Source organism: Lampris incognitus, chromosome 1, assembly GCF_029633865.1.
Source record: "Lampris incognitus isolate fLamInc1 chromosome 1, fLamInc1.hap2, whole genome shotgun sequence".
Lineage (NCBI taxonomy): Eukaryota > Metazoa > Chordata > Actinopteri > Lampriformes > Lampridae > Lampris > Lampris incognitus.
Genome location: NC_079211.1, coordinates 38624936 through 38751102, shown reverse-complemented (window position 1 = coordinate 38751102; position 126167 = coordinate 38624936). Strand labels below are relative to the sequence as shown.

Below are 126167 nucleotides of genomic sequence, written 5' to 3'. Positions count from 1 at the left end.
AATGTTAAAAGTATATGAACAATGACTAAATAACACAGATGGAAAAACAGAAAATCTGGTAAAGCAATCATATTGATATGAAAACTAATAATCGCTATAACAGTAATATCAAAATAAATTAGTAATACATTACACATTATATCCAGGGAACACATTGTTTTTATTCCAATTCTGTTCGTATTGTGTATGTATGAATGTATGCATTTGTCTGTCTGTGTGTGTACATCAGGGTGATCAATTTTATGTGTGTGTGTGTGTGTGAGAGAGAGACAGTAGCAGCTATAGGCTTCATGAGGCGCTCAATTGGGAGTTCCAGTACTTCCAACGCTGACATTTAATTTGAAGTTGTTCTTTGTTAAACTGTGGTATTGATTTATTGATAGATCAAAACATCTCTTTCTCTGTTTCTTTATCCCTTTCCTTCACTTTCCCCATCCCTCCTCTCTATTCACTTGATTCATGTCTGTTGTTCCTTCCTTCATTTATTCCTTCCACTACTGACACTCGTTCTCTTCCTTCCTCTCTCATTTTCTTTCCCATCTTCCCTTCTGCAACCCCTCTCTAATCCCATTTCTCCCTCTGTCTACTTTTCCTCATGTCCTCCTCTCTATTCCTTTCCCCACCATCCCTGCGTTTTCCTCTGTCATTTCCGCGGTCCATCTATAATTTCTTCCTTCCCTTCTGTTCTCCCTCCCCCACACAGCCCTCTTGGCATTCGTCTTTTTGCCCTCCATCATCCCTCACTACTCATTTGCCCTCACCCTTCCATCCCACTCAACCCCCCCTCCCCCGTCTGTCTGTTCGTTTCCTCCCCCTTCTCTGTTATCTGTTCAACGCTCTCCTCCCAGGAAACCAACCATGAGACAAAAGCCTTGCCGCTGATATATAGGCTATATGCAGCCATCATCGCTGGAGGGACCTTTGGCTGTAGAGCGCTGTAAAAGTAGCCGGTGTCAACAGAGAGACGCCTTGCAGTCTCCCTTTGCACTGTTACTGTGTGTGTGTGTGTGTGTGTGTGTGTGTGTGTGTGTGTGTTCTTATAAATTCATCATACTTTATATTGCAGTCCATGAGTATATTAGTTCCATTTCCCTGCATTACAGTCCTATCAATACACTGTTCCTTCATTCCCTGTCAGGCCTGTTCGTTCTTACAGGGTATTTTTTATTACTGTCTGTTTTTTTTACTCACGGATGGATTGTTAGATGGACTGAGGGATGGATGGTTAGATGGGTGGATGTATGCATTTCTACATGAATAAATGACATGATGGATGGATGGGATACTGAATGCACACTCTGATGGATGAATGACATTACGGATCAATGGAAATAGAGTAAAAATATCAGGGTGGATAATTAAATGTCAAAAACGCATTCCCCATCCCGCTTTTATAGATCAACCCCCCCTCTTCCTCTTTCTTTTACCCAGAGGTGAACAGCTCAAGGACATTTTGGATCTGTTGTCTGTCAGTGTAACTGTTATCTTCAAGCCCTGGTCCTCAAGATAAATGTGCGATTTAACTATGAAAATGTCACTGACGGTGCGAGTTTAGCACTGATCAGGAGTTGGCTTTCCACAACTACACTGTTTTATGAATAAAATGTTTTCATGATCACAGTCACTTTAGACAGCAAGTACAATAAATCTACTCGTCATTGATTAGCGGGCTCTCATGTGATGTGTAAAGGACCAGCAGAAAACATGTGCTGTAATATAGATCTTGTACTTCTGCATGGTAGATAAGGTGCAGCACCACCCTTTCTATGTTGCACATGTGGCACCCAACACATCCAAGATGTGGTTCCCAAGAGAAGTTATGTGAGGAATCAAAGGCAGCAAAGAGAAGATGCTCAGAGAATTGGGGCGAAAGAGGAAAAAGAGTGAAGGGGCCTAATGATGAGAAGGAGTGAGGGAGATAAAGGGGGGAAAGTACAGACAGAAGTCAGAAAGCAAGGGAGATGATAGAGGAAGAAAGGACATTAACATCAACACAAAGGAGAGGGAATGAGAGGATTAAGATGGAGGAAGAGAGGAGGGAGTATTTGATGTAGCAGATTCATTCTACAGTGAGTAGGAGCTACAGCTTTAATTACAGTTAAGGCTTTGTACCCAGTCTAACATCGATGTGCACAAGTCTCATTGAGTCTTTCCTGCCTCCTGGCCAAGGTTGGCAACCTAGCATTGTACTTATGTCAGTAGGCCTCGACTAGACGTTCCAAGTGTTGCCTACATCAGTGAAATATGAAAATGTGGAGACTCCAAAAAAACATGCTTTTCCAAAACAGGTGATAAGCTGTCTAGCATAGGACAAATGTTAATAGGTGTCAATCATCTTAGTGAATTGTGCTTGAAGTGGAAAAACTAAGGACCAGTACTCCCCTTATTTACATTTTTTTTGGATGATGATTTTTATTATTATTATTATTATTTTTTCGTTTTTATTAGGCAGTGGTGAGGGAGAGAGAGAGGGGTATGACATGCAACAAAGGTCGCTGGCTGGAATGGGACCAGTGACATTGCGACCCTGTGGTCATGTGGTATGAGCTCTAACCATTCCATTACAGAGGATTCCCTCATCCACATGTTTAGCGTGTGTTTTGGTCATTATCAGCAAATTGTTATTACATTCTGAAATTCTACAGTGAATCAAAGATACTAGCACATATTGCTGACGTTTTCAACATAAATTTGTTTAACCAAGGGGACAATAATTTCATTTATTAGAGTAAAAACTATATCTGACTATGTACATTAGCTTTAGTGTGTGTAGCGACAGGCATCGGTACAAGTCCATGAATATTGGGATGGCATCAACCTTTGCCCCCATCCACAGGGTTAGTGGTTGTGTCAGGGAGGGCATCTGATATGTATTTTTGCCAAATCAGTATGTGGATTGACAAGACCATACCGGATCGGTCAAGGCTCCATACCGGATTGGCCAAGGCCCGGGTTAACAACGGCCGCCATTGGTGCTGTGGTGACCCCTGAGAAACAGGGAATAAGCTGAAAGAAGAAGAAGACACTAGCGCTAGTGTGTAGTGCAATGAAGTCATCAGGCCGAGATGCCTTTAGTTCCTTGTATTCCCAGCAAAACCCTATACTTTCTCTTCTCTACTTTTAGTGTGTCACAAAAACTAAGTACCTCTGTATCACGATGCTCCATGTCAGTTGTCCTTCAGGCTATTATTGTAAGGTTAGTGTAACGTTACTTCGACCCTCCACCAACAGAAAAGCAGGTAGGAGAGAACAGCTATAGGTGAGCGTCACGTAGCGCCCCCAGTGCCCCCTGGGTAATGCAGTTTATTTAGAGCCATTATGAATCACCCAGAGAACATGATATTGAGAGGGCAGAAATGCACCGGCAGCTTGTGAGAAGTGCCAATGTGCAAGAAAAAGTCACAGTACACCAAAAAGTAAAATGTAGAAGTGCCAGTACTGCGTACCGGTGAGTACTGGCCCACTTCGAGCACTGTCAGTGAATATAATTGGCTTATTATGAGGACAATATAATCTCTGAGTGGTAGGTGGGAGTTGCAAAAAAATGCATTATGTTAGTAATGTCCAATTTTACTCCAGAATACAACATGTTCTCATTGTGAAAGATTTGCGATAATCGTGAATGAATACATTTACTACCAACAAACATTTGAAAATTGTTCCAAAAGTTTATGAAACATTGGTACTGGATGAATTTGCAGCGCATATGAATCCAAAACAAACATGACATTGGTCCAGGATAATTTCAATTCATTTTATGTCAACGTAATCCTGTTATGAGGACTTTTGGATTTTGGTGGACTCTGTGTCCCCTGTGGACAAAAACAGTAGTGTTTCACAGAAGAATGGCTTCATTTCCTATATGGATTGCCTCTTGTTGTAAAGATCTACATTAATCCCCCGGTTGCTCGTACATTTATTTGGAAGGGAAGAGCGAGAAATGTTGTGATATTTTGGGGGACCCCCCCCCCCGCTGTTTTCTAAGATATACAGCGGTGAGGTGTATCTAATCATGGCGATTTATTCTGTCTGTGCTGTAACTCATTTAGTCAGCTTTTTCTTTCTTTCTTTTTTAATGTTACCTCCTTTTTTCCTCCCCAATTGTGTCCGTCCAATTACCCCACTCTTCTGAGCCATCCCAGTTGCTGCTCCACCCCCTGTGCTGATCCAGGGAGGACTGCAGACTATCACATGTCTGCTCTGATACATGTGGAGTCGCCAGCCATTTCTTTTCACCTGATAGTCAGGAGTTTTGCAAGGGGGACGTGGCACATGGGGGGGGGGTCACGCTATTCCCCCCCAGTTCCCCCTCCCCCCTGAACAGGCGCCCCGACCGACCAGAGGAGGCGCTAGAGCAGCAGCCAGGACACATACCCACATCCGACTTCCCACCCGCAGACACGGCCAGTTGTGTCTGTAGGGACACCCAACTAAGCCGGCGGTAACTCGGGGATTTGAACTGGCGATTCCCATGTTGGTAAGCGACGGAATAGACAGCTACGCTACCCGGACGCCCTCCGTTTAGTCAGCTTTTGTAGAGAATTTGATCTGGAGACAGTCATTTTGAATAATTATATATTAATGTTAAATCTTCTCGCTGATGGTTTTGTTTGCTTATGTTAGTCATATCAATGTTTCAAAACCATACTGAGCAAACGTTGAAATGCAACTCTTGATTATTTCATAAAATCAGCTAATCAGCTGAAGACTCAGCTGAAGAATTAGCTGAAAATTATTTATTAGGCACTTATCTATCGATTTCACATCATTTGGACAACAAGTATACATCGGTTGGTCACAGATACACCTGAAAGCACAAGGTGGGGTCATGGAACAGAATTATGGGTCAGTATCTGATGTGAACACCTTTTGCCTCATACAGCACAAAACATCTTCACATGGAGTTGATCAGGTTGTTTATTATTGTGGCTTGTAGAATATCATCCCACTCATCTTCAATGGCTGTGCCAAGTTGCTTTATATTGGCGGGAACTGCTCAATAGTTGGCATGTCTGGTGTGTATGTAGGCCATGGAAGATCTGGAACATTTTCAGCTGCTAAATATTCAGTACAGATCATTGCAGCATATGGCTGTGCATTATCATGCAGAAACATGATCTGATGGTGGCGGATAAATGGCACAACAATGGGCCTCAGGAGCTCGTCCCAGTTTCTCTGTGGATTCAAATTGTCGTTGACAAATTTCATCTGGGTTCTTTGTCTCTACGATATGCCTGCCCATACCAAAACCCCACCACCTCTATGGGCCACTCTTTCAATAACACTGGTATCAGCAAACTGATCACCCTTCACGGCACCATGCACACCGCCTTTCGTCTGGTCGATGCAGCTGAAACCAGCGTTTGTTGGTGAAGAGGACCTTTCTCCAGTGCGTCAGGGGCCATCGCTGGTGAATGTTTGCCCACTCAGGATGGTTAAGGTTCTGTACAGCATTCTGGCTTTGACCCTGCTAAGAACATTGAACATGCAGAAGGACCTCCCTGACACAGGTTCTGAAAGTTTCTTCAGTTGTGCAAATGAACTGTTTCTATCTGTGTGCAGAAGCCGGATGTAGTGGTCCTGGGCTGGTGTAGTCACATGTGGTCTACAGTTGTGGGGCCGTTTGGCCTTACTGTCAAACCTTTGAAAAGACCCTGAATATGGCTTATGGTAGAGTGATGGACATTCAATATTCTGGCTAAATTTCTAGTGGACATTCTTGCAATCAGCATGCAATCTGCACCACATCTCAACATTGGTGGCATCTCTGGCACGATGTTGTGTAGCAAAAACTGTACATTTTAGAGTGTCATTTTTTTCTCCCCATCATAACCAACTACTGTGTGATGATCACGCTGTAGATGTCACATCGCTGAGATAGGTGGATTATGGTGGTTACAGATGAAATAAGTTCTGAGAATTAAGCTTGTAACATTTTGCTGTTTTACTATAATCTATTTTAGTATTTTTTAGTACTAGTATTTATTTCATTGTTTGTATTATCTTTTATTATTTATATTTTATTATCTTAACTACCAATATTTTAGTGTTGTCTTATTCAATTAACTTTTTTGCGTTTTTAGTTGTCTTGGTATACATTAGTCTCTCCATCAATTCTTTAACATCATGTTTGGTGAATCGCTTGTAAAAACTTGCAATTACATTTGATTTGTGTGAAAGGTGCTGTATGAATACAATTTGATTAATTGATTGATTGATTGATTGATTGATTGATTTTAGAGCGCTTGGAAAAAATCTGGGATCATTTACTTCAGCTCATGAAAAATGGGAGCAAAAACAAAAGAGCTGCATTTAAATTTTTGCTCAGTGTAAATCAAGATGGAATGAATAATCAGTGAAAAATTCCTTGTAGAAGGTTTAACTTTAAGTAGTTTTATATAGCAAGCTAGTTGGTCAGTCTTTATTTCTACAACAAAAGAGAAGTATATTTAGGTCAAAAGTAACAGACTATTTATGTATATAGCCATTATTTACTGTGGTGTAAAGCAAAAGTAAAACATGAAGTTAAATAGACATTTGTGAAATCCAGTGATAGGCTATTGTTGAACATTTAGCATGCACAACATTTCTTTGTAGCAAGAGAGGTGATTGCCTTCATAGCAGGAGAGCAGCGTTTGCACTCCCGTTTTAAGAAGTTGCAGATTTGTGACATCACATATAAAAATAAAGCTAATTTGTTCATTTTGTTGATACTCATGGCATAATATTGGTTGAGCTTTTCAAGTTATGATATGAATATGTGCATAGTGTGCATTTTGTTTTATTGGTATTGTAGGTGCAATGATGGTGGTGCAACTTGGCCTAAGGTGCAGCCAACCACTTACTGAAAGTACTGTACACTGTTACTCTCCCAAGCAAATGATCACTTACTACATACCCCTACAGTTTTCAACTGACTAAGCCATGGAGAAAAAAATTAGGACTATACGAGAGAGCATCACTCCCTCCTTGCACTGAGTTTATGTGAAGATGGTGGCACAACTTAATGTTTGTAGCGGCCTCACCCAGTTCCAGTGTGGGAAAATGGCGATGTGAACTTACATTTGTGGCGGCCTCACCCAGTACCGTCCATGCAGTGTCTTTGTCCACATCTGTCCACATCTTCATTTGATGGCTGGGAGAGCTTGGTCTGCTGCATCCTCTGGGCCCAGGAACCATGGTCCTGCCCGGAGCTGTGCCCGAGAGGAAACACCGAGGGTGGTCTGACAGGATCCGGAAGCGGGGCAGGCTATGCTAACTGCTAGCCCATGCAGACTGGCAGTTCTGATGACACCGAGGGTGGTCTGACGGTGGCCTCGCCTGGCGTTGACTGTGTTTTTGGTGTTGTCGTTTGGAGTGTAGGGATGTGTCTGGCTGGGAGAACTGGCATTGGATTGGCTGGGGAAGCCTGGATGGCTGTGTCCGGTGGGTGCACGGACCACGGCCCTGCCTGGAGCTGCGCCCGAGGAGGAAACATCGAGGGCAGTTTGACAGGACGCAGAAGTGGGGCAGGCTAAGTTAACTGCTAGCCCATGCAGACTGACAGTTCCCACAGTCATTCTGGCGTTCGTTCCCTCGGACATTGATTTTTTTTTTTTTGTAGTTTGGATATATGTGTTCTTGTAGTTTTTAGATATGTTTTTGTCTTTGTGTTGCTCTGCTGTGGGCTGGGGGAAATAATATTTTGTTTCATTTCATGTACATACGTAAGTACATGAAATTAAGTGAAAAATAGTGTTCCTGATTTCTGATTCCTGATCTGCCCTTGAGCAAAGCGATTCACCCCTAACTCATCCGGTGGATTTGCATGGTGACCAACAGACCAAGTCTGTGGTTATACTGGGCAGCCCCCGGGAGAGAATAACGAATGTGAAGAAAGCTCATTTAGCCTCTCTGAATAAATTAAGGTTAAAAGAGGCTTCGGCAATGCAATTCATTCATTTTCCAGGAATTGAACATTGTTATAAAGACTCCCAGACTTAAAAAAAAAAGAGTTTGAACTAATGGCATGCTCTATAATGGTGGAGTATTATGCTGTATTGATTTCATTGTTTGTCTGTGGAAACAGATGGCTGTGCAAACACCCGGTAACATGCCAGTCTAATTGGCCCATTAATTACGTAATATTTAACAATCTGCTACTAGCAAATTTCAGCTATTGTCTCTTTGTGCTTCTTAGCCACTAGTAAGTTATAGCCCATGTCTCTGTCTCCTCTGCTATCATCCCTCTTTCTTTTGTGCTTCTGTATCTGTCCTCTTTCACATTCTCTCTTTCAAACTCGAGCTTTTGTTCTCTCCTCCTTTTGATATCTCTCTCTCGCACATTTTCTTCCCGCTTCCTCTCTCGCTCTCTTCACCCTCTGCTTTCTTACCCATTACCTCTTTATATCTCACTGCCGTAGTCCCTCTCTCTCTCGCTCTCTCTCGTGTATTATCTTCTCACTCCTTCTCTTGCTCTCTTCACCCTCTGCTTTCTTACCCATTACCTCTTTATTGCTCACTGCCGTAGTCTCTCTCTCTCTCTCTCTCCCCATCTCATTTTCTTTCTCAATTTGCCTCTTCCTTGCTCTGTTTTGTCTTTGTCTCTCATTTTTTTCTTTCTCTTCTATCTAGGAAGCTGTCTGTGTTCTTGTGCACCAGAGTCTAAACCTTGTCATTGCTAAGGATGGACGCAAGCTACACACACACACACACACACACACACACACACACACACACACACAAACTTCACCACCACAGAAAGAATTGTTTAATAACCCCATACCCCCCCCTTTTCTCCTTAATTGTATCCGGCCAATTACCCCACTCTTCTGAGCCGTCCCGGTCGCTGCTCCACCCCCTCTGCCGATCTGGGGCGGGCTGCAGACTACCACATGCCTCCTGTGATACATGTGGAGTCGCCAGCTGCTTCTTTTCACCTGACAGTGAGGAGTTTCGCCAGGGGGATGTAGCATGTGGGAGGATCACGCTATTCCCCCCAGTTCACCCTCTCCCCCGAACAGGCGCCCCAACCGACCAGAGGAGGTGCTAGTGCAGTGACCAGGACATATGCCCACAATGGGCTTCCCACTCACAGACCCAGCCAATTGTGTCTGTAGGGATGCCCGACCAAGCCGGAGGTAAAACAGGGATTCGAACCAGTGTTCCCCATGTTGATAGGCAATGGAATAGACCACTATGCTACACAGACATCATAACCCCATAATTTGATAATAAGGATAATAACAATAATTGGCACTTAAGTGCGTTTTCGCCTCCTGACTAGATCCTTGCTTGTGTTGTATTAACTCTAAGATGTACATCGCTTTGGATAAAAGTGTCTGCTAAATGAAATTGTAACATTGTAATAATTTACAGTACAGTAAAATCAATAAATTCAATATAATGACACGTTGTAGTAGCAGAATTAGTGGGAAGTATTGGGTTATTATAGAGTGAAATTAAAGCAGAATAAAGAGGTTTGGTCGGTAATTATATGGCAATTAATTGTCATAGTGAAGTGGTATAGCCCATATACAGGGTAAGACAGGTGGGTCGCTTCTTCACATCACTATGTAATTTCTTAGCAATTTCTTCACATTGCTATGTAATTAATGGCCTATAACTTATAGGGTTACCATTTGTTTTATTCCATTTGAAAATCATATCTGTTTTTAGCCACATGAAGGTGCCAGGAGTAATCTGTCAGATGTGTATGAGGAGTATGGTTGGCTATCATTTGGATTTTATTGATACTATATTGGTAGCGCTTATCAATACCTTATTTTTCATTGTATACAAATGTTATTTATTGCTGGTAATCACCAGTCATGAACAACATATTTAATAAATGAAATGTTTATATTGTTAATAACCAGGCATCAACCTAATATCCATAACAGCAGCACATTAAATGGTACAGGAACTTGCACAGAAACTAACAGATTTGAATCACTGCAGTTATCAGTTGCTTCTATCACACACACACACACAGTCTACCAGTAATTGATTTTAAGTTGTATTTGCATGTTAATGGCACTGATAAGAAGCATCATTAGTATAGACCTTATCGGTCTGGTTAGTCACTTTGATACCAGTAGCTCAAATTGTTGGTACTCTGTGCCCGTGCCTGCTGAGGAATATGTGCTTATTGTTACATCATGCCTTGTCACATGTACACACCGGTTGCTACATCATCTGAGGTAGAACACAGAATCACAACTATCACCTCACTGACCTGTTGCAGAATTATGCTGGATGAGACTGTTGTCTGTGTTTTGTTTAGGACATGTGTGTGTGTGTGTGTGTGTGTGTGTGTGTGTGTGTGTGTGTGTGTGTGTGTGTGTGTGTGTGAAGGAAGTGGGGGTTGAGGGCAGAGAGAAGGTGACAGATAATAAGCCAATACCCCCCCCTCTCCCCTCTCTCTTCTCCTCTGTCCCCCCTCTCTCTCTCTGTCTGCCTCTCTCTGTCTGCCTCTCTCTGTCTGTCTGTCTGTCTGTCTGTCTGTCTGTCTGTCTCTCTCTGTGTACAGTGGTAATGCAGGAGCTGCAGTATGCACTATTGACAGGGAACAGTCTGTAGAGCCATTTACCAAATCCACACAGTGAATGTGGCACGAATCAATAGCCATACCTAAGGCATAAGGATTTGGTGTAATGAAATGTTTATTAACATCCGGCATCTCAAGGTGGGTCCACGTCATTAATGCTCACAGGCTTGAAAATGAAATTCAAGGTTTATTGATGGCATAGCATGTTACACATGGATTTTCGATCGAAGGCCATGTGACTTAATCTCAACCCGGCACCTCTGCTCTAGTTAATAAAACAACATACCTGAGATATCGTGCCCACACACCGGCAGGATAGGATGATCCATGACACGCTGCTTATAACATGCTCAACCTTTATCCAGGGAAGGATGACTGTGATTCATGCATGCTCTTTTCCTTCAATACCCATTTACAATGATAGTTTATAGTCTATTCCATTGCCTACCTACACGGGGGTCACCAGTTCGAATCCCCGCGTTACCTCCAGCTTGGTCGGGCATCCCTACAGACACAATTGGCTGTGTCTGTGGGTGGGAAGCCGGATGTGGGTATGTGTCCTGGTCGCTGCACTAGTGCCTCCTCTGGTCGGTCGAGGCGCCTGTTCGGGGGGGAGGGGGAACTGTGGGGAATAGCGTGAATCCTCCCATGCACTACGTCCCCCTGGTGAAACTCCTCACTGTCAGGTGAAAAGAAGCGGCTGGCGACGCCACATGTATCGGAGGAGGCATATGGTAGTCTGCAGTCCTCCCCGGATCAGCAGAGGGGGTGGAGCAGCGACCGGGACGGCTCAGAAGAATGGGGTAATTGGCTGGTTACAATTTGGGGGAAAAAGGGTAAAAATTCCAAAAAAGACCCCCCAAAAAAAACCAATAATCGTTTGTAGGAAGTTTCCCAGTTAAACCCAAGGCTTCTGCCATGAACTGCTGGGAGCTGCCCAGCACAACCTCACGCCTCTACTGTGGCCATTTAACTTCTGTACTGGAGCTGGATTGATATTTTGTTCCCTGGCTCAAGTGCACGTTAATGGTAGGCTGTCGGGGCTGAGGAGTCATTATTCATTCATCATCGCGATTGCTGGATTTTTACTGCCAGTCTTCCAGTGACAAGCCCATCATCGGCTTTGCAGCATGTGAAGTCTCTATCAATGAAAAAATAATTTCCTTGTTCCTGTATGCAGCATGTCTTTGGAGAAGTCCAGGCATTGCTGCGGGCATAATTTATCACAGTGGAGACATGAATAAATTATGTAATTTAGCCGAGTAGCCAAGTAGCTAGCAGTGGACTGGAATCGGAGCAGGGCCTGTTATTAGGGGTCTCATTTAGTTTATTTATTATTGACGCTAAGGCATATGTGAGAATTGATTTTTCTCTGCATGAGAAAATGTGATAGCTATATGCTGTAAAACAGATGGTCATTTTGCAGTAAAAACTGTTTTGTCTGTAGCTAATGTGCATCTGTGTCAGTGTATGTGCATGTAGTCTATGTATGTAGCTTTGTGTTTTGTGTGTGTGGCTGTTTTATCTATAGTGAGTGCCATTTATACGTATAGATTCCTATGGGGATGAATAAAACTGCCACTATTGCACGTAATATTATTTATTGGCATTATATCAGTATTTAACAGTAATTGGACTTAAAGAATGACATTTGTAATTCATGTTGTGTGAACAGTGTCTTAGTTTATTTTAGTTTACTTACCTCGACATGTTTTAGTTTAGCAGTTTCAATAATTCCCCCCCCCCGTGTGTGTGAGCGCCGTCTCTTGGACTGTCAGCGTCTCTCTGTAAACACAAGAGGAAGGGACATGAGGAAAAAGGGATTGCTGTCGAAAGAGAGGGGGGAGCCAATCACTCTTCTAGGTGTGGTTTTGTGTGTGTGTGTGTGTGTGTGGCGGGTATGTACAGAGCTATCTGTAGGGTGTCATTCCTCTAACATCCAACCACTCACCCTTGATAATGAAAGGGGGCTGCATCGTATGGGCTGGGGAATTAGTTTGACCGAGACCTAGACATGTGAAATAGACCAAGAAACTAAAACTAGAGGTTATTGTCAAGAGCAAATGTCCTTAAATCCTCCCTCATCTGACGATACGTCATGTGATATTTAAAAGCTGTAAGAGAAAAAAAAATGTAAGGGCCAGATTGGGTTCAGAAGAAGTTGTCTTTTTAAAATTTAGGTCTGTTGGGCATCCGGATGGCGTGGCAGTCTGTTTCGTTGTGATGGTCTATTCTGTTGCCTACCAACACGGGGATCGCTGGTTCGAATCCCTGTATTACCTCCGGCTTGGTCGGATGTCCCTACAGACACAATTGGCCATGTCTGCGGGTGGGAAGCCGGATGTGGGTATGTGTCCTGGTCGCTGCACTAGCGCCTCCTCTGGTCGGTGGGGGGGCCTGTTCGGGGGGGAGAGGGAACTGGGGGGAATAGTGTGAATCTCCCATGCGCCAAGTCCCCCTGGTGAAACTCCTCACTGTCAGGTGAAAAGAAGCAGCTGGTGACTCCACATGTATTGGAGGGGGCATGTGGTAGTCTGCAGCCCTTCCTGGATTGGCAGAGGTGATGGAGCAGGGACCAGGACGATTTGGAAGAGTGGGATAATTGGACGGGTACAACTGGGGAGAAAAGGGGGGGGGGGATCAAAAAGCTGTAAGAAAAAAAAAAGGTGTAAGGGCCAGATAATTGTTCAGGAGAAGTTGTCTTTTTAAAATGTAGGTCAGTTAGACTTAGTTTTTTGTTTAACTTTAAGTATAACTTCATTGAACTTACATTTAGTTTAATTGATTAGTCAAACTGAAACAAATAAAATATAGAGTTAACCAAAATTTTTTTCACACGAATAATATAAATGTATACAAGTATGTAAAATACAGGAAAATTTCAATAAAATCCACACAAAACAAAATACTGTAGTCAAAATTTTGCTACATGAGGTTTTAGAATCAGTGTTCCAGTGTTGCGCCAGCAGGAACATGGGCAAACGCTGAGCGCTTCTTGGCAAAGAAAGCGTCTTATATAGCACCGTATAGCTACATAGCCACAGCTGCATTGAGTTGCATCTACTCATTTCCCTGAGTGCCGCTAGCTAGAAAATGAGTGGCTTGGGGGAAGTAAGCCATTGGGTGGAGTAATGCAAACCTCAGTCTGTGCCTCTGCGAGAACAGCATGTGATGGGGATCCATCTTGGTCCATTTGTCCATCTCCATCTGTTGATTTTCCCATTTAGGCCCTGTCAGCTGTCCCCTGGGGTCAGCTCATCAAGCAGAGGGTTGAAAGGAAAGTCGGGTGGGCTTACTGCTGACCGCAACAATGATTCTCTCTTAACATCTGTCCTTGAAACTAGTTAAAAGTGTGTGTCACCCGTAACACAATCTCAGCTGTAGGTTGATGCAAACCCTTAGTGTAGTTCTGGTATAATTTGGTGTAAGTTTATTTTTTTTTTTTTGATTCAACTTTTACCTTTGGTGGTCATCTTTTTATACAGTAACAACCTTTTGTTTCAATATATGTGTATAGTTTGCATCGCCAGCCCTCATTAACTCCAGATATACAGCATCTCAAACCACATGCAACTAAATACCTCAATCAGATGTAAAATAGATAAGTAATGTGATAAGTAATGTGACTCATTATCCTAGTCATTAAATACCCGATGTATTTCAATTTTCTTTGTGTATCCTTGGATAAAATAGTCATAATCACTGGACAAATATTGTCATGATGATGAAAAATGCATCTTGACGTCAGCTCTCATCAGTCTGAGTTGATGAAATGATGTCCCCCTTTGGGGACTGACATGCAATGCTTCTTTCATGCAGTTGTCTCGACTGATGCACACTGCATAATATCTTTTTTGTTTGGTTTTTTTGTCTAGGAATACATTGATGGCACACTGATGCAGCTGTTGTATAAGGTCTAAATCTTGCCTGCTATGCAGTTGCTTCTCACATCCACCTGCAAGAGGAATTGTTTGGGAATGCATATGGAGTGAAGGTTTTTGTTCACTGGCTTCTGCAGGAAACAACTAATGCAGGATGCTTTTGCATGGCGGTGGATGTAGTAACCTGCCTGCTCATACAGGGGGCAATATATTTTCTAATGTACAAGTACACAAGAAGAATCTCGTGAACACCAGTTATTGTGTTTATCACCTACGGAAATGACAACCCTCCACGACAACCTTTTCGATGACTGGATCCCAGCGTACAGTTCTGGTGTAGGATATATAAGGACCTCTGCAGTGCCTTCTGTTGTCTTTGGCACAGATCTGAATCAGATTCAGAATTTGTTTAAGCTGGTCGTCAGGGTAGCGAAGCGGTCTATTCCGTTGCCTACCAACATGGGGATCGCCGGTATGAATTCCCGTGTTACCTCCAGCTTGGTCCGGCGTCCCTACAGACACAATTGGCTGTGTCTGCGGGTGGGAAGCTGGATGTGGGTATGTGGCCTGGTTGCTGCTCTAGCGCCTCCACTAGTTGGTTGGGACACCTGTTCGGTGGGGAGGGAGAACTGGGGGGAATAGCATGATCCTCCCACGCGCTACATCCCCCTGGTGAAACTCCTCACTGTCAGGTGAAAAGAAGCGGCTGGTGACTCCACATGTATTGGAGGAGACATGCGGTAGTCTGCAGCCCTTCCCAGATCAGCAGAGAGGGTGGAGCAGCGACTGGGATGGCTCGGAAAACTTGGGTAATTGGCTGGATACAATTGGGGAGAAAAAGGGCAAAACAAAATCAAAAACAAAAAAAAAATAATTTGTTTAAGCCAATTCAGTTTACACAGTCAAGAGTGCAGGCAGGGTGGAGTGGTTGGAGAAGAGTGTCAGGAGTGATTTGCGACAGAAGGGTACCAGCAAGAGTTAAAGGGAAGGTTTACAAGATGGTTGTGAAACCAGCTATGTTATATGGTTTGGAGACAGTGGCACTGACGAAAGACAGGAGGCAGAGCTGGAGGTGGCAGAGTTGAAGATGCTAAGATTTTCACTGGGAGTAACGAAGAAGGACAGCATTAGGAATGATTATATTAGAGGGACAGCTCAGGTTGGACGGTTTGGAGACAAAGTAAGAGAGGCAAGATTGAGATGGCTTGGACATGTGTGGAGGAGAGATGCTGGGTATATTGGGAGAAGGATGCTGAATATGGAGCTGCCAGTGAAGAGGAAAAGAGGAAGGCCAAAGAGGAGGTTTATGGATGTGGTGAGGGAGGACATGCAGGTGGCTGGTGTGACAGAGGAAGACGCAGAAGACAAGAAGAAATGGAAACAGATGATCCGCTGTGGAGACCCCTAACGGGAGCAGCCGAAAGTAGTGGTAGTAGTAGTTTACACAGTCAAGAAATTTGCCTTGTTGGGTTGCTCACTAGACATTTATACATTTATATTCCAGTATATCTCAGTTAAGTAGACATTAGAAGTAAAGGAATGAAGGTAATAATAAATCTCTTCAATGGAGTTAACAAAATCAAAAATCTTACAAGATGCTGCATTGGAGAATTTGCATATAGCAGGTCTCTATAATTCAGAAAATGGTGTAAAAACAGTATGAACAAGACTACTTAATACTAACCACAGAGCAATGTCCACTGATCCATTTGTCATGAATGTCCATGGGTGGAGCAGTGGGGCTATTAGAGAGACAAAAGTGTTGGGGGTGGCGCTATGAGACCTCAAAGGACAAATCATAAAAGGGTGTAGTGACTTTTAGGACACCTACCACCATTTTTTCATCATCAGTATGCAAATAATAGTGTTGCTCTTTTTGACTTTATACCAATATGCTGCACTCCGTGGTTGTGCAGCGCAGCATAGTATCCAACACATTTCCAGTGCCTGCCACATCCATATACGTTACGCTTGTGCCCCCTTTCCCGCGTCGCTATGTATGGCCCTGTTTCCAGTCTCCATGGATAGGCACGGTGCGGAAACACTGGCCGATTAATTGGCCAAGAGAGGAGCGTTGTTCTGCCCAGGCTAGATAACAATATCCTATGTCACGTGCTGCTGTCAACCCCAAGAGTGTGCTGTCCTCATTGTTGAAAAAAAATGTGTGTGTGTGTGTGTGTGTGTGTGTGTGTGTGTGTGTGTGTGTGTGTGTGTGTGTGTGTGTGTGTGTGTGTGTGTGTGTGTGTGTGTGTGTGTGTGTGTGTGCTTTTTGGGTGGTTGTGTGTTGTTTGGTGGGTGGTTGTGTGTGTGTGGGGGGCTGCTCTTCAGCGCTATAGGCAGCAATTGCTTGATTTATTTGGCTCAGGGTGAAAGGGAAGGTTACATAAGGTACCCCCCCCCCCATTCAACATGTATGCTGGAGGAGAATGGAGAAGTTCAGTATGTTAGAGAACTGCCTTGCTTTGCAGTGTACTGCTAACTGATAAGAAATTATGTAAGTGGGATTGCAGTGGAGTATTCTCGGGCCTTTGTGGTGGGGATGTATAAGGAGGTGGGACAATAAAAACCCTCACATGCTTTGCCAACCTCCGAGCCTCCGTTTCGTTTCCCGGTGGCCGATGCTGTGATTAGCACTTAGTATCAGTCTTTTCAAAAGGGCCGCTATTAGAGGATCGTTATGTGATGTTTTTATGCTATTTAGGCGGACTGCGGTTGGGCTTGACATTAAAGAAAGAAAGAGAGATTGGACAGCTCACGAGGAAGACAAAGTAAGCCACATTCAAACCTGTGAGGCATTACGACATGTGGCCTACTGTTTTTGATAAAATCTACTTTTCCAAATCTGTGTAACCCTCTAGCTCTGCATGTCCTGGTCTGTAATTGACTGTTAGAAATCCCTCTTCAAGGGAAGTTATGGGGCGTCCGGGTGGCATGGCAGTCTATCAACGCGGGGATCCCAGTTCGAATCCCCATTTGACCTCTGGCTTTGTTGGGCATCCCTACAGGTACAACTGGCCAGTTATGCGGGTGGGAAGCCGGATGTGGGTATGTGTCCTGGTTGCTGCACTAGCGCCTCCTCTGGTCAGTTAGGGAGAGAGAACTGGGGGGAATAGCATGATCCTCCCACGCGCTACTTCCCCCCTGGCAAAACTCCTCATTGTCAGGTGAAAAGAAGCGGCTGGCGACTCCACGTGTATCGGAGAAGGCATGTGGTAGCCTGCAGCCCTCCCTGGCTTGGCAGAGGGTGTGGAGCAGAGACCGGGATGGCTCGGAAAATAGGGTAATTGGCCAAGTACAATTGGGGAGGGGGAAAAAGGGGGGGATCAAAAAAAAGGGGGGGAAATTATATCATCCCCATCATTATCACATCTCGTAAAACGTCATTTTAACTACATCTCAAACTGCTTACAAACACTTGCTTGTTTGTGTAAGTACCCTTCTTACTGCTGTTGTCTCAAGAGTACATTACATGAACACACAGGGCACATGATGCGAGGCAGCTGTATGTCTATGCAGACTGTATGGACTCTATATGAAGACGGCAGCCTCTGAGGCTGAGAGTGTTGGGTGAAATCAGCAGATGAAGAGCGTGGTTGGAAATGAAAAGACATGCCTGGATCTCACTGGCACGCAGCTGGATGATAGCACTGGCTTATGAGATGGGGCTGCTGTGGGGGGAAACTCTTATCAGTGTCCTTCCAACACATACTAGTTGTGTCAAACCGCAGCACTAACCAACTGGACCACACATCACCATTTTGCTTAAATGGAGCTGATATGATGTCTGAATCACAGAGCGGTGAGTGAAAGTTGTGAGTGCAGCTAAGAATAATGATTGATGAATTTCCCCTTTTTATACTTGTGTTATCATATTCATGTAGTGTGCATGTATTGTGTGGCTCACATGCTGTGTGTTGCTTCTTGATTTACATACCGAAAGCAAAGGATTTTGTCAGTTTGGGACGTTTTTTTTTTCTCCATTTGTTCCATATAAAGAGAAGTGCTGCACACACACACACACACACACACACACACACACACACACACACACACACACACACACACACACACACACACACACACACACACACAACTTTTTACACCTTGTTGTTTGTATGTTGTGCGGTAACACTTGAGATGGCTTGTTCGAAAGTACCATTGACTGCAGCATCAATCAATCAATTAATCAAGGACTGTGTGTGTGTGTGTGTGTGTGTTTGAGAGAGAGAGAGAGAGAGAGAGAGAGAGAGAGAATGAGAGAGAGCGAGACCCTGTCTGCACATGTGTGTTTGTGTGTTATTAGAGAAAGAGATTGAGTGAGTGGAAATCCAGAAGGAGACGGTAGGGGGGATGGGACGTGTGTGGGTGTGGGGGGGCAGTGTGTGTGGGGGGGGCAGTGTGTGTGGGTGTGGGGGGGCAGTGTGTGTGTATTTCAGAAAGAGAGAGAGTGAAAACGAGCAAGTGAGGAGTAGGTGAGAAAAAGGCCGTGTTCAAATAATGATGTGTCAGTTTGTGTAAGTGAGTGAGGGATGGTGTGAGATAGATAGAGAGAGAGAGGGGGGGGGCTTCTAGAGAGAATCGAGTGTCATAGAACGACAGTGAGCAAGAGAATGAGCCAAACAGAACAGAAAGAAAAGATCTTATAAAGGAAGTTTGAGCCACAGAACCAGTGAGGTCCAGTTTACTCTTCCCGTTCTGCATCTGCCAGACACTGTTTGGACCTCTAGCTGTCATCAGACGGTAAGTCATCTGGTTTGTGCTCTATATACCACAATGTTTTTTGTTTTGTTGTTGTTGTTGTTGTTGTTGTTGTTTTTTGCATCTGTAACTGTAAATGGAGACGATGTCTACCTGCAGGCATAAACATGCCAAAAACGATGACCTTTATGACAAAACGAATTGTTTTGATTTTTGTTTATCTAGATTTTCCTCTTTTCAGGCTGTTTTACATGAATCATCACAGCTGCTGCAAAGTCTCATTTCCTCCCAAGAACAGAGTATTTATCAGAGCGATGGTTGTACATCCTGAATGTTCCCATCACAAAACCCACACATGTAGCTTCATACTGAGGCTGACGGGTTTTATATTCTTGTGCAGAAACATGTTTGACTGTGAAAGTTGTAATTGTAGGAAGGTGTGTGTGTGTGTGTGTGTGTGTGTGTGTGTGTGTGTGTGTGTGTGTGTGTGTGTGGCAGGTCAGATGGTTTCTACGGGAGCTCCCCAGACTTGATCTGCTGACTGAGAAGTATAATACGGTGCCGCTCTCCCAAGGCTTTGTTGTTCTCAGTCATTATGTCTGCGTTTGTTTGGTGTGATAGGGAGTCCCATTTCCTGGATTTGTGTGTTGTTGTTTTTTCTTTTTGTGTTGTTCATATGTCTTGTGCGATATTCTCTGCCTTTGAGGCGTGCTGTGATCTCACAACCAGAGCTAAGTTTGATAACACCATTATCGCTGGGACAATATTAAAGATCTCAGATAGAGCTGTGTGTGTGTGTGTGTGTGTGTGTGTGTCTTAGAGACCACATGCTCATGTGGTTTGCTGCTCTTGTATGCATGTGTTGGTGTGTTTGCTTGTGTGTTTCTCATGTGTTTGTGTGTGCATTTTTCTTGTGTTTATGCCTGTGTTCAAGTGTATGGTCATAGGTGTGTTTTCATGGGATCAGTGAATAATTAATTGGCTTTGTGCAATTTTTTTTTTTTTTAGGAGTGAATCTTCTCTGCAGGAAGTTGTGATTTTTTTAATACTGTCCTCTACTGCTCCTGTTTAGGATTTAAAGTGACACGTAATAATAATAATAATAATAATAATTACATTAATACTGACAACTCAAGTCTCCCACATCACAGTCCATAAGATACACTTGTTTATTTGTTAATATTCTTGAACAACATGTTCTAGTTAAAAGTTATTTATTGTTTTTATATTGCATTAGAATAGTCTGGCAATTGACACTGAAAGGATTTGCATTATGCTGGGTATGTGTGACTGCTGGAACAGGCTCCAGCATCTCCACAACCCTGACAGCAGGATAAGCGGTTAAGACAATGGATGGATGGATGGATGGATGATAGCGCCTTTCTAGACACCCAAAGTGCTTCACATTGAAGGGGGTAACTCACTATGATAATAATGAAGAAATATATTTTCTGTTTCCTCCAAATCCACACAATTGACTGTCAAAGACAAACAGTTACATTTTTTTGGTATATATATATATATATATATATATATATATATATATATATATATATATATATATATGTATGTATGTATGTATGTATGTGTGTGTGTGTGTGTGTGTGTGTGTGTGTGTGTGTGTGTCACTAACCAAAATTGAAGCCTTCTTCAGCCCAGTTGCACCATAGCAAACAGACTCTACATACACACAAAGCTATTCACATATGGCTGATTTTCTACTATTACAACTGATGTCTTCTTACCACCAAATATATACTAAAAACATACTCTAGTTCATGTAGTATATGTGATTAAAAAGTCATGTTGACAGAAATGTTGACTGTGGCACCAATACCAGGTCAGGTCTATTCTAATAGAATACCATGGCAAACATGGTTTTCTTTTTAGATTCATTTTCCATCAAACTGACATTGCTTTTTTATTCTAGAGAGGCCAGAGAGCAGGAAACAACAGATGATGGGAAACAGTACGTACTAACTATCTTACTGCTTCTAGTAACACTTAGATATAGTGAGATACTGTATCAGCACCAGTGCACCAAGTATAATGTCTTGTCATGTCCAGTTTGACTATAATGAAGCCAGTGTCTTTGTGGTTTTTTTTTTCCAATTTTCCTCGTTACTCTCTTTCCATTGTAATTCAAATGGAAATGATAGTTGGACAAAGCCACTGCTTCCAAGTACCTCCCTCTATTCAAACATTGAAAAAGACTTTTCTAATAGCAGCACTGCAGGAGTCCCTGACCTCTGACCTTTCACTATACATCTGTGCCTGTAAGGGATCTGTGTATGTGAGTGTGTCCTGGAGGGATATGAGATGTATGACCCCCCCCACCCCCACCTCCCCTCCAAGTTAGAAAAATAAGGTATCCCTTTTTCATTGTATGAAAGGCCTCTGCGTGTGTGTGAGTTTGTGCACGTGTGTGTGTGTGTGTGTGCGTTTATATGGGAATGAGGTACGGCTTCATAACCTGAGGCATCCGGTCACACTGAGAAATGGATTCCCAGCCCACCTCACCCCACCGTCCTGCCCTGTCCCCTGCAAAATAAGCTGCACAGTCCCCCACATCCCATCTCATCTGAGCTCAGGCAGATATGGGCGAACTGAAAAGACGCCTGCTGTGAAACCAGGACCCGGCAGGTAGAGCCAGAGGATTTGCTTTAAAATGGAAATGAGTCATTGGTTTGTCTGTTGCAGTGATAACAGAGGAACTTGTTTTGGTGGCATTGGTGCAGGGGTGTGTTGAAAATGTATGCAGTGGCATTGGCTCTGATTGACATGGTAGATGGGGAAACTAGGAGGACAGGACAGGTTGTGCTGTAGATGCTAGCCTGTGTACATCATTCCTGCAGCTACACAGACAGTATTTTATCATGATGAATATTCCGGAAGTGTGACATCACACTGCAGCCATACAGTCGGTGAGGGTCTAGCAGGGCCTTAGAACAACGCCTCATGAAGTATTAGCACTGATTTGAAATCGATTACACATTTTTGAGTGTTGTGACACAAAAATTCAAAATTTGGAAGATATTGTAACATGCATGGATAAGAAGACACGCTGGCCGCTGGCTGGCGGGTCTGACCCTTTAGTCGAGCAGTTAGCGATGTCTCCTGCGGTGCGGGCAATACGGGTTCACTTCCTGGCCGCGGCAGTTCCTGTGGTTGCGTTGTCCCCCGAATTCACTACAATATCATGTTAAGAGTATTAATACCTTTTGTTGTAAAAAAAACAGCTTTGTTACTACATTTAATGTGTATGCGTGCATGGGGGGTGGGGAATTGTGTGTGTGTGTGTGTGTGTGTGTGTGTGTGTGTGTGTGTGTGTGTGTGTGTGTGTGTGTGTGTGTGGCTTGAATACATGTGCATGTGTGAGTACTTGTGCAGTTTAACTCATTTTGCATGCAGGTTGGATATGGATCATCTTTTATGATTTCAATGTTAAGATACATCTATTCATAACCAGCCATATCGTTTCCTTTAATGTGAAACATTTTTGATCACTAAGCAAGAGAAGATGACTTATCCATGGGTATCATATTACAAATAGGGTCAGATACAGTGACTTGACATGAGAAGCCTCGGTGTTAACCTGGGTGTCTCTACTGAATGGATATTACTGTCACAAGGGGAGAGAGTTTAGAAAATTCAATCAATTGCTGTTCCTACATTGGTGTGATGTGTGTTTTACACGGGAAAAGGGTGTGTGGGAGATCTGTCTTAGTTGTTAAAGCTAGTGGGTAACACAGCATTATTGTGAACATGTCAGAATAAACTTAAATGAAAACCCTTTCCATCTGCAATGCCAAACTGGAGACGTGAAATTTAAGCTCAGTTCAAAAGTCTGTCATGGGCACTGACAGACACGGCAGTGATTTCTGTCCCAGTTCCATTAAAATGTCTTGCTCATATTCCCTTACTACTACTACTACTACTTTCGGCTGCTCCCGTTAGGGGTCGCCACAGCGGATCATCCGTTTCCATTTCTTCCTATCTTCTGCGTCTTCCTCTGTCACATCAGCCACCTGCATGTCTTCCCTCACCACATCCATAAACCTCCTCTTTGGCCTTCCTCTTCTCCTCTTCCCTGGTAGCTCCATATTCAGCATCCTTCTCCCAATATACTCAGCATCTCTCCTCCACACATGTCCAAGCCATCTCAATCTTGCCTCTCTTGCTTTGTCTCCAAACCGTCCAACCTGAGCGGTCCCTCTAATATAATCGTTCCTAATCCTGTCCTTCTTCGTTACTCCCAGTGAAAATCTTAGCATCTTCAACTCTGCCACCTCCAGCTCCGCCTCCTGTCTTTTCGTCAGTGCCACTGTCTCCAAACCATATAACATAGCTGGTCTCACAACCATCTTGTAAACTTTCCCTTTAACTCTTGCTGGTACCCTTCTGTCGCAAATCACTCCTGACACACTTCTCCACCCACTCCAACCTGCCTGCACTCTCTTTTTCACCTCTCTACTGCACTCCCCGTTACTTTGGACAGTTGACCCCAAGTATTTAAACTCAGATGCCTTTGTCACCTCCACTCCTTGCATCCTGACCATTCCACTGTCCTCTCTCTCATTCACGCATAGGTATTCCGTCTTGCTCCTACTGACTTTCATTCCTCTTCTCTCTAGTGCATACCTCCACCTCTCCAGGCTCTCCTCGACCTGCACCCTACTCTCGCTACAGATCACAATGTCATCCGCGAACATCATCGTCCATGGAGACTCCTGCCTGATCTTGTCCGTCAACCTGTCCATCACCATTGCAAACAAGAAAGGGCTAAGAGCCGATCCTTGATGTAATCCCACCTCCACCTTGAACCCATCTGTCATTCCAACCGCACACCTCACCATTGTCACACTTCCCTCATACGTATCCTGCACCACTCCTACATACTTCTCTGCAACTCCTGACTTCCTCATACAATACCACACCTCCTCTCTCGGCACTCTGTCATAAGCTTTCTCTAAATCTACAAAGACACAATGCAACTCTTTCTGGCCTTCTCTATACTTCTCAATCAACATTCTCAAAGCAAACATCGCATCTGTGGTGCTCTTTCGTGGCATGAAACCATACTGCTGCTCGCTGATCGTCACCTCTCCTCTTAACCTAGCTTCTATTACTCTTTCCCAAATCTTCATGCTGTGGCTGATCAACTTTATACCTCTGTAGTTGTTACAGTTCTGCACATCGCCCTTGTTCTTGAAAATCGGTACCAGTATGCTTCTTCTCCACTCCTCAGGCATCCTCTCACTTTCCAGGATTGTGTTAAACAATCTAGTTAGAAACTCCACTGCCATCTCTCCTAAACATCTCCATGCCTCCACAGGTATGTCATCAGGACCAACTGCCTTTCCATTCTTCATCCTCTTCATAGCTGCCCTCACTTCCTCCTTGCTAATCCGCTGAACTTCCTGATTCACTATCCCTACATCATCCAACCTTCTCTCTCTCTCATTTTCTTCATTCATCAGCCCCTCAAAGTATTCCTTCCACCTTCTTAGCACACTCTCCTCGCTTGTCAGCACATTTCCATCTCTATCCTTGATCGCCCTAACTTGCTGCACATCCTTTGCAGCTTGGTCCCTCTGTCTAGCCAATCGGTACAAGTCCTTTTCTCCTTCCTTAGTGTCTAACCTGTCATACAACTCACCATACGCCTTTTCCTTTGCCTTCACCACCTCTCTCTTTGCTTTACGCTGCATCTCCTTGTACTCCTGTCTACTTTCTTCATCTCTCTGACTATCCCACTTCTTCTTTGCCAACCTTTTCCTCTGTATAATTTGCTGTACTTCCTCATTCCACCACCAAGTCTCCTTGTCTTCCTTCCTCTGTCCTGATGACATACCAAGTACCTTCCTAGCTGTCTCCCTCACTATTTCTGCAGTGGTTTTCCAGCCATCTGGCAACTCTTTACTACCACCCAGTGCCTGTCTTAACTCCTGCCTGAACTCCACACAACAGTCTTCCTTCTTCAACTTCCACCATTTAATCTTCGGCTGTGTCTTCACTCGCTTCCTCTTCTTGGTCTCCAAAGTCATCCTACAGACCACCATCCGATGCTGCCTGGCTACGCTCTCCCCTGTCACCACCTTGCAGTCTCCAATCCCTTTTAGATGGTGCCTTCTACATAAGATATAGTCCACCTGTGTGCACTTTCCTCCACTCTTGTACGTCACCCTGTGTTCCTCCCTCTTCTTGAAATATGTATTCACCACAGCCATTTCCATCCTTTTCGCAAAATCGACCACCATCTGTCCTTCCACATTTCTCTTCTTGACTCCATACTTTCCCATCACCTCCTCATCACCTCTGTTCCCTTCACCAACATGTCCATTGAAGTCCGCTCCAATCACCACTCTCTCCTCCTTGGGTACCCTCTCCACCATGTCGTCCAACTCATTCCAGAATTCTTCTTTTTCATCCATCTCACACCCAACTTGCGGGGCATATGCGCTGATAACATTCAGCAATAAACCTTCAATTTCCAGCTTCATACTCATCACTCTGTCTGACACTCTCTTCACCTCCAGCATGCCCTTGACATACTCTTCCTTCAGAATTACCCCTACCCCATTTCTCCTCCCATTCACACCATGGTAGAAGAGTTTGAACCCACCTCCAATACTCCTGGCCTTACTCCCCTTCCACCTGGTCTCTTGCACACACAGTATGCCTACCTTTCTTCTTTCCATCATGTCAGCCAGCTCTCTCCCTTTACCAGTCATAGTGCCAACATTCAAAGTTCCAACTCTCACCTCCACATGCCTACCCTTCCTCCTCTCTAGCTGCCTCTGGACATGCTTTCCTCCTCTCCTTCTCCTTCGCCCAACAGTAGCATAGTTTCCACCGACACCCTGCTGGTTAATAGTACCGGTGGCGGTCGTTGGTAACCCGGGCCTCGACTGATCCGGTATGTAAGTCTTATTTATGATCCGCATATTTGATTTGGCAAAGATTTTACGCCGGATGCCCTTCCTGACGCAACCCTCCCCATTTGTCCGGGCTTGGGACCGGCACTAAGGATGCACTGGCTTGTGCATCCTCAGTGGCTGGGTTGCTCATATTCCCTTACTATTTGGTCATAATGGAGAAGCAATAATAGTGTGTCTAATTCACACCACCCAAACTTTACTAGATGGACCAAAGATAAAAACTTGGACCCTCTGGTCACAATCTTCCTTCTTTTCACCCATTAGCATGTTTTAATACCATGTAATGGTTTTGTTCAATTCAGATAATGAAGAGGTGTTTTTTTTATTGTGCGTGGATTTTGATCTGTATTATTGCAATGTTTTCAAACCGGAAATGATAAAAAAGGGTGAGTTTGTAGTTTTTAGTGTAGAATTCTTATTCTGTTTTTTTTCCTTCACAGGTCCATTTGAGAGGAAGAACTGCAGTAGACACTAAGACGCACCGAGACAGAAAAGGATCGAGAGAGAGACAGAGACAGAGAGATCCCAGGTTTGGGTGGCTACATGCACAGCTCGTTTTGGCGTTGAGAAGAAAGTACAAAGGACACAGCAGGAACCATGGATTTTGTAATGAAACAAGCCTTAGGTGGTAAGTACTCAACCGTGTCACGCTTGTTCCAGTTTGATGGATGAAGAGACTCAATGACTCCATTAATTCCATTCAAAATTGAAAAAAAAATTGGTACCCCTGTTTCAAAATGATTGATAGCGCAAAGGACACAAATGATGGCTCTTTTAAAACATTAAAGGTAGGCTGTGTCAGTGACTTACAGAGCGAGAGTGCTCGTACAGACTGGACCTTTCTCAGTTTTTGAAATATTGAACTATGAACGCTCAGCAGTATTTTTTTTCCTCCCCAGATTGGTGTATGACACAATTTTAATTACATTCCCCTGATATATGCGAGTATAGTTAGAGGCATATGTGCTAGGTCCAAGTACCAAAAATGGTACGCTGAAGAACTCTACCAAGAGCGTCAGTGGCTAGAGGCGGTTTAAGGCTGCTCGCTCTCCACAATAAAACAGTAAGGCGCATCTGTGAGCGTCGCTCGTACAGTGGACGAGGTAATGTCACTCTTGTTGCAAGGCACGACAAAGTTTGACCACGAAGTGCAACAGTGCGTTGGTGGTCAGCTAATTGCAAGGGAAATCCTTGACCACAACATTTTGGCAATATCAACACTGCCACCACCTGTTATGCTAGTTGAAGCTCTGTCTGCTAGCATTCACTAAAAGCTAACAGGTCAACGCAACGATAACATTGCTCACCGGACATCTGCATGAGGCAACTTGCTGCCTGGAGGACAGTGAGTAACTTTCTCCATCATGGTAATAACTGTTGGCTTGGTCATAAAGACAGAGAGGCTCTGAAACAAGGACAATTTGCTTCTCCATATTTCACCATTTTGTTGTGTGCGGATCAGCTGCGCAAATGTTAGTCCTGCCTCTCAAGGGATTTGATTGGTCAGTCAACAGGAGGCTGACATTGACGAGCGGCACAGCGTGGGTAAAGTTGAGAATTTGGAGCGCCCCCGAGACGCGTCGCTTCAAATTCTCAACTTTACCCACGCTGCCTAAGCTTTATATGCATACATAAGATCTTGTTTTTTATTTTATTTATTTGTTTATGAATTGAAAACGCTATAGGAAAAAAGTTCTCCAAACAACCTAACACGCTGTATGAAACAAAAATAAAATTTTCACTCAACTTTTAATTCTGTCAACTGGTTTACTCTATTTGACTTGGCTGGTAACCAGTATGGCAGTATGGTAATATTATTATTACTTGTCTGTAGGCCACAGACGAGTGATGCTTCAGTTGTTAATACATTGATACACTGATAATCTCCTCCAGATAGACCATGCACTGGTTGGGACTTCTGATCTATAACTTGTTCATTTGGTAGCAGTCCTGTCAGAAATCAAAACAATTCAAATAATAATAATAATTGATTACATTTATATAGTGCTTTATGTGGACACCCAAAGCTATTGAAATTGCCATTAGTGTCTGTTATCAGACACTAATCAGAATTATTGCTAAGTAGTTCAAGAACATACAAAGAATTTGTCTTGGTATGTTGATGCATGAGGCAAAAATTAACGGCAATGAGTAAGGTAAAAGCTAAAAGAATTATATATATATATATATATATATATATATATATATATATATATATATATATATATATATATATATATATATATATATATATATATATACACTCACCGGCCACTTTATTAGGCACACCTGTCCAACTGCTCGTTAACGCAAATTTTCTAATCAGCCAATCACATGGCAGCAACTCAATGCATTTAGGCATGTAGACATGGTCAAGACGATCTGCTGCAGTTCAAACCGAGCATCAGAATGGGGAAGAAAGGTGATTTAAGTGACTTTGAACGTGGCATGGTTGTTGGTGCCAGACAGGCTGGTCTGAGTATTTCAGAAACTGCTGATCTACTGGGATTTTCACACACAACCATCTCTAGGGTTTACAGAGAATGGTCCGAAAAAGAGAAAATATCCAGTGAGCGGCAGTTCTGTGGGCGAAAATGCCTTGTTGATGCCAGAGGTCAGAGGAGAATGGCCAGACTGGTTCGAGCTGATAGAAAGGCAACAGTAACTCAAATAACCACTCATTACACCCGAGGTATGCAGAAGAAGATCTCTGAACGCACAACACGTTGAACCTTGAGGCAGATGGGCTACAGCAGCAGAAGACCACACCGGGTGCCACTCCTGTCAGCTAAGAACAGGAAACTGAGGCTACAATTCGCACAGGCTCACCAAAATTGGACAATAGAAGATTGGAAAAACGTTGCCTGGTCTGATGAGTCTCGATTTCTGCTGCGACATTTGGATGGTAGGGTCAGAATTTGGCGTCAACAACATGAAAGCATGGATCCATCCTGCCTTGTATCAACGGTTCAGGCTGGTGGTGGTGGTGTAATGGTGTGGGGGATATTTTCTTGGCACACTTTGGGCCCCTTAGTACCAATTGAGCATTGTGTCAACGCCACAGCCTACCTGAGTATTGTTGCTGACCATGTCCATCCCTTTATGACCACAGTGTTCCCATCTTCTGATGGCTACTTCCAGCAGGATAACGCACCATGTCATAAAGGTCGAATCATCTCAGACTGGTTTCTTGAACATGACAATGAGTTCACTGTACTCAAATGGCCTCCACAGTCACCAGATCTCAATCCAATAGAGCACCTTTGGGATGTGGTGGACCGGGAGATTCGCATCATGTATGTGCAGCCGACAAATCTGCAGCAACTGCGTGATGCTGTCATGTCAATATGGACCAAACTCTCTGAGGAATGTTTCCAGTACCTTGTTGAATCTATGCCATGAAGGATTAAGGCAGTTCTGAAGGCAAAAGGGGGTCCAACCCGGTACTAGCAAGGTGTACCTAATAAAGTGGCCAGTGAGTGTATATATACAAGATAAAACAAAAATAAATAAAAATATGTGCAATAAGGTGGAAACACTAGGAATATGGCCAGTATCTTATTTACAAAATGTTAAATGAGAATTTATAAATAAGTTATTTACAGAATGAGAAGTTGTTGCAGAATAAGAGTTATTTCCAGGGTAGTGTGGGGTTTATGCAAACTGTCCATGTACAGAGGGCACAGTAGGGCAGATGGATATATCAAACTGTGTTTGTGCATGTATGTAGATGTATGTCATGTGGTGGTGTGGAGATGGGGTCAAAGGGGGTGGGGGGCAGTGTCAGTGTCTTTCTGTTGGTGTCTGTTGGCTTGTTAATAATTGTTAATTAACGTGTTTATTATTGTTAATGATTAACATTTCCACAAAAAGTATTAGCTCATATCATTATTTGTAGAGAGAACAGAGAAATTATCCTAATTTTCGTCACTTTAATTAAACAGACAGATAAAGCCTGAAAATAATACATTCTTATTTGAAGCAATACTCAAATAGGTAGGGAAAGTTTCTCACACACACACACACACACACACACACACACACACACACACACACACACACACACACACACACACACATATACACACACGCACACACACGGTACAGTGCATAAGGTGGACATTTTGATTGCTAGTTCAGACACACTTTCACAATTCCTTTCCGCACTGCCCACTTACCTATTCATTATAGATATAGCTATCTTTTCATTTCTGCCTTTGTCATGTAAATTGGTTGTTTGATTTGTATGTTGACTTCAAGATAAAAAAAAAACAAAACAAACACCAGAAGCACAAATGTAATCACGCAATACACAATCACACAATATAGAGACAGAGGAAAAGCACAGAACAAACTCAAGTGTTTACCACAAACACAAACACAGCACACGTCCAGCCTTTTCCTTGATAACCGATTATTGTGTGCTGCTGTAGCTCCACTGGAGTGGAAATTGTTTGGAGAGCTCCTAGTCAGCAACCAGCTGTTTGAGAGCCATTCGTTTTTAGCGTGCAAAGTGCCAGTTCATCACTGGGATTTTGTTCACATTAAAAATGTGAAGAGGAATGGGTTTCTGAGATACTCCTGTATGACTGGGAGATGACCGTAGGAACACAGTGTGTGCTAGGAGGCTTGTGTGGTGGCTGCCAGCGGCCTTAGCGAGTCAGACAAACATCAAGCCTGTGTGAATTTGACTTGTCTCCGAGGGGCTCCTGGGGTCCAGGGGTCAGTGTCTGCTCGCATCAACCAACCCTCTCATTTGGTTCCATCAGCTCAATGACCATGGGTAATGACAAAATGTGATTTAACGCTCTTACAGCTCGATCTCCATCCACACCTGCCCTCTTTTCCTCTCTCATCCCTTACTTGCTCTTCTACACAATCTCCCTCCTCACTTTTCTTTGGCTTTCATCTTATCCTCCTCTCATTTTCCCTCAATTCAATTCAATTCAATTCAAAGTTTCTGTATTGGGATGAAGCACTTTTTTTGTGCCAGTGTTGCCAAAATATGTACAATACATTTAACTCCCCTTTGTTGCATTCTTTCCATCCCTGCATCCCCTGTCACTCATTCTTCATTCCTTTCCTCTCTTCTCTTCTGAACCCCCTCCTTCCCTTCATCTACCCTGTATCCCTGCTTCTCCATCTCCCCTCTCTCCCCCTGAGTCCTCTACCCTTTCACCTTCTCTGTATCATTTGATTGTTCTCCCCATTCACAGTCCTCCTTTCCTCCTCTCTCCATGCCTCTGTCTGACATGGAACAATACCCAACCCCGTCTATCTGTCTGTCTATCTGTTCTGTTTATCTTTCTTCATCCATCAGTCCTCGATACCATTTTTTCCCGTTCCTCCAGACCTTTCTCCATTTTCTTTCTCTCATTTGATCCCGCTGTGATGGCTGCGGTGCTTGTGGCAATTCATTTCAACCCTTTTCCTGTCTCCCCACTCCACCCTCCACTCTACATCTATCCATCCCTCTCGCTTTTCATCTATCTTTCACTCTGCCCCCAGCTCTCCATGTCCTCCATCCCTTTAGTCTACCTCCCCCTCTATCGAGCCCGTTCCCGTACGGGAGTTGCAAATGTTGCAGAATACCTCTTGTGTATTCTTTTTACTCTGTCCATACATAACTCCCTCTCTTTCTCATTCTCTCTCTCTCTCTCTCTCTCTCTCTCTCTCTCTCTCTCTCTCTCTCTCTCTCTCTCTCTCTCTCTCTCTCTCTCTCTCTCTCTCTCTCTCCATGACGTCTCTGCCTCTGTGACTGGTGCAGGTGTTGAGCAATTCACCTCTTGATACACCCATTCATTTACTCTTCTATGTCTGCCCACTGCTTCAAGCTGAGAAGGTGTAGCAATTTACTCTCTGCAGTTCTACACCTCTGCCTCTCCATCAGTCCATTTGCCTTGCCTCTCCTGCGTGGCTCTTGTGGGCTGGGGCATTGTAATTTACCACCCATAGAGGCACTGCCTAAACCTCATTGGGCCACAAATACATACAGGCGCTCACACAAAAACCTGCATTGCTTAGGTGGAAAGTCACATGCGCAGACATGCAGAGGCAAATCAACATATAACCACATACCGCAATCACACTTGTGTGTAAATCCACACGCATACAAACACTCAAAACACATGTGTGCGTGCACGCACGCACGCACGCACACACACACACACACACAACTATATGCAAGTATGACACTTGCTCAATATTTGTAAAAATACACACGTGGAGTCACATTCATATGTGTTTGCACAAATACATGTGCACGTATACAAATGCATGTACAAAAGGAACACACACACACACACACACACACACACACACACACACACACACACACACACACACACACACACACACACACACACACAAAAGAGTCAGGCAACATGGATGAGGTCTCTAAAGTGTTTATAGTCTCAGGGGACTGGAGTCATTTTCGAAATGGAAGTGTAATCTAGCCAATGAAGCATTGCTGTTAGGTGGGTGTGTCTGTATGTCAACCCAACAGCCAATCTAATTTCATTTCCATCCACTCCACATCCTCCTATTTCTGATTTTGCTCTCTGCTATTTCCCCCAAATTCAATGAAAGATGAATGCTGAAGAAAAAATTACAGCAAATTCTACAGTTTGATACCATAAAATGTTTTCTGTAATATGCTGTGGCAAGGCTTATGCCATGGAAGGGTCGTGAGATGGAGCATGACACAGGGTTGGTGAAAACACACCCTTTTCTTTAATCACTATTTGCTTTCTTAGCGTTGAATGAATGTCTTTTTCCACGCTCTGCACTAGCCGGTGCTCAGCAGCATTCGAGACTTCTCTCTCCGTTTCTGTCTCTTTCTCCGGAGACTTCTATCACTCCATCTGTGTTTTGCTGTGGTGTCAGTGTGTCAGTCCAGGACCCAGCCTCACTGCTGAATATGGCAGTTTGTTAGTTAGGCACACCTGAGGCTGATCACTAATCAGCCTCGCTACTCTCTTGTGACCCACGCCCCCCTCTCTCTTCACTTGCAGCCAAGGATAAACCAACCCCACTGCTACATACCTCCACCGCCCCACTTAGGCCGGGGCCACATACAGCTGACAGCAGCCCCCCTGCCCAAGGGAGAGAGGAAATCAGCCATGATTTTTTGCATCCCCAATCTATGGACCACCTTGAACGTAAATGGCTGTAAGGTCAGATACCAATGGGTGATCTGCACATTGGCATCCTTCATGCTGTGGAGCCACTGGAGAGGGGCATGGTCTGAACAGAGGGTGAATGAGCACCCCAGGAGGTACAAGTGTAAGGGCTCTGACTGCCCATTTGATGGCCAGGATCTCTATTTCTTCAGTGCTGTAACCCCATTCTCTCTCAGTCAGCTTGCAGCTGATGTACATCACCATGCATTCAACTCCCTCCACCTCCTGGGACAAAATGGCCCCCAGCCTTCTGTCTGACGTGTCTGTGTGCAAGGCAAAAGAGAGGGAGCGGCTCCTGACAGAAGGCTTTTTGTAACCCTCTCGAACACCACTTGACACTGGTCCATCCACTGGACTGGATCTGAGGCAACCTTTTGGGTGCGGTAGGTCAGGGGACTAGTCAGTTCCACAAAGGAGTGGATGAACCACCTGTAATAGCCAGCCAGCCCCAGGCTGGCTGCAATCGCTGCAGTCTAATAAATCTGGGGGTACACAAGCCCACCACCTAATTGCTACCCCAGATACCGTACCTCCCACCACCCCACTGCGCACTTATTCGGGTTGGCTGTGAGTCCCGCCTGCCTCAATGACTCGAGCACCGCCACCACCTGCCGCATATGCTGGTCCCAGCTGCTATTGTGGATGATCACATCATCCAAATAGGCGGCAGCACCTGTTCCATGAAGCACTGAAAAATGGCTGACACTCCAAACAGCCCGAACAGAAGTGTCATGAACTGGTGCAAACCGTCCAGCGTAAAGAAAGACATTTTTTTCCTTAGACTCTGGAAACAAGGGAATCTGCCAGTGGCCCTTGGTTAAATCCAGTGTCATAAAAAAAAAAATTAAGCAGAGCCCAGCCGGTCCAAGAGTCTGTCAACTCATGGCATTGGATAGACACCAAACTTGGATACATCAGTCACCTTGTGATAGTCTATACAGAACCATATAGACCTATCAGCCTTACACATGATGGGGCTACACTGCTAGAGTCCTCTATTACCCCATTTCCAGCATGGCCTTGACTTCTGCCTGAACAGTGTTCCTTTTGTGTTCGGGCAGCCGGTATAGACATGAGTGCACAGTCATGTCTGGTGATGTCGGTATGTGGTGCTGTATGAGGTTTGTGCGTCATGGAGGGGGGGCGGGGCGGCACATCAGTAAAGTACTGTTGCAATGCAGCAACCTTGGCTTTCTGGCAGGGCGACAGATGGGTTCCACAATGGAGGGAGGCAGGATTGTTTGATTTTTGTACCTCTGGCCCCAACTCATCTCTCTCTGATACCACCATGGCCAGAGAAACCAGGACCGCCTCTCCCCATACTTTTAGGAGGTTGAGGTGCAAAATCTGTGTTGCACCTCCCCTGTCATTATGCACAACCTCATACTCGACATCCCCGACCTGCTGTGTGACCACGAAGGGTCCTTACCCCTTGGCGAGCAATTTGGAGCTGGACATTGGAAGTAATACAAGGACTTTCTCCCATGGTGCAAACTGACGCAGTCACGCTCCTCTGTTAAACGGCACTGCAGATATTCCTGAGCCTGGAGCAAATTCTCTCGTGATAACCGCACAAGTGTATGGAATTTTGCTCTCAGGTCCAGGATGTACTATACTTTGTTTTTACTGGTGCTTGGACCGCTCTCCCAGCGTTCTTTAGTTGGGTCCGTCCAACATACCCCTCGGTGTTCTGCCAAACAGCAACTCAAAGGGTGAAAAACCCCTCCAACTGCAAATAACAGAGGATCCAACCATTTATCCCAATTCTGGCTGTCCTCATGCACAAATTTACAAATCACGTTTTTGAGGGTTTTCTTAAATCTCACCACGAGCCCGTCTGTTTGGTGGTGATACACACTCATGCGGGTCGATTTTATTCACAGTAACTCGTATAGTGTGCATGGTGTACGTGACTTAAACGATGTGCCCTGGTCCGTCAGAATCTCTTTCGGGAGTCTGACGTGGTAGATTACATGAGACAGTACCTGCGCAATGCTTTTAGCCGAGATGTTGCACATGGCATTGCTTTGGGACAGCACATTGCATAATCTACTATTACTAATTCAAAAGCAATATCCGCATGCGCTCCTATTTAATGGCCTGTCGAGGTCCATACCAATACGCTCAGTTAATGGTAATGGGCACAATGGTGTTTTTGGGGTATACCAATTGACATTCCTAGCAAGACGCACACCTCTGCCGCATGTCTCCCTGAATGCCTGGCCAGTGAAATTGAGCCGTTATTTGGCCAAGTCGTCAATTTTATTTGTATAACTCATTATCACAAATTACAAATTTGCTCAGTGGGAATACAGCAATACAACATCCTGTCCTTAGACCTTCACATCGGATAAGGAACAACTCCCTAAAAAACCTTTAACAGGGAGAAAAAATGGGAAGAAACCTCAGGGAGAGCAACAGAGGAGGGATTGCTCCCCCAAGACGGACAAACGTAAAATAGTTGGTGTGTGTACACAATTTACACAATGCAACATTGAAAGAGGATAACAGAATTATAATGAAATTATAAGATATATGAAGAACACGAGGGGGATGTCAAGCAGTGTCCAGGTGGTGACCACCATCACCATGGAGACCTGCGAGGAGGACAGACTGCACATCCACACAAGGGAGACTCACATCACAACATTCACATACACAGAAGAAGAGAAAGAAGATATAATTCAGAGAGAAAAGACGTGAGAGAAGAGAACAGTTTGCAATAGTCAATAATCAATACACTATAATCTTGTTGGCAGAACAGTGCTCGGTAAATTCATTGGGACAGAAACCGACCCACCATACAGGTTGTGTAGCACTCAACTTAAAGGCAACTAATTATAGGTTAAGGCAAAAAGATTAATTTTTTAGTTTGGATTTAAAGGACTCAACAGACTGATTGTCTGATGGCAGCAGTTAGGTTATTCTACAACAACGGGGCCCGATAGGAAAAAGCCCTGCCACCAGCTGACTTCTTTTTAACTTTGGGTAATGCAAATACAGGAAAATACAAAATACAGGAGCCCTGTATTTTGAGAACGGAGAGCTCGAGATGAGATGCGCAGTTAAAGGAGATCAGACAGGTATGATGGGGCAAGCCCATTGAGGATTTTATAAGTCAGCAGAAGCACCTTGAAATCTGATCTAACATGGATAGGAAGCCAATGAAGGGAGGCAAGAATTAGTTCAATATGGTCAAATTTTCTAAATTTGGTTAGGATTCTAGCTGCAGCATTCTGAACCATGTGAAGACTTTTAGTACTAGAATGGGACAGACCTCAAAACAGAACATTACTGTTATCAAGTCTGATGAAACAAATGCATGTATTAGAGTCTCTGAATCCGCCATAGACAGGGAAGACCGACTTTTAGCTATGTTAGGTAAGTGGAAAAGGCAGTCTTGGTGATTTCTTTAATGTGCTCATCAAAGAAAAGGCTGGGATCAAATGTAACACCAAGAGTTTTGGCTGCCACACTGTGAAATCACAGAGTTGTCGATTGTTATTGTTAATTGATCAAATTGGTGCCTGTGTCTAGTAGGACCAATGACCAGCATCTCGGTTCTATCCTAATTTAAAAGCAGGAAATTTAGTGACAGCCAATTTTTTACAACAGCCAAGCAGGCCTCTAAATTAGTCTTTTGAGTATGATCATCAGCCATTATAGGCACATCCAGTTGAGTATCGAATCGAGTGTTTTATCGTAACTGAGGTGACCTGCTATGGGGTTGTGATGGGCCACCTGTAAAGTCAGTTCCTGGCGGCCTTTTGGTACTAACAATTGTGTGGTTTCTTGCCCGGTTTGAGTGTCGCCATTCACTCAGTATAACTGGTCTCTAATAAGTGCACCATATGGTGGAGTGAGCGTGGTGTTTGGGTGCACCGGTTGACCATAGATGGTCATCTCATGGTCAAAGACAAAGCATAGTGTGTCATTCCAATTCTGCTCGATCGGGAAGTCCTCTGCTTGCCGGACCACTGGAGCCATGGTCGACTCCTCTTTGCCTGAGCTCGAGTCACCACCACTTAGTACCTCACACCACTCTGGCTGTCACTCTTGTGGCTCTGCTTTCTCCCTAACCACTTTATAAAACCTCGGCCAATCTGAGCCTAATAACAGTGGCCGTGACAGGCTGGTAACTGTGGTCTAGACTTAATGCTTTTTCCCCTGATATCTAATTCTGATTGCCACCACCGGATGCTTGTGACTATCCCATACACACACTGAATTTCCAACCACAATGCCTCTACCAATGCCCCAGATGGAACCAGGCTTTAGTGGATCAGCGTCTGCATGCAGCCTGTGTCTACCAAAGCCTGATATATACCTCCTTGTATACCTACTTTATGCTATACCTCCCATCTGGACCTGGCAAGGATGCTGATGGCCAGGAGTGCAGACCACCTGGCCCACCTCCTCCAGCGGACACTCTTTCCAACAGTGGCCTGGCTCCCTGCACCACCAGCACTCCTGGCCTGATGTTCGAGAAGCCCCTTGTGGGTCACTGAGAGCAGAGGCTGAAGCTGGGCCCTGTGGATTAGGGAAGGGAGAGAGGTTACAATCGGGGACGAGATAGGGGGAGTATATGCTGCTGTGTGGATGTGTTTGTGTGTGTGTTTGTGTGTGTGTGTGGGAGGGGTGCTGTCTTCTCCTTGGGGCTGGGATGGGTTGACCTACTGGCTCGCGGTGTTGGTCTAAGGTGGGAAGGTCAAGGTGGTCCTCCGCCAGGGTGAGGGCCTTGGCCAGGTCCTCAGGACAGTGGCGAAGGATGCAGTCAACCATTGCAGGGGGCAGGTAAGGGAAGAATTGCTCCAGTGCCACTTGGTGGATGATGTCATTGATGTCCTGTAGACCTAGTCATAGTCACTGTCTTGCTGCCTTGAAGAGCTGCTGCACCAGGATGAAGGCGCCCTCCAGGCTGAGCATCCTGAACCGGTGTTGATGTCCATCTGGCGTGAGCCCCACCTGTCCAGGACCCCTCACCTGATGGCATGGTATTCCCCCTGGGAGGACGCTGATAGGCTGTGCGCAGCAGCTTGGGCTTCACCGGTGAGCAAGGGGAGTATGCGCACAGCCCATTCCTCCGCCAAACACCTGCACATTGATGCTGTTCCTTCAAAGATGTCGAGGAAACCTTCAGGATTGTTGGCAGAGGTCATCTTGGGTAGGGTGATCTGGGGCAGATGAGATGGGGAAGCATCCAAATCACCCCCACGGGCAACCGAAGGGGAGCACAGCAGCTCTCTCAGGAGAGCCCGGTCTTCTGCCTGCTGAGCAGCCAGCTCCTGCAGGGCTCAGGTTTGTTGGTGCTGCATCTGGGCCTGGCTCTCCGGGAGATTGGCTATTCAGTGGAGGGCTTGCCCCAGTAGAGATTCTTGTGGCTCCATCTCTTTTTTTGCACCCATACACGCCGCCACTATGCCAAGGCTCTTGCCACAGAAGGGTTGAGAGATGGTGTACGACACAGGGTTGACGAAAACACAGGCTTTTCTTTAATCTCTATTTACTTTTACAGCATTCAGAATTGGTGTAATTTTCCGCGCTCTACGCTGGCCGTTGCTCAGTGGCACTGGAGACGTCTTTCTCTCCATGTCTGTCTCTTTCTCCAGAGACTTCTTTCTCTCCGTCTGTTTCGCCATGTTGTCGATGTCAGCGTGTCAGTCCAGGACCCAGCCTCACTGCAAAATATAAAAGGCAGTTTGTTGGTTTGGCACACGTGAAGCTGATCACTAATCAGCTTCTCTATTGTGTTTGATCTCCTGTGACCTGACCCCCCCCCCCCACTTGCAGTCAAGCCTAAACCACACTCCACTGCCAAATGCGCATAGAATGTGCTTACACTCACCGGCCACTTTATTAGGCACACCTGTCCAACTGCTCGTTAACGCAAATTTCTAATCAGCCAATCACATGGCAGCAACTCAATGCATTTAGGCATGTAGACATGGTCAAGACGATCTGCTGCAGTTCAAACCGAGCATCAGAATGGGGAAGAAAGGTGATTTAAGTGACTTTGAACGTGGCATGGTTGTTGGTGCCAGACGGGCTGGTCTGAGTATTTCAGAAACTGCTGATCTACTGGGATTTTCACGCACAACCATCTCTAGGGTTTACAGAGAATGGTCCGAAAAAGAGAAAATATCCAGTGAGCGGCAGTTCTGTGGGCGAAAATGCCTTGTTGATGCCAGAGGTCAGAGGAGAATGGCCAGACTGGTTCGAGCTGACAGAGAGGCAACAGTAACTCAAATAACCACTCATTACAACCAAGGTATGCAGAAGAGCATCTCTGAACGCACAACACGTCGAACCTTGAGGCAGATGGGCTACAGCAGCAGAAGACCACACCGGGTGCCACTCCTGTCAGCTAAGAACAGGAAACTGAGGCTACAATTCGCACAGGCTCACCAAAATTGGACAATAGAAGATTGGAAAAACGTTGCCTGGTCTGATGAGTCTCGATTTCTGCTGCGACATTCGGATGGTAGGGTCAGAATTTGGCGTCAACAACATGAAAGCATGGATCCATCCTGCCTTGTATCAACGGTTCAGGCTGGTGGTGGTGGTGTAATGGTGTGGGGGATATTTTCTTGGCACACTTTGGGCCCCTTAGTACCAATTGAGCATCGTGTCAATGCCACAGCCTACCTGAGTATTGTTGCTGACCATGTCCATCCCTTTATGACCACAGTGTTCCCATCTTCTGATGGCTACTTCCAGCAGGATAACACACCATGTCATAAAGGTCGAATCATCTCAGACTGGTTTCTTGAACATGACAATGAGTTCACTGTACTCAAATGGCCTCCACAGTCACCAGATCTCAATCCAATAGAGCACCTTTGGGATGTGGTGGACCGGGAGATTCGCATCATGGATGTGCAGCCAACAAATCTGCAGCAACTGCGTGATGCTATCATGTCAGTATGGACCAAACTCTCTGAGGAATGTTTCCAGTACCTTGTTGAATCTATGCCACGAAGGATTAAGGCAGTTCTGAAGGCAAAAGGGGGTCCAACCCGGTACTAGCAAGGTGTACCTAATAAAGTGGCCAGTGAGTGTATGTTCTAGTAGTGCTTGCATATCTTCTCTCTTTTGCACATAAATACACACGCAACACAAAGCAATCACACGTCTTTGTATTTTGGTTGTTCTCATATGTCTAAGCTATTTACACAATCATGAATGTCAATACACACACACACACACACACACACACCATTCTTAAACACCTAGGCATCACTAATTTAGTCAGAAGCTAGACACCATAGCCTTTTATTGGCATGGAGCATGGTATGGATTGTAGCTGCGGGCCTGTGATTGCATTTACTGGGTTCTTAATTAGATATTGGCTTCATCAGTGCATACTGCCAAAGATTAAACAGTCTCAGGGCGAAGCAGCGGATGACTCCAACTGGGTGTGTCAACCATCTCTTTTTGCACAGATGAGAGCTGCAGGTAGAACTGTCATTCAGACAGGACTTATGAAGTCAGATTCCAAAGATAGAATAGAATACACTTTGTCATTGTACATACATACAACAAAATTCATTCTCTGCATGTAACCCATCCTAGCTGTGTAGCTAGAACCAGTGGGCAGCCACCATGCAGCACCCGGGTACCAACTCCAGTTATTTCTTCTATTGTCTTGGTCAGGGGCACAGACAGGAGTATCAACCCTAACACACGTCTTTTTGATGTGAATCTATAGGAAATCACAATGGCATATGTCCTCACTCAGCCCAAAATTACCTGTGTGCATCTCAAGTGGCTGTATTTGATTTAAGTCTCAGGACAGTGATCTAATCTCTGCAGCAATTTACCTTCTCTCCCCACCCTTCTCTCTGCATGCCTATGCACTTTGTGGTTTGATTATGTCGAAATTAAATAGTGTTCAGGGTCGGCCCCTTTGGTTGAGTGGTTAGCGATGTCTCCCCGTGGTGCAGTACAACCCTGGTTTAAATCCCGCAATGTGTGGAAATATGCTCGGTTACAATAGAATACCAGGACTCGCCGATTTCATCAACAATTTCTGTGATGGACTGGCAGCCTGTCCAAGGTGTCTCCCCGCTTGCTGCCCAATGACTGCTGGGATAGGCTCCAGCATCCCGTGGCCCGAATTCAGATAAGCGGCTTTGATAATGAATGAATAAATAAATAGTATTCTGGCCAAAACATGGCCCTGACCTCTTCCATATCAGGTAATGACAGTTCCATTTTTTTCTCTAAATCAAAATAAATTACCTTTCCCATCTGCACATTCTGTATATATAACTTCACCAAGAGGGCATGAGGCATCCACATGAATGCGTCAGAGCTCCCATGCAAGCCTTCATACATAAAAAATGGACAGACTGATGGACACCCACGCACACTCGCTTGATAGAGCCTTCTTGTTGATGTTGTGATTTTGAATCAAGCTCAGACTTTTCCTCGTCACTGCACACTTTGTCATGTTTGTGTCCCTTCCACAAGATGTCTGACGCACTGCACACACATGCATATTCACTTGTGCGTGCACACACACACAAACGCACACCACACTGAATCCGGCACATCACTGTGTTTTAAACTTGTCATCCCACGCTTCCACCGATGTTTAGGTGCTTCTGTCAACCTGAGTGACTTGGAATGTGCACAGCATGAAAAAAAAAGGCTTCAGTATCCTCTTCACCAACATTACAGCCAACCAAGGATAAGGAGGTCAGAGGTCAGAGCCATGGCTCCTTGATAATCTCCCTGTGATCACAGACGAGCAAAATGCTAGGGGAGAAAATTAACTAATGTCCGAGAGAGAAGAAGGGGGAATATTTTCAGAAAGAGCAATTAGACAGCACATAGTGGATGTCACGTTAGCCCCCTTAATACAAACGCCATGGTGATAATCTTTCAAAGATTAAGATCAAGCACTCATGGCCGCGCAGGGCGAGCACACTACTTCATTTCCTGTGTAGCCGGGAGGGGGAAAGTTGTCACACTAAGTAAAAGCTATTGTGTATCTGTGGTCTTGTGCGAGATTTTCTTGAGTGGTCAGCTTGATGTAGAGGCAAGAAATTCTACAAAGAGCCTGAACATCTTTTGTAATGTCATTCCTTCTTGGATATATATATATATATATATATATGTGTGTGTGTGTGTATATATATATATATGTGTGTGTGTGTGTATATATATATATATATATATATATATATATATATATATATATATATATATATATAGCTCAGAATGAGATGACATGACTACAGAATATACCTGGTCCCACTCCAAATTCATCTCAGCCATGATATTATTATGCTCTGTCCTTCCTCCCAGCAAACCCAAGCTTACATTTTAGGTATTTCACTGCTCCTTTTATCCAAGAGAAGCTCAAAGTAAATGCAGGTGAAACAGTAGAAATCCCTACATCAACAAAATCACAAGGAAGGAAGGCAGGCGCCCAAAGCCAAAGTTCCCTGAAAATACATTCCAGCACTGTCCTTGTCTGGAGAAACAGGAAAACTGTTGCAAGCAGTTCTGCTCATCACCCTTGTCTCCCTCCTGACTGAAATGGCAATTGGAAAAGTAAGAGCATATTTTAAAAAAAGTCTAAAAAATGGACCAACCTAACAATCAGAGAGCTTCTTTCAGTCTGCACAGAGGATGAAATCAGTAGTCTGCTGTGTGTTGCAGCGATATGGAAAATTGGGAATGCCAAAATTATAGATAAGTAATAAAAAAATAATGTTAGACAGTAGTTTGCAATATAAAAGGCATCCTACATGAGAGGAGGGCGAGACAAAGGGTACTATAATGTCATATGTGAACAAATGCTATCCGTAAATATTGACAGATTGAAGCTGTATGCATGAACAGGGAAACCACCAGTGGTGCTGGAAAAACCATCCTGAGAATGTTATGGAATTCATGTTTAAAAGCAGTTTATTTTACATTCAAAACATTTGGTTGACACTCTTACAATGAGGGAGTTACAGTGAGTGAGCAGTTGGCTTTTAGTGTCTTGCTTTAAGACTCTCTGTCAAGATCAAAATGACACTTTGTCATTCTGATTTGACCTATGACCTCCTGGTTATAAGATGTCCTCTTCACCCACTAACCATCTCCTTTCTGTCAAGCCATTTGTGGCCAACTTCCCTCCGGCTTTTGCCAGGTTGTTGGCAAAGCTCTGACCGTAGTGGCAGACATTTTGGCCCACCGAAGATCTCTGGAGACCTGCGCAGGCATAATTTGCCAGGGGAGGTCATCCATTATTCAAATGAGCTCCATTATTCAAACCTTGCCACCCCTGACAAATTATTCCACAGCACTGCAATCCATCTGAGTGGCTGGCTGAGGGAGTCAATGGTCCATGTCCCTTCCTGTTTTTCCTTCATCCCCTACTTTCCTAACCACCCGGCACTTTCCCTCCTCTCACTGTACCTGTTTTTTTCCCCTCCACACTCCCTCATCCACTTTGCTTTACTCTCTCTCTCTCTCTCCCTGCTCACCAGACAGTGGAGAACGATCTCTCTACATTAAGGGTCTGACAGCTAGCCATAGCAGTAGTTCAGAGTCACTAAAGCCAAGCTCCATTTACAGTGAATTTCATTTAATACCCATGGAGGATTTGGAAAGTAAATAACCGAAGTATTAATCTACATCCTGTTTTAAGAAAATTTGCAGAATCTAGCATTTAGAAACAAAAATTTCTTGTAAGATTGTTTATTTTCCATGTATGAAAACCTTTAACAAAGTGTGTGTGTGTGGGGGGGGGGTTAAATTGTTGGCAAACCTTGTTGCAAAGGTGAAAAACATCCTCCAGCTAACATATCTTGAAGTACATTTCACCTTGGTTTGATATCTGATTCAAGTAATATGCCCCATTTAGATAATCAGATCCATAGTGTATCCATAGTGTATTTTAGGCAGCATGGTGGCCCAGGGCTTAGCACTGTTGCCTCACAGCAAGAATAGAAGGTCCTGGGTTAGAACCCCAGGCCGTCCCAGGTCCTTTCTGTGTGGTGTTTTGCATGTTCTCCCCGTGTCTGTGTGGGTTTGCTCCGGGTGCTCCGGTTTCCTCCCACCATCAAAAAGACATGCATGTTAGGGTTAATACTCCTGTCTGTGCCCCTGACCAAGGCATGGCAAGATGAACTGGAGTTGGCCCCCGGGTGCTGCAGCTGCCCACTGCTCCTATACAGTAGGATGGGTGAAATGTGGAGAACAAATTCATTGTAACTGTACAATGACAAAATGAAGTGGCTTTCTTTTCTTCTATTCTTTTCAGGTTCTCTGACAAGCTATCTCAGAGAACATAAGATAAGCATACTTACTCTGTTTTTTTCTGCAAACCCCTGCTTCACATGTGTTTCACATATAGGAACATATATAAGTTGCCTGGGTATGATTGCAGTCGTTTACTGGTGTTCACTGGGCAGAGGTGTGTTGAGGAGGGGGTATTGCACAAGGATACCTCAACTTTCCTTGTTGTCAAGATTGTTGGAGAATAAAGGAGTGAGATTTAGATAAGTGTATATGAGGATAGTAGTGTTTGAGTGGGTTCTCTTAAGAGAATCAAATAGGCCCCAAGCTTATTTTTAGATGCCAGCTGTTCTGCTCAGGTTGGCAACAAGGACAGTTCAAGACACAAGAACTAATTGATGTACAGTTCACTTACTTAACCCTACAAGACCATCCAAGGCAAGACCAAGTCCAGACCAAGTCTTTAGGGGGGGCGAGTCCGAGTCAAGTCCCCAACTAAAGCTTATAGAGTCTGAGTCAATGCCAGATATGGAAGGGGCAGGGAACTGGAGGGGCAAGAAAAGAGCAGACAGAGAGATGGATGTAGGACACATGTGAAGGGCAAAGACACCGATGGGCCAAAGGGAAGACATCGACACTCTCTGGGGAGTCCGTTCACAATGACTCTGTCTCATTAACACTGCTCACACCATCTCCAGCCTCTCATCCTTCTCAGGCTACCAGGACAAAAATTAATGTTGGTGCTAACTGTAAAAGCTCAACATATAGGCCTATTTTCTGTTGGTAAACATCGATAACGTCACGCAGAAAATGGAGGCAGAAAGCATTGCCAGAGTTGCCCATGTCTTCTGAAACAACGCAAACCTATTGACTTCTAAATTGACAGATCAACCACATTTTACTGAACAACCTCTGTTACTGGAACCAAAGGATCATGAGGATTATCTAAAAAATATATATATATGTGTGTGTGTGTGTGTGTGTGTGTGTGTGTGTGTTGAGCACTAGCTTCAAATTAGCAACCCTTATGTGCTGACTGACTGGTCGTCTGATATGACTAGCGTGCCCTGCATCCAATGGCCTGACTCAAACACCTACTTAGTCATGAAGCTGATTGTGTGCACAAAAGAATCGTAGACATCATCAGATGCATATGATTATGAAGGTTTTGGCCATGTCCAGGAAATAAGACACGTAGATATTGGTTAATTCTGTTTGCAATAGATCCTCTGATGCTCTTCCCTGCCAGCGGCAAGGCAGCAACTTGGGTTATTGTCAGCAAGGTTGAAAACTATTTTCTAACCGAAAATTGTACTTACATGGCTGGGTAAGAAAAATACATCGTCTTTCATATGAAAATTATTTTTTGTTCTTAGATTATTTCATTTTTCCAGTCTGTTAGCCTGATAGCCTGCAGCCAAAGTTGCTTTTTGGTGGGTTCTATACTTAAGGTTAGGCTGTAGAAATAGAGGTGTCTTTGCTTTGTTCTTCTGCTTTGGCAGCCCGCTGCACAACTGGATAACATTATTGATGCAGAAGTCATAGTAAATGGCTTTGGTCTATTATGAAGAGAAAAAAATATATAAACTTTGTAAAGACTACATTTCTCAGTTCATTTGACTTTACCTCCCAAACACTTTCCGACTCCAGATGCACGTGCACACACAAAAATCAAGTGACCTCCGAAAATGGTCTGTTGATGGATGAAAAGATGAAGGAAAGATAATTAAACACATAGAAATGTATGTATACATGAATAGTCAGACCATGCAGACCCAAAGAGCCAAGACAAAAAAAAGGTTTTCTTTTTCCTTGGACCTCACCATTACATTCACCTGAATGATCCATCTTAAGAAATTAATGGGGCCCGCCCGTGCCGGGACTAGCCTGGTTGATTAATCTCTTAGCCCTGCAGCATGGAGGTCTCATTTGTGTAGCATTAATTTCCCTTTTCCTCACTATCACTATACAGAAGTCACACGCCAAAGATTAATTTTCTTAAATCTCATTGTGACCTTGGTGAGAATCAAGGGATTTGATACATCTTTCATACTAGCCTGATACATTTTTATGTTTTTTTTATGTTTTATGCATTTCCCATATGATACATCACTGTGAACTTTGCTCATTAGCTTCTGTGTTGTTGGAAAACACTGGTTTGTTTGTTTGTTTGGGTTCGCAGCCATACTGGACCGATCCTTTTGACAGCATAATACAACAGAAGACAACGTTCTTTAATATTCTTGGCTCTTGTTCTTCAAGCTTTGGCTTAGCGGCCGAATTTTGCCTCATTACCTTTTGATTATGAATCCAAAATGTTCCATAAAAATAAGTCGATCCGCTGATCCACGTGTTGGTAAGCAATGAATAGACTGCCACGCCACCCGGACGCCCGATTTAAGATTATTCTAACCGGACTTTTTTCTGTATATTTAGCTCGCTGACATTAGCCTGCAAAAGCTTCATGAATGAATGTGGAAGGGAACAGGAATTTGGAAAGGTGATGAGGCTCGAGCTTGACAACAGTCTGCTGTTCAGAAACAATCAACTGCAACATGCTTTAACTGACCAATCACAATCAAGTATTCAACATAGCCGTGTAAAACGGGATTTTAATTTATGCTTTGCGTTGGATGGTTCTTTGCCTCCGCATTGTGCGTTTAAATCGCTTAATGCACAGCTTTTACCCCATACCTGTTGGAACGGAGGGTGATGAACAAGCTGTATAAGTGTGACCATGCATGTTTGTTTGCTGTAAAAATGCATGCACAAACTAGCAATATTAGTCCATGTTTGATAGCTGAAATAAGCATTTTCAATGTACATATTTTATATACTATTTATGAGTATGAGTGTATTTGCAGGGGCATATACATTTAGAATAGAATAGAATACACTTTATTTGTCATTTGTACATACCTACAATGAAATTCATTCTCTGCACCCATCCTAGCTGTGTAGCTAGGAGCGTAGGGAAGCCGCCGTGCAGCACCCGGGGACCAACTCCAGTTCTTCTTTCCGTTGCCTTGGTCAGGGACACGGACAAGACTATTAACCCTAACATGCATGATGGTGGGAGGAAACCGGAACACCCGGAGGAAACCCACACAGACATGGGGAGAACATGCAAACGCCACACAGAAAGGACCAGGGACAGCTTGGGGTTCAAACCCAGGACCTTCTTACTGTGAGGAAACAGTGCTAACCTCTGGGCCACCGTGCCGTCCATTTGTGTTTATAGTCAGGGTACATGTGCACAGTTCTCAGCACACGTGTGCAATAAAGCAATGACAAACTAGCAACTGGCAGTATGACCTCAACCCCGGCTTCTCAGTGGCTCTGTAAAACCCTTTCATTGACCCCACTCCCTTCACCTCCTTCCCACCTCCAGCTGGGTGCTAATTTGTTATCCAGTGGTCTCCTGCTATACAACTGTGTAGAGTAATTAATTCTACCATATGCACCCACTACAGACCAAAAGGCCATCCTGCCCATGGGTTTACATCCAGTTGTGTACTGGTATTTTTAGAACGGGGGGAGTGCACTTACCATAATGTCTCCCCCCACTACCCTTGAAACATAAAATAAATGAAGTGGTTGGCTCCCGTGCTCCACTTTATTACACTGGTGCACTTTAAAGGGTTAAACTGTTCCCATTAATCAATGTTTGATTCCATTAGTAGTACTTTATTATCGAAAAATTTGTCAGTCCTATCATCATCCACCGGCACGGTGGTGCAGTGGTCAGCGTGGTCGCCTCACAGCAAGAAGGTCTTGGGTTCGAGCCCCAAGGTAGTCCAACCTTGGGGGTCATCCTGGGTCGTCCTCTGTGTGGAGTTTGCATGTTCTGCGTGGGCTTCCTCCGGGTGCTTCGGTTTCCTCCCACAGTCCAAAGACATGTAGGTCAGGTGAATCGGCCATCCTAAATTGTCCCTAGGTGTGTGCATGTGTCAGCCCTGTGACTGTCCAGGGTATCTCCTTGCCTGCCGCCCAATGACTGCTGGGATACGCTCCAGCGACCCTAATTAGCATAAGCAGCTTGGATAATGAATGGCTGGATTGTCATCCATTCAAGTGTAGCCTTAAACGATGCAGCCTGTAATACTTTGTCGCTTAAAACACATTTTAAAAACAAGTGAGGATTACATTTAAGAATTAGCCTTGATGAAATACTTTGAAGAAAACACACATTTGCAAATTGAGTTACTTTTTTTAAGTTTTTCTTTTTTTCCTGCACACATACACTATTGATTGGTTTCATAAAAACTGCTAAAGTGGATTTGTGTCCTCTGAGTCGGCCTGAGCCACCTTGGTTTGTGTTTCTCTCAACTGAGCCGGTTTCCCTTATTTTCCTTGTTTACATTTGGGATTTGGATTTTTTTCATCACAGGTACCAAAATCACATTTCAAAGTAACTAAAAGGTGAGGGCGCACTGTTCCCCTGTGCACCCCCCCCCCCACACACACACACTACATCCAGTTTAAAAGCCTGGCTTACATTGAGAAGGATGGGGCAGTGGGATGTCTAAGTGATATTTCAGCTTGCTGATGCATTTTCACTTTCAACATACACAAGTCCATATGGGGTACTAGTTAAGTGTCAACCACCTTGGTACCCAATGTTAGCAACCCAAAAGGGATATTTCTATCACAGCACTAAACACTGGCAATGTTTGGGGTTTATTTCCATGGGGCCATTCATGGTTAAAAAGTAAATAGAAAATGTATTGCAAGAAACTTTGGATTTTAAAAGTACAGCCATGTGCGGGATTATCTTACATTATGTCTTGATGCATGCTCAATAATCCAGGTAAGAAAATCAAAGAAGGTTGAATCAGTTCATCTGGATACAGCATTTAATGATTATTATTACCCCCACCGACACTGGGACCGGGGAAGGGGAGAAATCCCACATGAAACAGGCCCTGGTTAAGTGTGGTTATCCTTACTGGGCGTTTGTCAAAGCCAGGAAGACGCCCAAACAGTGCACCAGCCAATTGAAGGGAGTAGAAGTACAACGGGGGGGCTAAGAGTACATCTGTCTGTCGCCATTTTACAATGCTGTGATTGCAGCTATTCCCCAATCCTCTTTGAATAGTACACATGGGCTTTGAAGTTCGAATTAATGGTCACACCCATATTTGCATATGAAACTGGTCGTTGGTTTCAGTTGTTATGAAACTGTATTGTACTGTATTGTTTATAAGGGGTGGGGATACCTGCAGTCAGTTTAGACTGAAGAGGTCACTTAGTTGAGTGATGAAACGTATCTGTCAATAACCTTTGTATCCAGATGAACTGATTCAACCTTCTTTGATTTGTCACATTACATTATGCGACTTGAACCTTTAGTGTTCCATAACCAACTTCCTGTGCCATTCCTTTAAACTCCCTCCAATGAAAAAACAGAACAAAGTTGAACCTGTTTTTGTTTTTTGTTTTTCAAAACAATTCCTCCAAGGACTTAATTATGTTTTAACAGCAGTTTGGCAATCATGCAGTAAAAAGTACCTTCATGGGCGGCATTCGAATTTATATGCACCTAAAGCCTCAACAAATATTTTACCTTTAGTTATACTTGTATGCTTGCACAAATTAAATTCCCCTGAATCATTCAAGCTGCGGTGGCTTGCATATTATTTCATGTAGGACAGTTACTGATGTTAGCTTATAAGTTGAACCAGTACGAAAGAAATGCATCGACTACACTTTGCCTTTTTAAAACAGACCATATTATTTGCAACTCATCCAACTTAAAGGTTAAAACCTAATTTCAGATGTTCGTAGACTATACATTCATTTATTGAGCAACAAATACACGTTAAAACACTCAGCACCCCATTTAACCATTAATGACCTTTCAATAGATTGTGTAGCTGGGCATGAATGATGCTGAGCTTTAACTGCGTATCTCATGGCAGAAATACATTGAAAATCAATGTGTTCCAAGGCATCTCAGAGACGCTGCGAGAAGAGATAAAAAGATACACAGCATCTCCATAATTACACCCTTGTTTCTCAGTAAATGAGATAAAATGTTACTTACACACACACACACACACACACACACACACACACACACACACACACACACACACACGCAGAGTCTGATCAATAACCAGATGAAGTTTTCTCTCTGCTGGAGGATCTGTTATTCATACACCCTCAGGTGGACCTGTGTTTATTATTGATCAGACGGTGGTAACAACAAAAATATCAGTAGGCTAAGGGGAGCTGTTCAGCATCTAGAAAGCCCACGTTGCCGAGTGAAGAGCCTCAAGCTGGGGTGGTAAAGTAAGTACTGTTCGCCGAGTGAGGAGAGAAAAAGAGAACTGCTCCTCCACCCTTTTACAATTACCACTGAAGTGCCTTCGAGCAGGGCATTTATGTCTCGATTTCCCCCAGGCAGTTGCTCATGCTCAGCATCTTGTTGCAGAGTATGCACGGCGTTCACCGAAGAAAAGACCTTTGTACATTCACCCTGCATGTGTCCTTCATTTGTAGGATTCTCCCATCATGCATGTATCCTGAATCTATCCTGCATTAGTGCTGTTATACGGTTATGGTCATTTAAGATGCCCCCCTAATGGCGTCTGGCTAGTGTGGCGGTCTATTCCGTTGCCTACCAACATGGGGATCGCAGGTTCGAATCCCTGTGTTACCTCCGGCTTGGTTGGGCTTCGCTACAGATACAATTGGCGGTGTCTGCGGGTGGGAGGCCGGATGTGGGTATGTGTCCTGGTCACTTCACTGGCACCTCCTCTTGTCGGTTTGGGCGCCTGTTCGGGGGGGAGGAGGAACTGGGGGGAATAGCATGATCCTCCCACGCGCTACGTCCCCCTGGTTAAACTCTTCACTGTCAGGTGAAAAGAAGTGGCTGGTGATGCCACATGTATTGGAGGAGGCATGTGGTAGTCTGCAGCCCTCCCCGGATCGGCAGAGGGGGTGGAGCAGCGACTGGGACGGCTTAGAAGAGTGGGGTAATTGGCCAAGTACAATCGGAGAGAAAAGGGGGAAAAAAATCCAAACATAAAATAAAAAAAAGATGCCCCCCTAATTAAATCCATGATTTTGCATCTACCCCTTGCTATACTACAGCAGACAATTGTTCTTCATGCTTTATTAAGGGTTATCCAATGGCGATTTACCTATAACCCACACTAAGGGTAGAAATCCATTCGCTGCGGTGAGGACAGGAAGAGAAAGCAGATGGTTGATACCAAAAGAGGAACGGTGTCATCTTCTGTCGGTGGTTTCTTGAGGCCTTTCCAACTTGGCTTTTTCTTCTCATGCTTTGTATTCCGAGACACTGCCTCCGCCTCGAGGATCTTAAGGGAAACCCGCTGACACATAATCCTCAGAATTGCCCGAGTATGGTGTTTTTCATATCAGCAGCGGAAAATGACGGTGCTGGGTGTAGCGGTGTGTGCTCTGTTGTGGATGTTACGACCTCAGCTTCTCATCGTCATCATTAGCAGCTTGTTTTCTTATCCTAGGATTGGCTGAATTTAATCCATTAGTTTGCAATTTGTTTGTTTAACCAGTAATTAAAACTCAACGCAACATGAAATGCGAGCGAATGCAGATCCAGAAGTTGACATGATACTATGTTGGACAACAGTCGATCAAAAGCTATAAGCTGAGCAAACATGGGGTAGCAAATATGTTCTGCCTTACAAATGAAAAGTTACTAAACACTGACTTTTGAATAACTCACAGATCTGCCACTGAATATAATTTTGCTAATACTACTATGTGACAACAGCTTGTTTTTAGTCATCCAAAAGCATGTATAAAGTGTCCCATCTTGGTTGGCCCATGGCAAGTCCAACCCTCAGAGATGGCCACATTACTGTAAAAGTGGAGCCCTGATATGGCCAGTCGCTGCAGAAAGTAGACTTCAGAGTGTTGGTTTTGAAAAGTTACAAAAAAATTTAGATGCGTATCCTCCCACACCACCAACGCCCCCTCACCCGACCCTTGTCGGCACTTTATTTGAAGCGTGCAGCAGGCAGCACCCATTATTTAACCCCCAACTACTACAGGAAAGGTGCACGGTTCCATCAGCGGTCTCCCCTGAACAATTTGTTTTTAAATTAAGGATTACAAATTGATTATTGTTGACAAGAATTATCAAGGGAAAACCCTACTACTGCCAATTCACCCTCCAGTCAAGTCGGATATTTCTCAGCCCCAATACCATGTGTGACCTTCTCCTTCCAGGGGCCACCAAAGATATGGGTAAGATGCTGGGTGGAGAAGAGGAGAAGGATCCAGATGTAGCCAAAAAGGAAGAGGAGAGACAGGAGGCCTTAAGGCAGCAGGAGGAGGAGAGGAAGGCCAAACATGCCCGTATGGAGGCAGAGAGGGAAAAAGTGCGGCAGACCATCAGGGACAAGGTAAGAAAAAATACTCTGACTTTGCAGAAATGTCACACCTGTCATCTGGGAATATTTTGTATCAGCCATCATGCATCCCTCTTCATCAAGAAAGTAGGTTGTTATTTGTACATATCCATCCATCCGTTATCCAAACTGCTTATCCTGCTCTCAGGGTCACGGGGATGCTGGAGCCTATCCCAGCAGTCATTGGGCGGCAGGCAGGGAGACACCCTGGATAGGCCACCAGTCCATCACAGGGCTTTTTGTGTGGGTGTGTGTGTGTGTGTGTGTGTGTGTGTGTGTGTGTGTGTGTGTGTGTGTATATATATATATAAAATCCAGTGAGTCAAGCCTGTCTCATAAAGAATTTACTTGACTCATTGGATTATCTTGCTTATTTGTTGAGCACTTTCCCTACCATTGAGTGTTTCTTTTAACAAAGTTTTATATATATATTCATTCATTCATTATCCAAACTGCTTATCCATATGCAGGGTCACGTATAGTATATTTAAGTAAAATGATGGAAGCAAATTATAATACTAAATTCCTGATTTCAATATCTACCCCCTGTCTCATTTTAGTACAAAAAGAGATTGATAATACATTTATTTTGATAATGAATCATTTTGATTGATATTTTTAGGAATGATGTTTACCCAAGAAAATATACAGTGTCAAACTTGATCAATACCATCAAAATAAAACACATTATGGTGTCACTGGGGGGCCGTGCCTATAGTCCCCGGGTCCTATATTCCCCGGGTCCTATGTTCCCCGATCGGGGAACATAGGACCCTTTCGAAAAAAAAGGGTCCCATATTCCCCGTTTTCCCCTAAAAAGGTCCTATAATCCCCGTTGCAATAGACACCGGGGAACATAGGACCCTCTTTTGGAAAAAGGGTCCTATATTCCCCGCTGTTTCCAGGGGAAAATAGGACCTTTTTCCAAATAAAGGGTCCTATATTCCCCGCTATTGCCAACCGAGGAACAACCCGGGGAACTTAGAACCCTTTTTGCAAATTATTTCCTTAACGGGTCCAAAATAATCAAAACTGGGGTCATGGCTGAGATGTAGGCTACGACAATCTATTCCTCCGCTGATTAAATTAGGCCGTATTACCATTGTTGGCTGTTGTATATCGCAGGCCACCTTGAGTGCGTATCCAAATCGGGCCTAGAGGAGGCTGTAATTTGCTTTATTGTTATTTCTTACCAATATTTACTGCAGTAGGCCTAGTTAGTTGGCTCTCCGGCTCAGCATGGACAGTCGGCAATCAACGCAAGTTTGTCTTGCAGTAGGCCCACCTACCAGTATAACCAGTAGCCATTTCCACCTTCGCTCAAAGTTCAATTTGCACAGCACTGGACACTTCAGCCACTTTCTTGTTACTTTGCAGATCGTTTTCCATATTAAATCACTTGGCAGACTTTCTTTCAAAAAGACTTTAATGATGAACTTTTTAGGCAGAGAACTTAGACCAGGACTTGAAATTTAGGACCAGCACAAAGTATCCATCAACGGGGGCCGCTTACCTTACACAATAGGCTAATTGCCTAATAATAATAATATGTGCTTCTCAAAAAACTAAAGGCTTGTGGAGGTGCTAAACCAAAAACATGAATCAAAGACGAACATCAAAGGATGTAAGGTAACACTCACCAAATGGTAAAAAAATAACAGAGGCAGTCCTCTATTTCACCATTTTATTGTTTGGCATCAGTCATTAAGGTTTCTGAAGAAGACCACCCGGCCAAGTTAATGACTGATGCCAAACAATGAAATGGTAAAATAGAGAATTGTGTCTTTTTTTCATTTGATGAGTGCTACCTTACATCCTTTGATGTTCTTCTTTAATAATAATAATAATAATAATAATAGTAATAGTAATAATATCAATAATATCAATAATAATAATAAATACATAATAATAATAATAATTACAGCCTAATAATAATAATGATAATAATAATAATAGCCTAATTATAAAAGAGGCCTAATAACAAATAACAATTGCAGGCATAATACTATCAATAGTAATGCTGATAATAGGCTATTAATAACAAAATGCTTCTAGTAAAAGCTTGGCTGAAAAAGGGTTGGTCTATGGCAGAAGCCCCCCAGAAAAGGCATGGTCTAAAACAAAAATCTCCAAGGCCTAACTAGGCTAACGTTAAGGCTTTTTTCTTCTTCAAAAAATCAAAATGAGTAGTCCTAGTCCATTAGGCTACTCAGCAAAGAGGGGCTAAAACCCTGGATTTGACATTGCCGACGCTGCAGGACCCTTTGCGCATTATAGATCCTTCTGATTGGGACTGTTGGCTCCCTCGCAACTTCTGCAACCACCCCCTGTCGGAATTCTGCACGGTGCACCATTTCTCCGTCAGGGGGATGCACGTGTTCCCCAACATCGTGCACAATAATGTTAGCATCCACGTCCTCCACTTCAAATCTATTTGTGATCAGTGGCACTCTACAGTTTCACCTCCAGCACCTCCATCTAATGGTGTCTTGATTGGTGCGGTGCTTCTGATATCTGAAGTTCTCATGTACCAACACTTTGCCCCCTCGATCACCATCCATAACTATCGCCATTGTTTGTCTTCTTGTAGGCTAGTAAGCACATGACAGTGAGTCCACGAGTTATCACCGATAACAACCGATTGTTGCAAATTGTTGCAAGTTGGCGGGCGGTTTAGACATTAGTGAATTTTGATCATGTGGTTTAGAACGCCAGGAAACTTGCGTGCAGATGACCACACATCCTCGACAAGTCTTAAATATTTCCAAACTCGAAATCATGTGTGCATTTGGCTATTTATAAATTATTTTTCGAGCAATATGTGTTTTGTGATTCAGCTTTAGCGTTGTTGATTAGCCTTTCATTCATATTTTGTCAAAAAGGCGTATTCATTAGCCTAGGCCCATGTCCCGTTATTTCTGTAGCATACAGCATCTTGGAATCTTAAGAGACCAGGCAGATATTATTATTTTATTGTTATTACCATGCTATATTAGCCTACTTTATAATTATAAATATTTCAATTATCCAATTTTTAGCATTTCTAATATAAGGCTATATTGTTATTATTATTATTATTATTATCATCATCATCATCATCATTATTATTATTAGGCTATTATTATTGTCATTATTATTGTCATTATTATTATGTTATTATTATTATCATTACAATTATGATGCTTAAAGGGCCTTACTGAGCAGATGGTTTCTATCTAATATCTGTCAGATGCTTTTCCCAATAAGCTGGTGTGGTTATGATGGGAACGATGGCTTTCTAGCGAACATAGAAGAAGTGGGTCAGAATTGGCCTATTGTCGGTATCAGCCAGCTTACGCAGGAGTCTATCCCTGGTACAATGCACTAGACCTCTGGGAGATGGACTGCTGAGGACGGAACACAACACCTATCCTCAGCTCCCAGCACTTCTCGCACAATGTGCTACTCATACGCTGAGTTGGCGGCACCCGGGATCGAACTCACGACCTTGCGATCCATAGGCGAGAGCTCTACCGGCTGAGCTACGCCCGGGTACAATTGCCCAAGGAGCACAGGCTTACTATATTACATTCAGACACAGACGAGCCAGCTCACCTACTCGGCGAGGAGCATTTTCCTCGATAAGTGACACATTTCGCGCATAAATATCAGAGAACTACCGGGGTGGGTTATGCGCCCAAATGTAGGCTATAGCCTAATAAATTGAAATTGGTGTAGTGTCGAAAGTTTCCACATACTTTAGCCAACCTGGACTTTGTGAATTCGTTTTTGTGATATAAAAATAGAAATCGTATGATTCATTGTCTTCTTAATAATCTGCCCTAAATAATGCATTATTGAAAATGCACTTTTTGCGCCAAACAGCGTCAAACCTGCTGACCGGGGAACATAGGACCTTTCTTTATAAAAAGGGTCCTATGTTCCCCGGGTGCCCTAGGGGAACATAGGACCCTTTTTATAAAGAAAGGTCCTATGTTCCCCTGCACATACAAAACGGGGAACATAGGACCCTTTTGGGGAAAAGTGGGGAATATAGGGCCCTCTGTATACAAAAAGGTCCGATATTCCCCGGTCTCATACAAAGCGGGGAACATAGGACCCGGGGACTATAGGACCCGGGGACTATAGGGAGGACCACGTCACTGGTAATGTCTTCATTATCTAATTTTAGCCAATCTTATATTGTCTCAGGCTTGGGAATTACTTTCATTCTGCTACTCAGGAAGGTTTCAAAATGGTAATCCTGATCATACACCGAGTCTCTTTCTCATTCATAATAAATATGTGTTAACTACAGCTGAAAATTGAATGTTTAAAATTTGAGGTTTTAACACTGCTGAATTTCATGAAAATCTGGAAGCTAAGACTGTGATATGCAGCTATGCCCAGTTAAAAGTGCTATATATGATACACACCCACGTCTAAGACCAAACCAAAACACCCCCCCCCCCCATGTTCTGGGCTGTGATTTTGTTCAGTTCAATTGGAATATTGTTTTTTACAGTACCAAGTTATTTTATTGACATTAGTAACATATTCAACTTGGTAAGGAGCATTTCTTCGATCCGCCGAGTGATCTAAATTCATATAACATTAATTATTAGCTTGCTATCCTGCTAACGCTAGCTACCTCACATGCACCAACGTGCACGTGCGGCCAGACCGGCTTCCAAAATAACAGAGAGACTTGGGTGACAACACACACAGAGGGAGTTTTACGTCATTCTCTGCTCAGGACACCATTACTCTACTATCTGAAATCTCACACATAGCACCTTTAAGGATCTGGAACTGTTATTGGTAAAACAAAGGCAAACTCAATCTGTCTGAAAATGAATTAGGAATTTTTGAATTTTAATTTACCGCAATGGAAAGTGGAACACAAAAGGTTACAAATTAATGTTTGGAGAAGCTCTTGCATCATCGTCTCATCATTTCCCAAGCAAATGAAAAGCTGTACTTTTCAGTCTTGGGTTGTGTTGTTGTGCCACACACCAATCCTGTTCGGTAAGCCTGGACCTGCAAGGCTATCTTACCTGTACATCCCTCTCCCAATCGCCTTCTCTCTCCTTATATCACCTGTTTTGCTCTCTTCGTTCAGTATGGACTGAAGAAGAAGGAGGAGAAGGAGGCTGAGGAGAAAGCGGCCATGGAGCAGGCATGCGAGGGCTCACTGACGCGCCCCAAAAAGGCCATCCCAACAGGCTGTGGAGACGATGACGAGGATGATGAAGAGAGCATTCTAGACACTGTGCTCAAGTTCCTGCCAGGACCACTACAGGACATGTTTAAGAAGTAAAAAAAAAAGAAGACAAAAAAACAAAAAACAACAAACAAACAAACACACCCCAAACCAGGGTTTATTCTGGCATGCCCAAGGCTACAAGGGAAATGGAGAAGGGAAACTTTGGGTAGAGCTTAAACTAGAGGTCAACAGCTTGGTCTTTGGATGCGTGTGTGTGTGTGTGTGTGTGTGTGTGAGACGTGGTTTTAGTGGGGTGTGTAGATTTGGATTTAGAAAGTGTTTGAAGGGGTTTCGGGGTAAAAAGATATTGGAAGGGGTTCTTGCCAAACTGTTAGAGGCTACACACTGCCTTTCTAGGACACGTTTGCTGTTCATTGTTTTCTTTCTTTTTTTAATCCTGCTCCGAGGTGATTACATAATTCTGTCTTGTTTTTGCCATTGCATATATACACGTATATATACACGTATATATACACGTATATATACACGTATATATATATATATATATATATATATATATATATATACGTATATATAGCCCATTTCTTACAATCATCTCTTTGTTATTTGCTCTGAAACATTCCAGACTCTGGTACCACACTCTTGTCGGGATCAGACTTTTTTTTCCCCCATTAATTGGTCATCCCTTGCAATTAGACTGGTGTGATGAATGGGAAGTAGTGTGAAGAGGATGCCTTGGAGTGTCCTCTTGTTTGTTTGATTTTTTTTTAAGGACACTTCCATCACATTTCCCAATCAATGGAGTATTTCCACTGCCTGTTTTCTATTTTTATAGAACCCATAAGGCTGACCTTAGTCCTTTTCTTATGTTTTTTTGTTTGGTTTTTTTCTTTACTTAACCAGTAGTTATGTTTGTGATTCTAGGACATGTGCCTTCATATCATCTCCTCTAGCTGAGGAATTGTAAATGAGGGTGTTATTTTAGGTTAAATAGGTGAACAGTTGTCAATAGCATGTAGGCCCATATTCAAGGCGATAACGTCAGACGCTTTTGGAATAATGTATTTGGTTTAATGTGGGCCTGCATTTCCAGAGGCCTTGTTGTTTCTTCTGGAAACCCCCAGACTCTGCTCTGAGAATCAGCAGCCGAACATCAGAAATCACCATCCCAAGTCCACAAGACTGTTTTAAACAAATTATAATTAGTTATGATGTGTGCTCATAAGGCCCCATGCTTCTGAAAACCTTTAAAAACCTATGGCTCTTTGCTCCTTGTGGGGATATGTGAGAACATAAAGTAATGTAGACTGCCACTTTGCCAAAATACAGACAGATCTTGACCTCTTTTATTATAATGATGTGCAGACAGATGATTTGATAACTGAATTATCAATAGAATTTGTAAAATTGAAAAATTGATTTCAGTTAACTTTGTTGAAATTGATGTATGGAAAAAGGAACAGTTATGTGTCTCTTTTTTTTCTTCTTTTTTCTTTTAACTTTATCGCCCACATTCGGTTGTGCGATTGTGATGAACACATCTCAATGGCTAGGTCATACATTAGTCTTCATTATGTTAGAAAATGTGGTCCTCGTAGACAATCAAAGCACTGACCACTGGGATACAGTGGGGGTAGCCGGTACGGTACATGATGTCATTTCCTGTCACACCTTCCAAAACTAAGACTATACAACAAGCACTTGGTTAAGTGATTGCTGTTAAGCCGAAATATATGGACTCCATTAACTTCTTTATAAGAATTCAGACACATTTTAGTCGGTTTTTCACGTATGAATGCATATGCCTGTAGTGCTCTTGCATTGCATTAGCCTATTTGAATTTTCCTGAATTTGCTGCCGTATTATTTGGAGGGAGAAAAATTAATGATTTATGGTTACTCAAATCAAGGTAACCTACCCCCTCAGGTTGAAAATCATAGCAAAGTTGAACTCCGCTTAAGTCCGAATTCATCAACATCTAGACCAAAGAAGAAAGTAGAGCGACCTTTCTATTTACTGTTATCACAGAAATGAAGATAAGTGTGCAGAATTTGATTGTGCACCTCACAGAAGTGACGGAAAAATTTTCAGTTCGTCATGTGCACCAAAATGCCCAACTGAAACAAAGAATTTGTCAAAAGAGATTATATTAGCTGGTTTCTAAATGGTGCTCCATGGCAAAAAAAAAATGTAAAAAAAAATATTAAAATGGTTTGTTATTCACCTGTAGACTGGGCCTGAGACCCTTGGTTGGTGGGGCAGGTCTATAATATTACTATACATATTACTAGCAGTGCAGGCCTCCTCATTATAATGACGTCCCCACACATTTAACATCTCTTAAAGTGAAATATCATAGTGATTTGTCAATTAGTATTAAAATAGATGCACTGTAATTGAGAACAACCTCTATTTAGTGAAACAATCTTTACTATGTGGATATTTATTGATAAGACAAAGCATGTTGGTTATCAACCAGAGTCCTTTTGACAAGAGATAGTTATTCCTTAACAATCTGGTGGCTTTTAGGTGGCTAGTTGTCTGGCAATCTATGGTAAATACATTGTTCCATTAGTTTGTAACATAGTATAATCTTAGCGATTGTAATAGGATTAATGAAGTCATCATAAGCACTACAAAAAACTTTTTTTCTCGTTTTCATTTTGTTTTGTTTTTCTAGCTCAGATAGGATTTTCCACTAGACAAAGCCATATTATTTAGATTGCAATAATTACTCAAAATGATGAGAGGAGGGTATTTCAACACTGAATCGTCTCATGTTTGTTTTCTGTATAAAGTAGGAGAGATATTTGCATATCCGTTTGTAAACCATCATCGTTCCTGTATCCTTAACCGTGCATATGACTGTACATGCAAATATGTGTAGGAAAAGACGACCAAGCCATTGTTATGATTGTTTCAATGTACACATGTACTTTGTGTAAGTGTGTTTATACGTGTGTCTTTCTATGTGTCTGTGATGTTGGACCATGTTGTTGATTCATATAGTCCCTGTTTATACTATGTAAAAGTGTCTAAACTAGTTTGTGCACATATTTGAGCTAGGGTGGCTCCCTAGCTGTGCCATGTGTGAAAAAATACTACTCAACACATTCCTTTCAAAATTGTGAGCATGCAAAATATATGTTGAGAGAATACACCAAATAGCCAAATATGGGGGGGAGGGGCAATCTCCTGTTTCTGTAGTACTCTTCAGGCAACAGAATCTGTGCATTGGGATCCAGAAAGATTAGCTGTGTTTCCGAGCTCTCCGGTCAAGCGTTACTGTAGATGTTTACTGTTGTCTTAAGTTGGATGGCTTTGTGTTGAGATTTGCGAGGAAGCGAAAGAAGCCAACTTTGATACGAGTCTGAGCTCGTGAGGTTTTGGGATGTGACTGTTGGATTAAAGTGGAGTACCATCTGATTCTGATTTCAAGGGTATAGGAAAGAGACTGGGGTATGTGCAATTGAAAAAAAAACATATATTGTAATTAATATATTTGTGTTTTTGATAATGTAGATGTACGATTACTTTTGATTTCTGTGTTTGATACATTATGCAAGCACGTCTCCACATATGAGACCTACCTGCAGAGACCTTTATTTTGATGCAGTTTTAATGCTCGCCACTATAAACACACTACCCATGTTGGCGAGGATCTCAATGATGCATTACTTATGTCATCCATGTAGCGCTGTTTTATAGCCAAATGGAATGCACTCGTATGAAGATAAACTTGAGATGCATGCCAGTCAAGAGTTAGTGCACATTACCTGTGAGGGAGCCCATCATGATGCAGACCTCCTCTAGCACAGTATTCCCTGTTATAGACACTTAATTTTTCAGAAGAATTTCCTTAGATTATATCTACTACTACTACTGTTGGATTATATACTCTTTTCAAACTCATAAAGGAATTCCCACGGTTCTTCTCACCCAACTGGACCGGGCAAGTTTCACGAACATCAGGTGGATTGAGTCTTCACCTCTTTCCAAATGCAGAGAAAATAAAATAAAAAATGCCCCCAAGTCCAGGGTAACCCATGGGTCAGTGATGTTGCAAAGTAGTTTTAGTAAGATTTTGCCTCTGAGGAACGACAGCCATAACTCCTCTGTAAGTAAAATAGACTCTCGGTAGGACGTGTCTCGCTCCATCACGGCATGTGAACTGCCTTCGCAAAGGGCTAATTTCATTTTGTCTTTACATCAGGTTGTTGGTAACACATCTTTCACATATATGTGCTTGTGTCTGTGTGGCGTGCTGTTTTACATGGTTTTGGTTTCTTGAGATAGTGTGGAAAACTGTTTGTGGAGAGACATTATGATGTATTCATGAGGCCTCTCGGCTGGTCTATTGTATCTTAGATAGAGCCTCAAGTATTAAATGATCGATGAGTACGAGCTGATCCATCACTTATATTTCATGAAATTTAAGTGGGAGGTGAGATGTTGGATTAATTTTTAAATCGATTATACCTATTTTCCTAATCCTTTAACCGAATTCAAAACCGCAAAACTGGAGCAAATGAGAGGAGCCAAAGATGAAGTGTAGATTTTGAGAGGTCCAGCTTCACAGAGGTGAAACAACTCAATAAATTACAGCCTGGTGTTTTTACAAAATGTCTTCGCGCCAAGGCTTGCTTGGGTCCAATGTGCTCATGTGAAGACTCGGGCCTGAGAGGCTTTGGTTGAAAGACTGGATTATCAAGTCAGTTTCTGTTGTCAGGAACATCTAGAATACTGAGAAACAGATTGGATCCCAACATCCATCCAAAGTCACACAGACACAACTCTCCATTGGGTTGGTGATATTTCTCATGTTGACTGATTTGTACTGGCAGTATGTAGGAGACATGCTGCCCATGTTTACTTCTCAAATGTAATTTTATGAAATGCAATGTGATGGGATTTCCCAGCGAGGAGTGATTGAGCTTGTGATGATTACAATGTTTTTTGCTAAACAAAGAAAAGAAAAAAAGGAAAAATAGATAATAGGATCCTTTCAACTTTATCATGTGTCCAACTCCAAACTTGGCCTGGCTTGTCTATCTGACTGTTTGCTATTATGGCCTAAAATTTACCTATATTTTTAGATTTTTACCTTACCTTGTTAGTCTTTTATAATGACTCTGCAGACTCCTGCCACTCGATCTAAGAAACATGACTTAACATGTTTCCCTTGCTAATGACAGCACATTAAGTAGCTCGTCTTCGCACCAAGTTCCCGTTTGTTCCAGCGGAGGTCAAGCGAGGATGGGGGGATGTCGGGCGAGCGCGGCACAAGCTGTGAGCACAACCATTACTGTGAAAAGCAAGTCAACTCTTTGAATACATTCCAATTTATGGCATTTGCACTAGAATAAATACCGTTAAACACTCAGTTGAACGTGGTTACTGGGGCATCCGGGTAGCGTAGCGGTCTATTCCGTTGCCTACCCACATGGGGATCAGCGGTTCGAATCCCCGTGTTACCTCCAGCTTGGTCGGGCGGCCCTACAGCCACAATTGGCCGTGTCTGCAGGTGGGAAGCCGGATGTGGGTATGTGCCCTGGTCGCTGCACTAACGCCTCCTCTGGTCGGTCGGGGCGCCTGTTCGGTGGGGAAGGGGAACTGGGGGGAATAGCATGGTCTTCCCATGTGCTACGTCTCCCTGGCAAAACACCTAAACACTGGCGAAACAATGTCAGGTGAAAAGAAACGGCTGGCGACTCCACATGTATCAGAGGAGGCATGTGGTAGTCTGTAGCCCTCCCCGGATCAGCAGAAGGGGTGGAGCAGTGACCGGAACAGCTTGGAACAGTGGGGTAATTGGCTAGATACAACTGGGGAGAAAAAGGGGGAGGGGGAAACCCCCCCCCCCCGAAAAAAAGGTTTCTAAGGAATAACTGCTATCAACCATGTAAACTGCTGTTCACTGAACTACTGTTTGAATAACAACCATGATAAAGTTGAAAGGAATGAATGAAAAAAGGGAAAATGATTAAAATAATAATAGTAGTAATAATGATAACAATAACATATGTATTGAAAGTAGAGGATTTTTTTTTTTTAATTCAGGGTGAAAATTATTTCAGGGTGCAGAGGTTGAGAATGTAATATGAGTTCTTATGCTATATTTTCTGTTCCTTATATGCATGTCATGTACTCTGTGTGGAGCCCAGTCACTGTAGAATTGTCTCATTGATGGAACGGAATCATACTTTTGGGAAATTTAATGCATTACACAAATAAAAAGGTTTATAAAAAGCTCTCACCTTTGTCTTCAGGATGTCCATGCTTGGCTGGGGAAAAAAAAAGTGCAAAATTAGCCAGTTTGAAAATGTTATTTAACATTTAACTGGTTGACCAAAACAGTGTCTCTTCAAAATGTAAATCATCTCATTGTGTGTGTGTGTGTCCGTCCATCTAGGGGAGAGTAAAGTAACATATTATCATCCTCCTAGTTGGAGTGACTCCAAGAAAGTTTTGTTTCGATTCATTTTAATGTATGTATTTTGACATTTTTTTGACAATTATTGTGGGTTTTTTTTTTTGCAGTGTTCAGCTTGAACCAACTGTTCAATTGGCACTGTATTTCAAATCATGTTGCCAGTGTAAAATTTGAATTTAATACCAAATATGCAGCGTGCTGTATGGAAACCACTATTATATAATTACTCCACTCAATACAGTTTCTTGATTGGTGCTTGCGACACACAGAAGAGTTGACTATTTTCACATCCCTCCATGCGAAGTAGTCATTCCCTCAGTGACTACCCTCTTTAATTAAAGACATCTCTTCCATAATTGAATATTTTGCTGCTTGTATTCGCTGGCATTGAAGCTCCATATGAATGCATTAATCACTGAAGGCATGGCCAACATGCATTTACAAATCCTAACAGAAAAGCCTTGGGTGTTCAGAATGGAGGGGGGCGATAAAGGATTGGAAAAGGCAAAGTGTTCATTAAGCCCTTGGAGACTCGCAGACGCCCATATGGCTTAGTGATATCTCACTAATATACACTGCTGAAAGCGTTGTATGTATTCCCTGTGAAATTTTAATAGGAGATAAGAGACAGGCGAAGTAACAATTTGGGCCTTGCAGCTTGGCGCTCTGCACCAGAGTAAGCAACTTTCTTTTACTCACAATCTGTTGCATTTGTGAAAAGGTAACAGGTCATAACAGAGTTGGCTTTAAGAGAAGGATCATACGGTTGTCCTGTGGCCTCAAACTGCCCGATGTAAATGTGCCTTTACGTCTGTTATAAACAAAGCAGTGGCATAACGACCGAAACCAACGATCGGTTTCATATGCAAATTGCCGTGAGCATTAACTAGAGTTACAAAGGCTATGTATGCTATTCTCAGAGGATTGGGGAATAGTTGCAATCGTACTATTGTAAGATGGCGACAGATGTACTATGTACCACAGATGTGGATGTCTACTACATTGCTATTGAAACTCTAGTTAATGCTCACGGCAATTTGCATTTAATAATAATAATAATACATTTTATTTGTGGGCGCTTTTCAGAGCACTCAAGGACACCTTACAGAACACAGTTAAAAACAAGCAGCACTGTAGACAAAGCAGGGTAGTCAATAAAAAGTTAATACAACAGATACCTATAAAACCATCTGCACAAAACTCAATGAAGCGTGGATCATACTGAATATGCCAGTTTGAAAAGGTATGTTTTGAGATGGGATTTGAAGGTTGAAAGAGAGTCAATGTTGTGAGTGTCTTGTGGGAGAGAGTTCCATAAACGGGGACAGAACGACCGAAGGCTCTAGACCTCATGGTAGTCAAGCGGGCCAATGGTGTAGTGAGTTGGAGAGCAGAAGAGGATCTGAGAGTGCGGGAGGGCGTGCGGATATGGAGTTCGGGAAAGATATGAAGGAGCTAGGTTATTAAGGACCTTAAAGGTGTGAAGCAGGATCTTGAAGTTAATACGGTATTTAACAAGGAGCCAGTGGAGTTGCTGAAGAATAGGAGTGATATGATCTATGGAAGGAGTTCTGGCAATGATACGGGCAGCTGAATTCTGGACCAATTGAAGTTTATGAAGACACTTGAGGGGAAGGCCAAAGAGGATAGAATTGTAGTAGTCAATAAAGAATGTAACCAGGGTGTGAATGAGTATGACGGTGCTGTTAGGTGTAAGTGACGGGTGAAGATGATTAATATTGCATAGGTGGAAGTATGCAGACTGAGTAACATTGTTGATGTAAGCTTCAAAAGATAATGTGCTGTCCAAGGTGACATCCACACTCAACCTGAAGCAATGGAGAAACTATAGAATTGTCAATAGTCAGAGAAAAACTATCAGGTTTAGCCAAAGTAGGTTTAGTACCTACTAGGAGGACTTTGGTTTTATCACAATTAAGTTTGAGGAAGTGAAAACCAGGATTTAATTTCTAGTAAGCAGTCAGAAAGAGAAGTGAGCAGAAGAGTGGAGGTAGGCTTGGTGGATAGATAAAGCTGGGTGTCATCCGTGTAGCAATGAAATTGAATGCCAGATTTCCTGAAAATGTGGCCAAGAGGTAATAGGTAAATAATAAATAGGAGGGGGCCCAATACAGAAAGCTGGGGAACACCGGTAGTAACAGGAAAGGACCGTGATCTCAAATTTTTAAGTTGGACAAACTGAGTGCGGCCAGAGCGATATGATCTAAACTATTCAAGGTGAATATAAATATTGAAATATGAAACTTGTTTTCTATCATTATGTCACTGTATTCTTTATAAGGGTGGGGATACATGCAGTCAGTTTAGACTGAAGAGGTCACTTAGATGAGTGAGGAAATGTTTCCCTCAATAAACGTATCCAGATGGACTTATTCAACTTTCTGTGATTTCCTTACCTGGATTATTGAGCATGCATAAAGACATAACGAGGAGCAATAGGAAATACAAGAAAAAAAATTGCTACACTAAGGATATACACTCACTGGCCACTTTATTAGGTACACCTTGCTAGTACCAGGTTGGACCCCCTTTTGCCTTCAGAACTGCCTTAATCCTTCGTGGCATAGATTCAACAAGGTACTGGAAACATTCCTCAGAGAGTTTGGTCCATATTGACATGATAGCATCACGCAGTTGCTGCAGATTTGTCGGCTGCACATCCATGATGCGAACCTCCCGGTCCACCACATCCCAAAGGTGCTCTATTAGATTGAGATCTGGTGACTGTGGAGGCCATTTGAGTACAGTGAACTCGTTGTCATGTTCAAGAAACCAGTCTGAGATGATTCGAGCTTCATGACATGGCGCGTTATCCTGCTGGAAGTAGCCATCAGAAGATGGGAAGACTGTGGTCATAAAGGGATGGACATGGTCAGCAACAATACTCAGGTAGGCTGTGGCGTTGACACGATGCTCAATTGGTACTAAGGGGCCCAAAGTGTGCCAAGAAAATATCCCCCACACCATTACACCACCACCACCAGCCTGAACCGTTGATACAAGGCAGGATGGATCCATGCTTTCATGTTGTTGACGCCAAATTCTGACCCTACCACCCGAATGTCGCAGCAGAAATCAAGACTCATCAGACCAGGCAACGTTTTTCCAATCTTCTATTGTCCAATTTTGGTGAACCTGTGTGAATTGTAGCCTCAGTTTCCTGTTCTTAGCTGACAGGAGTGGCACCCGGTGTGGTCTTCTGCTGCTGTAGCCCATCTGCCTCAAGGTTCGACGTGTTGTGCGTTCAGAGATCCTCTTCTGCGTACCTCGGTTGTAATGAGTGGTTATTTGAGTTACTGTTGCCTTTCTATCAGCTCGAACCAGTCTGGCCATTCTCCTCTGATCTCTGGCATCAACAAGGCATTTTCGCCCACAGAACTGCCGCTCACTGGATATTTTCTCTTTTTCGGACCATTCTCTGTAAACCCTAGAGATGGCTGTGCGTGAAAATCCCAGTAGATCAGCAGTTTCGGAAATACTCAGACCAGCCCGTCTGGCACCAACAACCATGCCACGTTCAAAGTCACTTAAATCACCTTTCTTCCCCATTCTGATGCTCGGTTTGAACTGCAGCAGATCGTCTTGACCATGTCTACATGCCTAAATGCATTGAGTTGCTGCCATGTGATTGGCTGATTAGAAATTTGCGTTAACGAGCAGTTGGACAGGTGTGCCTAATAAAGTGGCCGGTGAGTGTATATATATATATATATATATATATATATATATATATACACACACACACACACACACACACACACACACACACACACACACACACACACACACACACACAATTCTTTGTGTGTGTGTAATTGCAAAAGACTGTACAAGGCACTGGTAAGCTCACATAGAGATATTCATATGTGCGCACTCACACCAAAGACAAATGCATTCATAAACACACAGACAAAAGACGTGTGTGTGTGTGTGTCTCATACTAGGTAGCAACAGTGACACTGAATCCATAGGAAAGGGGAAAGTGCACATCCTCATTATGGCCTGGAAATGTGGTGACCTTTAATTTGATAACCCACCAGGTCTCCTTATGAAGAAGATGCCTGAGTTCATCCCCCCTTTATATTCTTTGGGATAACCTCAACGGCCATCACGCTCAAGGAGTTTAGATTGGTATTGACTTCCCTTTTTACAATACGGTGTTAGGTAGTTAGGGTTTTCAGTTCTTATGTTATGCATGTGTTTTGCCAGACGTCTATCACAAAGTCTGTGTTTGGGGTGGCCCACGTAGAAACATCCATACTCACACTCAATCTCTAAACAATATAGGTGGTGTTACACTTTGCAAAGTCATTACAGTAGACGATCTTCTGGCTGAATACATCCATGAACAAATTTTCACAGGCAATATTATCCTAATGGTTACATGAGCCACATCTTGCGTGCATGTGCAGTCGGTTCTCCTCCCAGGTCTCCGTGGTGATGGTGGTCGCCATTTGAATGCTGCCTGCCCTTCCTCTCCTCACATAAGTTTTTCTTTTATTACATGATGATGCTGGTTGTGTGGCTTGGGTCCTGGACTGCTCCGTTGGCATGTGGACACTGCTTGGCATCCTGTGCATCATGTTCTTCATAAATGTTATGTCCATTATAATTCTGTTATCCTCTTTCAATGTTGTATTATGTAAATTGCGTGAACACAACATCCATTGCACGCTGTCCGTCTTGGGAGAGAGATCCCTCCTCTGTTGCTCTCCCTGAGGTTTCTTCCTATTTTTTCTCCCTGTTAAAGGGTTTTTTTAGGGAGTTGTTGCTTATCCGATGAGAGGGTCTAAGGACAGGATGTTGTGTTGCTGTTAAGCCCACTGAGGCAAATTTGTAATTTGTGATATTGGGCTATACAAATAAAATTGATTTGATTTGATTTGATCTGTATGTACCCTTTGTAATGCAGTGTATTTGGACCCAATTGCAGAGAAGAGGCAGAGGCAGTTTGTAAAGTAACAGGTCTTTTACCGGACTTCAGGTGACACAACATAGCAAAAGACCACTGCCCAACAGGGCAGGCAATAACGCAAACTAGGATAAACATACAAAACTAAACGACCCGGAATGACTGCAAAGCCCCCAGTCAAATAGTCCCCAGCACAGGTGCACCTACAACCAGTACGCAGGTGCCACTCATACTGGCTTATTGCAGGCCAATAGGGCAGTGCCACCTGTTGGCTGTTGATCTTCTGGCCAGTGATCGTGTCCTCCTTAGGTTTTGGGAGCCAGGAGAAGGGTTTTGAGGGAGGGAGATAGCTCCTCATAAGTTTGTTCTTAAGAATGGGTGCCCTCCTAAAGGAGGACATAGGGGCTCTGAAAACACTGAACATAAGGAGGGGTCGCTGTGGAGAATACCCCAATTCTTACTAATGACTCGTCTAATGTTGAGAGCTAGAGTACTAAACTGTGTTGTAAAAAAAGTCTTATTAGATGTGTGTTGATGGTGTTTTTTTTTAGTTTTTTTTTTTTAACATAGTTCCCTTTTCTCGAGAGGCTTAGCTTTCCCTAGTGCTCTGTCAAGGTCATTTTCCTTATAGCCCCTGCGCTGAAACCATTGGTGCATGTCCTTAGCTTGAGAGTCAAAATCTGCATCAAACTCGCAAGTTCTGCATAGTCTTTGGAACTGGCCATAAGGGATATCAGAAATAAGACTTCTAGGATGGAAGCTGTCGGCCTGTAAGATGGTAGCTTTCCTAAAAATGCAAATATGTAGTAGGCCTTGCTCATCCACTGAGATTTTGAGATCCAAAAAGTTAAACTCTGACAGACTGTACTCCTAACTGAGCCTTATATTGGGGTGGATGAGTTAAGGAACTGATGGAAATTGATCAGTTGCTCTACAGAGCCTGAAAAATGAAAAGAAAAAAAAAGATCATCAATGTATCTACCATACCGCCTAATCCTCTTTCTGAGTGGGTTTAAATGCCATCCAATGATCCACAATGAATAATCCACAACCGTAAGATCCATAATGAATTCTGTTGGAGTTGTGGCATCAGATCTTCTATCCAGGGCCTGCCTCAAAGCCTCCAGACCCTCCTCATGGTCAATATTTGTATAGAGTGCTTCAACATCCATCGTTAACAAGTATGCTTTGTCAACGCTATGTATCTCATCCAATTTAGTGAGAACATGTGTGGTGTCACGAATGTAAGCAGGTAGAGCCATGGTGAGGGGCTTGATGTGAAAATCAACATATTTAGTTGCTGGCTCTATTATGGACCCTATTTCACTGATAATGAGTCTCCCAGGGGGCTGTATGAGATTCTTATGCACTTTAATTCTTATGATCTTTGGTAACATGTAAAATATAGAAAGTCTAGGGTTGTTGGGTACCAAAAACATCATACCCCTTTTTTGAAATCACCCTACCAGTAAAACAAGTGTTCTTACTGGTAGGGTGTTATATATCCACATATACAGCAGAAACGACACGACTGCTCAGTAACCATCCACATCCACTCTGTTTATCTCCCTCTACCTTTTTACTTGTCATTTTCTTCCTTCTCCCTTCTACTGCTCCCCACCCCCGCAGTGGGCGGCGGACTAACTACAAGATATAACATCCCTCCACCCCTCGTTGAGCATAACCATCACTTTGAAATAAACTCCCACGAACACTCACAGATGAGTAAATATGTGTCTAACCAATTAACATCATATTCACTGAAAGAACAATATAAAAACAGCTAACTCAGAGTGGGGGTAGACTGCCCCCGCTCTGGTGGACTCAGAATAGGGACTATTGTGCCCCAACAAGTTCTGGCCGCTCTAACTACAAATCAAGTTTTTCGGGGGGTTACCTACAGGAACTGCGAGGGCCCTCGTATCCTATTTCCTCCTCCCTAACATCAGGCTCAGTATCGGGCTGCTGAGGCAGCTGCTCAGCTTCACTTCCACCATCCCCCCGACAGCTTGTGGTCACTGTACCTGGTGCTCAGGCTCTGTATATGGTGGCTGAGTTGACTGCTCAGCTCCATAGTCATCAGTGTCCCAGTTGGCCTCTGGGTTTTGCTGCTGGTCTTCAATGATGGCGTCTGTCTGACTCTCTTCTTAGTAATAGGTGGTTCACATGGCATCTAAGCACCTGGCCTTCCACCTCCATTCTGAAGGAGAGAGGAGCTGTGCTGGTGATCACCACCCTGGGTAGCCATTTCTTATGGCTTGTGAAATCCCTTACACACACTTCTGCACCTGATGCCAGTGTTCTGGTTGGCCTGGTGCTGTTTTTTTCTACATGCACTCTTGGTTCTGGAACTGCTCAGTAACCATCCACATCAGCTCTGTTTATTTCCCTCTCCCTTTTCGTTTACATGTCATTTTCTCCCTTCTACTGCCCCCCCCCCTGAATTTGCTACATAAAATACAGTAATTATTGTGGGAATATATATAATATATTATAATATATTTACTTTCTCTACAGTTGATGGGGAGAGATTGCGGTTGCTGCCACCACACTGTCCCATACAGAGGTAACAGTGAGCAATACACTGGCATGTCATCTGTGGTCACTGATCATGGATTGAATAGACCATTTACATTTTTATTTTCTCAGGTGGAGGCCCAAGATGACTAAGAAACAGTGTCTGTATGCGCAGAGAGAGATTTGGGGGTACACTTTAGTTTTTTTTTAGCAATTTTATCCAGCTTTCAATTTGCCCATCTTAACACAGATGGTAAGAGTGTGGACACTTGGCTCTAATTGAGTTATCTTTAATTACTTTCTAATAGTGCTGGTCTGCACATGGGACAAATAACTGCTTCAAGTACTCTCTATCCAAAAAACGAATCAATTGCTTCCATTGCTATGTTAATTTTGCAGGAAAAGGGAAACCTTCCTCCCCCTGAGCCTATGGCCTCCACTTCTGAGCAAGAGGATCACAAGTGGTAAAGAATTAACCTTAATTTAAACAGGGTAGTCAAAATGACCTTTGTATCTTTCTTCAAGTGAGCCTTGCAAAGGGACAATGCTTAAATGTTAAAGCAATAGAATAATTTGTTTTAGGTTGGAGCAGACAACGTGAGGTGTCTATACCAGAGGATGTTAGAACTCGAGATCGAGTACAAAAAAATTGCATCAAAAAAGTGAAGCTTGGTGGAGAAAGTAGAGTATGAAAAGAAGGTATTTCAGTAATGTAATTTATCTCCAGGCACAGGTAACAATTAAACTAAAATGAAATTTTTCTTGTTCCTAGGAACCGGAGAACAAAACATAATTGATTAAATAAAGACTTTTTAATGGGAAAAAAAAGGCCTGTTCTTGGTTTTTATTTTTTATAAGTTAAAAAATAGCCTCTCTCATAGCCTTGCCAGAAGGGTGGTCTAGGATGACGGGGTCCATAACATCGGGGGGTTATGGGCTGACAAGAGGGGCTCCCTCCTTCTGTATGGATGCTATATTGTGAAGTACAACACACACTGTGACTACTTGGCAAGCCCGGTGTGGGGCCACTCTGAGCCCACATAGGCAGCTGAAGCGGGCTGTCAGTATTCCAAAACTAATTTCTATCCAGACCCCTGTTTCGGTAAGGGCCACGTGGAATTCACTTTGTGGCCCTGCATTTGGGTCAGGATAGGGTGTCATTAAAAAGAGCTGGCATGCATTTGACATGACTCTTCGGGCTTGTGTGTGTGTGTGTGTGTGTGTGTGTGTGTGTGTGTGTGTGTGTGTGTGTGTGTGTGTGTTTAATCATGAGCATTCACATGTTCTTGTATATGTGTATAATTCTGTATTCTATCAAAACTTACATATACTCAAGGTCTAAAAGCTACAATATTTTTTTTCAAAACACAGGCTATATGCAGTATGGTATGAACAAAAGGTATTGTGATATGTGGATAGGAAATATTATACTGAAAGCATCGAGAGACAAACAGAGACAGCACAAACAATTGTCAGCAGTACTGTCAATGCTGATTCTTTGGTACATCTACATCCAACAGAGCCATTATTAATGTCATTAGCTGCAGCTGTGTTTATCCTGCTATGCTTACATCACAGAGTACCGAGACCAGCCTGATATGTTTTTAACCTTCGGGCGTCCCTACAGACACAGTTGGCTGTCTGCGGGTGGGAAGCCGGATGTGGGTAAGAGTGGGATAAGTGGCTATGTACAATTGGGGAGAAAAAAAATGGGGGAAAAAAAAAAGTTTCTAACCTTTACATGGTTTTTTTTTTTTTATCACTTTAGTTTTTATTGAAGTTTTTAGGTCAATACAAACATGGCATCCGTATTCAGAAGTAAACATTGAATTATCTACATTTACTTGCACACAAGCCCAACAGGGCAACTCAAAACAAACAAACAAAAAAACACACAAAAAAATGAACTACATGAGCTTCCTGTGGGTCTAACTTTCCAGTCTTAAGCGTTGTCATGAATTATGTTGTCGCGTGTTTGCTCCTTAAACCATGTCCATTTCTTCCACTGGTCTTCCATCCGAGGTACTGTAAGTCTCAATCGATGAGTCAGTTTTTCCATTGTATGAATGTCTTCCACTATTTCCATCCATTGTCCTTGTGTGGGGGCGTCCACCTGGCACCATTTTCTTGTGATTGCCTTCTTAGCCGCAATCAGCAGTATCTTAACCAAACATCTATCACTTGGCCCTATATCGTCGTTTTTAAAATTACAGAAATAGAGGGTCATATAGCTCTTGGGGAAGTCATATCCAAGTACCTTTTGTATTACATCATGAACCATCTCCCAAAACATCGCTAGCTTATTACATTTCCAAAATATATGCGAGTGGTCTACATCATCTGTTCCACATTTCCTCCAGCATGAGTTTGGTGCTGGAGTATCTATTTTTGATTTTTGGTGTAATAAAAAAACGTATCAGATTTTTCCAGGAGAATTCCCTCCATATCCGCGAACTAGTGGAGGATTGATGAACTTTCCACATATTCTGCCAGTCCTCCTCTGTAATTTCTGTGCCAAACTCTAATTCCCATTTTTCTTTTATATATGTAGTTGAGTGTTTATTAGTTGTGAGAGCTTGATATAGTACAGATATAGTCCTAGATTTTCTCCCTTTATATGCGTTGATTATAATTTGAATCACACTGTTCACCTCCATGGAGGGTCCTCTCCTGATACGTTTGTTGTAATAACCCCTTAATTGTAAATATCTAAAGAAGTCATGATTCTCCAAATCAAACTTGTCTTTCATACCCTGAAAACTCTCCATCTCCCCTTTTTCCGCTAGAGTGCACCATGCTGTGATTCCCCAGTTAACCCACAGTTTAAAAACTGTGTCATGCCTCGCTGGAGTAAAGTCTCTATCATATGCTACCCATCTCAATAACTGTATCTCATCTTGTAATTTGTTGATTTTAATCAATTTAAACCATAACTCCAGTGTAAATAATGTGACTGAATCCATGTGGGTTTTTGTTTTCTTGTATACTTCTTTATCCCCTAAAATATTCTGGATAGGGTACCCACCATATTCCCTTTCCATGACTTTCCACTTGGCCATGTAATCTTGCCTACACCAGTCAACAGCATATCTCAGCTGGGCAGCTTTGAAATATTCTTTTAGATTTGGTAAACCCATACCTCCCTTTTCCTTTGAGAGTTGGAGAGTTTCATACCTTACTCTGGGCTTCTTTCCTCCCCAAATAAATCTAGATATTGTCCTATCCCACCTATCAAATTGAGCTTGAGTCACCTCTACAGGCAACGATTGGAATAGATAAAGAAGCCTTGGTAGAATATTCATTCTAACTGTCTCAATTCTTGAGCTGAAGTCAAGTGGCAGAGTGGACCATCTATCAATATCCTTTTGCATCACATCGTTGATCTTGCCGTAATTTGCTTTATGTAATTTAGAAAGTTCCTTGGTAATGTAAATTCCCAAATATTTGATTTTGTTTAGATTCCAATTAAAGTCAAATTTTCCCTTGAATTCTGTGGTTGGAGTATAATTGAGAACTAGCACCTGTGTTTTTGAGATGTTAATTTTATATCCAGATAAATGACCATATAGTTCTAGTAGCTTCATTAGTTGAGGGAGTGATGTATGTGGTTGCTCAAGATAGGCTATGACATCATCAGCAAATAGCCCCACCTTGTGGACAGTGCCATTCACTGTCACTCCATTAATTCCTTCATTTTGGCGAATGGCCTCCGCTAAAGGCTCAATGAATAACGCGAACAGTGTCGGAGACAAACAGCATCCTTGTCTTGTCGACCTCTGCAAACTGAACTTGTTCATTAAACTCCCGTTTATTTTAATCCGAGCATTAGGTTGTTGATATAATGTTTTAATGCACTGTATTGACTTATTGCTGAACCCTAGTCGTTCCAATACTGCATACAAAAAATTCCAAGACACCCGATCGAATGCTTTTTCTGCATCTAAACTTACTAATAGTGTAGCTTGTTTTCTCTTACTCGCTTGATCAACAATATGCAATGTCCTTCTGATATTATCATGCGTTTTTCTTTCTCTCATGAATCCTGTTTGATCTTCATCTATCAAATCACCTATGAATGAGTTTAACCTTTTGGAGATAATTGTCGTATATATTTTATAATCTACATTTAATAATGAAATAGGTCTGTAGTTCCCACAATATTCTTTATCCTTTCCCGGTTTTGGAATGACTGTGATTATTGCCTCTGACCATGATGGTGGTATCTTATTATTGTGAAGTGTCCAAATGAAGGATCTCAGAAGTATCGGTGCCAGCTCTTCCTAAACACTTTATACCGTTCTGCAGGGTATCCATCGCTGCCCGGGCTTCTATTGTTTTTCAAAGATTTTATTGCATCTATCACCTCTTCCATCTTGATGTCAGCTGTTAATTTGTAATTTTGGAGCCGTCCAATTGAGGGTAAATCTAATGAACTCAAAAAGGTATTAATTTCCGCTTCGGGTGCAGGTGTGGGTTGTGAATATAACTCTTTATAATATCCCAAAAATATGTCCTCTATGCTTTCTGGTATATTCGTTAACTCATTTGAATGGGGGTCTCTGATCTTATGTACATGGCCAACTGCTTGCTGTTTGCGAATACGTTTTGCCAACAGTTTAGTTGCGCGCGGGCCTGTTTCATAATATCTTTGTTTGAGAAACAAGCTTTTTTTCTCAACTTCATCTAACACAGGGGTCGGGAACCTTTTTGACTGGGAGAGCCATAAAAGCCAAATATTTCTAAATATATTTCATTGAGAGCCATATAGTATTTTTAACGTATAATACATTAAATATGTCTTACTTTTAATGCGACTTCTGGTGCTGCATGGTTTTGCTGATGGCCTTGTAGTCTGGTTCATACGTGGTGAGGTTGAGCTTCATGCAGGCGTTGAGGCTTCCATCAGTTAAACGTGAGCGTAGGTTGGTCTTAATGTTCCTCATATGCGAGAAAGACTGTTCACATGCATATGTAGAGCCAAACATGGTCAATACGGCAATACTCACACGCTGCATTGTGTGGTATGTCACAGGAAGCTCGTTCCAAGTTTTAAGAATCAGCTGGTCTTCAGGTTGAAGATTTTTAATTTCTGTCCACTTGTGTTCCCTCGCCAGCTCTGCTCGCTGTCGCGCAAGACTTTCCAACTCTCCATTAAGTGACTTGAACTTACTCATCCACATGTCTGATGCCTTCAGGTCAGCAACTTCCAGCTCAAAGTCTCCGATAGAGACCCCGGGGATGCATGTCAGGTCGATTTTGTCCACTGCACACTCATGTGGATGAGTGATGAACTTGAAAAGACCAGTGCGCGCACGAAATTCTCCAAAACGTGCTTTGAATGACTGCAGGAGATTGAACGTAAAGCCAGCTAGCTGCTGGAGATCCAGATGTTGAGTGGAGTCACTTGCTAAGCATGCATCTCTAAATTGTTGCAGTCTTTCAAAGTGCAGAAGACGACCTGTTTCAATGTCCCTGAGAAAGACTTCCAGCTTGCTTTCAAATGCAAACACTGCTTGTTGAAGGGATGAGATTGTATTTCCAATACCTTGCATTTTCACATTGAGCTGGTTCAGATGGCCAGTTATGTCCACGAGATAGTGAAACTGCAGGAGCCAGTCAGTGTTGTCTAGCTCAGGATGCTTGACGCCTTTCATTTCAAGAAAAGTCCGGATTTCACTCAGGCAAGCTGCAAAACGGCTGAGCACCTTCCCCCTTGACAACCAACGCACGTTGCTGTGTAAAAGCAGACCGGGATAATGATTCCCAACTTCTTCTAACAGAGCTTTAAACTGGCGATCATTTAAAGCTCGGGCAACAATAAAGTTGACCACTCGAATGACCAGAGACATCACCTCGCCAAGCTCCTGGCCACATGTCTGAGCGCAAAGCGCCTCCTGGTGCAGGATGCAATGAAAACTTAGGATGGCTCTCTTTTCATGTTCACGGAGAAGCGCTACAAATCCTTTGTTCTTCCCCAACATACAGGGTGCACCATCAGTACAGACAGAAATAAGTTTATCCATCGGTAGTTTTTTTTCTTTAGCAAACTCCATGAAAGACATGAATAAATCCTCTCCTCTTGTTGTCCCTTTCATTGGCAAAACAGCCAAGCTTTCCTCACGCAGTGTGTCACCTGCAGCATACCTGGCAATGATACTGCACTGAGATAGATGGCTAACGTCTGTTGACTCATCTAACGCGAGAGAAAAGTATGTCCCGGCGTTTATGTCCTTAATTTGTGTTTCCTCGACTTGATTTGCCATCATGATGCTACGATCGTGCACAGTTCTTGCTGACAGGGGCATGTCTTTTATTCGTTTGATTATCTTGTCTTTATTTGGGAAGTCATCAAACAGTTCATTGGCCACATCAAGCATGAATGTTTTGGCATACTCGCCATCTGTGAATGACTTTCCATTCCTTACTATTGCCAAAGCCCCCGCAAAGCTAGCGGAATTCCCGTCACCTTGCTTGGTCCACACACGTAGTTGCTGCTGACTCGTCTGCACTCTCCGCTGTAGCTCCTCGCATGCCCTTTTCCTGCTGTCCCCCGCTGGATATTTCGATGCAAATGAAGCATGGTGCGTATCGAAGTGCCGCTTTATATTTGACCGTTTCATCGATGCAATTTTATCATTGCATATTAGACATACCGCAGATCCTGCTCTCTCCACAAATGCAAATTCCTCTGTCCACGCAGCCTGGAATGCACGGTAATCATCGTCTTTTTTCTTTTCGTCATCTTTTCCGTTACAAGGGTTGAAGCGGATAAACTAGTTGGCTATCTGATAAAATTGATTTCTTCACCTTTACAATGACCCGGACATGCTCGTGAGCCATTGGTTCCCGACCCGACCCACGGGTGACCCGTGACCCGTGAAATTTATCTTCAAAACTAATTTCTGTTTACTTTAAAATGACACAGTATTATTAAGAAATATCACAAGTATTTTAAAATCAGTTCCAAACTGATTTTTTTGAAAAAAAAATTTTTTTCAACTCAAAATTGTCTGGGAGCCATATGCCGTCACCGGAAGAGCCATATATGGCTCGCGAGCCATAGGTTCCCGACCGCTGATCTAACAGTTCTTTATTAATGTCTGACTTAGCCGATTTGATTTGCTCCAACACCACGGGGTTTCCCGCAGTCTGGTATTCCCTCTCCATTTCTCTTAACCTGTCCGTATTCTTTCTGGATATAATTGATCTTGCCTTTTTGATCAATGCTGAATGTGCTATTAACTTTCCCCTGATGACCGCCTTCATGGCATCCCAAAATATTGTTGGGTCTACTTCCCCATTGCTGTTTTCTTCTAGATATGTCCGAATATCCGTCTTTAACATAATCTTACTCTGCTCACTATTCAGTAGACCCACATTAAACCTCCAAACCGTATTGCGCTTTCTACAATTCAAATTAATTTCTAAATATCCTGGATTGTGATCTGAGATATCCGCCCCTCCAATCCCACACTCCTTTACTCTGTAAATATCGTCTTTGCTCATAAGGAAATAGTCTATCCTTGAATTAACTTTATGTACAGCTGAGTAATGTGTATAGTCTTTTTCCTGAGGGTGTAATTGTCTCCACACATCATCCATCCCCATCTCTTCCAGTGATATATTTACAAATCGAGTGACCTGTGTTTTAGTCCTTTTGATACTGGTCGTATCCATTTTGTGATTCAAAACGACATTCAAATCTCCCCCACAAATTAAGACCCTCTCTGACTCGTTTGCTATCTCATCAAACAAAGATTTAAAAAATCTTTTATCACTTTCAGGAGGGGCGTATATATTTACCAATGTCACTGGTTTGTTCTCTAACCTCCCCTTCACTATAATATATCTCCCCTCCTTGTCTCCAATCTCCCTATCATAATCGAATTGAGTTTTGTTTGATATTAAAATTGCAACACCTCTCCTGCGCCCTTCCTTGTAGGAGCTATAATATGAATGTCTGTACCCATATTTCTTAAGTTTCCCATGCTCTATCTGTGTTAAATGGGTCTCTTGGAGGAATATGATTTGTACAGCCTCCTTTTTTAGCTTAATCATAACCTTTTCCCTCTTCTTTAACATATTTAGACCATTTACATTCAGCGACATTATTTTAGTAGTGTGAACCATCTAGACATCTTGATACTCTTTTCCCATATATTCCCACAGAGCTCCAGACAAAAAAACTACAAATATAAAACACATTAATCAACAACAAAAATAACTTCCAACTAAAGGGGCCTAACCACCCCGAGTCCCTGTTGGTAGGTGAAGGGGAAATCCTTTTCAGAAAGGGCCCCACTCTAGACTTGACATTTTGCCCATCACATGGGATAGGCCTACAGCCTTGTCTAGGCATGTCCAACGTTTGGCAACCATATAGCCTACCTCTCTCCGTGGCATGTGATGAAAAAGCCTTTTGTAATGGAGCTCAACTCAGTCAGAACGATACCAATCCTACTTTCTCCGATAGGCCTGGAGCTTCTCTTTCGCTCGTTGTGCAGCTTCACGTCTTCCTTTCGCGCCTTGGACTCGTTGCCACCCTGCTCGCATCCCAGTCGCCTCCACCTGCTCTGTGGTCGTGGTTGCCGTGTCATCGTCTGGTATCTCGATGTCGCAGCCTCTCGTCTTCATGTCCATCGCAGCTTCCCTGGCATTGTCGTATGTCTTCGTTCCGTTGTTCCAGTTGATCCTTATTTTGGCGAGGGGTGTCTGGAAACGAATTCCTTTACCCTTGAGCACTTTCTTAATGCCCAAATATGATTTTCTTTTCCGGACCACTTCAGCTGCGTAATCGTGATCAAAGTAAATACGTTTGTCCCCTATCTCTATCTTATTCTTTTTCCATGCTTTCTTGAGAATCATTTCTTTTATATCAAACTGTTGAAAGTTCACCACTATTGACCTGGGGGGAGCTGTCGGAGGGGGTTTCTGAGCGAGGGCTCTGTGAGCTCTTTGTATCTGGAGATTGGTCCCTTCTTCTAAGTCAAATTGAGTATTCAAGAGTTGTTCCACGTACTGGGTAATGGAGCGTCCCTCCGTTTCCTCTGGCACACCAAAGATTCGAATATTGTTCCTCCTTGACCTCCCTTCCAGGTCCATTATTTTTTCTTGCATCTGGCGCGTTTGGGTTGACATGTCCATCAGTAGTTCTGTCGAGTCCGCCTGCCATTCCTCTAGCTCGGCTATGCGCTTCTGGGCTTCACTCATGTGCGTTTTCTGCGCCTGTATTTCGCCGTTGCTCTCTGCAAACTTCTGTGTCATCTCTTCTCAGAAGCAAGCAATCTCTTCCTTCACTTCCCTTTTCACCTCATCTTTGAGTCTGGCAAAGTCACCTCGTAGCTCTTGTTTGAATTCTTTTATCTCTTTAGCGATAGCTGCTAATCCGGCACGCAATGTCTCAGCTGTGTCTGCCGCCATTGTAGCTTCTTCAACCTCGTGTTTGCTATTACCTTGCTCCGACTATTTCTTCGCTCCCTGTGTATCTGGTGCGTTACCCTTTTGGATTGTACGGCTACCTTTATTCGAATTACCTCCTCTTCTCATTTCTCCTTTTTTGCGTCGAGTTTAGTGTTTTAGAGGATTTATTTTAGCCAACTTGCGAGAGGCAGAAAGTTGTGCTGCTATTCAAGTCGCCATCTTACCGGAAGTCTTACATGGTTTTTAACCTGTAGATGTCAGCAAACTCATTAAAATAGTCTAGGTCTAGGGGCTTTGATACTCTTCGGTGAGAAACTGACCTTTGTTTAGCCTCACCGTTAAAAGAGGCTGAAAGTGAAATCCCTCCTTTACTACTTGAATATAGAGGTAAAATAATGACCTCAGCCTATATGTTAACCAGTGTAAAACCAGACCTGTTGTACAGTATGTACATCTAATCTCCCCAATACATAGTAGTAGTGCATGTCTGAATGTAATTCAAAGATAACACAATCATTCACATTTGTATTTATTCAGCGTTGCTTCAACTTTAGTACTATTATTGTGCATTTACAGTAACCGTCCATAGATTAAAATACACATCAAAACACTAGGATACATTCCAGTGTGAAAGTGAGAAATTCTGAGAATGATTTTTATTAAAATATGGGATGCCAGAGAGCAGATTTAGAAACCATCATCACACAGAGGGAAGATTACTGATCTGTCTGCATGTAAAATGGATTCTTCCATGCTTGGCTCCTTCAGGGAAACTAGTTAGGCTTCCATACATTATTCAGACAGTTTCAACATGGCTGCCGCTCCATCACGATGACAAAAGTGCATCTTTTAAATTCACCTTGTGATTCTAACAGTTATGCTGGCAAACCAACCAAGTGTGCAACAATTACAGTTTATTTTGATTTATCATCATTATTAAGGGTGGGAGTAAGAGAAATAAAAAGAAAGGAGTGATAGAGAAAAGAAGATTAACTAATCTATTTCAGCTAACTCGTGAGTTTAGTATTAAAAACTGCATTTAACATAGTGGAACAGAGGAAATTATGAGAGGTACTGTTGAATGTGTAGTTTAAAAAAAGTATATGCTATATATGTCCATGTGTACATAGTCCTTTGTAACACTATGAGTTAACACTGACAGGGCTGGGGTTTCGAAACCTCTCACTAACAATGTGAGGTGAACACTTTTACCACACAAATACACTCAAGACGGTGAGAGTTATACCTTGAAATATAACTGGCATTAACCTTGACATTCTTGGAAAAAAGACAGGATAAAGCGTTGTGTCAGAAAGTAGATTGTGTGTGTGTGTGTGTGTGTGTGTGTGTGTGTGTGTGTGTGTATGTGTGTAAGCTCCTTTCTGTGTATTGTGAGTGGACCCCCAGCTGCACATCTGCAGAGTCAAACATGAATAATAGAGATTTGAGGTCGAAATGAAGGAGAGAGAGAGAGAGAGAGAGAGAGAGAGAGAGAGAGAGAGAGAGAGAGAGAGAGAGAGAGAGAGAGAGAGAGAGAGAGAGAGAGAGAGAGAGAGAGAGGGGGAGGGAGGGAGGGAGGGAAAGGGAAGAAGGTAGGAAGATGGAAGATGGAGGGGTAGCAAGTGACCGAGAAAGGACCGAGAGGATGGATGACAGATGCACAGACTCTGGCGGGAGGGTAGAGAGTCGAGGATGCAGGAGATTACAGATGGGGTTACTTGATGAAGAGGAGGAGCAAGTGCTGGAGGGGGTACAGGTCAAGGGAGGGAGGGCAGAGGTGAGGACATGAGGAGGCTATAGGGGTGGGATGGAAAATAGAGAGCAGAGGTGAGTATGAGGGGAGGAGGCAGGGGGTGTTAATGGAGGTCAGAGATGGAAGGAAGAGGTGGAGGAAGATTGAAAAGGAGAGGAGGAAAGGGTAGAGCGAGGAAGAGTGAGAGAAGAAAAATTGATTTTACTAAATGTTTCATTATATAAAAAAGAACATATCAATAAACACACACACACGCACGCACGCACACACACACACACACACACACACACCATAGATAAAGGCCTGCATGCCTTGGCTGGATTTTTCACAGTGCACCGAAAAAAACAAAACCTTTCAAAGACCTACAGAAACTGAGCTTTAAAGTTGATATTTAACCGTAGACCTTTTATATGGCACTAGAATTTGATAACCTTGGTACTGTTTGAGGACCTGTAGACACTCCACTTTAGCAAAGAGGAAGCAGGGATATTGCCACGCCAAAGGTCAGAAACCAGGGTCCCTGTGTAAGAGGGTTTACTGTGGGTCAGTGTAAGAGGGTTTACTGTGGGTCAGTGTAAGAGGGTTTACTGTGGGTCAATGATCTGCTTGATACATGGCTTGTTGGAGTCCAGGTCTTGCTTAATGAACTCACATGCCCTCACACCGTATCTCATTCACCGCTTGGTTTGTGGTCAGATGATAGACCATGTAAACATGGAGCCTATCTTTCATTTATATTTCATTACTTTAGCTAACACTCTTATCCTGGGTGACTTAGTGGAAGTGATTAACCTTACGTTTCTTCATCATTAATATCAGTGAGATTGTAACTATTTTCTTTAACATTTTACTTGTTTTTTGTTACTTCAGTTCGACAAGTAAATTAAACATCACTTCCTAGATAAACATTAACGCAACCAAGAGTAAGGGGTTCAAGGGTCAGTGCTATATTACTGTGACAGTAAACACTAGAAAACACTAATGCTCCCCTGAAAACACACACGCACACGCACACGCACGCACAGACGCACACACACACACACACACACACACACACACACACACACACACACACACACACACACACACACACATACAGCCATTTCCTGCATTTTAGCAACATTAGCATCTGTCCTGTACTATGACAATGGCCGTATTGTCGTATCTACTTATTTTTAGCTGGCCGCATAAGTGTCTGTGTGCATAACATGTGTTGTTACAGCTCTACACAACTATAGTATATCTTATAGGAAGGGACATTTGCATCAATATGCGGTTAGTTGTGTGTTTAACACAGTGTATAACGCAACATGTTGAACATGATGGGCTTCTGAGGGATGTTTTCACACCGACATGATACCAGGAAAATGCTGCGTCACTTTATACGGACGATTGCTGTGCCATACCAACGACTGATTTCCAAGCAATTTGTGCTGCAGACCAGAAGACGATCCCAGTACAAACCCGGTGTATTCACTCATCGCAATAGTGGTTATAGTGGTTATAGTCATTGTGGTTATAGTAGAGTAGTAGTATATAGTGTATATAGTAGTAGTAATATCTACAGTAGTAGTTAGAGTAACTGTTACTCTAGATTAGCAGTTTTAACACTACCGATACAATACTATTGTCATGTGTGTGACTAGCAAGTCTAGCAAGTCTACAGTGCGACTATGCTAACCAGTCAACTAGTCAAGGGCTAGCGAGTCTACACATCCGTGGTCATACACTGTTACACTATGGTTGGTAGACTAGGGCACTAGACTAAAATTATGGCTATGCAAAAAGAAGTAAGACACAAGTAACAATAAACAGACTACTTAACATCACATGTAGAGTCATTTAAAAGGTAACTAACTATTTTAGGGCGAGGGCCTCTATCTCTAACTGAAAAATGACAGTGAAGAATTGGGTGAGGCCCTGTTGTCTTGTGTCATATGTGCTGAATGATAGACCTCTGTCACTACATATGAGCAGGTAGCTTGTTTCTTCATTGTCTCAAAGTCGATAACTGAACTTGGATAAAAAGCAGTTCAGATTCTGACAAGTCAAGTGTGTCATAGCTGACGGTGAACAACGGCTAACCTTGTAATACACGGTGGGGTCAATGGCCTCTGCTTCCACGGAGCTGAGCAGGCAGTAAAATGAACGCCACAGTGACTTGTTTTGGGAAACACAGCCACCTAGTGGGGATTCTATAACATTACAGTCAGTTTCGTTTTGTTTTTCTGCAGGTGGCAGATAAACTGCTTGTAACATACTTCTCCGATAATGAAAAGTCAGGGCTGCAACTTATCAGCACCACACAGACCCTTACCGCCTAGAAGGAGCACTAAAACCCACACAACTGTCCTCGATCATTTCCGCCTTGATAATGCTGTTTGCGTGTGTTTCAAGTTAACGAGGGCCATAAACTGTCTGGCAGCAGACACATTAACTTTCACGGGCAGTCTTGATCTGCAAGGACTCGTTTTATTTCTAACAGATAAGATTAAAAGAAAAGAAGATCTGATATTTTTAAAAGCTTTATTTGCGATAAAAACAATTCTGCTGGTCCATGTGGTACGGCATTTCACATTTTTACATATATTTACATCACATGAAAGTAACTTTAAAAAAAAAAAGGTTCCGGTAGTAGATAACAATATAAAATGGCAAACTGCGATTTGGAAACACATGATATTCATGAGTCAACATTTCATAAACGGATGAGTTCATCTTTAAAGGCGAGTTTATATTGTACGTAGGGCTCTTTAAATGTCTTCTGATAACACAAGTAAATTTAATGTCAGCATAATTAATTTTATATTATTTTAGGGCTCATTTTTTCTTTTAAAGTTGACGCTACGTTTTCTAATCAAACTCTTCATTTGTGTGTCATCACTCCTCGAAGGTGTTTCTGAATCAACTGCTGAGGCACTTTCGTCTCCACAACTGGTATTCCACATGTGAATTTGTGGAAGTAAAACTAAAATTATAGGATTTTTTTTTCATAGTTTAAGATAAAATTATTCCGTAAAAATAAATTTTTCTTAATATAAGAAACACGAGTTTATATGATTGGTAATATAGGATGCATATACATGCGCAATGGAAGTTGTTGTGAGAGCAAAGCATTAATTTATGACCTTTCACTGAAAGTATGCTGGGAGGGCCTCCCCCCCATAAACCTGAAAAAGAGTAAAAAGTAAAAGGACGTGGATGGATGGACGGATGTTAGGAATGTCCTTTTCTAACCCTGACACTCAAAGACAATCTTTTTTTAAACAAATACACCGAATGTCTAGTTTTTATATATATATATATATATATATATATATATATATATATATATATATATATATATATATATATATATACACTCCTCATTAGCTGAGCACTCAACACCATTGACGGTTTCGGAAAAAAAAAGCTATATATACATAATAAAGTGTGTGTGTGTGTGTATATATATATATATATATATATATATATATATATATATATATATATATACACACACACACACACACACACACACACACACACACACACACATTATTAATCCCTGTGGGGAAATTTGTTCTCTACATTTAACTCATCCTATTGTATAGGAGTAGTGGGCAGCTGCAGCACCCCGGGGACCAACTCCAGCTCTTCTTTCAATTGTCTTGGTCAGGGGCACAGACAGGAGTATTAACCCTAACATGCATGTCTTTTTGATGGTGGGAGGAAACCGGAGCACCCGGAGGAAAGCCACACAGACACAGGGAGAACATGCAAACTCCACACAGAAATGACCTGGGACGGTCTCGGGTTTGAACCCAGGACCTTCTTGCTGGGAGGCAACAGTGCTAACCCCTGGGTCACCATGCTGCCATATGTTTATTTATTTATATTTATGATTTGTTTGTTCATATTTATATTTACATGGGATGGTTAATGTGAAAAACAACAAATAAAATTTAGAGGAAAAAAAAAACTTGACCAGAAATGTATCAAACTAGCGAATCTAATCTGTAAAGATATTAACTACTTTTCTTTAAAACAGCCACAATTTTGAACCATTGGTCATTTTGTTAGCCCTTTTCACATGGCTGAAAAAGTGTTTTTGGAAGTTCTTTGCATATTGACATAAGGACATTTTTTAAGTGTTACCACCTCAACAATAGAGCCCTTCTGGGAATACACACACACACACACACACACACACACACATTATAGACAATGGGAGGCCAACCCTGGTTTCGCAATTATAAGAGGATCTGATAAGAAAAGACCGAGTTATATGGACAAATTTTCCAACAATCGTTGCCCATCCTCTTTCGACTGACTAAAGAGAATATTAGCAGTGCTTTTGTTCCTTTGTGTCAAAGCTTTCCTTGCTCACAACCATTCATGGCAAAGCTCACACTGTGTATGCTAAAGCACATAGCATGAGCTCCCATAGCATAACTCCAAAGTGTGTTGCCCTGTAGCTCACTATTCACTAAATGCGCTATTGACAGTGAGTAAGTTAGCTACTAATTCTATTGTTGCTGACTTTGCAGGTTGAGGCCGTTTCCCAAAACTCACTGAAATCTTTTAAAAGTAAAACTGTCTGTGCTCCACAGGCCTATAATGATGGAGAGATGCTGCTGACTGTTAAAAGCTCCTGAAAAATTTGAGAGAGAGTTCATAGCCCAGAAACATGGTTGCACTCATTGGGAAGCCTCGGATGGCGTTCACTGATGCACCACGGAAGAAAACCTGTGCAGAAAAGACAGTGACAGTTTTAGACATTGAAATTTGAAAGTTTGTCTTTACTTAAGTTGAGCATCTAAAAATGTTGTGATTCATACTGCGAATCACAACATGTGATGACTGCACTGTATTGTACCTCTTATTTCGCCTGTATAAGCCAATTCTTGTGTATATGTCTGAAGAGTGTTGTGTTGTAGTGCTGTTATTCTATGTTAAGTACACTGAAAGAGCCACGAAACTGGAGTCAAACTCCATGTATGTGCAAACCTACATGGCCAATAAACAATAAACATGATTCTGATTCTGAAACTGACAGCAAGACAAAGATAGTATATATATATATAACTTTGTTAAAAGAAACACTCAACAGTAGGGAAAGTGCTCAAGAAATAAGGCGCAAAATAATTCAGTGAGTCAAGCAAATTCCTTATGAGACAGTACCAGCCCGTTTCATGCCATAAGCAACCATCAGCTGTCAATAAAGCTACTCGAGGAAAGGACATACCATTTTCTGCCTCATCATGCACATCACGTGCACAATGTCCAATGGGGAAGGAAGAGGTGTGACATTCAAAAATTCAAAAACACGTGATCGCTAATGGTCCAATGGGGGGGGGTATATTTGTCTATTGGCATGATTTATTTGTAATTACAAAATAAGTGCTTATATCTATGTCTGCAACTGCTGGCCAATTCATTCCTGTTGTTCAATGTGGACATTTCTGGTTTGCAAATGGTAAAATACTTTTCAGTTAGACATAGATTGCACATTTTACTACTGGTTGAATATGCTTTGTTCTTTGAGAGGATTTTCCTGGTGGTTGAATAATTAATGTTTCTGTTCGCCAATGACCAAATATAAAGAAAATAAATACATAAAAAAAAACCCCAAAAAACCGAAAAAACACACAGACCATAGCATTCAAAAGCTTATTGTTATTCTTTTGGGGAAACCGGCCTTTAGATACCTAACATCACACTGACCCACAGCCATCAAGGCCATTCCAACACAGACTCCTGTCTTTTTTTCAAAAGCATCAATGGCTGTTTGGAGTTGATCTCATGTTCTATTTCCGACTCTTTGGCTAAAATACAGTTATGCAAGGGTATTCGTGTGAGATGCTGAATAGCTGTCTGCATGCTTTTGTAATGGAAAAAAAATGAAGGGCAGTGTTGCAACACGATATGTAAACGATGGACAAAGTGCACCCCAACCCTCACACGGAGATGTTGGGTTTGGCATCAGATATGTAGTTGGACTATCAAGAGATTCACCTGACGTGAACCCGGACAACAGCATATGTAGCAATGAAGCAGAGATACTTTGCATTTGCCGATGCTGGTTGGTGTTCTACTTTCTTTTTTTCCTGCATCACACACATTGATACCAAGCTGTGGGTGACACACATTGAGACAGGTTATGTAAAAGATGCTTGACAGGTAGCAGATGCCTTTGGGCTGAAGGCTGTGGGAAAAAAATCCCAAAGAGAAACACGTGCTCCGTGGAGCTTCCACAGAATTAGATTTCAAAGAGACATAACAGACTTCCTCTGCAGAGCCTCTCCAGGGACTTCTAAGGTTCCCGTCTGCTTAAGCACCATAGCATCTGTACTGACATCTATGTATCCAGCAAAATGGTATCTGTATTTTGCTTTGAGATCTACACTAATGTGCAAGTTGAATTTCAAGGTAAAGAGAAGACAGTTGGTATAGAAACAGAATATCCCATGAAAGGCACAACTGCAGTTCTGAGGCATGTTAAACACAAAGAAAGCTTCCTGTCTTTTATTCTTCATACTTAGTTTTTCTTTTCAGTTCTAACATGACCGCTGCAATCAATGTGAGTCACACACATGATTCACATATGAATGGGAGCACCTTATCAAGCTTGCGGTTTCTTTGACTCTTATCCAGAAAGTGTTTTTTTTCCTAAATTGACCTTTTTTGACCTTGACCTTATGTTTACACTTGGGAATGTCACAATATGGGTGTGTTTTAAAATATTAGTCTAGTTATGCACCAAGGCTTCACTTTCGCCTTCCAGCTGATATCTTTTATCACCAAGTCATTTTTTTCAGAGAATGTCAGATAATTCTACCAATGCTGAATATTGAGCATCAATACTCAGGTTTTCTGTTTGTTTGTTTTTAACATTGCATTTTCCATGGCCTTCTTCCCCCCCCAGGACAATGACACACTTTGACATAAGATGATAGCAACAATTCCAAATTATGAATGAAAAAAAGATTTTTTTTGGTTTGTTGGCATTTTCCCCTTTTTTCTCCCCAGTTGTATTCAGCCAATAACCTCACTCTTTCGAGCTGCCCCGATCACTGCTCCACCCCCCTGCCGATCCAGGGAGGGCTGCAGACTACCACATGCCTCCTCCGATACATGAGGAGTCGCCAGCCGCTTCTTTTTACCTGACAGTCAGGAGTTTCACCAGGGGGACATAGTGTGTGGGAGGATCACGCTATTCCCCCAGTTCCCCCTCCCCTCTGAACAGGCACCTTGACCAACCAGAGGAGGCGCTAGTGCAGCGACCAGGACACATACCCACATCTGGCTTCCCACCCGCAGACACGGCCAATTGTTTCTGTAGGGACGCCTGACCAAGCCGGAGGTAACACAGGGATTCGAACCGAAGTGCCCCGTGTTGCTAGGCAACAGAATAGACCGCTATGCTACCCGGACGCCCGAAAGAAAAGCCTAATTTGAAGACAGGAGACAGTAAAACGGATATCTCAGATATCTTATATGGTGGGAATAATTTTTTTTTTATCATGTTGTGTGTTTTATTGAATGTCTTTTTGTTTTGCATTTCTACTGTGAACCCCATCTGTACATTAAGGTTTCTCACATGGTGAAGAACATCTGAAACCCAAGGAAACTGGCTGGTGGCTGATGTTTACCTGCAGTCCCTCGCTCCTGTAGCTATGTATGATGCAATGAAGCATTCCCTTGTACTTCCTTTGTAGCTGAGCGTCAGCCTGCATTCGGCTCTTTACCACATCAGCCGGGGTCGCTGTTACCCAAGAGATGGACCCTGTGGGACCAGGACAGCAAGAATTAGGGTCTCGTGGTCCAGTATAGTTCAACAGGTTAAGGTTGTAAAACTGCTGGGGTCGGGGGTTAAATTCCTCTTGGGTCATATATAGCAGTGATGTCATGGAAATTTACTTGTGAACACTCTAGACTCAGAAATAATCACACAAAACACTGATGGTATATAATATAAGACAATTAGTATTGTACAATACAGAGAAGACACAAGTAGACCACCTCATGGGCCACAAAGGAGTTCTCTTCCTTATATTTATTTTTTTCCTAGACAAAGAAAGACTTATTCATTGGTCAACTTTAGCCAACTAATTAATACACATTTCCTATGCATTATTCCATAAGTAGGTTAAAAATCTGGTCATCTCCAATTAAGGGAGGCCATGTCAGATCACAAGGCACTTGGAGAACACAGGCTACATGGAGACAGAGACCCACAAGGGGCTCCGATGTTATTTATGATTTAGCTCATGACAGCCACTTCCGTACTCCTCTCTGGAGGATTCAAACAGGCCCTTATACAGCAATACATGACCTCCTTTATAGCAGATTTGACCAAAATGGTTGCACAGATATAGAAAGACAAATGCACAATGAATAAATGATAATTCCTCATGCTTCATGCCAACTTTCTGTCACGGTGGTTCTCAAACTGCTGACCAGTACTGCAGATTTTTTTTTTTTGCTCCCCAACTGTACTTGGCCAATTACCATATTTTTCCGAGTTGTCCCGGTCACTGCTCTGCTCCACCCCCTCTGCTGATCCGGGAAGGGTTGCAGACTACCACATGGCTCCTCCAATACATGTCTTTTCCCCTTATAGTGAGGAGTTTTGCCAGGGGGACACAGCACGTGGGAGGATCACGCTATTCATCCCAGTTCCCCTCCCCCCCGAACAGGTGCCCCGACCGACCAGAGGAGGAGCTAGTGCAGCGATCAGGACACATACCCACATCCGGCTTCCCACCCGCAGACACGGCCAATTGTGTCTATGGTGACGCCCGACCAAGCCAGACGTAACACGGATACTTTAGGTACTTTCAGAGGTAATTCAAACTGGCGATCTCGTGTTGGTAGGCAACGGAATAGACCGCCACACTACCCGGATGCCTGTACAGCTGGTTTTCTGTTCTACCAGTTAGTTCATTATATCAATCTGTTGTGTCAGGAATAAAAACTTCCAGATTAGGCACTGGACTAACTGGAATGTCATGAGAACAATTAACTATCTGAAAACAGAAAACTGGTAGTAGTGTGTACCAGTGTGTACAGTGTAGTGTATAGGACTAACACTGTCAGGTCTACAAGTACCATTCCCTGTGTAGCTGTTATAATGCACAGTGTTGAAAGAAAATATGTCTGAAACTGGTGTCTGTGGACTAAAACAACAAGCAAGCACTATTAGATGATGACTCAAGCGTCTGTGAATAAAGACGTTTTTGATCAAAGTCTCTGAGAGGGTCATGTTAGTTCACTGGGACATCGTGTCAGTTGGCAAATGATATGTCCAATTATCCTGCTTTAAACGGCCATATAAAGGAAGCCCTTAACAACTTGTCTGCAATTTATTATGGTTGAGAGAAGATTGCAATAGCTGTAAACTGCAAGTCATTTGCTCTAAATTAGCAGTGCCCAATCAAGTGACGTGGAGAACCATGTGTCTGCAGGGTTTCATTCCAACCTAGAATGAAACCCTGCAGACACATGGCTCTCTGTGGCACATGGTTGGACCCCACTGCTCCACATGCACACAGCAAATATGCAAAGCCCCATGATCCTTTTCAGTGTCAACAAGGTAAAGGCTTGTAACGCATTCAGTAGGCCATTACACGTTTCAGAACACTGTTCAATTTTATTTCTTGATTTGAAACACATAATGAGGAGTGGCTTTATTACTGGAGGGTTGCCAGTTTGAATGCCTGGACTGGCTCTGATGATCTGGGCAGGGAAATTGAAGCCCTCTCGCCTCCCTTATAATAATTGTCATCAGGGTACCCTTAAGCAAGACACTTAAATCTTGAGTGTTATATAAGCAGTTCAACTATAGCAAAAATTATAAAATCGCACACATACATCATATGTATGTATGTGTGTGTGTGTACATCGGTAAACAATTGTTCCTCCAACTACAATATGGAGAGATACTCTACTTTCCCGTCACATAATCTCAAATCCGTTTGAGAAATCAGATGAGAAGTTAGGTTTCTAAACACCCCCTTGCTAAACTGCCCTCAGTGGTTCTACCCCTCTCTCTCCCCATGTGTTGCCTTTATCACGTGCATGTAGCCAGCATCTGGAAGGTGTTTTGATGGCTGAAGCAATATAGCCTGGCTCACTGACAGCAGGCATTCTCCACACAGCCCAGATTACATCCCCTGCGCCTGGACTGCAGGACACACAGAAAGCTTTCAGCTGTTGTGTGTGAGTCATTGCTCATGTAGAGCTTCAAATGTTTATTTATGTAAGCACATCCAAGTTCTGACCTGTAAACCATTGCAGGTGAGCAAACCCTCTCCTCCAAAAGCACCAAAACAGCTTTATTTGCAGACAGACAATCGTACATTTTTCACAAGAGTAAAATGGGATTTGACAGGGTTTTTTTTTTTGGTCACTTTATGTACATTTTAATCCTAGTGAGTTGTGTCTTTTCCACATGTAAGTAGAGAAACTACCTTTCATAACTTCTGTATCTTGCAACATTTTTAAATAGTGAACTGCTCCTTGTTAAGTCAGCTCCTCTGGCTGACTTAACAAGTGCCAAGAAAAGCTTCGGTATATGTTACAATTACTGCCAGCTTTACAACAAAAACACAGTTAAAAAGCTATAGTTATGATAAAAGATTAATACAAATAGTAATTAAATAAGATCCAAATATTGTAATATAAGAATTTAGCTAAGACAATAAAAGTATAAATGAATGAGGAATAGTAGAAGCAGTAGAAATAGTAGCGTTGAGCAGCATATGTCTTATCAACTATAAATGGGGGCTCTTTTACTATTTATCACCAAGTGCCAAAGTTGTAGTCATGCCAGAAGACTTGGCGATGCCCCACCGACTGAAACACCCCCCCCCCCCCCACAGGGGTCTCTATCTGGACCTTGTCTTTGATACAGCACCATTTACAGGCATTGTCTAGCCACCTTTTTATCCATCTACATGGCCATTTTGTGAACAATACTGTGTTTTCAACACAGTACTAACAACTGCCATTTACGAGGAGCTCCCAATGCCCTGCAGCTCGTAAGCATGAGCAAAACAATGTATTAAACATAGCGTCTAAACCTCTTCTTCTGGAAGTGATCTTGTACACACACTACTGCCCCCCCCCCCACACACACCTCATTATCTCCCATCACAATTCACGCGTTAACAGACAGTTGTGTAGCTGTACTACATTTGTCTTCATTTTGTAGGTTTTTTTCTATTATGCATATTGGTTAGGATATAATTTTACCCACTAGCTTCATTTTGGAGATTTTGGACACAGGACCACCATTGGACTCAGCTTCACAACAATGTCTTATGGGCAAATGAACATGAGCCTTAAACCTGTCCTTTCAATAAAAAAGACTATGTACTTGATTTCCTATCATGCATGACTTGTCATTCTGTTGGCTTGATGGTTTATCAGTGGTTAGTACTATGGTATAAGCTTGTCATTTCTGCAAGTTGAACCCAGCAGTAGCACTGTAATATGATCAGCCAGTGTTGATAATATTGGATAGTTTGGGTAATAACTCTTGCACTTTTGTTTTCACTTCTAAATATGTGGTTTTGATAATTGGGTGATTGGACTTCTTGAAACTTGTCTGATGCTCATATTCAGTTGTCCCTAATACTCCATTGTAAAGCTGAGTCCAGCAAGTAGGTCTGTGTCCAAAATCTCCACACGCACATTGTACCTACGGTTCATTTTCCCATTCTATAAACACACACACACACACACACACACACACACACACACACACACACACACACACACACACACACACCACCTCTTTCTCTCTAATCCTATATAAAGGTAAATGCTTGCCTTTTTTTATTTTCCCCCTCGCTATAACTTGGCTCTCAAGCACTCTGCAGTGCCTTTGAAGTAAGAAATTTGCCCTCATGGAAAAAGTTTGCTTGGTTGACAATGTATTTATTGAGAGCATTAAAGAAACATTTAATTCCAAACAACAAATGTACATAAGCTCCTCCACCTTCAAAGCCCCACCCATACCACCCCCACATACCTGCCAGTCCTCCCGCCAGCCAGATGGAGCCAGGGTGAGGGTTGGCCTTGCCGTCAGGGTTCAGCAGGTCGCAGAATATGGTGTAGGGGATGAAGTAGAGCACATAGCCAGGGACGTCCCTCATAAGCATGGCCCCGCCGCCCCTGTACAGTCCCTGGATGCCCTCGGTCTGCAGGATGTTGCTAATGCAGTGGATGGGGCCACGGTAGGTTCTCTGGCCCGGGATGTCGACGGTGTGCAGGGGAATGCTGGCACTGCTTGATGTGTTGCTGGCAAGGTGGAGGTTTTCTGTGTGAAGAGTATAAGCCATGATGGAGAGTTAGTGAAACATACCATGCTGTGTTTTCCTTCATCATTGAGCAACAGAGCTTGGCCGCCCCTCGTGAGATATGGGGTGAACTTTTATTCCCTTGGAAAAAGGAATTCAGTCAGTGCACCAGGAAAGACCAGAGGTGTAGGCAAGCCAAAAAAGATGAAAAACTGCTGGATGCAAATGAAATAAAAAGGTTATTAAGGACAGAGCTAAAAAGTACAACCTCATGAAAAATATCAAAGATAGGACCCACTTAAAATGCTCCTAAACAGGCACTAGAGTTCTTACCATGATGATGGCGACTGAGAAATTTTTTATAGATACACGAATTTAGTGTCTGATGCAGATGACTGACTGGTATAAATGTCATCTGACAAAAATATAAAACGAATAAGAGCACATTGTTGTCTATTCACGTGATAGACCAGCTTTTTTACCATAGCACAATGGTAACCATGGCTCCTGGTAGATGAGTGGCAGTGTTGGTCTTATTTTGTGAGGAATAGACCAGACTCTTAGGGCATCTGATGTAAAATTTTGCCAAATCAGTATGCGGACTGATAAGACCATACTGCAGCACAGGCAACAACATTAACCAGTCGACTAATGGGTCCGAGTCTAGCCATTCGTGGTCGTTACACTACTCCCCTCCTTCAGGAAGCGTGTCCCCATGCTTCAGCATATCAGCTCCCTCACACCTCTGGGCGCACACACTTCCGATGGCCTCACAGCCTCACCATCCAACTTCTGACACCAATGTAGCGAATTCAGGGGGCAGCCGGGAATCTGCTGCAACCGGGAAACGAACCGGGGTCTCCTGCACCATGGGTGACTACATTAACCAGTTGACTAAAGGGTCCGACCCGTTAGCCAAGGGCTAGCGAGTCTAGTCATTCATGATCGTTACACTACCCCCCTCCTTTGGGAAGCACATCCCCGTGGTTCAGCATATCAGCTCCCTCATGCCTCTGGGCACATGCGCTTCCAATGGCCTCACAGTTCCAACAAGCATGCATACGCCCAGAGGCGTGAGGGAGCTGATATGCTGAACCACGGGGACATGCTTCCCGGAGGAGGGGGGTAGTGTAACGATCATGAATGACTAGACTTGCTAGCCCTTGGCTAACAGGTCGGACCCTTTAGTTGACTGGTTAGCGCAGTCGTCTGTAGTGCGGGAGACCCGGGTTCGCTTCCCGGTTGCAGCTGATTCTCGGCTGCTCCCTGAATTCATTACAATATATTCGAATTTGGAAAATTCATTGACAGCCCTACTGCAAGTTGTTCAAAATAGCCAACAACAGACATGGGAATGAGTTTGACTGCCAAATGAAGCAAATAAAACCCATTAGTCCCTTTCCGTTTATAAGGAAGCAGACTGCCATCAATTTATTGCTTTAGAAGGCAATGGAAATGATGTGACATGATTGTAACCCTGTGTTATCAAAGAGAACACCTGAATGTTACAGTGTCAGTCAATAAAATATCTCTCCTCCCACGTTTTAACTGCAACTATCCAACAGATGTAATGGTAAAATAGGTTTACAACAAACGTTTACAACATTTGGCTCCACGCCTGACCCTAACCAGATGAAAGCGTTCACACGCACAGGTTAGCTATCTAGGTTCAGGTAGGTTCAGGTAAGCATTAGGTTAAGCTTAGGGTTAGGTTGTAGTAGGTTAAGGTTAGAGTTAGGTTGAGGTTAGGTTAAAGTTAAGCAAACATCCTGGTGTTGTATCAAACTCTAGCGAAGGGGAAACAGATCCCGCCAGGGAAACAGAGTTCAATACAGGTGGCACAGTGGTTAGTGCTGTTCCTGGGTTCGAACCCCAGGGTTGTCCAACCTTGGGGGTCATCCCAGGTCATCCTCTGTGTGGGGTTTTCATGTTCTCCTCATGTCTGCGGTGGGTTTTCTCCGGGTGCTTTGGTTTCCCCCACCATCAAAAAGACATGCATGTTCGGGTTAGTACTCCTGTCTGTGCCCTTGACCGAAGCATGGCAAGACAAACTGGAGTTGGTCCCTGGGTGATGCACGGCAGCTGCCCACTGCTCCTAGCGACAAATGCAGAGCAGAACTTCCCTATGGGGATCAATAAAGTATCTCAAATTCAAATCAAAATAATTTAAAAAAAAACACCCAGGACTTGAGAGGGTTCCAAACCGACATTCAGTTGGCATTCTTTCTACTGGATCAGTAAGTAACACAACCTGCCTACTTACTAACACTACCGGATGTTTTACCCTGCCTTTATCATACTAGCACTGAGATCAGGATTTCTGGTTCAAATTGGGATTCTTACAGTTGTTTCTTGAATGGATAGTAGCCAGGCTGCAAATAAACGGAAAGTGATTCGGTTGTCTTTGCGACAGCAGCACAAACAATAAAAATGTGGGTGTCTGGGTAGCGTGGCAGTCTATTCTGTTGCCTACCATCACGGACATTGCTGGTTCGAATCCCTGTGTTACTGCCGGCTTGGTCAGGCGTCCCTACAGACACAATTGGCCGTGTCTGTGGGTGAGACGCTGGATGTGGGTATGTGTCCTGGTCACTGCACTAGCATCTCCTCTGGTCGGTTGGGGTGCCTGTTTGGGGGAGAGGGGGAACTGGGGGGAATTGCGTGATCCTCCCACGCGCTATGTTCCCCTGGCAAAACTCCTCATGGTCAGGTGAAAAGAAGTGGCTGGTGACTCCACATTTATTGGAGGAGGCATGTGGTAGTCTGCAGCCCTCCCAGATCGGAAGATGGGGTGGAGCAGCGACTGGGACAGCTCGGAAGAGTGGGGTAATTGGCCAAGTACAATTAGGGAGAACAGGGGGGGGGTTGTCTACAGCTGCGATACAATTCTCTTTAAAGCAAACCAAGTTGTTTTTCATGAAATAATCTTCGTGACAGAGATACCTCTTTTTGATTTGGAATAAATGCTAAATGAGAAAGCAAGGGAAAAAATTTCTAGAATTATACCAAAGAAACACAGTTCACTTGGGATAGGATTATATTTGTTTTCTTCTCATGTATGGTACCACATATCCTTGAAGAACCCCCCCCCCAAATGAAACAAACAAAAACAAACCAGTTAAAGTGATTGTGTCTACATGTATGCATGTGTGCTAAAACCCCTCTCATCACATGCTATAGCCAAATTAGAAGGAATGTGTCCGCAATTCACCAGGCCCTCTCCTGTAGGTCTTATAGAGCTTTAAAAAATAGGGAGCAACACACTGTGCCCATGGAAAACAGTCGAATCGATAACAAAAAACAAAACAAAAAACAATTCACCTGCTAGGACAGGCTGTGTCTGCATTTGCAGTCTGATCTTGACGAGGTCCACAGGGGCTCCCATTCCGACTGACACCAGTCCAGTCAGCATGCTGGCCATGGTCAGGTCCAGCATGCCACAGGGATGCCGTCCATCACCATAGCGACACTTGCTTATGAGTCTCTGGGTGTTGCTGAAGAAGCCAAACACCATTGAGTTGTACACAGTGATGCTGGCCAGGGGGAAAGACATGCCCTTGAAAAACCCAGCGACCTGCAAGAAAGAAAAGCTATGACTTTCACACAGAAATAAAAATACAGAAACCCAAAGAACACACTGAGACAAACTAACACAGATTTTATACAGCTATAGACTGACAGAAAGACAAAGATATCAACAGGTAGACAGACCAGCAGATAGACAGGCAGTTGCATAGATAGATACACAGATACATAGAGAGATAAACAAGCCTGCCGGATAGATTGATGAGCTGACAGATAGATTCATAAATAAGCAGATAGGTTGGGCAGACAAGCAGATAGATAATGGCATTGCTGCTTTTTATATTTGGTGGCTACCCCAAATTTACAGTAATATAACAAAATCCAATTTTCTTGCGGTGAAAGGATGCAGAACCCAAATGCAGCAAAAGCAGGTTTAAAAATAAATCATGTTTGAAAATCAATCATATCGGCATGATTAATGATAGCATATTAGTCTTTTCCAACAATGCAAAGAATGAAAAGTTAAATATGTTACTCCCACTTGAGTCAGTGCTTTCTTTGGAAAAATGCTCCCTCTCGGATGATCATTCAGTGTTTGGAGCAGTTACTGGAGTTAAACAAGGACAAGTTCATCTCTTTCAGAAATGAATCACAGATAACCAGATCCAAGGGCTTAATCTCCTGTGAGGATGGGGGGGGGGGGTTGTAACACCCTCGTTAATCAGACCTGGGCGGTAAAAACGTGTGTGATTTAACATATATCCGAATGGATTGCAATGGTTGGGTGAGATTCAGTCAGGGGAGGAAGATTGATTTGACTAACAGCCAATCACAGTTGAGCATTTTATAAGAGCATGGACATCGCTATGTTGTTGACTTGTTTTAATTTGCTGGTAGAAAATCACTCATCTTCACTCAATCTCCCTCCCATTCAGTGAACATTTCTTTTGGTGTACATAAACAAGTGCAGAGTGAAGTTACAAAAAAAAATTGTAAGAGGAAAAACACTGTTCTTATAAATGCCAAAGTAAAATACTCGGTGAATTTCTATAACCTAGTGTTAACTAGAAACACTAAATTAAGTGAAGATGAAAAAAGGTGACAAGAATGAAGATATATTTTTAATTTCATTAGACTTTTAATAGCATGCAAAAAAATCTTCGGGTCCCCTTAGATGTGTGTTGATCTCAACAATCCCTACAATATTCACTCCAAAGTTACATCCTTGCCTCTGTCCCTAATAAAATAATGTTTATTTATGGAAGCAGGAGAAGAGACATCTTACTGGCTGTTATCAGTGGTACGAACACTCATGCCCCCCACAAACACTTAAACCCATTCAAACACAGATTACATGTATTTCCTATGAAAAGCGATATTAAATGTCTCTTTCCATTGTCAATAATTAGTCCTGATGATTTAGATTGATTAATAGTTTTTACCTCTATTATACCCCCAACCATCTTATATATCAAACAAAAGCTTCATAAACCAGATAAGAATTAATAATGAAATTATTTCTGATCCTTTACTGGATCCTTTATGGGGCAGCATGGCTCAGGAGCTGGAGTGGGACATCTAGTAATCGGAAGGTCACTTGTTCGATTCCCAGCTCCTCCACACAGCAGGTCGAAGTGTCCTTGAGCAAGACATTGAAGCCCTAACTGCTCCTGATGAGCAGGTTGGTGCCTTGCACGGCAGCCAACCAGCATGGCATCAGTGTATGAATGTGTGTGAGAATGGCTGAATGTGAGGCATACATTGTAAAGTGATTTGAGTGGTCAGTAGACAAGGAAAGTGCTATATAAATGCAGTCCATTTACGATTTTACTTATTTCCCATGCTTTTAATCAGCAGTTCTCGTCTATCTGTGATTCCCAACATTTTAATTGCTATGCTATGGCTGGTTCCTCAAACTTTATTACGTTTAACAGTTCATTTTCCTATAGAAAAATCTTTTCTATTGATGTTTTTCATGTTATACATGAGTTAAAAGAAAGTAGTAGTGCTGGTCCAGATGGTTTCAAAGCCAAATTTGTTAAACTTGCTGCTCATGTAATAATTGCAGTTTTATTTAATTTGTCTCTGTCTACTTGTTCAATTACCCTCATTTGGAAATGTGCCAGTTACCCCTCTTTTTAAAGGTGGAGACCCATCCGATGTCAATAGAAAGTAAGCTACTTTATTTTGTCATTGTACAGTTGTACGGCTACAATGAAATTTGTGTTCTGCATTTAACCCACCCTATTGCATAGGAGCAGTGGGCATATCCTCTTCATATCCACTTAGACATAGGCAATATCCCTTTTTTGTCCCTAGCATTATCAAAGTCAGACGAAGGTTATTCCAATACAAAGCTCCATCTGACTGGAGTAACCATCCTCTTTTTCTGAGATCTATGACCTCTTTCTGCTGTTTCAGGACATCTTTATTTTCTCATCTTAAAACAACACGTTTATGCTTTTAATTTGTGTGTACATACAATATTCTGTTTATGTGTGCTACAAATAAACTAAAGACAAACCTCTTCAATTGCTCTTTATGCTGATGGAATTGATTTATTATCTGAGTATCCAATTTTTCTTGTACAGCTTCTGAGAGCTGGGGGTGTGGGTGGGAGAGGGTGAGTGAGAGGGTGAGTGAATAGTGTGTGTCTGAATTTATTGCGTATATTTGTTATGTAATGCTTTTTTTGTTTGTATGTTTTATAATTTTGTATTTGTGTCTATAGGACCCCTTGAAAATGAGATGCTACATCTCAAGGGGCTATCCTTTCAATAAATTCCTTCATTTATCTTCTTTTATCGCTGCAAGTGAGTAAGATTTGTCGGTAACAGTTTGTAAACAGTTGGCCCCTCCTCCTCAGCTCAACGACACCAGAAGTGCACACCCCTTGACCGCAGTTGCCACAACACATCCCAGAGTACAGGCCAACTCTGAGTTGCTCTTCATTCCTATCCTCTCCTTTGGTGCTCGCCAGCGGGTGAAAGCCAACCCCAGATTCACTCTCATTTTGGAACGAGTTTTGTCCACTTGGTGTTTCGCCTCGCTATATTTGCATCTTTTTGGTGCTATGTTCGCAATTATCATAGCTTCCTCTTGGATGTGTGCTTATGATCTCGATTTGGCACCTGGTTGCTACGTTTTTATAGAGTCCTGCAGCCTAAAGGTTAATTCCCAGAAATGTCCCGTACACAGCAACATAAGAAAAATATGAAAATACAGGTAGACAGCAGGGTCTCTGCAGATATGAACACCACGACACACATCTAATAATGTTAATGGATTACATTTATATAGCACTTTATCTTGATACCCAAAATGCTTCACAATGAAGGGGGGGGGGAATTCACCTCAACCACCACCAATGTGTAGCACCCACCTGCGTGATGCACGGCAGCCATTTTGCACCAGAACGCTCACCACACATCAGCTTGAGGTAGAGAGGGAGGAGTCATTGAGCCGATTACATGGGGAGATGATTAGGTGGCCAGATGGAGAGAGCCAGGTTGGGAATTTTGCCAGGACACCAGGGACCCCCCTACTCTTTGCGATAAGTGCCATGGGATCTTTAATGACCACAGTGAGTCAGGACCTCAGCTTAACATCTCATCCAAAGGACAACATCTCCTATAGCACAGTGTCCCTGTCTCTGCACTGGGGCATTGGGATTTGTTTTATTAGGACCAGAGGGAAGACTTCCCCCTACTGGTCCACCAACACCACTTCCAGAAGCATCTTAGTTTTCCCAAGAGGTCTCCCGACCAAGTATCAGCCAAGCCCACACCTGCTTAGCTTCTATCATTCACCAGGACCAGGGTACATGTTGGTATGGCTGCTGGCTATCTAGTGGGTCATAAGTGATGTTTGAGAGGGATTATTTTTGTATGAATCTATACATTGATTTTGGGAAAATCCTATTCGTTCCACCTTTAAAATTCCATGTACTCCAAACAATTTGGGTGCACTAAGCCTATGAATGTCTACAAGTTTGAATGACTGGTGGGAGAGAGACAAAAGATTACAATCTTACGCAGCCCCCTGCCAGACTAAACAAAGCCTAATTCCTATGTGGTCCTATGCTTTGTATTCTACCCTTCGGTAAAACATTGTTTTCACACTACCAGTACACTTAAAATATAACATTTTCTTTCTTTTACCAACTGCTTTGTTTGATTTCCACACTTGAGAACTTCATACATGCTATGCCAGCCAGTCTAATTAAGTTATGGGTGGCTAAATTGTCTGGATTTACCAACAGACAGACAGACAGACAGACAGATAGAAAGAGAAAAACAGAGATAGAAAGGCAGAAAGTGAAATGCTAATAGATAAGAGGGGTAAGAGGTGTTTTCTTACCGTTTCCTTCCTATAAATGGTGAGGACACAGTGCAAGGTGTTCTTATAGCCCTTTCCTGCTTGTAAACGGGTCTGTTGGAGATTTAATAAATCAATGTTAGTGGCTACAAAACCTGCATCTATACATCTTCCAAAGAAGTAAAAGGAAGGAGAAAGTACTGAACAGAATAGGAAAAAGCAGATTGAAACAGAATTCAGCATTGACCATGACTGGGTTGGACAGATCTATCAATGGGGTCCTAATTACATGTGGGTCTTTTTTTCTGTTTAAAAAAGTAGTTAAGTTCTTTTCTATGTAACAGTCATATTGAGTCTTACACAAGAAATTTAATATGAACAGTATGGTACATAAGTAGGGAGTAAGAAACAGTGTTTAATTGCTGTCTGGAATGACTGTGGGTTTGGCCCAAATGTTGCAACAGTATAAAAAATGCCTTCTTCATGGCTAAAGTATTCAAAAGAGCAAAGATTTCCAGTAAATTGAATCAGGAGGAAATCAAGGTTGGTATGCTGCTGGGACAAATCAGAGAATTGTTTGCATACCTTCACTGTATCTAAAGGATGACCCACAACCACACTGGACGCCCCTGTGGTAGAGAGACAGACAGAGTCAGATGGACAAAAACACATAGACATAGACAGGCACAGTCAGACGAGAGAGAGACAAAGAGAGAGACAGACAGACAGACAGACAGATGGACAAAAACAAAAGTTAGATATGTTCAGTTCTTCACATTGGCACCTTCATTTTAAGATTAAGGACAAACTGGAAAATTCAAACACTTGAACATATACTTCCAGACCAAACTAACATTCCTCGTATGACACACAGTTAAGGATAAAAACCTAAAAAAGAAATCCATGTCAGCCCATTTTGGTCTATGGCATCAACTGTAGCTTATTCTAGAGAATTTTATGATGCTTTTTAATATTTGATTGTGTATGAAAGCTGGAGGATTTTGCTGGTCTCAGTATCATTCACATTATGAGGACACAGCATCTGATGTCACTAGCCTTATCATTTTAATGAAAGCTTCTGTTATTAAAAGTTCAGTAAATGCAGGTATATTAGAATTACTTACATGAAGGGTACATTTTTGAAAAACAGAGCCCCCCTCCCAAAAAAAACTTACGCCAGGACTGGGAAATCGTAATTCAATACTATTGTTTACTGTCTTTTGTAGTTTTGTATTGGGATAAAACTCAAGATACTGCTGTATACAAATGTGTTGTCTTGATTAATGTTAAGGAGAATCTGTTACCTAAAATATCTTACAAAATGAGGCCTGAAGCATTTGAGGGGACACCATTTGAAAACTAGTTTTGATTTTATATACTTTACATTGTCAAACAGTTCAATGTGATGAACCTTGGCTGAAATCTTTAATATGGTATTTCTTCATATGTAGGTTTATATATATATATATTTATTTTTCCATATGCCCAACACAATTCTAAGCTGTATGAAGCATTATGTTGAAAAGACATCTCCCGAGTGTAAGTTTTATTGCCAGTTTCATCGTATAAATAGCAGGTACATTTGTCATCTATATGCAAAATTAAACAGTTAAAGGGACAACAATTAAAGTTCCGAGATGCATGTCTTGCTGTTCTCATTGAAGTAGGCCCCTGGGGCACATAGCACTGTATGTGCAACTGCGCCCCTAGTGGACATGACCGTCAACAAGCTTCTGCTGATGTTTTTAAGCAGAGTATTTGCTTTACAGCAAAACAGTAAACTTTTCTGGGACAAACTTCGATCTGTATATTAGTACTTTACATTTCAGGGAGATCCTGGAGCTCGCACTTATTTGCTCTATATCTTAACTTTCATCTAAAAACCTGGGGTACAGAAATTCAGGGTTGAAGAAGGGTGACCCCATTGTTTACAATTGATTTTGCGGCATGCATGGGTTTGAAAAGACTTATCGCCAAAGTCTGTATTGGAAATATAACCCCAGTATTTTATCCGATATTCATTAAGAATATCAACAACCAATCCCATGCACGGATATGGTAATTAGACAACACATATCCATTAACGACACCCAGTCCCATGGCACACAGCACAGATGAGTGGCGTCTGAGCAAAATGCAAGTCCATAGAAATGCATATTCACTTACCGCCAATCCATCCTGCAATGAAGTCATCCAAACGAAAGCAAGTCCTCTTTGATGCGGCCGCCAATTCCCTCTTTGTGGTCATCTCTAATGTAGAGCTGTCCTGTCCTGTCCTGTCCTGTACGTGTGTCCAGACTTAAACCCAAGTGACTGTTGCACTGCCTCTCATCTAGTCTGCGACTCTTACTACCATCACGCCGGTAAACACACTAAGCAACGCGCTGAAAACAAACGTGAGCGTACGCAGTTTATCTAAAATTGCCGTGGGCGGCGCCGCTTCTCGAAAAAGAAGAAAAGTTGGCACCGTTAAAAAGGTTACAGAAGGTTTCTTTTCTGACCAATCGCCATAGCGGATGTGTGTGGCAGCTCATACGACCAATCAGCTGCGGGCTGTCTCACTGCCGAGCAGCCTATGGAGAAACGCATGGAAATGAGCCATGAGGAAAACACGACGCAAAATAGTTGGACCCTGCGAAATCTTTGGCCCCAATTAGAGAGACACGTTTGTGGATACATCCCGAACGGAGGGAGAAAAAACATGAGGATAAACATGGAGCAACGCGGATGTGGATCGCTTTCTTTCCTCTGACCTGTTATTGGTTGATGTGACAAAGTTCGACCTCGTAATTCAGTTATATCAGTCTTTATGAAAGTAGGTCCCTGTTAGTTATCTATTTTTTTTCGCAACTTAAATAAAAAAATCAATTTGTATAACCCACCTGTTGTAACGTGCAGTTTTGTTTATGAGAAATAGTGCACAAGGGCTCTCGCGTATCTCGCCATATTAATAAATTAGTTAATGTTTCAGAGAATTTCTTTTGAAATTTTCCACACATGGGCCATACGTGACCCTTAAGACCCTCTGTGCAAACCAAGACCCACCCTCTGATAAGGCGAGCACACACACACACACACACACACACACACACACACACACACACACACACACATACACAAGCCCGAAGAGTCATGTCAAATATTGACCAACTATAAAACCAAGCAACCAACACAATTAAAATGTTTAATATGTGTATTTTACCAACATATTTGAGCACATTATGTTATCTACTGGGACGATGTACTTTGCTACTGCACTGACCCTTGCACCGTTGGCTAGTTTTAATACTAATAATCTAGAAAATGGCGTTTAACCTACTGCTTCGTTCCAGCTAAATATCCAAAATGTTAGCATTAAGTCAAAACCATTTAGAACAAGTTATCGTTCCTTTGTTTCCCCTATTTTCCTCTGTCTATGTCCTGATTTGATCGGACCGAGTCCAGGCACTTTGATTGAAAGGACACACAGAGTCAAACAAAACGGTTCATCTGAAACCCAGCCATCAAATAATCCAAATGCACCTTTTTCAGTTTTTTATTTTTTTTAATCTATATAATAATCTCTTTCCATATGCAAGCAGGGGTCAGTAACATGCGGGTCTGCCTCTCTGACAGGACACACTGCTGGTTCTGCCAGAATAATGGACAAACCATATGCCTCACATGGCACGCCCAGGGCATCTGAAGCTGTCCTCGTGCCGTCCACAGTGTGTCTGTCTGTCTGTTTCTGACTCTCAGCAACTTAATGGGAAAGAGCTGTGCCAAATAACCTGAACTTTCCTTGTTCCATTTTTGGGGGGGTTACAGGGTCAAAGTCGTGATCAGGGTCAATTTTTTTTTCAAAGCGGGTTTGATTTACCTCACACGGACACCAAAATGCTTGACTTTGTATTTCAAAGATATTCCTACCCACTGCTTTAATGAGAAATGTGCGGTTTTGAAGACAGGTAGAGATCAAAATTCAGCGGCAGGGATTGTGATGCCTTGCACACCTTGGTGTTGTTTTCTCTCTGCCGACACCACGTGTAATCATACGAGGGGTTGCTTTTCAAGAAATAATATGTATCCATCTCTGTGGGAAACACATTGCTTAGACGTCATCATTCAATATCCCCAAAATATCATGGATGCAACCTGCGATAAGGGTTTGTTACCTATCGACCTTTGAAAAGTGTCATATTTATTATTTGCTAAAACTCATATGATCAGTCTTGTGGTTTATTGAACAAGTGTCAGATATGCTAACTTCTGTTTTTTGAAAAACACAACGGATGTACCTACTGACCCCTGTTCAAAACACATATAAGATAGCGAAAATAAATCAACACCACACACACACACTGTTTTTTGTTTGCAACTGCTCAGATGTAATCACCATGTCACTCTTTTGGACTAGTCAAGCCATCGTTGTTGTGTTTTTTTTAAGTATTATTTTCTGAAGAGTGCTCTTGGCAAACAACACGGCACAGATACTGTACAAATGCCCTTTGGTGAACATATGTGACCCAGTGGGAGCGTATAGTTGAAGCTCCTTGCAGTGTGATGAATTCATATATATATATTTAGCTTGGTGGAAATAAACCCTGACCCTGGCAGAGCTGGTGTCATGCCCAGCCCACTGAGCCGCACAGGACCACACATTACAAACTAGCATGGTCTGTGGGAGATGTAAGGGTATATGCAGAGACCTCTGTGGGACCATGTCCAGTGATGTCCTATCTTATAATGGGACACCTGCTCTCCTCAAGAGACAATTCACCCCTTCCTTGCTACTGCACCTCCTTATGCCTCAAATCACATCCGTCTCTTCCATACCTCCCTCCATCCTGAATCATATCGATCATATCTGACGCTTTCTCTCTTACCTTCCTTTTCCACTCAAGTTACATCCCCCTCTCCCCTACCTTCTTCTCCCCTCTGACACACAGCTGCCACCCCCCTCCGTCTCATGTGGCCCCTGGTTAAGTTCCCGCTTTTAACTTTGCAGTTTCTCATCTTGCACCTCGTCTAATACATGATCACCTGGTGTCACGTTTGTCATCTGATCACCGTTCTATCTGGATGTTGTGGCTCATCCTTCTTAGCATTCAGTCGCTTGTATCAACAAGGAAAGTAAAGATCGTTCAAAATCTATATTAACTGTTAAAAAGAGCATCAGCCAAATGCTCTCATTTTCACTTGGTGATCCTAGACTTGAAAGTGTCTATTGTAAACTGTATTTGACTTCATCAATATGGAATGGCTTCACTTCACCACCCTAGACTCACACATTTTAAACACATCCAAGGTTAAAGTGGGGAAAAAGTAAGCTTTGTCATTCATACAGGCTTATTAGCCAGGTCTGACCAGCAGTCAACTTCCAGTTCAGATGACTTACAGCAGAACCTTATTCTGGTTTCCAACCTGCAGTAAAGCCTTCACAGTATGAGGACGAGAGACAGTGTCCCCTAAATAACTAGGATTTTGTTTTGGAAATAAAAGCCACACTATGGTATAGTTTACTGTTGTTCTTATGCACATAGTGTCACACAGAAATCACAAGAGGGAACACAATAAAATAAAATGATAAAGAAAATATGAACATAAATAAAAGACTGACTGTCTGACTGACAGACTGACAAACAAACAGACAGATAGACAGACTGACTGACTGGCAAACAGACAGACAGACAGACAGACTGACTGACTGACTGTCTGACTGACTGACTGACCCAACACCAGAGCAACTTCGGCACTACAACACAGCCTGCATCTCTGTCTCAGATTGTGAATGTGTCTGTGCGTCTTCTCTGAAGGGTGTGTGCTTCTTTAAGATGTTTGTGTCACAGGAGAGTGGTGCACCGTATTTAGGAGTTTAGTTTGGTTTGGTTTGGTTCGGTCCAGCTCTGTTCGGTTCAGTTCAGTTTAATTTAGTTTAGTTTAGTTTGGTGGTTAACAGAGGGAGAGAGCAGAAAACAAAAGAAAACTGCAGAGCAAAGAAACTCCCAAGTTACGAAGGCATCGCCACCCAAAAGAGAAAGACAAAAGCAAATACATTGAGAGTGTGGTTCTGAGATGTGTGTGTGTGTGTGTGTGTGTGTGTGTGTGTGTGTGTGTGTGTGTGTGTGTGAGTGTGTACAGTATCAGTTTGCAAATGTTTGGCATTGGTGAAGCACAGCTACACACAGACCGACATGGGAAACTATGATAAACACACTATATGTCACCCCTGCTTATGAATCCTCTTTAAAACCAAGTACTTTTCTTTTGACTGATGGTGATGCAAGTGTAAGCACCTATTTTATATTTTGCATTCGTGTTTCGTGGTTTTCCCATGTTGATTTCTTCACATTTGTGTTTGCTGTTGACGAACTGGTGACCGGTGTCAGATGATTACTGTGTAAAGCCAACATGGCTGAGGAAAGAACGGCAGCATTGGGCCTCGTTTATCACTTTCAGTAGAAATGTACGTACGTGCATTTTCTCAACTAATCTTTCTCTCTGGATTGACAAAATTTTGCAGGAGCACAAATTTCATTTGTATTCACACATATGTTGATAAAAAACAATCACTCAGAACTGAAATGTGCAACCATGGCGTGCCTCATTAGATGGCACCTGTTATTCCACTGTACAGGGAAGAAGGAAGGCTCCTAATCCAGCAGTCATAATCAACCATGTACAATTTCAAAACACCATTTATTCTGCAGTGCTTGCAGTGGTGTTAAAGGGCTGTTGGTAAATGTCTTCCATGAGCTTGTTCTGATGTATATCTGCTTGTCAGCCGCAATACCTTTCTGTTCAACCGTCATGCAACTTTCCTTATTCTCCTGCATTTGGCTAGTCTCACCCGACATTGAACATTAAAACGAGCATCTATAAAAAAATTAAATAAAAAAAAACGTATTCATAATTTGAATATGCATGGATTATTTCAAATACGCAAGCAAAATGTAGTATCACAAACCACATTTATTATATTTTGCATGTCAAGCTTCAAGACTGTAACTTTTTTCTTTTCCCCTTTTTCTCCCCAATTGTACCCGTCCAATGACCCCACTCTTCCGAGCCGTCCCGGTCACTGCAGACTACATGTCTCCTCCGACACATCTGGAGTCGCCAGCTGCTTCTTTTCACCTGACAGTGAGGCGATTCGCCAGGGGGATGTAGCACATGGGAGGATCACTCTATTCCCCCTGTTCCCCCTCCCCCCTGAACAGCCGCCCCGACTACCATAGGAGGTGCTAATGCAATGACCAGGACACATACCCATGTCCGGCTACCCACCCGCAGACACGGCCAATTGTGTCTGTATGGACGCCCGACCAAGTCGGAGGACACATGGGGATTTGAACCGGCGATCCCCGTGTTGGTAGGCAATGGAATAGACCGCTACGCTACCCGGACACCCTGTAGCTTTACTCTAAGCCACTCAAATCTTCAGTTTTTACATTAGTCCAGTGGAATTCTGACCATTCTGCTGAAACAAGCGTAACAGATTTACTGCAGGTGGTCCTCGTGCTGAAAAGCAAAATATTGTAAATAACTATTTTCCCTTCGTGATGAGACATTTCACATTCTGTACAGGCACTGAATGTTAGTTCTGTGCCAATGGTGAATGACAGTTCACTACCATTAAAGGTCACATGGAACAATCAAGCAAGTGTGTGTGTGTGTGTGTGTTTGTGTGTGTTTGTGTGTGTGTCAGTATATTTACAGTGCTGTGATGGAGGAAAAAGTCTGCAGAAAATCAATAATTAAAGCACTATACTATTTGACATTTTAACACATGAACAAGTATACACAAAAATCTCTTTGTATACGTGCACTAGTGCACGTGTTGAATGTGTGATGGTACGGTGTGTCTCTATCTGATGTCAGAGGCCCAGGGGTGTACTTTACGTCTGACTTCTAATTGGTGTGGGAGGCAGGTGCACATGACAGGGATAGTGAATGTGTTTGTTTCTTAGGAGACCCTCTGAATGACGCAGCTTTGTGCTTAAACTGTTTTGCTCTTCGCCAGTCAGCTGAGAGCAACTACCAAACAGCAGGTGCCGTGTCCTGTGCAAACAGAGGATTGTCATACAGGATCACATCATGGGGGGCACGTCAGACAGCAGAGGATTGTTTTCCAACATCACAATTTTCCCTTTCTGTTGTCACTCATTTAACAGCGGCATCACCATCACATGTGCCCCCCCCCCCTTTGTCATCCCAATTGTATCCGGCCAATTACCCCACCCCACTCTTCTGAGCCATCTCGGTCGCTGCTCCACCACCCCTGCCAATCCGGGGAAGGCTGCAGACTACCACATGCCTCCTCTGATACATGTGGAGTTGCCAGCCGCTTTTTTTCATCTGACAGTGAGGAGTTTCGCCAGAGGGACGTACTGCGTGGGAGGATCATGCTATCAGTCCCCCCCCCCCCGCCCAACAGGTACCCTGACTGACCAGAGGAGGCGCTAGTGCAGCGACCAGGACACATACTCACATCCGGCTTCCCACCTGCAGACACGGCCAATTGTGTCTGTAGGGACGCCCGACCAAGCCGGAGGTAACATGGGGATTCGAACTGGCGATCCCCGTGTTGGTTGGCAATGGAATAGATTATTAGGCTACCAGGACGCCCTTTTCTTTCTTTCTTTTTTTTAATAATTTTGTTTTGGTTGGCACAGTTGTCAAACACAAATGTGAAAAAGGCGGTAACGAAATGCAAGAATGAAACAACAGAGGAGGAAAATAGGACTGCGCAAGAGAGGCCAACATGTAAAATCAGGTTGACAAGCAAAGACTTGGCTGAATTGGGTAACTGAATCTACATGACAAAAGAGGAAGCTGCAGAAGCTGTTCCTCTCCTTGCAACCATTAGGAACTACACTCACAACACCGTGCGACAGGCTTCTGCTCCCATTAGACCTAGTTTTTTGTTTTGTTTTTGTTTTGTTTTGTTTTATTCATGCTTGGAAATATAGTTTCACGGGGAAATAGAGGGTTTTTTTTCACTAATAAGATTGATGTACCCTCGAGTGAACATATGACTCAGATATTTCAAGTGCATTCGTCTTATTAGTCATATGCTGTGATTTTTGCCATGCAAACCCCAGGCCAGTCCCCTCGCTTTCAAATAAGATGTTCTTCTTCTGCTTAATTTATTTCCGTGTCACCTACAGACTAAAAAAGCCCACCATGATGACAAAATTAACCTTCATTTAGCCAAGGTAGTATGAAAATGCGTGCTTTTTTCAGCAATATTGCCTCACATTCAACAATTGCCAACACAATTTGGACACATTCAGAACACAAATAAGGATGTCACAGTTGACCATTTGTTGTGCTTAATGGAGCATTTTCTACATATTGAATCTTTTTACTTTTAACCAAACAGATTTTCCCAACTCATCCACAGCTTGGATTTGTTGCTGAATGGGCCACAGGCCAAGTTTGTTTGTTTTTTTTCCTTTAATATCCCAATCCTCTACGTTACTGTTGCCTGTTTGGATAGGATCAATATTTGTTATTATGACAGCTCCTTGTTTTCTGTCCCACATAGCCTCAAACACATGGAGAAACAGCAGATTAATGTTTGCAGATGACCTATGTGACTGTTTGCAAGGCCTTGAAAGGGGAGGAATTTGCTCTGAATGTTGTGTTACTGTCACGTCGCATGGTGTACAGTGTTCGTGCCCTGTAATGCCCACCGGTGCACCTGCTGGTGTTTGTGAGGGAATATGTACAAAGGCTCCTCAAACATGTCTGCAGGTTCACAGGAACAGGAAAACACAGACGGAGGCTGCTTTCATTGACCCCATGCAACCACGTTTTTCACGTCAATTCAAGTGAATTTAAAATACTACCTGGAAATCTGGAAGGGTGGTGGACTCAGAGACTAGATTGGCAGGCTGCGCTTCTCATTGGAAGCTCGGTGTTTCCAATCCAGCTAGGAAAAAAAAAAGGATAAGAAAGACTAATCTCCATTATCATTCCCTGGCCGGCAGCAGGAGGTTGTAGCTGGTTTGGGCAGCTAGCAGCTGTGAATGTGTGAAACTTAATATAAAGTTGGGCGGTGCTGTAAAAAGAATAGGCATACTCAGCAAACTCTCCCCAGCTGACATTATGGGGGTAAAAAATAATGTGGCCCACATATATTAGCAAATATATGCCTGTATTTTAACCTGTGTTGAAACTCAGGGAAAAGCATATCAAGAACACACTGACACTGTGTGATGGGAAACTCTACCTAATGCATAATGAATTTAAGGGATGTAAACATCACAGCTTTAGTACTAAGTGCTTAATGCTAATGTTTGTACTTATAGTGTAATGTTATGTAATTATAAGTATATTATGTACTACAGGCATCATCATTATGTGCATGTGCAGATTGTGCAGATACAGTGTACTTGTACATAACCTGATAAAATGGATTAAAGGCCATGGTAAATTGTAACCAAAAACAATTACAATGTTAAAATGTTACATTTTCATTTAGCAGACACTTTTATCCAAAGTAATGCACACCTAAGAGTTAATACAACACAAACAAGGATCTAGTCAGGAGACAACAACACAAGTAAAGTGTCAAAAAAACAGGTTCAAGTCTGATAGGACATAGGTGTCAACAGGCAGTGCCTAAAGGCAATGCATAGGGTGCATAGAAGCATTTATTATTTTTATTATTATTAATGCCATCAGGTGTGGAGGTGTTCGAGAAAAAGCTGTCTTCAGCTTCTTCTTAAAGATGGAGAGGGACTCAGCAGATCGAATGGAGTTTGGCATCTCGTTCCACCACCGGGGAACTACAGAAGAGAAGAGTCTGGCTAGTGACTTAGGGCCCCGTTATGGCAGAAGTGCCAGGAGCCTTTCATTGGCAGAGCATAGTGAGCAGGACTGAGTGTAGACCTGAATGATGGAGTTCAGGTAGGCGGGAGCCGTTTCAGTTGCTGTTTTGTAAGCGAGCATCAAGGTTTTGAATTTGATGCGGGCAGCAACTAGCAGCCAGTGGAGGGATATGAACAGCAGAGTGACATGTGCTGTTTTGAGATGGTTGAAGACCAAACATGATGAACATGTCTTCGTGCGGCTTCTTCCACAATCTTGAGGCAAGCATTTCTAATATTAGATGCAAATAAAGCCCTTTCCTGCTTCCTACAGATCAAATACAGCAAACACAGAAAAGAGCAGTGCATAAAGCAGTGCACGATGGCAGTGCTTTATGCACTATGCACCACATTATGAAGAGGAAAAGTGCAAGTGTGCTACAATAGGTGGGTGATATGGTGAAGATCAAATAGTGTGTTTTCTTTCATCAAAAGACCTGAAAAGCCTGCAGGAAGCTAATTTAGCTCCAGCCATGTGGGAGCTGCTTGGGGGTAGTACTGTTTCTCTGAGGGTTGTGGGGTCCCATCAAGGGTAGAGAGCTGCAGACAGGGAGGGAAATCCCTGCACCAAGTAAGAGTCTGATCAGCAATGAGGAGCTGACCGAAACCTCCACCACCGTGGCTCATGAAAAAACTCAAACTGTGACAAGTAATTATATTTAGTTACACTACACACAATTATTGGATGTTTTCACCCTTAGTGATTCACAATGAGTCACCGGCATAATTTGCCTTAATTCCTCAGTCCACAGTAAGGGAGATAAGGGGTCCGAGTGCCTGCACCTTAACCATAGCATAAACCAGAGATGTATGTAACCCTACAATGATCACATACATACAACAATACTAGGTGTGGATGTAGAGTAGTGAAAAAAAAAGTACTATGGATTTTTCGTTTTGCTTTAATATTTGAAACAGAAGCCTGTGAACTGCAATAACTTAAAACAAAAACCCACCAGTGAAAAGAGATTTTTTTTCTATACACTAGGGGGCAGAATAAGTTAATGTTTGATTATCAAGTCAGCCCATTAATTCTCTCCCTCTTGTCCCGCGTTTCAATGTCACAGTTTCAATTATGGACAACCTTTAGCCTCACGCTGTTGCATTCATGTCACGCAACATGCGATTCCAATGGAATTCCTAAAGCCGCCCCATAAATACAGTTCACCTTAGCCAGATAGACCTCTGAAATACACACAGGCTGGATCCTCAGAGAACAAAACGATGACTGTCTTGTCTTTGAGGCCCAGTTGTCTGAAGGCATCCATGTATTGTGTGTATAATTTACATATAACTATACTGTTAACCAACATATTGCAGGTCATTCTGAGGTGAACTGAAGGCACCGTATAAGAGAAGAAAGAGAAGAAAGCCACTTTATTTTGTCATTGTATTGTTGCAATGAATCGTATTCTTACAACAAATTTGTTCTCTGCATTTAAGCCTTCCTATGTATAGGAGCAGTGGGCAGCGGCAGCACCCGGGGACCAACTCCAGTTTTTCTTTCCATTGCCTTGGTCAGGGACACAGACAGGGGTATTAACCCTAACATGCATGTCTTTTTGATGGTGGGAGGAAATCGGAGCACCCGGAGGAAACCCACATAGACACGGGGAGACCATGCAAACTCCACACAGAAAGGACCTGTGATAACCTGGGGTTCGAACCCACGACCTTCTTGCTGTGAAGGAACAGTGCTAAACCACTGGACCATGCCGCCCCTAACATCTATGACAAAGAAATTATTATAATATTTTGCATAAAACAGATTCATATATAGATCACATTACAAAATAGTTTTGCTGTCCTGCTGTTGTTTGTTGTTCTCCATGCTCATACATATATGGATGGAAATATCCAACGAAAAATGACAGACTGCATATAATAAATGCTAAATGTTTTTATACTGTAAAGACAAGAGACTTGTAAATGTACACTAGATGGCTTTGCGCTCTGTTTAATTGTGTGTATCCATGGGCACGCAGAAGGTTTTCAAATATTCAGAGTTATAGACATATCAAGTGGATACAGGATCAATTTATGGTAGACGTAGATCTGTACTGGTAGCTTAAGCAGACAGAGAGCAGGTCTGGAAGGCCTGTGGATGTTGTGTAACAGCATTACAGTACGTACAGCGTCTCTGCAAAACAAGCTCGTGGCACAAAGCATGTGATTCTGACCCTAATCAACACAGAACAAAGAACACATTGTCAAAATATGTTCGCAAACATGTTTTCCAATGTTGACATTTGTTTCAGTCATGTATACAACCCTCTGCCTCTAGAATTTGTGTCACTTTGTTGTTGCATGATGCCAGTGTGGATCCGTATAACCACTCCTCACTGGTTTCCACCACAGGACTAAATATGGCCGCCCGGGGCTTCCTCATTAGCTTTGTCACACAATTCCCACAAGCAGCATTTATTTGATTTATTCTGTATCTTATTGCCAACAGAAACAATTTGTCAGCTGTGTTATGATTTCAAATGAACAATTTGTGCTTTCGGTCCTGTCCTCGGAACTTTATAGCTGGCCTTGGCTCTGCTGAGACTGGCCTTATTCTGGATTGGAGGCCAATGAGACCTCCGTGGATCATGAGCCTGGCAATCATAACTTACACACACACACACACACACACACACACACACACACACACACACACACACACACACACACACACACACACACACACACACACACACACACACACACACACACACATACATTCACCGAAAATGGAAAAACAAGATAGAGAAAAAAATCTGCAGACTACATTACACCATAATAATTATAACCTGCGGAATATTTCACTACAGTCCACCTTCATTACATCCCACTATGTACCATAGTCAAGTCAAGTTTATCTGTATAGACCAAATTGACAGAGGTCGTCCCAAAGGGCTTTACAATCAGCATAATATACAACAGTTCATGACATATGACACCCTCTATCTTTGGACCCTAAACCAAACTGAGGATAAACTCCACAAGAAAACCCTTATCAAAGGAGAAACCTGAGGAAGAGCAACAGGGGAGGGATCCCTTTTCCAGGACAGACAGACATGCAATTGGTGTCAAATGCACAAAATAACAGCATTATCATGCAACATCATAGATTACACAGAGCAAGGTAATGAAGAATACATACAGATAACGTATACAATTTAGCAAATTTAAATGTGCTGTGTAATAAACTTGTAAAGAGAGTGCAAGGCAAATATGGGAATCTGTGTCCATCCAAGAAATGTCAGGAACCTCACAGATGCAGTGAGGGGCAGATGGGACCTAGAACCACAAACCCAGCTCTGCTCAGTGGGGCCCTGCAGAGAAGAGACTTCACATGCAAACAAGAGGTGAGGGCGACTCAGACGCAACATTCGCACAGAGAGAGAAAGAAGATGAGAGAAGTGATGGGAGTGATGCAGAAGTTGTCATAGCTAAAAATAAATAGTAGAAAAACAAGTCTGAACGAGAGCAACCCAAATGATAGCATAAATCTCCAGGAGGGCGGGATTGTGTCCAAGGGAAAACAGGATGCATCACAAACAGGCTCTGAAGTCATCGGGCGGTCGAAAGAGACAGAGAGATGATCCATGGTCATCAGACAGTTCATAAAGGAAGAAAAATTGAAAGCGAGAGCAAGAGCAAGAGAGAGATAGAGTGAGAGAGAGAGAGCAAGAGAGGGAGGACAGGTACACAACACGGGCACACGTGCTCAGAGATACAAACAGAAGGTTGGGACGGTGTGATGCATTTAGAAAGTTTAGGAACATTCTCGTCTGCAGGAGAAAACAAAGAGATTACTGCTAAGACCTACAGTTAGAAATAGATTGAGACTGAAACCCTCCCAAAAGAGGATAGTTGTGAGAGCTCAGAAGGAAGTCAAACTGCCAAAGAAATAAGACAACAAGTTGAAAGCTAATGAGCTAATAAAATAGATGAGTTTTCAGTTTAGATGTGAAAAAGTCTACAGTCAGAGTCTCTGATGATGGCTGGGAGACGATTCCAGAGAAAGGGGGCTCTGCAGCCTGCACACTTCTCTTTAACTCTAGAGACAGAGAGGAGGCCTGCACTTTAAACCGTACCATACATTGCAATACTATACTATACGATACTTTACTATATTGTGTTTATACACTTTGTATTTTCTTATACTATTCTAAATATTAATATTAACATAAATAAAAATGTGTACTCTATACTATATGATAATATACAATACTATACTGTTCATGCAAATTTGTAATTTGTGATATTGGGCTATACAAATAAAATTGACTATACTATACTATACTATACTACTACTGCTTTCGGCTGCTCCCATTAGGGGTCATTAGAGCGGACCATCCGTTTCCATTTCTTCCTGTCCTCTGCATCTTCCTCTGTAGATTCCTCTGTGGATGCAATACCATACTATACTATACTATGTTTGTACAAATTTGTAATTTGTGATATTGGGCTATACAAATAAAACTGACTTGACCTGACTATACTATACTATGTTTGTACGCTTTACATTTTGTTATTTTACTATTCTAAATTCACCATGTGTTAGGAAGTTTGCCATAAACGGCTAGCAAAGTACAACTGTACATATGTGCTTAAGACATTTCCATCGATTCAGACACAACCAATTAAACGAAGCCAGTAAAAGGCACGCTATGATTGAGCAAGCGTTCTCTGTGCCCATGACAAATTTCTGTCAACAGATCACAGAGATTTAATTTCAGCATGTTCAGCCCATGAGATGCATGCCAAAATAAAATCCCCAATGTGTTCCAGCAGGGACCTCTTCTCTAATCAGACCAACTAATCATCCAGATGATGCATGAAAGGTTCCCTTCATGAATTATAATAACATATAATTTCTTAAAACACAGACAGGGACCCAATAAGAGGTACAGTCCTTTAGCTGTAGGCGGTGGGGTGGGGGTCAGTATTTGACAAGGATAGAAATATGTTTTAATGAGCCTGGTTCCCTGGGCAAAAAAAAAAACAAAAAAACAAAAACAAAAAACAAAAAAAAAGTTTTTTATTTTTTTTAAATTTGGGCTTGGGCTGTGATATTGTATTGTAAGTACTCATTGCAATAAACTAATACTGGCTGACAGACCATATATATATATATATAGACCTTGGTGGTCCAAATTTAGTTTAGTTGAGTTTATCGAGGTAGTGATGACAGTAATTACTGTTTTGTGCATGTGAGGTATGCAAAAATCCCCAGAATCCTTAAAAAAAAGAAACGAACAAAAGAGAACAATAGACAACAGCAACAACAACAACAACAAGCCAGGACTGCTTTATTGTGCACATACCCATTGGATCTTTTTATGGTTGCAGATACACAAAGGGGAAGCACACACAGCCAGACAGAAATGCTGCTCCTCAGTCAAATCAAATGTATTCCTAAAACTCCTCTAACAGACGGGATTGTCTCAAATTGCTCCACGGGGGGGACTAAACAAAAAAACAGGAAACCAAAAAGATGCACATTAAAGCAGGCTGCAATAAGAAGAAATAAAAGTCCACTAACAGTGCCTATTCAGAGTAGAGCCAGCACAGGGCATTATCAACATTTCAATGAGTCTCCTGTGATTGTATATGTAGTAATTTGCTGCTTGTTTGGGAAATAAGAAGAAGGTATGGATGGCCAGATAATATCAGAATCAGAAACACTTTGTCATTTCATTTCATGCACTTGCGCACATGAAATGAAATATTGTTTTCCCCAGCCCACAACAGCGCAACACAAAGACAAAAACACATATCCCAAAACTACAAGAACTACTAGAACACATATATCCAAACTAACACATGTCTAAACTAAAATAAACAAATAAATAAATTTAAAAAAAAATCACTGTCCAGGAGAACGAATGCCAGCCAGGATGACTGTTGGAACTGCCAGTCTGCATGACCAGCAGTTAGCTTAGCCTGCCCCACTTCCGCGTCCTGTCAGACCGCCCTTGGTGTTTCCTGTTTGGGCACAGCTCCGGCCAGGGCCGTGGTCCTTGGGCCTACAGGACACAGCAGATCAAGCTCCCTCAGCCGATCCAACACTAGCTCCCCCAGCCAGACACCCTTGACACACCTCCCCGCACTCCACACATGTTATCGGAACTGCCAGTCTGCATGGGCTACGGCTAAACTAACGGTGTTACCTCTTTGGGCACAGCTCCAGGCAGGGCCGTGGTCCCTGGGCCTACAGGACGCAGCAGACCAAGCTCTCACAGCCGATACAGCGCCAGGTCTCTCAATCATCAAACAAAGACAAACTTAGATAAAGACGTGGACAAAGACAATATCCATTAGAAGATAATATCCATTAGAATCCCCTCTAAAAAGGTTTTGCTCTTCTGATTGTACAGGCATACATAGAAATGAATTGTAACGCAAAAATAGCATTAATTATAGTTTACAGCAATAATGCACATCTATATTTGAATGATGCCCAGAACAAATATAATTGTGCATGCATATTATATACTCTGTACAACTATGTTGCAACTTGTTCCACTTTGTATATCATGGCTGAGACAAGATGTGTGATTCATATACATTGTATACTATATATATAAATATTAGTCTGCAATAAAACATCACAAAACAAGAAAGTTTTGTGTGTATGAAATACCAAACATGCAGTATGATGTATATCATTGCCTGAACACATACACAGAGGTTCTGCATCCATCACAACAGCACAGGCATGGGAGGTGTTTTTTTGCTGGGGAAACAGCACACAAGGAAAGCATAGCACCCTACTGTGCAGATGCCATTCTAGCACACTGAGTTGTTTACATCCACAAAATCTGAATCAGATTTCTAATAGAATGCCTTTGGCAAAACATGGGTTGGTGGAATGGGTTAGTTACTGTTTGAAGAGGGCATTGCAGACACTGAAATGTCAGCAAGCAATCTCAGCCATCGCCGTCTGTGCAACGTGAAGTAATTCCTCCCTTGTTTTGAAATGGTGCATATGCTCTATTAACCTCTACTAATCGTTGGTCAAATGGAAAATGTGATAGGTAAATATCTGAAATGCCTACATGACTTGCTCTGCCCATTTATTCCTTCAATACAAAGGCTTGCTTCATTTGCTCCTCTGTCCTTGCATTGATAGAACACAACTTAAATGAACCAGGTGGGGAATTGTTGAAGTAGCATAAAAGCATAAATATAAACTGACAGAATTTTTTACAATAAGTAAGGATAGAACAAGGTATATCAACATGAGTAAAAATAAGATAAGCGACAGCATGTCATAGTGTTTGTACTATGTTTGCACTATGGGCCAAAACTCAATGCTCAAATGTCTCAATATGGGATATAAGACCCAAAATGTGACATGGATTTACATTTCCTCTGCCCCCAGATGATAAGAGCACTAGTATTAAAATATTTTCATCTGTTTGGGCCCTAGGCTTTGCAAAAATGACTCATTTTGAGTCATGGGTAGAAGAAGGTTTTGGAGCTCTTTGATGTATAGTGAGTCTGGTGCCCCTTTGGTCTTATTATTCAATTCTCCCCGATGCCCCACTAAAATTTAGAGGACTATATTAACTGACATCAAATTGATTTCACTTGCACAGGATCTTACAAATCACAGAGCCCACATCCATAACAGTGATGGCGGTGCAAATTCACGTTTGCAGCGGCCTCACTCAATACCGATGTGGGAAGATGGTGGCGCGACGGCCTCACCAAATACCGTCCATGCAGGGTCTTCGTCCATGTCTGTCCACATCTTCATTTGATGGCTGGGAGAGCTGGCGCTGGATCGGCTGGGAGAGATTGGCCTCCTGTGTCCTATGGGCCCAGGGACCACGGCCCTGCCCAGAGCTGTGCTCGAAGAGGAAACACTTGAGGGCGGTCTGACAGGACACAGAAGTGGAGCAGGCTAAGCTAACTGCTAGCCCATGCAGACCAGCAGTTCTGATAACACCAAGGGCTGTCGGGTGGCGGCCTCGTCTAGCCTTGACTGTGTTTTTGGTGTCGTCGTGTTGAGTGTGGGGAGATGTGTCGATGGTGTCTGGCTGGGAGAGCTGGCATTGGATCGGCTGGGGAAGCCTGGTCTGCTGCATCTGGTGGGCCCATGGACCACAGCCCTGCCTGGAGCTGTGCCCGAGGAGGAAACACCGAGGGCAGTCTGACAGGATGCGGAAGTGGGGCAGGCTAAGCTAACTGCTAGCCCAGGCAGACCCGCAGTTCCAACAGTCATCCTGGCGTTCGTTGTCTCGGACAGTGATTTTTCTTTTTTCTTTTTGTAGTTTGATATATGTCTTCTTGTAATTTTTGGAAATGTGTTTTTATCTTTGTGTTGCACTGCTGTGGGCTGGGGAAAATGATATTTCATTTCATTTCATGTACTTACATACATGGTACACTTAAGCAAATAAAGTGTTCCTGATTCCTGACTGTTATGCTGCTATTACTGTTATGCATTCTCAAAGAATGCAGTCATACTCTATGTTAGTATTACACATTTTTGGGAACAACATCATCTGAATTTTCCAACTGACTATCTTCAAACTAGATGGGATCTATTCCATTAGTGTGTTCTGTGTAATTTAATTTACCTGCTATCCCTAAAAAAAAAAAAGGAAAAAAAAAGTTTGTTTTAACTTTGTATTGATAGTCATTTTGTTACAAAAGAGACACTTTTTTTCAAATGGATATCACCATACCGGTCCAAACTCTTGGTCTTATTCAAACCTCCAACAAAAGCCAGAACAAATCAAACAACTCGACTGTCCTAACTGAGGACACATCAGTGTGAGAAAGATGGGGTCATCTCTGGAGTGTGACCCATTTTCACATCTCAAACCATAATATCAGTTGCATAACAGAGCATGAAAAGGCAGAGACTGACTGGTCTGACAAATGGACCGTAATGAAGAGCGCTGACCCCTGTGACCTGTAACTAAGGCAGTAAGGAGAGAAAGGAAGGAGGAATGCTGGAGGGCTGAGCAAACGTCAACCAAGGCATAAACCGGGAGTCAACGGTCAAGTAACGAGGGGTAGAGAAAACCCCCACCTTTACATCTTTAGAAATGGCTCATTCCTGCTGTCTGTCATCCCCTAAATTGAAATCCCAAATGGTAAGCTTCTGACTTTAACTGAGGTTTCTGCCAGTTTTGATAACACACTCGGAGAAGAACCAGCTGCCTTATTGGTCTCCTCTATTATTAGAAACCCTCTCACAGGAATGATACTATTCTATATCATGGTGACCGCTGGAGGCAATGCCACCATCTTTCTAGCTCTCCCCATTCATTTCCTGATTAATGTCATAGACATTAACACTTAGACGTAGTGGTTGAGCTCTACTACACAGAATTGATACTGGGACACATTGTGATGGACTGTAGATTAGCTGTGTGGTCTCACAGTGGCAGATTGGACATGGAGAAGCATAAGTATGCCACTTTAGACCTGTAAAGCGTGATGCAAAATTCATGCCCAATTAACGGGCCATATAAACCATATTTCAGTCCAATATAAACATACATAGGGGTGTAAAATAATTCCCTTTAACTATGTCCAATGCAAATATAGACTCTTCTCACTTCAGAGGATTTGTCTCTTATGCATTTCTAGATTGGTCTGGGTGGATTCTGATCAGTATTGAAGCTGCTTCAACAAATCAGAAAATGACTTTATTTGACATTGTATTCTTACAACGAATTGTATTCTTACAGTGAATTTGTTTTCTGCATTTAACCCATCCTGATGTATAGGAGCAGTGGGCAGCTGTAGCACCCGAGGGCCAACTCCAGTTCTTCTTTCCATTGCCTTGCTCAGGGGCACAGGCAGGAGTATTAACCCTAACATGCATGTCTTTTTGATGGTGGGAGGAAACCGGATCACCTGGAGGAAACCCATGCAGACATGAGGAGAACATACAAACTCCACACAGAAAGGACTTGGGATGGCCTGGGGTTCAAACCCAGGACCTTCTTGTTGTGAGGCAACAGCGCTAACCACTGGGCCACTATGCCGCCCCACCAGCAATTGTTAGTTTAGCATAAAATGTATTTTTCCCTGATGTCTGCCGGCGGTGTGCGTGCGACACTCCCTCTCGTGACAACACGTCTGCACCATGTTAGCAAAATCATTATTATAAACTCACCAACATGTTGAAATATGTATTAAGCTCATCATTTGTCATTTCTACATATTATTTGATATAGATCAAAATCAGAATTGGCAAACAAGATGCAAAACATTTATTCGTTTTTTGCCGTAGGCGATAAATAAATGGATCAGGATGTAGACAGAGCTACAAAATGACAATGACACTTCAGAGGTGTATTAATGGCTGATGGTAGTGTCTTCCAAAGGTTCAGCTGCAGGGTTCGACATTAACCATGGCTCGATGGCCCGTGGCTATAAAAAGTTATTCTGTGGCCACCATATATCCCCAGTAGGTGGCCGTCAAGGTTAAATAATAATAAAAAAAAAACCACTGCCCTTCGCAAACGCAACGTCACAGTTCCACAAACATCCTGATTCATTCACGTCTTTTAATTCAACATTCTACGAAAACAGCTAACAATAACTTAATTTTACTCGTCACCAGCTAGCTGCCGATATGTCAGGGCTGCTGAAATATGGGTTTACTAAGCTTAACGTTACTCAAGCTGCGAACACGATCCCTACAGAAGAACCGGAAACACAAAAGGTGGACTATGAACAAACAGAATGGCAATAAAAATTTAGGAGTGAACGGAAGCATGAGTTTAAGTGGCTAGAATATGACACATCTAAGGACGTAACGTACTGCGGTGTGCCACCAATTTCCTTAACAAGCCGAAAAGTCGAACACCACATCACAAGTCATGGAAGAAGTGGACAACACTTAAGGTGCACAGTTGCACACCTTGCAGTTACATCGCCTGAAAATGCAGCCATGGGGAGACAAATACGTCAAATGGAGGGTGGACAACGGGAGAAAATGATTACACATTTTCAACATTGCCTACTATTCTGTACGCAAGGCTCAGCGTTTCCGGTTTTTACCGATTTTCACCGAAAAACACCCAGATTTTTTTTTTTAAAGGAGCAGATCTGTTTAAACTGATTTTCACCCGGATTTTATGTTTCCACAGATCCAAAAGTTGTTCCTTTTTGTGTGAGGTGATGTAACAGTGTCCTCTTGTGGTGAACTTCGGCATGCTGGATGGCTTTGAAAAATAAAAACCAAAAATGTTGAGCCTTGTCTGTACGTAACGAAATTGCATTCAGTGCTTATTGAACTCCATATCAAGAAAGGTGTGGACATGGTGCATGGATATGCAAACGACAAAGCCATAGCAAGGTGGGTTGGTTTAATTCTAGTCAGCTAGCTAGCTGGTTAGGTTTATATGCTCCAAATTAACGTAGTGCTAATGCTACTAAGTAGAGCAGCTACCTAAATTTATTAGCTACTCTTCATCAGCAGTAGGCTATTGCTGGCTAGCTCGCGTAGCATATTTTCTGTTTGTATTGCAGCTAGTTGCTCATAGTTAATGGTGTTAACGTTGTTGTCGGAAACTTTACCCACATCTACAATGACATCTGGGAACCAACACTGGAGAAGCTGTGCCAAGCCTGCTATATTTCGGTTCTTGTGGATTATATTTCTACTGCTTTTTGTAATGTTTTTATTGCACACATGACTGACGCCGGGACAATGCTGGGAGGGAGGGAGCAAGCAAACGAGAGTGTATGAGGCAGAGATGTGAAAAAGACTGCACTGAGACTGTGAGAGAATATATGTACCATATGTTTACAAAAACTTGAGTTTTCAATTTAAATAATTATTAAAAAAAAGTTCATTCTGCCCATGTATTTTGACAATTTTGGCTACAGTTAGAAGTATGTTTTATAGGTTTTCTACTGCTTTTTGTAATTTTTTTATTGCAGACATGACTGACAGGCACAATGTTGGAAGGGAGGGAGGCAGGGATGGAGGGAGCGAGAGAGAGCGTGTATGAGGCAGAGGCATGGAGGGGGGTGCGAAAAAGAGACAGAACTAAGAGACAGAGACTATGTATGTATGTT

The 126167-nt window shown here is 42.6% G+C and overlaps 2 protein-coding genes across 3 annotated transcripts; one reads left to right on the top strand and one right to left on the bottom strand.

Annotated features, from left to right (window-relative positions):
* The first annotated feature begins 26565 nt into the window (after positions 1 to 26565).
* On the top strand, positions 26566 to 58171 carry LOC130114488 (complexin-2). Its single transcript, XM_056282371.1, has 3 exons — positions 26566 to 26676; positions 52691 to 52866; positions 57974 to 58171. The coding sequence occupies exons 1-3, from the start codon at positions 26646 to 26648 to the stop codon at positions 58169 to 58171; spliced, it is 405 nt and encodes a 134-aa protein (XP_056138346.1). The 5' UTR covers positions 26566 to 26645.
* Positions 57992 to 105683, bottom strand: slc25a48 (solute carrier family 25 member 48). Of its 2 annotated transcripts, XM_056282365.1 has the most exons (8): positions 105430 to 105683; positions 103849 to 103892; positions 103306 to 103377; positions 98743 to 98995; positions 95154 to 95441; positions 90769 to 90902; positions 64336 to 64362; positions 57992 to 58147 (listed from the first exon to the last, which is right to left on the bottom strand). In XM_056282365.1, the coding sequence occupies exons 1-8, from the start codon at positions 105509 to 105511 to the stop codon at positions 58115 to 58117; spliced, it is 933 nt and encodes a 310-aa protein (XP_056138340.1). In that variant the 5' UTR covers positions 105512 to 105683; the 3' UTR covers positions 57992 to 58114. The 2 variants fall into 2 exon arrangements, with proteins under 2 accessions (XP_056138340.1, XP_056138333.1); XM_056282358.1 differs by lacking the exons at positions 57992 to 58147; positions 64336 to 64362 and adding an exon at positions 86660 to 87862.
* Positions 105684 to 126167: the final 20484 nt, after the last annotated feature.

What these genes read in the sequence shown, in the direction of transcription:
- LOC130114488 (XM_056282371.1), top strand. Translation starts at nt 26,646, where the DNA reads ATGGATTTTGTAATGAAACAAGCCTTAGGTG. An exon ending in AATGAAACAAGCCTTAGGTG is followed by an intron (nt 26,677 to 52,690) that starts GTAAGTACTCAA and finishes TTCTCCTTCCAG; the next exon opens with GGGCCACCAAAGATATGGGT. An exon ending in GGCAGACCATCAGGGACAAG is followed by an intron (nt 52,867 to 57,973) that starts GTAAGAAAAAAT and finishes CTCTTCGTTCAG; the next exon opens with TATGGACTGAAGAAGAAGGA.
- slc25a48 (XM_056282358.1), bottom strand. Translation starts at nt 105,511, where the DNA reads ATGACCACAAAGAGGGAATTGGCGGCCGCATCAAAGAGGACTTGCTTT. An exon ending in CATTGCAGGATGGATTGGCG is followed by an intron (nt 103,893 to 105,429) that starts GTAAGTGAATAT and finishes TCTCTACCACAG; the next exon opens with GGGCGTCCAGTGTGGTTGTG. An exon ending in GACACAGCCTGTCCTAGCAG is followed by an intron (nt 95,442 to 98,742) that starts GTGAATTGTTTT and finishes CTCTTCACACAG; the next exon opens with AAAACCTCCACCTTGCCAGC.